General features: G+C 34.0%; 1 protein-coding gene across 1 annotated transcript; it reads right to left on the reverse strand.

Moving 5' to 3' along the window:
• Positions 1-11,228: 11,228 nt before the first annotated feature.
• FSIP2 (fibrous sheath interacting protein 2) lies at positions 11,229-87,862 on the reverse strand (the record flags this gene model as incomplete). The annotated part of the gene is made up of 23 exons (XM_080689368.1): positions 11,229-11,365; positions 12,743-12,793; positions 17,341-17,384; positions 23,914-24,014; positions 30,510-31,007; positions 33,715-36,294; positions 36,463-43,148; positions 44,197-53,143; positions 55,096-55,132; positions 56,961-57,018; positions 59,040-59,103; positions 61,481-61,587; positions 62,948-62,993; positions 63,868-63,980; positions 69,161-69,247; positions 72,409-72,532; positions 79,155-79,265; positions 80,106-80,247; positions 81,304-81,443; positions 82,527-82,616; positions 83,647-83,808; positions 87,528-87,653; positions 87,764-87,862. The coding sequence occupies 23 exons, from the start codon at positions 87,860-87,862 to the stop codon at positions 11,229-11,231; spliced, it is 20,550 nt and encodes a 6,849-aa protein (XP_080545494.1).
• Between the last annotated feature and the right edge of the window lie 56,317 nt (positions 87,863-144,179).

A 144,179-nucleotide genomic window follows, 5' to 3' on the forward strand; every position in this document is an offset into this window, starting at 1 on the left:
ATTTGAAATATTTTATCCCATTCTATTAGTAACTGTTAACTCTGTTTACATTGTCTTTGGATATACAATATTTTTTTTATTTTTTAGGGAGTTTGTATACTCTTCTGTTGCCTGTGCCATTGAAATCATATCCAAGAAATCACTGCCAATTTCAATGTTGTGAGGTTTTATGACCCAGATTTTCTCCTAAAAGTTTATAGTCTTAAGATTTATATTTAGGTCTTTTATCTATTTTGAGTTAATATTTGTATATGGGATTAGGTAAGGGTCCAACTTTATTCTTTTCCATGTAATTATTATGTTTCAACAATATTTAGTTAAAAGATTATTATTTCCACCACCAAATGTTCGTGGAAACCTTGTCAAAAATAACTTGACAATATAGGGAAGAATTTAGCTCTAGGCTTTTATTTAACTCCAATGGTTTATATATCTGCCTTTAGAACAGTACTACACTGTTTCAATTATTGTAGCTTTATATGGTTTGAAATCAGAAAATATATATCTTCTAGCTTTGTTCTTTTTCAAGATCGTTTTGGGTATCTAGAGTTCATATTCCATATTAGGATAGATTTTTTTTCTGAAAAATAAATATATAAATATATGATAGTTTCACCTAAAAAAATAGAAAAAAATATCCTCTGGTAAGAAAGAAAGTAAAAAGAAACATTGAAATATTATCTTTAAGTCATCAAAAGCTTGGTATCAGACAAATGAAACTGTTATGTGAAATTATCATTTTTAATTTTGTATAAATTGCTATAATACTAGATGTCAACCACTAAGCCAAGCATGGGAGGGAGGGATGGGGAGAGAATGGGGTGGGGATCGGGTGGGGGCTGACTGGGCGATGTGTGCATGTATGTCTACAAAAGTTTGTATCCCACTATGATGTATGAATACAGTGCACCAAAAAAAAATTATTACCTGGAAACTATTTTTACTGCAGTTTATTCAGAAAGGGAACCCAACCAAAACCTGAAACATCATCAAGTTTAGAAAACAGAGGTTGGAACAGCTGAATGTCATAGCAGTTTGGAATAAGGAGAGAGCGAGAGAGCTAGAGAGCGAGAGAGAGAGAGAGCGAGAGCGAGAGCGAGAGAGAGAGAGAGGATGAGGAAAGAGGAAGGAGAGAGGAGAGAGGAGATAGAGAAGAAAAAGATAGATTGCTGAAGATGTGCAGAGAGATCAGAAAGACTCCTGTAAATATTTGTCTGGGTACTGATCTGTGTATAAGTAAATGGAGAGCTCCCAAGCTCGGGGAAAGATCTACTAGAAAATAATAGGCCAAATTTTTTCCAAATTGTATACAGAAAGAATAGTTTTTCATCTGTCCAGCCAGAATATAAAAAATGTTAGTACATAAAGCAATGGTTAGAATCTTCAAAAGGTTATTATTTTATTATTATTATTTTATTATTTTATTATTTATTATTATTATTATTAAAGGTTATTATTATTATTATTATTAAGAGTTTGTTTCTCCTTCACTAAAGTTTTTCTGAACTTTATAAACAAGATCTAAAAGTAAGCCTAAAAGTTAAGAAAACTGATTCTAAATAACCATACCAAAATATAGTCTAATACTATTTAAAAGAGTTATAACAAAATTCAAGTAATGAATATAAAGTTTATAATGTCTGGCATTTAATCAAAAAGTGAAAAACAAAGAAACAAAACCAAAATATACGATCAAGTGAAAAAGCAATAAATTGAAAGATAACCCAAAATAAAACCCATGGTATAATTAGGACACAATAATTTTAAAGTAGCTGCTGTGAAATAAGCGTAATATATTCAATTAGATAGATCACAATTAGCATGAGGAGAAAGAAGGAAGGTATATTTCGGAGATAAAAATACAACACTGTAGAAAAGAATTTCAGTGGATTTGACAACATAGTAAGATAAATAATTCTAATGAAGCATGGAAAAAAGTTTAAAATATTATACCAGTGTCCTATGAGAATATACCAATTGGTTTACACTAGTATAATGGGAGACTCTGAAAAAGAGGAAAGAGAATAGTTACCAAAATACTGGAAGTTTTCCGAAGTTGTTGAAAATAAGTTTTCCTCAAAATTAATAATGTTAATAAATTCCAAGCAGAATACATATATAAAACACTACAACAGGAAAATTATAATCCAATTCCAGAACCTGTGGCAAGTGGAAAATATTAAAACAAACTAGAGTAAAAAATTTTATATTATGAAGAAAGATGAACTGACAGCAGACAACTTGTTAAAAATAATTTAGAAAATAGTAGATAAAAGTTACTGGATAAAAGAGCCTTGAAATTAAATTCTATATTCATCACAATTTTTTTGAAGCACTGGGGATTGAACCCAGAGGCATTCTACCCCTGAGCTAAAGCCCAGCTCGATTTTATTTTTTATTTGGAAAAAGGTTCTCACTAGACTGTGAAGGGCCTTGCTAAGTTGTTGAGGTTGGCTTTGAACTTGAAATCCTCCTGTCTCAGCCTCCCAAGTACTGGGATTACAAACATGCTCCACCAGCCCAGATCATCACACTATTTTTGAAAAATAAAGATCAAATAAATACTTTTTATTAAAACAAAAGTTAAAATGTTTATCACCTGTAAACACATACTACAATATTTAATTTTCTATTAATTGTAGATATACATACAATTCATTAAGTTTACATTTATGACTAATGGTGAGAGCAATAAGGGTAATGATTAAAAACTTTGCTTTTTAAAATTTTTATCAGTAACTTTTCAATTATCCTGATTACTGAAAAAATTTCTTTTGTCTGGCTCCTACCTTTTCTATTGTTCTATTTCTAAAGTTCTAATGTTTTGATACTATGAAATATCCAGGAATTTTTCTGTGCAAGACTTATATAGTACCCATGTTGGTCTTCTACACTGGCAATCCACATTTAAGTTTTGAGAAGAACTCATGACTCAGTTTTGTTTCCTGCCATTTTGAGATATGTAGCCAATTCCAAATACAGATCAGTCTATCATTGTTTCAGACTGTTGCTACAGCCTCGTGTCTTTAAATTGCTTGGGATGTGAGAAAGAAACTTCATTCTTTTTGCTGATTTTTAAGAAAAAAATACTTCTACATGTAAATCTAACTATATACTATTATTTTTCATTGATTTATTTTTCAAGTTGCTTAAAATGAGATAAAATATACTCCACTTATCCCTGTATCAATTATTTGCATAGATCAAAAATTTCCATCTGACAGATTTTTTATGTGTGTAATAATTTAATTGTATATATCTTATAATATAATCTGTTAGAAATGAACAAATATTTTGAATACAATTATTTTCTTTCATCCATTTACAAAATGTATTTTCAGTAGTTGTAGAGGTAGGCATAGATGAATAGACTTTTAGAACTTCAAACTGGTAGTTAATTTTCTTGTTTTTCATTGTTTGTGGAAAATACTGGAGAAATTATCTTTGTTATTCAATAATTGTTTGCTTTTATTTTTGTGAAATAAAAATATTTGAAAATATTTACTCAATAACTTGTTTCAAAATTGTATAACGTGTGTGTGTGTGTGTGTGTGTGTGTGTGTGTGTGTGTGTGTGTGGTGTGTGTTATCTGGGAATTATTGGCATTATTATTGTGTGTGCTTGAATTTTTCTCAAAATTGGAAAAACCACTGTTCCTTCAAATATTTTCTGCCCTACCATTCTCTTATGGAACTACAAATTTCAGTTATGTACACCTATTTAAATATGGGATACAGGTTAGTGGGTATATTGTTTTTCCCCCTTTTTTTTGGCCTTTATTTTTCCTTTTGTGCTTCTTTTTGTGTAATTTCTTTTTCTATGTAAAGTTCATTTATCTCTTCCACTGGAGTCTAAGCTGCTGTGAAGCACAGGAGTCAATTATACACTTCATATATTTTTCTTCTTACTAATTTTTATATAACATTCATTTTTACTTTGATTTTCTATATTTTTTCTTAAATACTAAATATTAGCTGTAATAGATCTTTTATTGTTGCCTTCTAATTCAACTTTCACTGAAATTTCTGTTTATTTTTATTTACTGATATTTTTCATTATGTGTTTTATTTCCCTGTTCCTTCACATGTCCAATTTTCTATTGTATTTTCAACTAAAGAAGTTTATGTTAAACATCTATTTCTCTTTAAAAGATTTTAGAATTTGACTGAAAAAAGTTACATTAAGTACCTCACAGCTTGTTCTTTGAAGGCAAGCTTTTAAGCTTTGTTTGGACAGTCTGGCATAATCTTTCCTTGGAGTCCCCACGGACTTCTCATCATTATAAGGAGTCCCCCTTGACTCTTTGGACCATTTTGAAGTCCCCGCTGACTCCTCATCATTATAAGAGTTACTTGACCTCTGGAGGTAGCAAGTCAGATATCTCCTAGTTCTAGTTTTATGTGAGTGCTGCAGAATTTCTGAATTTATAGCTCTCCAGGTTTTAGTGTCGATATTTTGTTTTTGAGAACCGTATAGGTTAATCCTGCACATGTACAAATTAATATTCAGCTATGTTTCAGGACAATTTTAGACAGATTTGTGCAGCTGATTAGATATATAGCTTCGTCTGGTATGATATTAAATCATAGCTATTTTGAAGATAAAACAAGTTAAATAGTATCAATATTAGCTAATTGATGACAGTGTCATGAAAGAAATGATTTTAATCATTTCCATTCTTTGCATTGAGATCAATTAAGTAAGTAATATATATTACAATACATATTTTCAATCATATACATTTATGGCTTCAATACATTTTAATTTACAAAATGGTAGCACTAATCATTATAGTGTATTATCTTCTTATAATGTAAATTTTTATAATTTCTTTTCAAAAATGGGATCTTTATTCAAGATCCTATTAAGTTCAAAAGTAGACTTCCATCTGGTCATGGAAGTGATGGGCTTCTTCCCAAGTCTCCTGGAACCCTTATTCATGATGCTCAGACATCATGTTATATGCAGACTATGCAGAGACTTGTGCAGTGGTGAATCAAGGCCCCTGGATCATAGTACCAACTTTTAAAATTATTAATTCAAATGAAAAGCTTATTGTATCTGTAGTTATATGTACATTTTGTCCTATAATATCGTTAATTTCTATTTTAATTACTTAAAATTTTTATATTCTTACTATTTTGATTTATATTCTATCCTAGTTTTATCTTTTAAATTACCAAAATCCAGAAGTACCAAGTACATATTTTTCCTGTTCATCCCACATAACCTAGAAAAATTATAGTAAAGTAATACAAAACCTGAAAACTCACAATGACAAAATAGATTGTGTAGAATACCATCAGCTATGAACAAATATTTAAGATATGTATAATAGTAAATAGAGAAATGATAAATCAAGAAGTAGGGCAAAGGAATTGTTTGTTACATGGATAGGAAAATGTGTGCAAGGAGCTTTCAATTTTTTTTTTTTTTTTTTTTTTTTTTTTTTGGTGGTACTGGGGCTCCTGAAAGCCCTTTTACCTCTGGGCTACACTCCCAGACCTGTTTTTACATTTTTATATGGAAACAGGGTCTCCTAAGCCAACGTGCGTGGCTGCCTTCGAACCTGCGCGATCCTCCTGTCTCTGCCTCTCAAGCGCGGGGATTTCAAGCGTGCGCCACCACGCCCGGCCAGGAGTTTTCAATTTTGAAAAGGAATTCTATTATTGAAAAATGGGGCCGGGCATGCTTGTAATCCCCGCGCTTGGGAGGCGGAGACAGGAGGATCGCGCAGGTTCGAAGCCAGCCATGCTGGCGTAAGAGACCCTGTTTCAAAAATATAAAATAGGTCTGGGAGTGTAGCCCGGAGGAAGGAGGGCTTCCAGGAACCCCAGTACCACCAAAAAAAAAAAAAAAAAAAAAAAAAGAAAAATGGGAAACAATGATCCAAGTCATTGGAATTCAAAAGAGTCATAGGAGCTTATCTAATAGGAATAAAGGCATTAGTTATGATGATAAACTAGGTGTTAGAGTTATTCTACCTTATTTTCTTGGCAACACATATGGGCAATTAAATTTCTTGTATAATGTGAATGAGCCTAAATTTATACCTTCAGGAAAGACCTTTCCTAAACTCCAGAACATTATATCTAACTGCTTATTTTACATCTCCTATTGGATATTTAATAGACACCTGCAACTCAAATTATCCAAAACTGAACCCTTGCTCTATTATACAAACATGTCCCACTCAGATGTAAAACCTTAAGGAAATTGTTATCATCTGTAGTGGATGTTTATATTTTGAACTTTAGATTTTTGGCAGACATGGAGACTACGGCAAATCTATAAATTAACACGCTCTTTTATAATGTCTTTTCATTTTTATTTTTGTTGTTTTGCTTTATTGGGAAATTAAAAATACTGATTAGAGAATCATGAAGTTTTTGTCAGAGATGAGCAAGTCCTTCTGTTAGAGAACACAAGAATGAATGTCATTGCTACTGATCATCATTAACAAGCAGATGGTAGGTTATAGAAATTTCACTTAACCAGCCTGATTTTCTACCTAGGGTGAAGTACTGACCATCTGTCTTTCACCCTGTAAGTAAGAAGCTAATGAACATAGTTTCACTTTTAATCAATAAAGCATATACTTCATCGCTCCTGTTAATATTTCTCCCAAATTTGAACTTATAAGGGATTATGAAATTGAATGTCATTAAATAAAAGGTGTTGCTAAGGCAGCAGCAGATGTAAAACATTAACATTATTATAGCAATTTACATGACAGTCTTCAAGAATTTTCTATCTGGTTAAAAAAACTGGGAAATCTTGATTCTATAGGTGTTGACCTACTAGAACCTTAAAGATATGGTGCTATAATATAATTGTATTCTTTTGCCTTAAGTCTATTTATCTTCTATGGTATGTGCCCTTCCAGAATTCATTTTGAAAGCCAATCTCCATTGAGATTTTGGATCGAGAGTTGAGATTTGGAGATGCAATCAAATCATGAGGACTGTGCCTTCTCCTAAGTGGAATTAGTGCCTTGATGAGAGAGGTTTGAGGTCATTGTTGATCCCTTTGGTCATGTGCAGACTTGTAAAAGGTGCCATCTGAGTGGAAGATAGGTCACTAGAAATATTAAATCTGCTGATCTTGAACTTTTCAGCTTCAAGAACTACGAGCAATAAATAATTAATCCTAAAGTATATTGTTATAGCAGCCAGAATAGACATCAATTTCCTCAATTTGACTAAAACATCTCAATATGTCCTTCAGTGAAGTATTGTTCTTTAGTTAGAATAGTTGCACGCTTGATTTTTAACTTTTACACTAAGGCTTTAGATAACTTTTTTGGATCTGTTTTCTAATCCACAAATGAAACTGCTAACTATCAATATGGCATAATAATTGAAAGTAATAATGGCAATTACTGAGCATCATCTACATGTTCCAATACTTCTTCACATTATGTCTCTGAAATAAGAATTCTTAGTATCTGTGTTAGTTTTCTAAGGTTGTCATAACAAAACACATTCTTTACAAATGGGTAGTTTAAGCATCACAAGTTCTGGATCATGGTTTGGTTTCTTCCAAGTCCTTTCTCCTTGGCTTTGTACAAGGTGGTTCTCTTGCTGTGTATTCACATGGCCTTTGCTCTGTGAGCAATAGTCTCAGGTGTCTGTCACTCTCCTTAGAAGGACACCAGATTAGACTGAAATTGTGCTGTACTCTAATGTTCATCCGGAACCAGCCTTAACTACTTTTTGGAAGGTCTTATTTCTACATACAGTCACATAAGGAATAAGGGCTTCAATGTGTGCCTTTCTTTTTTGCATATTCAATACAATGATCAAAAACTCAAAGCAGACCCTTTACTATAAGAATATACAATTAGCAAATAAGCATAAGATACTTAACCCAATGAGAAAAACACAGACAAAAACCACAATTAAATAAAACTAGCTGGGTGTTGTGATGCACGCTTGTAATCCCAGTATTTGGGAGGCTGAGACCGGAGGATTGTGGTTTATGGAGAGCCTCAGCTACTTAGTGAGGCCCTTTGCAACTCAGTGAGACTGTTTCAAAATAAAGAATAAAAAATAGGGCTGGAAGTGTAGCTCGGAGGTAGAATGCCCCTTGGTTCCATCCCCAGTACTGCATAAGCAAACAAACAAACAAACAAACAAACGATATCATATTAGAATAGGTAACCTGGGAGGAGCAAGTGATTGTTAGTATGGCTAGCAATAGTTAATCCTGCTAGTTGATTGGTAGGAATATAAAACATAGTCACAATAAAAGAGTTTTTCTAGTTTTTGCAAAGTAGCAGTGTCAGTTAGGTTTTAGTTTTCTGTTTTATTTTGTTTTGTTTTGGGCAGTGTTGGCAACTGAACCCTCACAAAACATGTTTAACGACACACTCTAAACCTGAGCTACACCACAGAGGATAATCTGATGGCTTTACCTATTGTCTACATCCAGCATGTCACCAGTTTGGATGAATCAAAGTATGGCTTTTACATTTTTAAATAACAGAAAATGATCAAAAGAAAAATATGTTGTGATGTCAAAATTACGTGAAATTTGGATTTTATTGTCCACGAACGACATTTCATTAGATCGCATTTATGTTCATTTGTTTATGTGTTGTCTCTGACTGCTTTTGTGTTATAATAGTACTTGGAGTCGTTTTTACGGAAACCATATGCTGCACAAATATAAAATGTTTATTTCTAACAATCCACGTATGAAATTAACCAACTTCCTTTAAAAAGTATTAACAACCTAAGAAATAAGTTCACTGTTTTATTAATTTTAAAAGCAATGTTGTGAGTCTGTATGCAAAAGATTAATACTACCTTTTGAAAATTTAAGTTACTACAGATTTCATCTAGTAATTTGCACTTGTTCAATCTATGATACTTTTAGCATCTTTACTTCACTAAATATAATGAACAATAAAGACAATTGGCCCTCATTGGTGGAGAATAAAGGCAATTTTTCATCTAACACATTGCATCTAAAAGAAAAACCTTTCTGGATGAAAGTATTTTCTGGAACTTAAATTTATCAATTTTAACCATTTTATTTCACAAAGTTTGACAGCTTCAAGGATAAATTCTGAGCATAATTCTTCTACATAAGTTGAATAAAACAGAAGTTTTCTTCATAATTAATAACACAAATCTTATATCAGAGATTATATTGCTCTTACACATTAAATCCAAAATGTATGTGAAGCATAGTGCCTTAAACTTTACAGTGAAATCTACTGTTAGCTTGAAAGACAGCTTCTGTGGGGCATCAGATCTCTTTTCTGGGAAACATTAATAGTTGATATGACAGATATAAGGACACTTTCCATAATACTGTCAACCAATGTATAGTGATGTAGAGTTAGATTTTCTAAAAATAATTCTGAAATGGATTTCTAGCTATTTCTTGTCCACTGCCATTGATTAAAAGGTTTGTATGTATCAGTTAAACAATAATGTAAGATCTTCAAAATGAATGTTTATAAGAAATTATTATAAGTAGACTAAGTCGCCAATTGAATGCTTTGTTTATATATAAAATTTTGGCTATATAATCAGTTCTTTTCTCTGTAGAGCTCCCTGTCATAACTGAATTAAAAACTTTATTAAAGGAAGTAAAATTTTATAAAACAAAATCTCAGATATTTCTTCCTTACCACTGACTGTCAAGAAAATTTTAGACAAAAGGGAATTCATCACATTCTCTGAAAATTCATGAGTCTGCCTTTGGGCAGATGATGATAGATGATAATGTTAGCATTCTTGGGTAACAATTTGGTTTATCATTTGGATATTTTAAACAACAAAGAAGCAAGTTTAACTGATATTGAAAAAATTTTATCACTGTACTAACTAGCTGTCTTGTTACACATCATTACTTTTTAAACTTCCTAGTCTTGATATCTATATCCATGTAAGATATTTATATAAATGATTTTAAAAATCTATTGACACATTCTCTATTGAGCAATAAGATATTTTTAGTCATAAATTTCATTTTATTTATTATTATTATTATTATTATTATTATTATTATTATTTATTGGTTCTGGGGTTTCTGGAAGCCCTTCTACCTCTGGGCTACACTCCCAGATACCTCTTTTTTATATTTTTATTTGGAAACGGGGTCTCTTAAGCCAGCAAGGCTGGCTTCGAACCTGCGTGATCCTCATGTCTCTACCTCCCAAGTGCGGGGATTACAAGCCTGTGCCAACACGCCCGGCATAAAGTTCATTTTAAACCAGATACTTTATCCACGGTTATGTACTTCCACATGGATCTTTATGGATAGTTAACTTTTTGCCTTGGAGGTATTTTAGAAACCAATGAAAATTTACCTGCAGATGAGAAAAATTGATTTACTTTATCTGCTATAGATTATTTTATCTTATTTGAATATGCCATTGATAGTAACTTCATCTGTTTCACAACTGTGTTAGCAATTCATTTTGATTTTCATCTCAATTTTATAACCCTTTTTGGGATATTAGCTTCTAAAAGTTTAACAGGAAAACTCCATTTTCATAGTAGGTACTGTGAGTTGCTTGGTTTGCTAATTATAATTTTAGTTACTTACTGTCACAGAATATAGATAATACTAGTATTTATTATTGTATGTCAAAACGCTTAGCCCAAACACTAAGTAGTGGGGTTGCTGGATTAATATGCTAGTGCACACTAGAATGACCATAGAAAACAATAATGTACTGTATATTTCAAAAAGTTATAAAAGTTTTTGAATATTTACCACTAAGAACTGATAACTGTGTGAAGATACAAATGTAGGACCCTATCTAAATATTACACAATGCATATGTGTACTGAAATATCATGCTATTAGTATGTACAACTTTAATGTTTTTATTTGTCAGTTAAATTTAATTTAAAAATAAGACTTTTTTGTGCTAGGGATTGAACTAAGGCTGTTTACCTGTGACGTAGTTTTTATTTTAAAACAGGGTCTCACTAAGTTATTGAGGATTTCACTAAGTTGCTTAGACTGACCTTAAACCTGTGATCCTCCTTCTCTAGGTTTCCAAAACAATAGGAATACAGATGTATACCAACATTCTCAGCCAGAAATAAATAATTATAAAAACTGTCTTTTACACAGGTCCCTTTTGCATATTCTTTTATTCTTATTTTTGGTATTATAAGAATCACAGGACATTGTTTTGTGCTTTAAAAATTACTTTATTTTCTAGGGGAAGTAAGCATACTCATATTAGGTATATAAAAGCTTCACTTCTCATCCTGATGAGGTGGTAAGGAAGATTTGGGAATACTGGTGTTAGATCGCGAAAACACCTTTGACAGGGCTGAAGATACCTTTGACAGCACTTTAGATCCTTGTTTAGGAACACTGGTCTTGGGAGTTTCTGTAGATAAAAAATATATATGGATACTTTTAATTGTGTTGGTTATATTAAGGTATTGATGATTGAGAAAATAATTTGTAGGATTTAAAGAACCATTCACAAAGATTCTTTTTACTCAACCTCTGTGGCACTCTGATGAGGGAAACAGGACAAATGATAGCTTTGCTTTTGGATGTTGAAGTTTGCTTTGTGAGCCCAAGTACCTTGCATAAGATGGTATAGGAAAAGGTGACCATGTTAGAAATAGTGGTCAGGCTCTGGACTGTAACGGCATCATTACACCCACTAAGTCTCGGGCTTCTCAGGTGAGTAATGCCTATCTCTTCTTTTCCAATAGAAAACTCTCTGAAATGCTGAAGAGAATTTGGGGGAAGTAAATTTCAACTCTATACATTGAAGGTATCTATTTGGGAATGGTCAAATAAAAGCAGAAGTATATTGAGAAAGCTATAATTGTTTTGTCCATGTTGAGTTTTTAAAAAATTTTTAATGAAGGGAGGGAGAAGAGTCAGGTAAGAGAGAACTGTATGGATAATAAAATAGTCTCTATGTGGATTATTATTATTTTTTGGTACATTGGGCTCTTCAGAGAATACAATGTTCAATTTAACAAAATGATTACTTTATATGTAAAAAGAGTAATGAACATTATTTACTTTCCTTATACTTCATGATAGGTTGTGATGGGACATGATAGCATACAGGACACCAACAGCCCAAATTTTCTTAACTACAGTACATGGTACTTAAAAGTCAGGAATTTTCATATGAAATGTCCATATTTGGCTTATTTCAAGAAATGATAAGTTCTGATACAGAGGACCTGGCGAGACTCTGACATGTGGGTGACTGAAGCTCCCTCCTTCAGATGGAGAACCTTTTCTCCACTGAGTCACAGACCTGCCCAGCCTGACACTCTTACTTACATTACCCACCTTGCTGAAGGAGTCGTTTGAGTGTGTGAACTATAAAGTTGACGAATGAGCTCGGGCTTCGGAATCAGGCAGACCGTTCGTTGTCTGAATCATAGTTCTGCAGCACACTAGCTAGCTGTATGGTGACTTTGAAAAACCTGTTGTACTTTTTCTTATTAATGACTCTCATTTTACTTTTGAATAAAATGTGGACAGCTAGGGTCTATGTGAGTGATCTTATATTGTTCCTTTGGTGTGTAGTTAAAGACAGGCAACTGCATAATAAACTGAAAATTGCAAGTTATATAAATGGTAAGCATATTTTTTTCAATCTCATATTGTTAATAGAGAAGGGAAGGACCACTCATTACAAAAGGGCTAATTATTTAAAAAACTCTAAATTCAAATTATGGAATTAAGTACTTAATTACACTGGTTGTTAAAATGATGGCATATTTTGTACCTGAAATTATTTCCTTTGTGGCACGTTCATTGTCAAAAGCATCCTTAGATCCTTCAAAGAGGGTAACAAACTGCCAAGGCAAATCAACATACAATATTAGTCTTTCTTTGAACACTAAATAATAGATATACATAGAAATATCCAAGGGATATAGCACAACCTTTATAGCATCTAACATAAGTGAAACATCGAATTTAACATAAATGAAATCAATGTTTTGCAGCATCAATAATTGTTCTCTTAGATTTAGGCTCATCATTTTTTGTTAATGATTATTCCTAGGACTGGCCTTTTTTTTTTTATAAATGTTGACCATGGCTACCATTATGTGATAGTCAAAGGTTCAGCCATATTAATTCATGAAAATACCAGCTCTACCTACTTTTTCTTTTGTATCAATTAGAATAAGCTACAAATATTTTTTAAGAAGAGATAAAATAGTAAGCAAAGAAGAAAAGAATATACACTTCCCAACTCCTGGTTTCCTTTTATGGAATCTGAGCCATTGTGGGGTCAGTAGTAGCAATAAAGCATTTCTGTTTACCTGCTGGAGGTAAGAACATGATTCAGATACTGGCTTCATTCTATAGACCTGTGTTCTATCTTTATGTTTGGGAACATCAGTTATTTCGTAAAAGCAGTATGTGAACCACTATAAAAATGACAGCTCAAATTCTCAAAGCCTTAGGTATATGTCATTTCAAGTCAGTCCTATAAATCTAGCTCAAGGGATGCTAAACATATTTAGAGGCTCATTTTTTTGAGGCTTCTCTTCCCTACATTTTCTCTCAGTGCCTCTGACTCCCACCTGCTTTTTTTCTAGTTCTGTGGCCAGAAGGCTATGGTTCTAATTTCCTTGTGTGGTGATTCACACCTCTCACAACTGTGTCCTCATCCATGAAAAAAGAAAACAGAGTGAAAAAGAGGCTCATCCTGTGTTCTTCAGTCTACTGGGACTAATTTATCCCTAATTTATCTGGCCAGAGAGAATTTTCTTTGAGCATTTTAGATGGTGTCTTAATGGCCTCTTCTGACACTGGCACATAACTTCACGATTGAAACTTGTCTTAAGGCAAGCCCAAGTGAAGAGGGATGTAGGAAATAAAACAGGGATCCCCCATCATCACCACACACATGGTCCCCATTCCACAGGAACCTACTAACATAGATCAGAAAACAGTGGCTTCTCTTAGAAAAACTTTATTCTATTCACCTCCTCAATGAAATTCCATATTTGAGCTGCTTTAAGTCAAAACCAAAAAATGTAGGAAGAAGAAAAACAAGAAACTCACAATGGCATTGTTTTTTTTATTATCAAGTTTTAATTTCCTGGCCCAACCCCTGTCATTCTTTATTCTTAGATCTTCAGTGGTTGTTTAGAGTTTTTAGTTGTAATTAGCGAGAGGAACTGGATTGAAAAACACTTTTAAGCTTCCCCCCCCCTTTTACCATGGAAAAGGTACAAATGAGGGCAAGAACAAAGAGCATAAAGGGGTTCAGATTAACTAGGAGTTGAGATTCCCAGACTTGAGCCCCAGTGCCTCCTTTTTATGTCATATGATTTTATGTTTTGTAAAATGTGGCCTAAGTGAAGTCTGAGAATATTAAATAGGTGTTTATAAATAAAAATTGGATTGCCAATTCTATCTTCAAGTATGAGCTTTAGGATGTTAAGAATTGATTCTCAATATTTTGTTATAACACTGATACTGGATAATTAACAAACTGTATTTGTGGAAGTAGGAAGGCCTACTTGAAAAGTAAATTTAATTAAGAAGAGACCAGTGTACAACAATAATAAAACAGAGAAGAGCCTCTGATTTTATTCCTCATTGAAAACTTTGAAAGGAGGATTAAGGAAGATGAAATCACCTGTGCTCACTCCAGGGCGTACGTGGGCTTTTGTATGGCTGCCTTGTATAGAGTTAGTTATTTGAATACACACATGTATGTGAAATGAAGACCCACTACCTGCCAGACACCTTTGTCCCCCTTCAGCCCAGGCTTTGAAGTTACTGTTTAGTCCCTACCTCCGCCAGATCTCCACTGGGGCCTACCCACAATGCACAGAGCCACTGACTCACTCCCTTTGGGCTTTTCAACAGAGGCTGAATCAGTAGAGCTATTAGAGCTAGTCAGTGGCATGGTACTTAGGTGCCAGGGAGAAACAGTACTCCGCAACTAAACAAGTAATGTTGATTTAATTCTAACTGATGAAAATTTTCATTAAAATATTTTCAGATACCAGAGATAGGCCTCTGCCAAAAAGGGATATCTGGGTGAAGTAATTGTGAATATGAAATGTTTACCTCAAATCATACCACATAGTCTCTGACTGGACCTTTTAAACTAGGCTAAAAGCCACTGAACCCCTATATACACTAATTAAAGGTAATTGAAAAGTATTTACCTTAACATTGTTTAAGTTCTCTGTATTCTGTTCTTGATAATTTCCTATGGAAAGGAAAACAAAGAAAATATACTTTTTTTCTGAGGTATATGCGTTTATCTGATCTTGCTACTTTTTCACCAAAAACAATTTATCTTAAACTTAAAAAGAAAGTTATGCCAGGCGTGCTGGCTCATGCTTCTAATCCCAGCGCTTGGGAGGCTGAGACAGGAGGATCGCATAGGTTCAAAGCCAGCCTGAGCTACTTAGTGAGGCTTTCAGCAACTTAGTGAGATCCTGTTTCCAAATAAAATATAAAATAGGTCTGAGAGTATAGCCTGGCGTTATAAAGCTTCTGGGTTCCATCCCCAGTACCACCAAAAAAAAAAAAAAAAAAAAAAGAAAGAAAGAAAGTTATTATTACTTTTAATGTATAGATAATGGGAACAATGCTGGAATAGTTGAGATGCTGGGGTATGTTTTGGCCTTTCCCGTAGGAATTATGAAAGATGTGTGATATACTCAGAAAGGCAGTCTTTGTAACTTAGTAGAAATACATCTAAGCAAAACCATTTAATCTCCTCAATCTTCGTGGGCCTATTTAACCTATAAATGAGGGATTAGCCTGAAGGTGATTCCTAGGATCCCTTCCATTTTTAAAGAAGATGATTCAAATGAAAAAGAAAATGTTAGTGTAAATGTCACTGCAAGAGAAATTTCACTGCTAGGGATTCATCTAATATGCTAAGGACTCATAAAGGGGGCATGTGAGTCTTAGCTTCATTCTTAGAGTTTTTTGAACATTGGTAAATGAAATCTAACTTCTCCAACCCAATTTCTTCATATGTAGAATGAAAATGAGACTATTATCCCCTCTTGTCTCATGAGAGGACACAATGAAATATCATATAGGCAAAAACTATGAATATTTTTCTAATACTGAGGACTGAACCCAGAGGCATCAACCCCCAAGTTTACCCCCATTCCTATTTTGTATTTTTTAAAAATTATTTTTAAAAAGGGTCTCGCTTGACTTGGAAAGCTGAAATACTGCTGAAGTACATAAGAACTAAGCTTAATGAACAAAGTTTTGTTTTGTACAACAAACAAAGTTGTACAAAACAAACAAATATACTGACTTTAAGAGCAGTAGAATAGAGACCCAGATTAGGCTTTGTTTTGACTTAGACTAATGTTGGACACATCATTGCCTCAGCCTCAGCTTGAGTTTCCTCATGTATAAAATGAAATGGATTGTGTTAAGCAGTTTCTGTATGGAATCTAATAGCTTATGATTCCCATAAATCAGAAATAATATCAGTAGGGTTATTGTGATACCTATAAGTTTGGTATATTCACTGAAATTCAGACAGACTTACTGCTATTCTATGAATTAACTTAATAAAAATGATTTCTATTTCCAATCTAGAAAAATGTTTCTTGAGTGGACTGCACATTGGAAATAATTATGGTAAACTGTTGGTTTGAGTTTTAACACTACTTTCTAGTAAGCATAATATTTTATATATTTTAGAAAGTTTTTATGCAATTTAGTAGGGCTAACCTATGAAACAAAGAAAGCATAACATTTTGAAATTATTTATTTATTTATTTATTTATTTATTTATTTATTTATTTATGGTACTGAGGATAGAATCCAGGGGCATTCTACCTCTGAGATATACCCCCGGCCATTTTTTGTTCTTTATTTTAAAACAGGGTCTCACTAAGTTGTGAAGTTTCAGTAGCTGAGCCTGGCCATGAACCTGAAATCCTGCTGTCTCAGCCTCCCAAGTACTGTGATTACGAGTGTCCACCACCTTGCCTGGCTAAGTACAACATTTTAAAGATAGAATTAAATCCAAATATCATGGGTTCTGGCCCAGATTTACTGCTGTGACAATATACTCTTATTTTCTCACAGGAACATGATAAATGTAAATTCATAATAATCACCTTGCATATATTTTGATAAAGAAAGTATTAATAAAGGTTTAATAACAATTCAAACAAGACAAGTATGTGGATCATTTTAAAAGCTGAGTAATGTAAGATAGGATCACTTTTCAAAACTAGACATCTTCAAAGGAAAAAAAAGATTATCTTCAAGTTTGTTAACTAAAGATTACTAAAGTATAAAAAAACTAAGTTATCAAGTAGGTAAAGTTTCATTTTGAATACTCTCTAAACATTAAGAAAAATATCTAACCTTTTACTGTTTTAGCATTTGGATCTGGGTTAAAATCTGCTTCACTAAAATAAAAGAAAAAAGAATGCTTTTTATTTGTCTGTTTAACAAATGAAAAATTATTAGTTAGGCGAAAGAGCAATTAGTCATTATTAATATGAAAACAATCTTTTATAGTGCTAAAATTCCAAACTAAATAAAAACAATTCTAAATCATTTTTCAAACTTTAAAATGATGATTAAACATATATAAAATTTACCAGTTTAACCATTTTTAGGAATATAATTTCTCTCTGTGTGTGAAGAAGGTAATGCAGATTAAACTCAGGAGTATTCTAATTACAAACTAAACCCCTGGAATATACCTTTCTTCCTTCCTTCCTTTCTTTCTTCCTTCCTTTCTTTCTTTCTTTCTTTCTTTCTTTCTTTCTTTCTTTCTTTCTTTCTTTCTCTCTCTCTCTTTTTCTTTCTTCTCTCTCTCTCTCTCTCTCTCTCTCTCTCTCTCTCTCTCTCTCTCTCTCTTTCTTTCTATTACCAAGCAGGGTCTCACTAAGATGCTGAGATTTCTTCTAAATTGCTGAGGCTGGTCTGAAATCTGTGATCTACCTGTCTCAGCCTCCTGAGAAATTATAGGCATTTGCCAGTTAACAGTGTACAGTTTTGCAGCATCAAATATATTTACGTTGTGTTGCAACCATCACTACCATCCATTTCCAGAATGTTGTCCTCTCCCCAGACTAAAACTCTGTATCACTAAACACTGGCACCCTATTTTACTCTTTCTTTACCTCCTGAAAACCACTATTCTAAAATTTGTCTCTCTGAATTTGATCTAATTTACTCTATTCATTCTTTTGTGACTGACTTATTTTTAACAGACTGTCTTCCATTCCTCGTGTAGACTTCTCATTCTGTAAATAGTACTCTTTCAATCTCCAAAGTTTCTAATTTGATGAAATACAATTGTTTTCTTGACTGTCCTTTTTGTGTCATATAATCCACTTCAACTCTAATTTTTACAACGTAGTGGTCTGACTTCATTTACTTGAAAATGTGTTCCCTATTAAATGTTCTTTTTACCCTTATAAAAATCTTTTGACCATATATTTAAGGGTTTATTTCTGAGGTTTTTAGACAATTCTGTTGCTCTATAAGTTCATCTTTTTATCAGTGCTGAAATGTTTTGACAATTGTAGCTTTTTATTAAATTTTGAAATCATAAAGTGAGAGATCATCAATGTTTATTATCAAGACTGTTTTGGATATTAAGGGTCTCTTCAACTTTCAGTTCGCTTTAATCCAAACTTTTCTATTTCTGAAAAAAAAATTGTTGGCATTTTCATAAGAATTGTTTTGAACCAGTATATCATTTTGAATAATACTGACATTTTAGCAATATTGATTTCCAATCCATAAACATAGGATATCTTTCCATTTATTTTTGTCTTGATTGATTTATTACAAAAATGTTTTATAGTCTTTGGTGTATACGTTTTTCACTTCCTTGATAATCTTTATTCCTAAGTATTTTATTCTGTCCAATGCTAGTGTCAATCCAATTTTCTCTTTGATTTTTAGATTGTTTATTGTACATACGCAGAAAAACAACTAATTTTGGTGTGTTGATTCTGTATCCTGATATTTTGCTAAATTGTTCGTTTCAATAGGATTTTTTGGGATATTCTTTAGGATTTCTATAAATAAAAATCATTGCATATGCAAACAAAGAATTTTATTCATAATCTTCCTCCTAGAATATTTTTATTTCTTTTTCTCTTGCTCAAGTTCTCTGGATGGGACTTTTAGTACAACATTACATAAAGGTGGCAAAAGTGGTGTGTTTTTTCTTGCTTCTGCTCTTGGAGCAAAAGCCTTCATTTCTTCATCACTGAGGACAATGTCAGCTATAGGTATTTTATGGGTGACTTTAACTATGTTGAGGTAATTTCCTTCTATTACTAGTTTTTTGGATATTATTATGAAAAAAAATTAGTTTTTTTCTGTATTAATTAAGTGTATATGTTTCTTCTTTATCCTATTAATGTAGTATATTACACAAATTGGTTTTTGTGTGTGGAAACATCTTTGCATTCCCGGATAAATCTCTTGATCATAGTTTATAAACATTATAAAATGCTGCTGAATTTTGTTTTTTTATTATTATTCTAATCTTTACTGTTTCCTTCTAGTGTTAATAATGGTGTCTTCTTTATCTTATGTAAAGTAAGGATGTTTTATAAGTTTTATTTATTTATTTATTTATTTACTTATTTATTTATGGATGTACTGGGGATTGAGTCCAGGGTCGTTCTATCACTGAAGTACACCCCTATATCTTTTTATTTTGAAACAGGTTCTTGTTAAGTTACTACACATTGGCCTTGAACCAGGGATCTTCCTGTCTCAGCCTTCCAAGTACTAGGATTACTGGCATGTGCCACCACACCTGACCATTTTCTAATGAAGAATTTACAGCAATAAATTTTTTCCTAACTGTTTTTGCTATATCCTATAAGTTTTGGCATGCTGGATTCTTATTTGTCATGAACATTTTATTTTTCTTATGATTTCTTCTTTGACCCATTAGTTAAGAATGTGTTACTTGATTTGTATGCACTTTAGAATTTTTTGGTTGTCATTCTGCTATCAACTTCTAGTTTCAGTCTATTGTGATTGCAAAAGACATTTTGTGTGATTTCAAACTTTTAAAAATTTCTAAGATTTGTTCTATGCCATATGATATGGTCTACACTAGTTAGTGTCCTTAGTGTACTTGAAAGAACTGTGAATTCTGTCGTTATTGGATGGAGTATTCCATATACATCTGTTAGGTTCGGTTGGTACATTGTGTTCATGTCTTGTATTTACTTCCTAATATTCTGGTTCCTTCCATATCAGAAGTAGTCTACTGAAGTCCCATACTGTTTTTGTAGAGTTTGTGAATCAAGAGATTACATATAACATCTGCAATTTTTTTTTTGATATTGGAAATTGAGTCAAAGGCTGTTCTACCTCTGAGTACAAACACATACCTTTTTTATATATATTTTAAAACAAGATCTTACCAAGTTGCTGCAGTTGTCTTTAAACTTGTAATTCTCTTATCTCAGCCTCCCAAGTACTAGGATTATAGGTGTGTGCTACCACACCTAGTTTGAAGTTCTTAAATTGATGCCATGTTAACTTGAATTATGTATAGAAACTACTCCTTTAAAAATATGCTTCATACTGCCTTTATGTTAGTGATGTCTCAAGTTATATTTTTTATATTCTGTACCCATAAGCATAGATATATAATCTGTTTTCTGCATTTGTCTTTAAATCCTGTAGAATGTAATTTTATGAATCAGAATTATCATACTGTTTCTCATATTTTCCCATGTGTTTACCTTTACTGGTATACCTTATATGTTCATATGTCTCTGAGTTACTATTTATCACACTTTCATTTCAACTTGAAAGAGCTATCTTTTGCATTTCTTGTAAAGCAGATTTAATGTTCTAGTGAACTGAGACTTTTGTTTTGCTTGTTTTGAAATGCTTTAATTTCCCGGGCAAGGTGGCACAGGCTTGTAATCCCCGACCTTGGGAGGCAGAGACAGGAGGAGCTTGGGAGGCAGAGACAGGAAGATGGCCCTGGTTCTAAGCCAGCCTCACTCACTTAAGAGACCCTGTTTAAAAAAATAAATAAATAAAATAATAATAATAACAGGTCTGGGAGTGTAACCTGGAGGTAGAAGGGTTTCCAGGAACCCCAGTACCACCAAAAAAAGAAAAAAGAAAAAAAGAAATGCTTTAATTTTTCCCTCATTTTTAAAGAACATTTTGCTGGATGTAAAATTCTTGTTGGACAGTTTTTCTGTTTTATATGTAGCCCTTTAAACATATAAATTCACAGACTCTTGTCTGGTAAAGTTTCTGCTGAGAGGTTCTCTAATAATTATTTTGAGATTTCTTTTTTATTTATTATTTTTTAATATTATAGCAATTTATGCAAAATTAACAATGATAATCTCACATAACAGATTCATTTGTCTGATATCAAACTTTTGATCACTTAGAGATAATATTTCAATATTTATTTCTTGTTTTCTTTATTACCAGAGGATAGACTTGGAAATTAGACCAGAAACCTTGAAGATCTCTGTCTTCTGACAGTTGATCATATGTGTTTTGATGTGGTCTTTATGTTTTGAGGCTTTTTGAGCTTCTTGTACTTGAATATCAATGAATTTTTTTTCAAAATTTGTCAGTTTTCAGCTATTTTTCTTCAATAATCTTTGCCATATTCTTAATCTATTCTTCTGGGAATCACGTAATGCATATATCTGACTGCTTTAGGGTAGTTCTCAAATCTCTTAGGCCCTGTACATTTTTCCAGTGACTTTTAATTTTTCTCAGATTTCATAATTTAAAAAGTAATTGTGTTCCAGCCACTGATTTCTTTTTTCTCCCTGTCCAAATTTCCTGTTTAGTCCATTCAGTATAATTTTCAATTCACTCATATTTCAGCTCCAGAATTTCTGCTTGATTCTTTTCAAAACGTGTTTAACAAACATGTTTGTTTTTGTTGATATTCTCATTTTGTTCATTAACATTTAAAAACTTTTAGACAGCAGTGGTGCCACAAGCTTGTAATCCCAGCATACAGAAGGCTGAGACAGGAGGATCGTGGTTCACGTCCACCCTCACCTACTTAGTGAGGCCCTTTGAAACTCAGTGAGACTCTTTCAAAATAAAGAATAAAAAATAGGGATGGGGGTGTAACTTGGTGGTAGAATGCCCTGGGTTCCATCCCCAGCAGCCCCCTCCCCAAAACACCAAACCAAACCAAAACAAAAACCAAAACACTTTGCTTAGTTCTTTGCCTGTTCTTTCCTATAGTTCTCGAGCATATTTAAGGAAGGATCTGAAAGTGTTCATCATCCAATTCATGTGCTTCTTCAGATACATTTTCTTGAGATTCATTTTATTACTTTGATCTGCCCATATTTCCCTATTTCTTTGTATTTCTAGTGATCATTTGTGGAAAATTAGGCATTTGAAAAAAAGAAAACAATTGAAAAAACAGCTACTTCTTCCAATTTTTTAAGACTTATATGGAAGACTTCCACCAGTTAGTGGGACCTCAAATTTGCAAACAATCTGGAGTGTCAGATGTTCTCGTTTTTTCTGAGTATCTGTCTTTCTTTTCCTACGAGTGTGCCTTCCCCTATGTGCCCTTTCCTCCCCAGTTTTCCTGGGCTACTGCTAAATGATTTAATTACTCGGAGGGTCATTCTGCTTCTTCTCCTGGACCTGGATGCTTTATTGTATTCCACTTCCCCAAATTTGTTGTCTGAAGTGTTGGTGGTCCTGCGGGACTTCTGCAGTTTTCATGTTGTCACAGCATTCATCAAGTCCTTCTTCTGTGTGTTCCAGGTTCAGATCCAAACTACGCCACCACTGCCTATCTAAGATCCTTTTAGGTGAAACAAAAATAATCTCAGAAAGCCTATAGATAGGCTGAAATATTAAAAAAAAAATACTACCTGAAGGTAGAAAACTGGGCAATAGGTTCTTTGTTCTCGTGTGTATTGTGCCATGCTGGAAGAAGTTTGGGTAAGAGTAAGTAAAAAAATATAAAGTTTTTCTTAGCATTTTCGATTTGGCTTTTTCTTGATTGAGTGTTCATTCATTTGCTACAGATAATTGACTGGCTCCCAGAGTTCTTAGAAAACTGTCTTAGTTTGCAATTGTTTATTTTTAGTTCCCATGAAGAAAAACAAGGGCCTAGAACTTTCCAGTATCATCTCACTCAAAATTTCTTTTTATTCATTATTACCTCTACTTCACATATGCCCTCTCTCTACTTCACATATGCAAATGAGATAAGTGCCTATTATTCTGTATATCCAATTATTCCTCCAAGATAGAAAATGTCACCTCTTTTAGGTTACAAATATTCTCAAAAACATAACAATTTTAGATATTTTAATAATTCCTGATGGAGGTACTAGTCAGACTTCAAGTCTAGAGTGGACTTTCTTTCTCTTTGTCCTCTATAACCTCCAAACAGCCTATATTATGCTCTTACAGCAATAAAAATATGTTTTCCTCTCATGTGAATGGTGCCCATTTTTAAAAGCCCACATCAAAGTTTATTGCTTTCTGGAATTCACCTGTGAATGCTCCAAGATAAATCTCTCCCTTTCAGGGTTCTTCTTATAGGCAGCACTATATATTTAGCTTAATTAAAAGAGTTGAGCCAAGGCCCTTTTGTGTTGCTACTACACATACTTTTGTTGAGTGAATGCCTATCTTTTAGGTTAAAAAATACCCTAACGCACTGGCAAATTAACTGATCCAAGACAGTGACACACTAGAAAGTGCTTAAAACAAGAACATAGAGGCTAGGAAACTTGAACTTTGGGAGCAGGTAGTAAGAGGCCGCCTAGGAATTTTTCACAGTGGTGAGTCAAGGGAGGGAAGAGAAGTGAGGGTTAGTCTGAAACTGAATATTAGTGCAGTGACAGCTTTGCCAGAGGCCCCATTCTTCCCATAGCTATATTTTCATGTAGATTTCTATATTCATATTGCTTTAATTTTATGTACCCAGCAGATGAAATTAGATCTTCTTGATTGTATGAAGATGAACTCATAATTCTGTGTATGAGGTAATGGGTCGGTTCAGTAGCAAGACTCCTTTCTTCTCTCTGAAAAATTGCAAATCAGGTATTATACAAAGTAGAGTTTGATACATAACTCTCTCATCTTACTGGCATTCTTAGCCATATAATTTATATTTTAATGAGAAAAAGTTTTAGAGATTATTTAAAAGATGGATGAACGCTATAATTCTACTTAAAATGTTTCTTCCCATATGATTTTTTGGAAATGGCTCAGTGAAGATTTTCTAAATTATGATACTGGGTTTTCAATAGATTTTAAACATAAACCTAGTAAAGTGTCTGGAGAATGTAATTTTCTATTTCTAAACTTTAAAATATTTTAATTATATTTTACTGAGATTAAAAAGAGCAGATACACAATGCCGGGCAATTTGGAATCTTTTCACGCCAATCATGTCACAACACACACATACACACACACACACACACACACACACACACACACACACACACACCAATCTATTTGTTGGAAGATCAGGTGCTTTATCTGTTCATTTTCTTATCTGTTTTGTTTTAAACTGAAACTCACATCAAATGGATAATAAAGAAAACTCATTAGGAATTCTAAATCACATATTCTTCAAAAACATGAATAGTGCAGATTTTAGGGACAGGGTCAAACCCAAAAGTCATTGAGGCCCAGATCATAGTTTGAGGACTTTTAACAAGAGCAGTTGACCTTGAGGGCCATATAGTTAATAGTTGATTGTAAAGATGATATTCAAAATATTTTGATTGACAGAGGGTAAAGATGCGCCAGAGTAAGGCACTACAGTGAGTCTGTAACTGTCACACCTTAGGAAGCCCAGGTCGAGCTGCTATTTGCATGCTAGACTACCTTCATAAGAGCTAAGGGATTGAGTGCCAAAATTCAGGAGTAATTGCAAAAATCCTTTTATCTACAACAGCTGAGAAAAGCCATAAGTCCCTGAGTAAACTGAAACGCTAAAGGAGTACAGTAGTGTGTACTCCCGAACACCCGGAACTTTGAAGCCACGTAAGAGACTTAACCGCAAACTCCCAAGACCACAAGTGCAGTTCCCAAGGATTCAGTACACAGACAGCACGGGCATCTGGCACTCAGTCGCACACCTCTGCGTGAGAAAAGGGCACTCATGTGCACCACCCCACCCCGTTCCTCTCACGACAGACCACATTTGGGGGCTGAGGTGAGCCCAAGACTTACAGGCGTCGGAAATCAAGATCTTAACTGAAACGGGAGGGAATATACTGAGCTGAGTGCGCAGCAGCTAGCTTTCTATACTTTGGACACTTACCTGGGGATACCGGGCGTGGGAACCACAGACCAGCTCAGCCCCACCCTTTCTCTCTCTCTACAGCCCAGCAGAGAATTCTGTGCCCGAGAGGCAGAGGAGAAGGGGACACCAAGCCAGGGTCCAGTTGGGCAGAGGGGAATCACTGAGCAGGCAGGGAGGAGCACTGGCGCGTAAAGAAGGCGGGGTCAGGGCTGGTGAAAGAATCTGCACCAGCGGTGACAGCAGGTTTCCTTAAGAGAGGTTTTTCACTTGGCCAAGAGTGACACTAAGGCTTCCAGCGAGAGGGAGAATCTACAAGGGACCCGAGCTCTAAGTCAAAGCTCTGAGTCTTCGGTGGCACCAGTGGGACCCTGTGGTTCATACTCTCTCCCAGGCTGCTCTTCCACTCCGCTCTGCTCCATGAGTGAAATATTGAGGAATCCCCTAAGCAACAGCAGCTCAACCCTCCTGCAGACTTTCTAGCAAGAGGCTGCTGCACCCTCAGCCCGGACTTCCATCCTTCCCCCTTCCTATTCCATTAGTGAAGTACCGAGGGAGCACACATAACTCAAAAATTCAGCCTACCTCGGTCTCCCTCCACTGGCTGTTGAGCCAGCATGCTCTGCTAACCTGCCTCCCACATTAACAACCCCTGAAACAACCCCAGGCTGCTGGGAAGCAGGGCTTCGGGTCAGATCTTGGGAGCAGTTTTTTACATCTCTTCAAAGGAGGCTACAATGCCAGAAGAAAGAAACACCTGGCATAGGGCGAGGCTATTCATATTTAACTACTCAATACTTTCCACTTTTTTCACCCTTCATCCTCGATTAAGTGATAGTTTATTCCCATGTGTACCAACTGATTTCTCTAAATTCACATAAATACCTATTGTTTTCCTCAACTTCCACCCATCATAATCACTGTCTCCCTACTTCCCGTTTATCAGTGGCTTGGTCCCTTGTATGAAGCCTAGTGGATTTGCTAGGCCAGCTGCATATAATATACTTTGATTTTTCTCAGACTCCCTCAAAACTCTATCCTTCCTCACTCCTCTACTACCCCAGAACCCTTCACTGTGTCTGAATGCTCTACCCCTAGCCCAATGTGCTTACTTTCTCATTTTCTCTCCTTTTCTGAAGAACTACACATATTAAACTCTGTCAGATTTCCCTTCTTTTCCCCTAGAATACTTCAGATTTTCTTTCACCCCATTTCTCCAGCTTCCTATCAACCTTAAAGATAGAAAGGTGGAAAAAAATCTTCCATAAAAATGAAATCTTCCATGAAGTTGAAAACTAAAGACCTGGGTATGGTGGTGTACCCTTATGATCTCAGCATTCGAGAGGCTGAGACAGGACAATCTCTGTTTGTGGACAGCCTCAGCTACTTAGTGAGGCCCTTTGCAACTCAGTGTGACCCTGTTTCAAAATAAAGAATAAAAAATAGAGCTGGGGGGTGTATCTCGGAGGTAGAATGCCCTTGGGTTCCATTCCCCATACTGCAAAAATAAATAAATAATAAAGAAAAAAGAAAGAAAGAAAGAAAGAAAGAAAGAGAGAAAGAAAGAAAGGGATATCTGACAAAGAAAACTTCAAGTAAAAACTTATCAAAAGAGATAAAGAGGTCACTTCCTATTGCTAAAGAGAACAATACAAAATGATATTACAATAGCATATGTTTATTTCCCAAATATCAGAACACTTGTATATATTAAACAAATACTACTGCACATTAAGACACAGATAGAAGCAAATCTAATAGTACTGGGAGACTTCAAAACACCTTATCTACACTATACAGATTAACCAGACAGAAGATCCATAAAGACACTTCAGACCTAGGTAAAATTATAAGCTAAATGGACCTAACAAACATGTACAGAACATTTTACCCCTAAGCAACTGAATATACATTATTTTTAGCCATTCAGGAACCATCTACAAAATAGGCAACATTCTAGGGCACAAACACAAGTACTAATAAATTTTAAAAGAATAAAATACTGTACAACTTCTCAGATCACAGTGGGCTGAAACTAGAAATCAATAAAAAAGATACTAATGAGCTATAGCAATTCACAGAGATTTAATGATAAACTTACGAATGAAGACTAAGTCACAAAGGAAATAAAAAAAGATATTTAAAAATTTCTAGAATCAAATGAAAGTAGAGACACAGCCTACTAAAATCTCTGAGATACTCTAAAAGCAGTTTTAAGAGGAAAATGTACAGCACTGAGTGTCCACAATAAGAAAACAAAACAAAACAGAAAGACTCCAAATAAACAATCTTAATGACACATCTCAAGGCCCTAGAAAAACAGGAGCAAATGAATTCCAAATCCAGTAAAAGACAGGAAATAATTAAAATAAGAGCAGAAACAGGTGAAAAAGTTGATTTCTTAAAAAAAAAAACCCAAACAAGATTGACAAACTCTTAACCAAAGAAAAGAAACAGCCAAAATACATAGAATAAGAGATGAAAAATGGAGTTTTTGCCACAGATACCACAAAAATACAAATGACTAACAGCAAATTCTTTCAAAATTAATATTTCATAAGATGAAATACTTCCTAATTTGTTCTATAAAACCAGAATCACCCTGATACACAGAGCAGATAAAGATATCTCAAAGAAAGAAAATTACAGACCAAGGTTCTTACTGAATATAGATGCAAAAATTCTTAATAAAATACTAAAATCTCAAATTCAAAAGCACATAGAGAAAATTTTCCGCCATGACCAAGTAGGTTTCATCCCAGGGAAGAAAAGATGGTTCAACATATGCAAGTCAACCACATAAGTAGAATAAAAGACAAAAAACACATGATTCTTTCAATCAAAGCAGAAGTATTCAACAAGGTTCAACATCCTTTTATTCTAAATACACTGATAAAGCAGGGCATAGAAGGAAATTATCTCAGGATCATAAAGGCAATTTATGGTAAACCCAAAGCCAAAAGAGAAAAACAGAATCACCATTAAAATCAGAAACAAAACAAGGATGTCAATCATCACCACTGATACTCAACACGGAAGTTGAAATTTTAGCTAGAGCAATAAGAGAAGGAAATTAAAGAGATATAAATACGGAAAGAAGATATAAAACTATCTCTATCTGTTGATGACATGAAATTACACATAGAAGACAAAATAAAGTCAACTAAAAGACTGCTAGAGCTGATAGCAAACTCAGAAGATGTCTGACTACAAAATCATCTTACAAAAATCAATAGCTTCCCTATAATCCACCAAAGCATGAAAAATCCACTCTCGTGAAAGCTCTGAAAAGAATAAAATACTTGCATATAAATATTACTAGTAAAGTAAAAGGCCTCTATGATAAAAGCTACAGAACACTGAAGAAAAAAAATCTTAGAAGATGGAAGGTTCTTCCAATGTTCTTGGACAAACAAAATAAGCATCATCAAAATGGCCATACTACCAAAAACAATGTATAGACTTAATACTATCACAGTCCCTGTTTAAATGTCAACATCATTCTTCACAGAAATAGAAAAGGCACTCCTAAAATTTATGTGGAAATACAAGATTTGGAATAGCCAAAACAATTCTTAACAAACAAACAAGTTGGAGGCATAATACCTGAATTCAAACTATACTATAAACCCACAGTGATAAAAACAGTATGGTCTTGACACAAAAACAGGTACATCAATCAATGGAACAGAAAATACAAAAACAAACTCTCAAGTAATTTTATATTTGACAAAGGTGCCAACAACAAACACTGGAGAAAGATAGTTATTTCAACAAATGGTGCTGGGAAATTTGGTTTACCAATCGTGAAAATGCAAATCAAAATGACATTGAGATTCCATCTAATCTCAGTTATAATGGCAATAATCAAGAATACAAACAGTAGTAAATTTTGGCAAGAATGTGGGAAAATAGGAAGTTTTATACACAATTGGTGGGATTGAAAATTTGTACATCTGCTATAGAGATCGGAATGTAGTTTCCTTAAATAATTGGGAATGAAGCAAGCATATGACCTAGCCATACCACTTTTGGAGATCTTCCCAAAGGAACTGAAATCAGATTATTATAAGGATACATGCATTGCCATGTTTAGAACAGCTCAATTTACAATAGGGAAACTATGCATACATCACCAGATGAATGGATTATGAAATTATGGTGTTTTTACACAATGGATTTCTACTCAACCATGAAAAAGAACACAATCATGCCATTTGCTGAAAAATGAAATTTAAGAATATTATGCTGCATGAAATTAGCCAGTCATAGTAAGTGAAGTGTCATATGTTTTGACTCATATGTGGAAGCTAGAGAAAAACTGGGGGAAAAAAAGACCTCAGTTAAATGAAGGAAAGACACTAGTAGAATGGGGAAGGGGGATCTGGAGAGGGAGGTGGGGAGGAGAAAGGAGAGGTTTGATGATGAAAACTCTTCAAATACTCCTTTGTTCACACCTGAAGTTACATTTATCAATGTAAAGACTATCTGGGTGCTGGAGGTAGGGTGAGAACAAGAGGCAAATAACACAATAAATGCTGAGTACATTTATGTATTTGCCACTCTGAACCTCATTATGATGTATAATTAAAATGTACCAATAAAAATTTTTGATTAACTGGTTAAGTTCTGGGAAGTTGTCTAAAAACATTGCTTAAGAAAATAAACCTGTTATGTAATTTGTCAAAAGGCCACATAGCTATTGAGAGCTGGTAAAGATTCAAACCCAGAAAATCCTTTTTTTTTTTTTTTTTTTGACAACACAAGGCATCATGAGATCATGAGTGCTAGACAACAATCTAAATTTCTATGGTGTGGGCCACGCAGGTACTATGAATTTTTTTAACTTCCTTCTATCACAGTCAGTTTTATGGTCCCACTCTGTTTGCATTAATAAAATAATGCCAATGAGTATTTACCAGCCCCAAAACACAAAATGGCTGGATTCAATGTTTTAAATAATTACCTTACATTTTTCTTAACTGTTTTCTATTTTTTGTTTTCCTTGCATCTTTCTATTTTGTTTTCCCTCAGTTGTATTTCATGGTAGTGTCTATTAATTATTCCCCCCTATAATATTAATAGGCTTTGAAGGACAATGAATATCTATAAATAATATCTATAGACTTAGAAGGACAATGAATTCATTTTTGTATTATTTTCATTTTTATATTATTTTCTGCCTAATCAAGGTTTATCCTTGGTCAGAATTTGTGAATTTCTCTATCTTTTCTAGTCACAGACGATTGTGTTTCTCGCTTACCTCACTTTGTGACTTTTTCTCCCCAGAAAGATAGTGCGTTTTCGTCAAAGATTTTGAAGAAGCCATGTCAAGCTCAGCAACAGCTCTTTTAACCTGTGTCTCTTTAGATTTTATTATGTGAGTTGCAGTTGCGTCGATGCTTTCAATATTTGCACTAGATGAAGTCTGACAACATTTACTTAGTGATAAAATTTTTTTCAGGCTGCTTGTACTTATTGTTGGCTTGGAAGAAACACTTTTGTTTTCTGTTGGCTTCGAAACTTCTTTCAATTGATCCTTAGATAGTTCCCCTAAGATTTGTACTGCAGTCTCTCCTAAAACAATCTCATCTTCTTCAGAATTTGTTTCTTCTTCTATGTCATTTTCTAGATCTTCTTGATTAATATCATGAGCAACTAACCGAATGATGAGATCTTTTGAACTTTGAACATCTTTTAAAAGCTCTACCTTGGTGATATCAGGCTTCCTTATATTCTGAAATGAATTTCTGCAAACAGCCTGAAATAGAAGGTACAACAAATATTGGAAACAAATGTCTCAGTCACTTTTCCTATGGTACTATTGTGGCATAGCTATTTTCTTGTGATTTTAAGTTTAAATTTAAGTAATATCTTCAAATGCTGCCTACTGGTATATTAGCAATAATTTTAAAAGAATAAAAACTTGCTTGTTGGTGTCTATCACTTTTTTACATTAAGACTATACTTACTCTATTATAACTTTAGAAATAAGAACATGAGTTATTTTGCTAAATTTTTACATTTTGTTGAAAAATAGTCTCATCATGTCCTATTTTTGTCAATTCTCTGAAGTTTTGTGGCAAAGGAAAATAACTTTGTTTCTAAAAACTGAAGGTAGAAAATCCTAGAAAAATGTGAATACTTATATTTACTAAAAAGGTGTTATTGTTTGATCTTTACTTAACAAGAATGAGCAGCTAAAATTGTGCTGTTTTAGTTTTTATCCCCTACACTTGTATTCTTGATCCTCTGCACATATTTTCCAAAAGACTTTTTGAAACATAAATCTTCATTTATTATCTCCTTCCTTGTTAAATCTCAATATCTATTTTCAATGTCAGACAAATAGTAAAAAATTATTACAATTAAATGAAATAACTGACACATTTCTATGCTTTGGAATCATGTCATAAAATGTCTAAATTAACTTAATAATCTTAGACTCAGCATTTTGTAATTTTAAGTTAACTTTTCAGATAATGGTACCTTAAAGATATATCTTCTGTACAAATAAAATATTGGAAGAAATTTTTTAATGTAAAAATGACCAACTTTTTTGCCAGGCGTGGTGGTGCACACTTGTAATCCCCGTGCTTGGGAGACGGAGACAGGAGGATCGCGCAGGTTCGAAGCCAGCCGCGCTGGTTTAAGAGACCGTGTTTCAAAAAAAAAAAAAAAAAAAAGTATAAAAAAATAGGTCTGGGAGTGTAGCTCGGAGGTAGAAAGGTTTCCAGGAACTCCAGTACCACCACACACACACACACACACACACACATACACACACACACAAAAAAAAAAAAAAAAAATTCTAGTGGCAGAAGGAATGGTCTAGAAAATTCAAAATAACTCTTTATGACTTTAGTATTTGATATTGTATGTAATATTAATATGCATATTCCTGGTGAGTTCTGAATTTATGGTATCTCAAAACAAATATTAAACCCTGAGCAAAAGCCAACAGTTGTCTAGGCTATCTCACCTAATCTACTATTCAATCTCTTGTTGCTTTGTTGAGGTTAGAAATATATTGGTGTATAAAATTTATATGCCTTAATTAAATCTCAATGGCTGATTATTTTTTCCTTCTCTTAAAAGGAGAGAAGTGCGTGTTGTGGTAAAAATATTCACTTGCCACTTTCTGTGGTTTAAAATGATTTAAGACAGTTGTAACTAAGAGTAGAATTTAAGACAGATAATTCTGTAGATAATTAAAAATTGATATTGGATAATGTTATCCTACAGTCTGTTCACACAAATTATACTGCCAAGAGATTACTTATATTTTAAATGAATACCACTATGTGTATGCTAATATAATAATAATAACAAACCAAATGGAAGGGAAAAATTTACAATTGGAAGGTACCAACACATTTTCCAAAAAGCTAAAGATTAAAGGAATTTCTGGCCATGATAATCTCATTGTTATAGGTTGAAAACATAAAACACTAGTTAACTTATGTGTAACTCTTGATATTTAGTTCAGTGGGTTGCAGAATAGTGCTGAAAAATTTTCACTATGGGCTGGGGAACATGGCTATATAAATTTTTACTCAGTGACCAGGCCATAAGCTATATCTCTCCCTAAGAACATACAACCCTCTTACAAATGTCATTGGAAGGAACTTTGATTTAAAAAAAAATCAAAATGTAGAATGGATCAGCATAGCTCTATTTAATGGCTAGACAGTTATGTTGTGTTAACTAATAGTTTGTCTATAACAAAAACATCATCTTTTTGAAGTCCCAGTTATCATATTTAAGGCCTGAACATGGGGCTTCGGAGCAGAGTCATGTCTAAATCAGGTGGGAACAGGTACTTTAAAATAGCAGCACTTGGACAGCAGGATATAGAACAAGGGTAAAAGAGGCATGCAATTGTTATATCTTGAAAGAATAGGACAAGTGGGAAAGTCTAATGTGGTTAAAGTAAAATCATAAGAACAGGTATAATTTAATAGTTTGTAGTCTAATGTTTGGTGATGAGTGTTGAAGAAAAAAAAAGTACTACTTTTAAGCCTTAAAATTGAAAATTAAAATATTTTCAATTGTTTTATATATCTTGATATTCTCTTAACTGGCATTTTTAATATAAATATATATCAACAGTCAAGAACTAAATTAATTATACAAGATTATATTTCTTCTAAATCTTCAGATGACAGATATAACTTCAACAAATCCAGTATTACTGTGAGGATAAGACCTTATATCTTCATTCTTAAAGAAAAACAAAGATATACGGTAATTGTCTTAGAAAAACAAGCCTGAGACCTTTAGACTTAGTAACAGAACTGATACTACAAGTCCCAGTAGATTGTATGGCTGGATTCATAAATTGGTGCAACCAGTATTCTATTGAACTGGGCAACAAAAAATATGTTCTCTCATATACCACCTGAAAAGAGAACAGACTGACTATTTCTCACTGTTCAGTCAGTGTCTGCCACTGCTTTTGTGCTTACCTCAAAAGGCTTTACATCTAGTCGTCCAATCCGGTTCAGTGAGATGCGTCTTTCTTTCTTTTTGTCTGAATCAAATAACTCTGAGGTGGAGTAAGTTTTTCCACTTATTGAAGCTCTTCTCAGTTCTGCTATGCTATGGCCAGTTTTTTCTAAACATTCCATTTTAAGTTTCTCAAGGGGTTGGGTTTTTACAGAAATGACTGCTAAGTGTTCTGAAATAATGTCAGGATCTATTTTGATCAGTTTGTTTCCAACATGTGGAATTATTTTAATAGTTTTCTCCTTAACTTTTTTTTCATCTGGCTCTTCTTTGTCTAATTCAGGCATCATTTTCACAACATACTCTTGTGCCTTTTCAATGATTCTATTGATGTCTAAATCTTTAAAGAGATCAGCCTTGGAATTCCTGCTAACTGTATTTAATGAAACACTTGAAACTTCATCAATAATTAAATTAGCCACCTTACTAGAGAAAACTAGGCTTTTTTCTTTTATATCATAAAGTTCTTTATTACTTTCAGAGTGTTGCAGTATATTACTATAAATAGAATCAACAACCTGAGAAACCATTTCCATATTTTCTGGATTTAAGGACTTTTCTTCAAGATCAGAAGCTACAAGGCAAATGTTACTTTTGGAAATTTCAGATGTGACAGATTTTGTCAGTTGAGATGCAATTTTATTTAACTTAGGCTTTAATAAATTGTTTGCATCTTTGCTTGAAGCACTTGGCAACCTTACAAGTTTAGCCAAGAACAAAGCCAATGCTTCCTCTAAGAAATTGGCATCTAACATAGAACATTTTGTGGATGAAGACTTTTCCTGGGACTTAAGTTCATCAATAATTTTGATCACTTTTTCCATAATTTTGACTGCTTCCAGAACTAATTCTGAACTTGATACTTCTTCTACCTGAGGTTGAAATTTAGAATTGGAAATTTCCTTCACCATTAAACAACCTATGATGTCAGAAAGGACATTGCTCTGACCCATTAAATCTTTAAATACAGAAGTATGAGAGCCAGAGTATTTCAAAATACTGGTATAAACAGAATTTACTACTTTTTCAATAACTGCATTGTCAGCTAAAGGTATAGCATGCGATTCCTTGGCTGGTGGTACAAGCTGAATCTTACTTTTTGAGATAAATTCTTGAACTGAATTTAGTATTTTTAAGGTTATTTTTTGCATTTCGGTTTCTAAAGATTTGTTTCTTTCTTTGTGCACTTTTGGAAATCTAGAAAAAAGCTTTGATAAAAATTTTATAGCTGTTTCTTCTATTATGTTATATGACAGTTTACGAGCATGTGATGGTTGAGGTGGAGTAGTTTGGATAACATCCTTAAGAATATTTTCAACAACACTGTCAACTTCTGCACACTGATGTGGAGTTAACTCTCCACAAAAGTAGTTCTGCAGCTGATTGCCAGCCACTTCGCGTACAACTAAGTCAACTATTGTTTCTGAAAGGAGTCTGCATCCACTGGTTACACAATTTTGTATGACCTCTTGTGATCCAAATTGAGGCAGAAGATTATTATAAATAGATTGAACCACTAACTGAATAATTTCATCGTCATTGGGATGTAAAGATTCTACATACTGTATTACCATATCTTTATCTTTAGAAATCTCTTCTTCTACTGTACTTACTAATTTCATTTGAAGAAAATCAATTTCTGTGAAAAACTTGTCCTCTGATGATTTTGCTTTTTTATTGGTATTACATATTTTTGAGAAAATTTTTGCTAAAAGACCAGTTATCATATCCTCTAAAAATTTGTGAGGCAACATTATAGTATATGGTGATGATGTCTGACATTCTTTGCTGGCTGTTTGGGCCACCTTTTGGACCTTTTTAACAACATCCTTAGATTTCAGAGGCAAACATGTTGACATTGGAACCTCATCATGAAATATCAAGTTAAGCTGATGTTGAAAAATTTCATTTATCACTGAACTAGTTAGCCTTTTGGCTAGATTTTCACCATTGCTATTAATGTCCTTACATATAGATTCTTGAGATTTATGTTCCTTCAAAATATTGCAGACAGAAGAATGAACAACTTTATTGATCAATGCTTTATCAATTGATGGTATTTTATCTAGAAAATTTATTTTTTCTGAAGATGCTCTTTCAGTCCCTTTTTGCATGTGCAGCCTTTGATCCACATTTTTTATCTTAAGACTAGAGGATGCTTCATCTGTAATTGATTCTCTATACCCAGGAGGCACTTTAGAAATTGAAGGCAAGTTATTTGCATGTGGAAAAAACTCATTTCCATTATGTGGCCTATATACCTTAATTTGAGCATCTTCAAACTCCTTCAACAGTGAATTTATAAGTTTCATGGCTGTGTCATAGAGCTCAGCTTGACTCTGATCATCACTCACACTTGGACTTCTATCACATATTTTTGTCTTGGGTGAAGAAGAAAAGATCAATTTATTCACCACTTCAGTGATAACATCTTCTAAAAAGCTAGCAGGAAAAATTCCAGGTTTATTTTCTGTCGGGTACTGAAGATGGTCTACTTTACTAGGTTTACTTTTAACCTCTTTCTCTCTTACTTTCTCCTTTTCTCTTTTATTCTCTCTCTCCTCATTTTCTCTCTTTTTCCCAATTTCTTTCTCTTTATTTCTTTCTGTCTCTTTCTCTTCCTGTTCCTTTTTATTGGCAGAAATGTTTTTGTCAATTGGTGGAGATAAAGCCTTTGTTGAAACAAACTGTGCAGAATCCTTGCCAACGTCTTGAGTTTTACCCAGTGCTTTATCACCTGAGGAGCTTTTGCTACTTCGGGATGATGAACAATCCAACTGTTCTCGAGAGGAAGATATTAATAAAACATTGTCATAAATATTTTCAATGACGTTTTCAACACATTCATAATCTGTGTAATCTTCCGCAACCATATCTGTCTGAGCAGGAAAATCTCTCTTCTCTTTATTGCGTGGCTTTTGTGTTGCAGTTTTCACTGTTTGGGTCTCCATATTTCTTACCTTGGGCTTCCTTATTTCAAGACTTGATCCAGGTACTTCCTTTTCATATTTGGTATCAGCAGCAACCACAAGATGTGTCTGTACCTCATCATCCTGCTTCTTTTCAATTATTGAAATTAATTTTATTTTCTTCTCATTTTCATCATTTTTAAGTGTTTCACTCATATCTGGTGCTTGAGTATCTTTTATTTTTACATTGGTAGTTAGACAAGTACCTTCTGATACATCCTCATCATGCTTTTGAGCAGGAACTATTAGGTTATTTTCATCTTTTTTATTTTTATTTTCCACATCTGCAGCTGGCTTTGATTCCAAGTTAATCATGTTCATTTGCATAATGGTAGTCATACAGCTAAGTACTGGCTCTTGGATTTCACCATATTTCATTGATGTGCCTTTAGCAGTGACACATTTATTTCTACTCATTGTACCTCTATCTTTTTTCAAATTTCCCATAATATTTATCTGATCTGAGCTTAGGGAAGTTTGTTTATATGATTGTTCTGGTAAGGTAAGTTGGTTCTCTTTTGAACAGCTAGTTATCTGAATAGAAGTTTTCTGTGGTAGGTGTTGAACCCTTTGGGTGATGTTATCTGGATTTAGAAATGAAAAGAAGGTAGAAGACCAGTCTCCTGAGAATAGTGGTTGAATCTTGAATGCAGAGATTGCCTTCTGAGCTAAAGCAGCAATTGTTTTTATAACAACATTACTTTTATCATCTTTCTGAATATCATTTGATCCATAATTATCTATGAATTGATCATACACAAAATTGGATATTTTATCAACTGTCTCTTTATCAACTGGTGGGAAAGAAAATACTTCTTCAGCATGTGGTAAAACCTTAATTTCACCTTTCCTGAATTCCCCTATGAGAGAGTTTGCAAATTTGATGGCAAATCCTACAATATCTGACTCTGGACTGTCTTTTTTCTTGGAATTTTCAGTAATATTGGAGAAAGAACAAAATTTGTGAACAAGGTCAACAATTACATCTTCCAAAAATGCAGCTGAATATAGAGAATGCTGTGTCTTTTCTTTACCAGATTCAGCAACTATAGGGGGTCGGTCATAATTAGGTAAGTTATTGGATGCTGATTCTTCACCATATAAAAATGGTCGTAAATGATGATCCACGATTTCCTTCATAATGAAGCCAGCTATTTTACTCAGAAATGAACTTCCTTGTCGGTTTGCATCTTTCTGTATTACAGTTTGAAATTCCGATTTTTTAAAAATATTATTACATACAGAGTCAATAAAATTCTCAATAGCTTCTAATTGTGTACTTTCTGCATTTTCCTCTGCTATGGCAAGTCGTATTTCATGTTCAGAAATTTCCTTTATAATTTCATCAGTCAGCTTTGAGGCTGCATCTACAAACTCACAATCAGGTATAACCTCTCTCTCTTTTAGTTCATATTTAGTGTCAGTTGGAGGGCTAATCTGCACTAGAAGTTTATAAATCATATCTTTTAAAAGAGAACGAGGCAACACAGTAACATATGATGGTAAGACATTGCTATCCTTCAATACCACACTTAGCACATTTCTGATGATGCTATCAGCTTTAGGGAAAGAATAGGAAGAAACTAATTCTCCTGAAACTAATGATTGCATCTGATAATCATAAATTTCTTCCAATAGCAAATGGTATATTTTCTTTCCAAAATAGGTAGTGTCATTTTCTATAGCCTTATATATTTGAATCAGAGATTTATATTCACCTAATATTTTTTCATAAATTGAATTGACTGTCTTTTTAACCATTTGTTTGTATTCCTCCGTAAAACGCAAATTTTCATCCAAGTTATCTGCGACTGAAATCTCTGATGTGGTGAGCTCTAGAACAATTGATTTTACTAATGTTGTAATTATGCTGGTAATTTTGGTTTTTGCTTCATCTGGGTTTTCAGCAGCTGAGATATTATGTGTGAATGCATAAAAAATTTTGCATAAAAGCTCAGAAATTACTCCCTCCAAAAAGCCAGTTGAGTTCACAATGAAAGACAATTTTCTTTGTTTAGGGTCTACCACTTCTGATTTATAAGTTTGATCAACTGAAGCTGAAAGGAAAGTTTTATCACCAGATAAAAATGACTGTAGATGATGGTTAAATATTTCTTTTATTATAAAACTTGCTATTTTTGAAACAGGTATGTTTCTTATGCCTTTTTTGTCTTTTGCAAGAGACTGGTATAGATCTGATTGAAAAAGATCAGTATAAATGGAATCAACCATAGACTGTATATCTTTTTCAGAAATCACACTTTGTTTTTTATTCCCATGTTTAACAATACATATTGCATGTCTTGATATTATTGACATAATTTCATTTATCAGTTTTATGACTGTATCGCTTAAGTCTGACTGAGAAATATCTGGATATTCTGAACTGACCACTGATGAACTAATCTGAGATAGAAGCTGAGTGACAATTTTTTCCAAATGACTATGTGATAACATAGTAGTATATATTGTTGAAGCCTGTCTTCGGAATTTTGACTTACTAATATCATATTGGACCCTATTTATCAAAACATTTTCACTGAGTTTGGAATGTGACTTAAAAGGCAGATTAGCTATTACATCTGGGTGAATTTGGAAATCAAAAATTTCAGCCAGAATAATTTGAGTTACCCTTGCAGCCAATGTCTTTGTATCATTGAGAAAATCTTTATCAGGCATAAATTCCATTTCATATTCCTCTAAAACTTTACTATACACTATGTCAATAATGTTTTTGATGACAGATCTTTCCACTGGAGGAATGCATAATTGTTCCTCAGCATTATCTATAATGCTTACTTGGGCTTTTGAGAATTCTTCTGTTATCAAATGTATTAGCTTTTCAGCTTTATAGAAGAGTTCATCTTCCGAATCTGGCACAGATTTCATTTGTACAATGCCTACCACCCTGTGAAATATTTTGCTTAAAACTCCAGAGACCACATCTTCCAAAAATGTTGAGGAATAAGTACTAGTGTAAAATAACTGTTCCTCATCATCCGAATATGCATAAGATGAAGATAGTGACTTTGTGTGCACATAAGGCTGAAGATGTTTTTCACAGATGTATTTTATGATAAAACCTGCTATTCTATCAATAAAAGCATCATTATTGCTCGTGCTATTTTGTTCCACTGATGCGTGAAGCCCAGAGTCCTGTAAGATATTTCTGAATACTGAGTCAACAAGAAGCTGAACATCATCCTCTGAATAAACAAACTTTATTTCTTCTTCTTCTTTGGAAAAATTAATTTCATGTTGGGAAATTTTCATCCTAATATCACTAATTAGGTTAGAAGCAATTTCATTAAAGTTCACTCCTGTTTTATCTTTTGGAATTTCTCTGTTTGGAAGTATGCTAGAGGCAGAAGGAAAAAATCTAGTTAATAGTACTCTGATCATATTTTCTAGAAATGTATTTGGCAGTAAGGTGTTATATGGAAGTAAACTCTGGTTTGTCTTTATAGAGTTATTGATATTGCTAAGAATGTCTTGAACAATATTCTCAGCCATTGAAATAGAAAACGAAGAAGCTGACAAATCACCAGAAAACAAGGGATGAAAGAGGTAGTTTGAAATAGCTGCTACAATTAAATTGGTAATATTTTTCACAAAAATATCACTGTCTTTAGACTCATTATCAATGTCAGGGTTTAGACCATGCTGCTTTAAAACAGTACTATAAACTGAGGTGACAAGTTCATCCACACTATCCATATCCATAGAGGGAAAAGATTCTTCTGTGTCATCATGTGGAATGTGAATTTTCGCTTTGTCAAAATGGTTGTTCACAGAGTTTACAATTTTTTGGGTCATGTTTTCCAATTCAACTTCAGTGTTAGGCTTTGGACTAAAAATCTTTGATAAAAGTCTGCCAACAATCTCACCTACAGGGTAAAGACCTAAAGGTGATGGCTTTGGGGGTCTGTATGTCTCTGTGACTTCACTGAGAACTTGTTTAACCATATCAGATACAGCATCTCGTGAATTCACTGAATAAGGCGAAACCTCTCCACACAAAAATGGTTGCTGATGATTTTCAATAATCTCTTGGATAATAAAACTTGCTATTCGGTCAACCATAATAGGGTTTCGACTGATTATACTTTTCTGTATTGAAGGAAGAGAGCCAGACATTTGCAACATAGTACTATAAATAGAATCTACCATCTTTTGGAGTTTTTTTCCTGTATATAAATATTGATTGTCATAGATAGTGTACCAGATTTTATGTTTTGAAATGGCTGATAAAACCTTATTTATTATACAGGTAGACATTTCATTAAATTCTGAACTCATTAAATAGTTTTGTTCCAAAGAGGAGTGTTTAATGGATGGAGGAAGAAGCTGAGATAAAAGTCGTCTAATAACAACTTCTAAAAATGAGTGTGGTAACATGGTGCTATAGCCCCTTGATGACCGAGGTTGGGAAGTAAATTTTCTCAGGCTATTTTGAAGCTTCTGCATTATAATATCAGCTTTGAGAGGACAACTTGAATAAGGAATGAGCTTTCCTCTGTGGTAAGATGGAAGTTGGTAGTCTAGAATCTCTAACAATATGTTATTAGTTATTCGTTCTGCTACTGAAGTATTGTCACATGCCGGATTATTGCCATAGGTCATTATAAATTCATATTGATCTAAAACATCATAATAAACAGAATCAACAATCTCACTAACAGTTTCTTTAGGTATTGGTGGAAAACACAGTCTTTCTTCAGCATTTTGTAGAACAGTGACTTGTGCATTATTAAATTCATTCACTATGCTGTTGACAAACAATGAATTCATCTCATTCAGCTGGGCTTCAGTGATGTTTGCACTTTTCCCCCACAATGTTATAGAGAGATTAAAAAACAACTCTGAAATTATTTCCTCCAAAAATGTGGCTGAATAAACACCTGTGTTTATACCTTTTTTATTTAGCTTCTTATGAATGGCTATTGTATCCATTTCTTTTGTATCCTGTCTATAAAAAGGGGAAAAATGAGAGGAATTCACAGTATATTGCTTGCCAAACTGTGCTTGTATTTTGGAGCCTGTCACACCGGGGTCATTTTGGGATCCTTTCAAAGAATTACTGTCATAGCTCATGAATTCTAAGGAGCCTTGACCTTGTCCTAATTTTATTAATTCTGGTCTTTTGGCTTTTGTGCAACTAGACTGTATTTCTCTTGTTCTGCAGTTCAAACATTTGTTTGCAAAAGTTGTACTTTCAGGAGATTGTTGTAAATTGTAAGACAGTTTATCCATCAATGATTTAACCAAGTGGTGAGAAATAATTGTAAGCAAACAATCTGATGACATTAAATCTTGATCAATTTCTGACAGATTTTCCAAAAGATCTGACATGTAATCTCCTTGATGCTGCTCACGATCCATAGATCCCTTACAATGATCAAAATCTTCATCTTTCACACTTTGAAGAATTTTTATAAACATACACTCTGATGACACTTCATTAGAAAGAGGACCATCATCAGCAAAGACAGTATCTGTGCATTTTTCCAAAAGTGTTCTAACAAGTTTTTCACATACAACATTGAGAAGAAAAACTGATTTTGGTGAAAGGCCTAAGTTATTTTTAAGTGTGCTATTACTTTGTTGATTGTTTGAGGAGGAGAAAAATGTTGTTGCTAGCTTATCAGAGTCTATACCTTCAGCTGAGGATTCATCTGGCAAAAATAAGTCTAAAACAATATTAAAGACTTTATTGACTACTTCTTTGGATTCATGAGTTTTTAGGCTACCGAGAAGACTGTCTAACTTATATGCCAGATAATTTAATTTGTTTTTTTGAACACATTGACCATTTTGGCCAGTAGATGATTCCCAGTCTCTGGGACCTATCTGTCTTCCCATAGTATTGCTTTTATTGCAAATGGACATATTATTGCTTCTAAGAGTTGAATGTGACTTGTTTCTTCCATTGCCTTCAAAATGGTGATTTATTCCTATTTCTTTGGACAATACAAAAATCACTCCTGTTAAGAAATCCTGAAAGAAATCATCAAAGTCAGCAGAAGTTATTCCTGGACAGTACATGTATTTTGTTTTTATGGAAACCATTTGCTGTTCAATGTCAGCTTTTATAATGTTACCATTTGAAAGAATTTCAACAATGATTTCAGAAATACCTAAAGCAAGCTCTCCAATAGAAATTGACCTGCTTTCAAACACTTGAGAATGAACAGAAATAATCTTGTTATATGCTCCATCTTGGATTTCCCATGCTTTGTCTTTTTCTCTGTCCTCCTTGGTGCCATCAGAAATGCTAGAAATTAAATGGCAAATGACTGACTCAGTGAGATATTCACAAAATTGATAAATTGAAGAACTGCTATATATACTTCTTAGAAGCTGTTTTGATTCATGGTTCTTCTTTGACAGTGTAGAAACAAGTGACACTTTGTCTTCAATGAAAACTTTAAAAAGAAAACAACATTTTTAGTATGCATTAAAGAAAATATGGAAAATTCAAAACAATGGTATTTATTTGTGTATACATTTTACCTTTGGAACACCTCACTAAAAAAAAAAAAAAAAAAAAAAAAAAACCTAAAGAAAAAATAAGTTGAATTTTCCTAAAAGATTTCTCATATGTTATATATTTTTAAGTTTAGCCAGTAAATTAAGAATATATCCCCACCCACATTCAAATCATGTGTTGATGTCTGCTTTGATTGGATGATTATAGCTCTAACAAGCTGGAGAACCTAGGTCAGAGAAATAATTTCCAGGTTTAGCTAAATGACCTATTATGTCTCCAGTCATATATAAAAGCTTCATGTTATAATTTAAAAATATTTTAGTAAAAATATTTATTATTTTATTTTATTTTATTTTTGGCGGTACTGGGGTTCCTGGAAGCCATTCTAACCTCCAGGCTACACTCCCAGACCTACTTTTTATACTTTTTTATTTGGAAACAGGGTCTCTTAAGCCAGCGCACACGGCTGGCTTCGAACCTTTATGATCCTCCTGTTTCTGCCTCTGAAGCGTGGGGATTACAAGTTTGTGCCACCACATCTGGCTAGTAAAAATATTTAATGTTATTCTATTTTTTATTTTTAGAATGCACTATTACCTTGAATAAAAGTGCAATAACTTTAGAAAGCTTTGTGATAGATTGTAATGAAAGACTCATGCATAAGAACTCTGAAAACTCTTTGTAATTAATGTCTCATGCCTAACTAATATCTCCTGGTTTAAAAAAGGTTTCAGTTTTTTTCATCTGCAGATACAGTAAACTGAAAACATACCCTGTAGAGTCAAACTATGCAAATATTTAATTTTCACCACTTTTTTGGCATCACAGGTTATTAAAAAAGCAATAGCCATCCTATCTCAAAAGATACTTGCAGAAAAATAGGAAATACAGTTTCTTGGACAGGAGATCTTTTAAGCATATCATTTATTTTGCTATTTTCCCTAAATTATTTCTACATGTAAAGTAAGTTGTTTCTTGCTTACCTCTACTTTTGAAGTTCTTCAAATGTGTTATCACAGATGTAGTGACATGTCTTGCTATCAAATGAATTTCATTCGGACCCAGTTCATAATCAGCAAAAGTAAAGATTTCAACTTCTTTAAGAGCCTCTATGTTCTTTGTTTTTTGGTTCCTTTTCTGCCATTTTTGCAATAGTGAAAAATTCCCCCTGTTGGCTTCAGGGTTATTTTCAGTTTTTTCTTGAAGTACACATCCATTCCTTTTATCCTGCATTCTAAGCAAATCTTTCTCATTATTTTGTCCTTCAGGTATTTTAGACAAAGGACTTTGCTTTGATATGAAAAATGGTTTTATAGTTTCCATGCTCTCATTAGTGTGTGGTTGATTCGCAATGCCACAGCTTGATAGCACAGTATTGACAATATTTTCTGCAGCCAAACATATTTTGAGTGGAGAAACAGCCGTTTGAATTTGGCTTGGTTCAACAATTGACTTTAGGTTCTCATAATGAAATACTCTTGGATTTTCACCTTTTCCCATTTCCATGAATGAAATAACTTGTTTTAATGCTTCTTCTGTGGAGTCATTTGCTTTCTTAAATAGTTTTTGTAAGACACTTCCTTCAGGAAGAGAGCTATTTCCTTTCATGACTTCATCAAAATAGCCAAAGTTAGGTTTCTGTGGGCTGTGGTCTTGCACTTTGATTCTAGAACATGATGGCATAGCTTCTGAATGGTTGTCCATTGGCTTTGAGCTTTTAATTGTGTCTTCGATAGATGACCTGATATATGAAGGTAAATCTGATGAAACCCTGTATCTTTTATTCATATTGTCTTCTGAATAAAACCCCAAGTCAGGTACACTCCTGTGTGGAGGATTATTCCCTACACTAGTTTTTTTTAACTTTGATGTGGGCTTTTTCACATTAGTTGCTAATTCAACTGGATTAACAATGTAAGTATTTTCAGTTTCTTGGAACAAACATTCTTTGGGAAGATTTTTGACCAATGACTCACTGAAGTGAGTACATTGGTCCATTAGTGTGCCAATGATATCCCTTGCTGCAATGTTCTCATTCAATGTGCTTACTGAAGATGGTTCCATTTGGCTTACTTCTTTGTCTAGCTTGTTCTTGATTATCCCCAGCATATCACTGACAATATTAACAGCATAAGTAAGCAATCCTGAATGAAATGAATGAACCTGTAGAAGGGTATTCTGTATGTTTTCCTTGGAAATGTTAGTATTTGACTTGGATTCATCAGAAAACTTTTTCAGTGGTTGTAATTTTGGCAATGTCTTTTTGCTTAATAGTCTCTGTTGAACTGGAAAAAGGTTTTCTATAGGCATTTTCACTATTTCAGAAAACTCATATTTAGAGATATGCTTAAACTGCAAGTCCACAAATGACTCTAACATGTTTACAACTATTTCTACAATTTCCTGAATGCTTTGGTTGCTAGAGCTCACAGAAATTTCATCTTTTTTCTTCATGTTAGAGGTTGGTAAGCCATGGATGCGCTTGGTTGGAAAACCATGTTTACCTTTAGCAGTAATGTGTTCTTTCCTATTTGTTGGAGTTTCTTTACTCTCTGAAATGGGCATCTGGGATAAAATACACAGCTGTAATTTTTCAAAAAGCATTTCAACAATTTCCCTTCCAAACATTTTAATTTGTGATTTGGTCTCCTCAGCTCTAGTAGAACCTCCTTTGACATGACTATGAAATCTGGTTTCATAATCTCCAAGAGGTGGCAAATTTAAAAGTGAAAGAGAATATTCTAAATCTTTTGCTTTTATTGAAATTTCAGTCAATACATTTTCAGCTACCATCAATAACTTAAATTTTTCATTTTCTGTGTCATTTGATTCCATTTGCCATTTGTCAAACATTTTTTTAAGTATACCTTCTTTAGGAAAAATCTGTTCTAGCTGTGAAGAAACATTCTCTAAATAAAAACAAGCTTGTTCTTTGGCAAGAGAGTATGCACTTAAACTATGCTGTGAATGTTTGAGATCATCTGAGTAGGAGAATTTGATTGGGTAAGCCAAACTGTGGCTATTTTTTCCATATAATTCTTGCAAAACCGTATTAACAATCGTACTTGCTTCCGTAATTTGATCAGATGGTAAAATTTTTATATTTACCATTGATCTAGTCTGCATCACTTTTTCAAATTCTTTCACAATCATTTCCAAAATATTACTTATTATAGTCTTGGCATACATTTTTAGTTCTGAAATGGGTAAGTTCGTTTCCAATAAGTTTTTGGCATCTCCTGTTAATGAGATGTGTGGCAACCCAAAGACAGTTTTGGACCGGCTCTGCCTTGAAGTTTTCTCACCAGCATCTAACTTGATCTTGCTTTTGGCTTTACCACCACTAGGTCCGAGATGTGGTTTTGTTTTAAATTTGGGCACAGAGTTAATTTTTGATTTTGCTTTTAAGCTTGTTTTAAAACCTGCCTTAGGGTTACCCTTAGGGTTAACTTTAGAATTGTGTAATCTAAGTTGCAACTCATCAGAACAACCTTCAGAGGACAAAGTCTCTTCAAGGTGGAGTGAGATAAAATTCATAATCTTATTTAGAACTGTGTGGACTAAATCTTTTCCCACTTGCACTGATGAATATTGCAAAATAATGTTTTCCACTGAAACATTACATTCATTTGCAAAAGGACACGCCTCTGGTATCCCATATGTAGGGACGTTATTTCTTTTCCCTGCTTGTTTAGTTTCTCTAAAGCACAGTGGTTTCATTGGTAAGGTATCACTGCTGTCCAGTGCTTCTACATCTCTCTCGTTTTTATTGTTTCTGAATAATGATGTCACAACAACAGAATACATTTTCCCCAAAACACTTTCAACTATATCAGATGCTGCACTGTTAATATGTGCTTGAAAGATGTTTATTTGTGTTATATCTGATAATTCAATTTTAGAATTAAGGTAGGAAATTTTATTGTATGGGGGCAAGTGGCCTATGACTTCCATTACTCTTTGATTCAAATTTGTCAAAATTTTTTCAACTTTGCTGAGCAATTTGTTTCTTTCTCTTTGTTTTGATTCTCCATTTCTCACAAATATTTCTTCCAAAACAGTTCTTTGGCTTTCCATTTCCAACGTCATTTGATTTTGTTCCAATGGGTAGTTTGTAAAAAGGGACAGTGTGGTGCTTTTTTTCTTTTCTTTGTGTCCCAGGAATATTTCACTTGGTGCAGTTACTTGTGCAATGTCGGGGTTCTCTTTTGAGGAGAACCTAATTTTCTTTATAGACCTTTTGTTATATAAAATCTTTAAGATGCTATCAACAATTTCATTTACGATGATATTATTTTGGAACAAAATATTATTTGGATTTGGATGCATCTTTTTTATTTCTAATTCCAAGTCATTTTTAATAAAATTCAAAATGGCACTAGCAATAATGTCAGCATATTCCTTAAGGCTAGTTTCTGATAAGTGAATTGTGGATCTAATTTTTTCTCTGCAACTGGCAAAAGTAGAGTCTGTAAGCTCTTGGCTGAAAATGGCTTTAGTTGTTGATATTTTTAAGACATTCACATCAGATTTTACTTCCTCTGATTCATGAAAAATGTTATCATCTCTATAGTTTTCCAATTGTGGGCTAACAAATGACTCTTCATTGGGCTGAAAAGCAAGAGTAATTAAGGAATCAATTCTTTCTGTGGCAAAAGACTGCAACCTATTGAAAATAGTTTTAGTGATGAAATTAGCATTTTCCATACATGGATCAGGAACAGATTTCTTGGTGTCCTCTTTCCCTCCTACAGCGATCTGATTTTCATCACTGTATGTGGATTTCTTATGTTGTGAGTATGGAAAACACTCTGTATTTCCTTCACTTTTTGGCCCCATAGAAGGAGACTGTTGATACTCCCCTTTTGGAAGGAGATCACAGAAGGTCACTCTTGCAGAGGAGGGATTCTTTGCATTTATACCAAGCATGACAACAGAATGAAGATTATGAAGAACAATATCCACTATATCCTTAGATAGCAAAATGGCATCTGATTTAGGAACAAGCTTATTTGTTCCCTCAACAGGCATTTCACTATTTGCTTCTGAATGTCTACCAGTAATACTACATTTCAGAGTGGGCATAGATAATGAAAGATTATTCTGATACAGGGTTTTCTCATAAATATCACATAAAACACCTTCAATGGTATCTTGTATTTGAAATTGAAGTATTTTCCGATATTCAGTCTTATTGAACAGCCTCTCAATAACACCATCTTGCTGATCTGAATCATTCTCTTTGTCAGAATGATTTTGGTCACATTTACTTTTACATGATACAATATCTAGCACTCTGTTAACAATCTGACTTGCAATACTTTCAGAAATAACAACATTATGACTCAAGAAAGGACTTTCTTTTTCTTTATCTAACTCTCCTTTGATTCCTTGTAATATTTTTCTAGCTACTTCTTTTGCATAAATATTGAATTTAGGCAAAGATAGTTGACATGATGAGTTGGTCTTTCCTGATGTAAGAGGATCCACTGAGCAACAGAAATGCTGCTCATCCGAATATGAGTCTTTGTCTGATAATGCTTTGCTCAATGTACTCTCATCCTGCTGAATAGTTAAGGCCACTGGGACAGTAAAGTCAACTTGGGGACAAAAGAGAGATTCTACTTTGGATGTAGCAAAGATTTCTAAATTTGTTAGTATTGCCTGTCTGATGTCTTCAACTACATTGTCTTTGGTCTTTTTGTCAACACTGAGTTTGGACTGAAGAGTACATGGATTTCCATCCAATACAGTAAAAGAGGAGTTCCCACCGAAGATGTGGTTGTGGAAAGAAACATTTGTTGAAAAAGTGACAGTTTTACACTTATTTTCACTTATAGCTCTTTCTGTCATGGCAGCTGAATAAAGTTTGTGAAATACAATTCTAACAACATCATCTACCACTACAATTACATCTGTGTCAGATACTAAAGGAGCAACTTCTTTACCCATAAATTGAACAGATGTTTGAGTTGTTGATTCATCAACATTGTGAGGCATGCCACTAAAATGAGAGTTCGAGAGAGAAGGCACATTTAATTGGTTGACCAAAGCACTCTGGAAAATTTCATTTAAAATATTTTTTATAATGGGAACAACTGGAGATTTATGTGGTTCTTTGAGTTTCACTTCTATTTTGTTTAAGGCTCTTTCTAGAACCCATTGTTTAGGAGAACACGTTTTATCTTCCTCTCTTTGTGATGTTTTCTCTCTATTGAATTCTTTCTCTGTATCCGCATCATCATCTAGGAATGAATCTGTTTCAGCTCCTCCAGGAAGAAAATTTCCATATGTTGGTCGGTATCGGTAAGTTTCAATGTCTCTATCTTCAGACTCAGTTTCATTAAACATATCTGAAGAGACTGCATCTAAAATCAAATCAATTATATTGGTAAGCATTTGTGTCTCTTTTGGTGGGTTTTTAACATTTTCCCTCAAATCTGATGAGCTCTCATTTAACTCTGTTTGAATGGCTTTTAAAATAGCACCTGATACCTTCTTTGAATGCCTGTATAAGGCAGACTGCAGTGATTCTTCTTGGGTATCTGTGTAATCAGTGGTACTTTCGCATTCCCAGTCTATCCTATTGCCTTTTTCATTGCCATCATCTGTAACACGTAGAGTTTCTAAATTTCCATTGGCAAATCCTTCCAGTTTAGTAAAAACCGTATTAAAAATATCTGAAGTTATATCTTTCAGTTTACTTGGGTGCATTGCTTTGGAGCTCTCTGGTTTGGAAGACATAGGAGAAATGCTTTTTGTTTTGCATTTAGTCATTTCTTTGTTATTCTTCTCCCTCATTTTGGAAATTATGCTAGAGATCATGTTGGTGCATTTGGCCATTTCCTCAATAATTGAAGCAAATGATAGGCTGTCAATGTCAGAAGATTCAGAAGCAGCTGTAAATCCAGAACTTGCAACACTGGTTTCCATGTCAATATTACACAATTTTGCAAGGATATGCTCCAAAATTGTTTTGGAAATTAGCTGAATATTAGACTTCGCTGGAATACCCATTTTCTGGTAATTGTTTGACTTCTCTCTGTTTTGCTGACTACAAGATGGCTGTGAGTCAGGAAAAGACTCTGTGAGCTTGTTTAACATTTCATGTAGTGTTTCCCCAATTCTATCTAACACTTGCAATTTGGCATTCTCTTTGATATCTTTTCCATTAATGACACTGTGAAGAATACAAGGAGTGGCCAATGATTTGCGAAAAGATTTTTTATCCTGTCTAATTGGCAGAATATTTTGCTTATCTGTGTTGTCAGATCCATATAAAGTCATAGGCCTTGGTTTGTTTGAAGGGAGTGGATTATTCTTCTGGTCTTCATTTCTACTTGATAACATCTCACAAATACAATTTAGTAATGGACTTCCCATAATGTTATCATCGAGATCTGTGACAAGAGAATCCGATTTATCACTGTCAGTAAAAAACCCTCTACTCGTAAGGGACTCATTATGGTCAACCTCCCTAAGATGCGTGTTTTTCTTAATGAAGTCTAGTTCATCCTGGACAGCATGCAAAACAATGTTTACTACTTTAGCTGTGTAGGTACTCAGTTGAGATCTCAATAAAGATTGTTTGGCAAGTGAAGATTTGAAGCCCGTTTGCAATTTTGGACAAACAAATAGCTTCAGTCTCTTAAAAACAGTATTAATAATCTTATTGTTAATGTCATCTGCACATCCAGATTTTAACCAAGAGGGCTTTTCAGGATCTACATCAAGTGAAGATAAATATTTCATTTTCTTTTCACTATCAAACCATATTTTTAATGGTTTTTTATTTGACGCTTCTTTGACTTTGTGAGGAGTGTCACAATTATCTAGAAAAATTTGGCGAACTGATGATGAAATGGGATTTTTAATGGTATTAGGAATGTAGCTTGATGCCTTATGAAGTATATTTAACACAGAATCTGCTATTTCTTTAGCCACTGCGCTAATTTCTGACACAGAAAACATTTGGTCCATCCATTCTTGATGTGACAATCTTTGAGATTCTTCCGAAACAAGAACTGAAGTTTCTTTGCCAATTTTGCTCCCCAGGTGACCAGAAGAAACACAAGGTATATCCTTGAATATGTCTGCTAAAATACATTTAACTGTGTTCTCTGAAGCCTTTTGTATTTGATGCTTTTGATATTGGCTGAAAACTGAATTGTCTTTATCCAAGCAAGGTTTTTCCTGTACAGTGTCTTCATTAAAATATTTTAGTTCACTCTTTAGTTCCCAATCGTGAAATGCCACTTTGTTTCGAGAAGCAGGCTTTGAAAGTGGCTTCCTATTTCTGTTTTGTCCAAAACAAGTGCTTTCCTTTGTAGACCAGTTATTGGGAGCCTGTTCTTGTAATCTTGCTTTTTCGTGTTTGAAGGACGTATCAAGAGCACTTTTCACAATGTCATCTATTTCTTCACTATCGTCTTCAGAATAAAGGACCATACCTGGGACATTAACAGGTGGAAATGGTTTTCTAGACTTAGTACCACTAGATAATCTAGTGCCAGAGAGTCTATACTTTTCTTCAGTCTCATACAGATTTCTCCGTCTAGGTTGTCTACTCTTTTGACCACCTGCTTTCACTGGCTTTGGATGGAGCTGAGTGAAGATATCATCAAGTAGCTGAAGGAGTACTACTGTGTCTTCAGAGGCAATAAGTCTCTCACTATTAAGTTCAGTTTGTACATAACCTAATATAGTGCTGATGGCTTCTTCTATATAACCAACCAAAGAGGGCTGGGAGAAAATATTTGATATTAAATTTTGTATTTCTTCTTTGACAGTTACATTATCTGCATTAGGCTCAGAACTCGATAGCTTTTTGCTAGCTCTTTGAAGGACTGTATATGTTGGGTCTGTCTTATGTTGTTGATAGGAGAGCTTAGTTGTATCTTCAAGTGGAAGTTCATTTTGCTTATAAGATGCAAGAGTCATCAACTTTTCTAAAATGCTGCGAACCATATCATCTGCAATATCACACATGGGTTCCAAATTAGAAGGCAGTGAATCTTCTGAAGGTTTTTCATTTGATGAAGTGAAATCCTCCCCACTAGTTGATGGAATTGGTTTAATGTCTACTGACAAGTCATCTTGTGAAAATATCTCAACGCATTTTTTCTCGACTGCATATTCTAGCTTCTCCAGCATATTTTCCACAATTTCAGAAGCTACAGAGCAGATATCAACATTGGAGAGCAAGTCTTCTTTTTCAGATTCACACTGGTCAACAAAAACTTCAGCAGTAACGGAAGAAAGAGAGGGAATGGCCTGGGTTAAGTCAGACATTATTTCTTGAAAAATGCTCTCTAAAATCAGTTCAGTTTCCCCTTTCAGATGACACTTAAAGTTAACAAAAACATTCCTTAATTTATTTATCTCATCCATGGCTTTTGCTTTTTTCTCACAAATCAATGTGCTCCCCAAGCTATCTGTTTCTGTGGTAGCATCTTTAGATATTTTTGTGCTTGTTTCTAATGATGCTAAAATATGACTATCAGATTTACTACTTCTGAGCCTAGGGTATGGGTATATCAACCTGGCTTTGTTATATTTGAGTTCAGAGGTGATAGCTTGTCCTTTCTTGTGATATGTTTTTCCCACAACTGTTCTTTCCACATGGGTAGAAGGAGACTTGGGAGGCGTGGTTGGTCTCCTTATTGACATGTCAACAGCAAATGTACATGGCTCTGTCTGGAATGTTCTCATTGTTGCAGTTGTATAGCTTCCATATGTAAACTCTTCACTGCATGTGCTACAGAAACTTGAACTATCTGAAGAAAGGACAGAATCATCAGACACTGGGTAAGTGCTGTTTTGTAACCTTTCTTCATACTTTGTAATGGCTGGGTATAATATACTGGTAACTGTAGCTACAACCCAGGTCATTACATTCTGAATTATACTATTCAGTTCTTCAGAAGTCACCTAAAAGTAGATAAGCAGGAATAAAAAGAAAAATTATGTAATGTAATGATTTACTCAATATTTGGGGGACAGAAAGAAACATTTAATTTTTTATATCAAACAATGCACAACTGGGATACCTATAGTTTATGAATAAATAAAGTATAATAAAATTTATTTAGAAATTCAGATTGGTTTTAAGTAGGCTTTTTCTGTACTACAGAGAAATAATATTTTATGAGTAAAATTCCCTTTATTCACATTCCTCAGAAGTTTTTCAAAACTTTTTTTCCTAGAATTCAGTGCTTAGACAAATGATATTTTTGTGAAAAATACAAATTGCTACTTAGGCACATATTATGCAATTACTTTAGCAAAAAGAACTTTGGTGCTTATAACATTGCTATTAGAACATCAAAGTGTTTCTAAATTATTTCTCCAAACAGATAGGAACAAGGGCAGCAATGTTGAAGTATTCTTTAGCTAGAACCAGAAGTAAAAGGCCAGAAGCCAGACTTGAATGACCAATTTTGTTAGTGGTCAATATTCCTGTCACAGATTTAAACTGGCCGAGAAACTGGTAGAAACACAATGTAGTTATATGATGAGGTAAAACTATACTTATTTACTGCATACATAATTTAGGCTTGTAAAGTAATCTTTCTTATAAAAAAGTAGTATTCTGTTTTTAAATTGTTGTAACCTTTAAGACTGAGGACACAAACATAAGTAATGACAACAAAAGCTGAAAGGCTGGTATAGAACCACCAGATTAAATAAAATAATTCCTACAATGGGGCTATTCACACACAAAAGTATTGCCTAAGTCAGTATGAAAATGTTGGTATTTCAGGCAAACATTAAAAAAACAAGTTAACATCTATGAACTCTCTCTCCTATAATTTAAGAGCTTTCAGGACATACTCTAGATTAGCTAATTTTATTTAGCTCTAACCCTCAAATTTCTTAATAGCCTTTTAGCTGATTTTACAGAGAGTGCTCGGAGATTTGAAAAACATGTTTTGAAATAACAGTATATATTTAAAAATACTTGTTTTATAAAAATATACCCAAATAATTACTTATCAATATTTCTAATACAGCCTAAATCTTTAGAATTATTAAGAATAAACTATAAAATATATAACATGTAAACTAAGATTGTATTTGTCATATATATATATATTATCAGATAATAATTATTATTATTATCAGAGATAATGAACAACAGACATGCATTATTACTCCTAAATTAGATATTGGAGAGCTTTAAACCTCAATTGAAGAAAGAAGGATATTCATAAAGTTTTGGATGTGGTGGAATGAATAGAATCCTATTTTTTACTTTATTTTGTTTGTTGCATTAAATTGAGAAATGTTCTCTAAAATAAAACCTTTTGTATTTTCTGCATATTCTATGAAGTTACCGATGCAAAATAATGTGTGAAAATATGTGTTCCTCTACAATGTCTATCTTTCCTCATAGGTGTACCTGGGCCCAGAGTTGTGCCTTATAAAACCATACCATCTTATCTTTGTCCATTTGCCCAAGTCTTAGCTCATAAATGAACAGGTGCCTTTTTATGTGACCTTAGTTGGCCAGGTTCCTTCCAATAAAAACTACTGGAGACAGATGCAGCCATCCCGGTTCATGTACTAAGGAGTTCACTGCCAGCATCTGCCAAGCTATGTGTTTGTGGTATTTGATGTTTTTCCTATGAAGGCCAAGTCCCTAATGCTTCCTCATGTTATACCTTATGGGACTACTTTCTGAAGGGTTAGCACTATATTTTGATTACAACTTTGGACCAAATCTAAGAAGTAACTGAATGTAAGTTTAAGAAAAGAAGAGCAAAGAGTAAAGAATTAAAAATATCAGTACTTGAATCTTCGTTATCTCAATCACAATTTTAATACCCCATTAAGAAGTATAATTAATATGATGCTATATCAGTGAGTTTTATGATACATACTTTTTCTTGCAAGGAATTTTGTAAAAGATTCTGTTGCCTGTAAAGCCAAGAAAGGTTGATCATCTAGTTACTAGAATGAAGAATTCGTTAAAATATTCTCAAAGTTTCTAATATTTTAATTATTTTCTTTTATATTTAAAAGGTTACCTATGAGCCTTCAAAACAGACACTTTTGTTCAACCTGTTCATTTCACTCTCTCATATACTGATCTCTGGATTCAGAAATGCTTTCAAGTACTTAAGGGAGTAAAATTATAGCTGCTATATAAATAATATGCCTATCTGACAGTTGTACTTCTAACATATCTCAGCTTTGCCTGATTTGTGGTGATCACAGGATTGAGAGGAAGGGAACAGGATGGTCCTCTGTTCTAATAGGCATGATAACAAGGCTTCTGATTAGAGCTTTCTGATAACCTTTGACTCCCCTCTTTAAATCTCATGGTACTTCTATCTTTCCCCACATCTCATAGTAGGAAAAGAATATGTGGGTGATTATTTAATAATTACAATTTAAATCATGGGTTTATAGCTATATTCAATTCTAGATATATCTTATGCATCCATTTTCTGTGTATGACAATATTCTATTCTGTGTTCCATAAGATTTATCATAACAGGCTAATGAAATCAAACATAGTTTTCTGAACTGTAACAAATAATTCAGTCATAAAATGATAGATAGGCAAAATAAATATTTACAAAAACAGAGTTTAAAAGTGAAGTTTTGATTTATTTTCATATATTTTGCCAAGATAGGCTACTTTCTTATGTACTTACTACTCTCTTAAAGGATATTTGGCACTCTTCTTCTTTCATTATTTGTGGTGTTTGTGCCTTATTAAATTACTCATCTCCCAAAGTCTAAAATTTAATTTTGATTAAAGCTAGATTAAATATTATATCATAAATATGGGCAGAAAAAGAAACTCTCACTAGTTAAAGTTCATGGCATGGGTCTGTAGTGCAAGCTACTCAGAAGGCTGAGTTAGAAAGAAGTGGGCTTGGTAATAATAGTTTAATACTAGAATATTTGTACAAAATGGAACCTGAGAATAAAACTGATGTCAGTGACATATTCCCTTTTGTCTTCATTTTTTAAAAAATCTGGTTTGTCAGGTCAACTCCAGTTTCTACACGATATTGTAGGCATTCTACAAACTATTTCTCAGATTTATTTCTCTGTTTTCATATCATTCTACAACAGAAGTCCTATGTATTCATTTATATTTGTTCCCAACAGGCTCTTTACTCCAGAAGCATACATAGAAATCCAAGCAAAATCAAATAACTGAAGAAAACTTCTTTGAAGAATACTAAAAAAACAAATGTTGGGCTGAGGGTGTAGCTCAGTGGTTAGAGCACTTGGCACTTGTATAGTATGCAAGAGGCCCTGAGTTAGATCCTCAAAACGGATCTAACTCAGAAACACACACACACACACACACACACACACACACACACACACACACAGAGAGAGAATAAACAAGATAAACCTTGGAAGAGAAAAATGGCAAAATAGCTCCCTACAATTACTTATTAACTTAGGAAGTTAATAACAAAAAAGACTTAATACAAAATGTGTTTAAAGGGAAAAAGAAAGCCAATCCAGATCACAGGAAGCTACCTAAGAGAAAAGGGAGGGCACAGAGACCTAGAATGTAGGCAACATAAGTATAAATAAATAGAAAAATAAATAAACATTTATGTGTCTAAAATTTAAGCTTAATTCTGAAAATTTACAAGAAAAGAAAGTTATATTAAATTCAAGTAAATCCACGAGAAGAAGGAATGTCATAAACAGCAATCTCATGTAATTATTAAAATATTAATTTATTATTACACATTAATTTTCAGATACTTACGTATTTGAGTAAACTGGAGAAGAAAAAATGCCTGGGGCTGTAGCACGAGTCTGAGGTCCTATACATCAGGAAAAAAAATTAAAATTTGTAACCATCCTCAGCAACTTTATGGCAAATATGTCCTCTATTATAGAGTTTATATGCTCTGCCATCACTGTTTTGTTTACAAGATTTAGGGACTCCCACAGTAAAATTTAAAGCACTAAGCAAAGTGTAAACTATAGTGTAAAATCTAACATCACTTTCTACTTCTCCATTGTCCATGGCTGATCTTCATATATATTCTATGGACAAGAGACATAGAAGGAACAGCAGTCTTTTAAATACTTGTTTATATCTCTGTGCCATTGCTTTTCCCATTTCCTTTGGAGCATTCTGTGCCCTCTTTTAATTTTTAAAGTCTTTTTAAGGTTGTACTAACTCCTCTTGAAAGCCTTAAATGAATCTACCCTAGGTAGATAAATACTCTTCTCCTTTGCCCTCAAAGCATTTGAAATACTTTAAAATATGATTATGCAGCTCATTATTTTTATTCTTATGTATCCCTCCTTGGCTATTATATATATACACATATATATATAATTTCACTGACGCATCATCAGTAAACAACATAGTAAGTACTCAATAACACTGTTGAGTATTTATGTGTTTTCTTAGCATTTATTCATTCATCTTTTATCCCTTTCCATTGAAATATCATCTAACGTGCTTTGTATGTATTGCAAGTTTCTGTTCCTGATTTTGTAAATATTCTGGACGAAGATGACACAGGAAGTATTTATGTAGCCAAACCCATAACATTGCATGATTGCACTTCTATGTGGAATATAAAAATGTCAAATTCATAAAAACAGAATAAGCCGGGTGTGGTGGCGCACGCTTGTAATCCCAGAGCTTGGGAGGCGGAGACAGGAGGATCTTGCAGGTTCGTAGCCAGCCTCGTTGGCTTAAGAGACCCTGTTTCCAAATAAAAATATATAAAAAAATAGGTCTGGGGGTGTAACCCAGAGGTAGAAGGGTTTCCAGGGTTGTAGGCCAGAGGAAGGGTTTCCAGGAACCCCAGTACCACCAACAAAACAAAACAAACAAACAAACAAAAAAATTAAATATGCATTGAAGGTTTAATGTACAATGTGACTAAAGGTAATATTGTATTCTTTAAAGTTTCAAAGAAAGAGTAGGTCTGGGAGTGTAGCCCAGAGTTAGAAGGGCTTCCAGAAACCCCAGTACCACAAAAAACAAAACAAAACAAAAGTTTCAAAGAGAGTCAATCTGAAGATCCCTGGCTACAGGCAAAACTGTAACCGTGTGAGTAGATGAATGTATTAACTGGCTTGATTGTGGTAAACATTTGCAGTGTATACATATATCAAGTTATCAACTTGTAAATCTTATATATATATAATATTTTTGTAATACTGGGGATTGAAGCCAGAGGAATTTTACATCTGAGCTACCTTTTCAAACTAATATTTTGTGTTTTATTTGGAATAAAGGTCTTACTTAATAAGTGGTGGAAGGTCTTGAGTTGCTGATGCTGGCCACAAATTTGTGTTCCTCCTGTTTCAGCCTCCCAAGTACTAGGATTACAAGTGTGTGCCACCATACCCAGGCAAATATGCAATTTTTAATTGTAAACTATATCTGACTTTGGGGAAGAAGCTGCTGTATAAGCAGGAAAACAATAACTATAAAAGTATGAGCATAAAACTAACTTTTTTTCAATTTTATTTGCCAACTTTAGTATTACCTCAATAAAAATAAAAGATAAGAAAATAGAAAATTTCTTCTGATACTTCATGACTCAAGTTTGTTTTTATCTCTAAAGGTTCCTCTGATGACCCTGGAGAGATGTAGGCACCTGTGCACCTGCTTTCTTCATGTTACTTATAACTGTGTTGTGGTTTTGACATGATTATCTCACCTCTATACAGTAACAGCTCTGAGTAAGAATCATGACTACTTTCTCTTATATGTTCAATGCACAGAACCAGACCTACTATGTATAAAGAGAACAATAAATATTATTAGAGTGAGTTAAGACTCATAATTTACTCAATAACTGTTGCTGGTATTTACCTTGTTCAGAGATATAGCTTGTCCTCTTGGTTGGTCTTCCATTCGAATCAGTATTTATGTCCTTCTATATAAAAAACAAAACAAACAGCATAAGAATTCTTTTCCAGAATTTGAACAACTATTATTTTTATATTTCAAACACATACATTTAAGACTTAAAAATTTTATTGAGTACCAATTTATAAGAATTGTACATATTTTGTTATGTTTTTATTATATTCATCATTTATTGAATTCAAAAGTTCATAGCTACATCAGAGGGTGATCTGTGGGCACACATTTGATGATCTTCAAAGACTAAGACATCATATAATTTACTAGCATCTAAGAATAATTATAACAAAATGGTACACAATAGAATAAATAAGAGACAATAATACAGGCTGAATCTAGAGAAACCCATGCACAGTGTTCCTCATTCATTCATTCATTCATTCATTCATTCATTCATATTCTCTTTCTTTTCCCCTCTTCTCTCTCCTTTAAAATGGCACATATGAAAGTGCTGTTTTTTTTCTAGCAATAAGAGATAAAATAACAAATGTGCAGTGTTTCTATGCAGGGAAAACTATAAACTCAACACTCAATATTTTTAATGAAAGCTGGTCATGAAGACATCCTCTTAGCACATTCCAAAATTCCAAATTCTCAGAAGAATAGGTATTCAGCAAGAATCAAGTTGTTTGCATAATTTAGGTAAAGTGAAAGTAAAATTCTTTTCTTTTTTTTTTTGGTGGTACTGGGGTTCCTGGAAGCCCTCCTTCCTCCGGGCTACACTCCCAGACCTATTTTATATATTTTTGAAACAGGGTCTCTTACACCAGCACGGCTGGCTTCGAACCTGCGCGATCCTCCTGTCTCCGCCTCCCAAGCGCGGGGATTACAAGCGTGCGCCACCACGCCTGGCGTAAAATTCTTTTCTGATTAAGTTACCAGACACCAGCCAAAGGCCAATCTTATAAAATGTATCCTTTAACTAAAGTAATCTGAAGGCTGCTATGTTAAATCATTTCTGCACAGTAGTATTCAGTATTCACTGATAACCCCCAAATATCTGGATTATCGGTGGAATGCACTGATTAGCAAGAAAATTAATCAACACAAAGGGAAGAAAAGTCAGTATGTTTTTTAAAAAGCTGGGAATAGGAAAAAAGTTTAAGATAGAAGGCAGAAAAAAGATGTTTTCAATATATTAATATGGCTCTCTAGAACTTTTCACGAATCCAAAGAGCTCTGTGCAACAAATGGAGTAAAATCAATTTTTTCCAAGTCGGAGAGTTGAAAACAGTCTACAAGAGATACACTTTTCTGACCATGTTATTCTGTGTACAATATGTTTGAGCATATGTTACAATACGTACAATAAGAATACTTTCTGTTAATATACTAGGTATCTGTGAACATCTGGTACCATATGAGATTAATACAGATAGCTAGTTAATAACACATTACCAAAAAGGTGAATAATAAGCTTTAGTCATAGTTTAATAAAGACATTTTCTTCTTTTTTAAATTAAAGACATAACATTTGAAATATGTTAGGCAATATGATTATTACAAATATCAGTGCTGTTAATAAATTTATTTTAATTCTTTTGCTTTTTTATTTTTTTGTGTGCATGTGGTGCTAGAGATGGAATTCAAAATATACTAATTTTGAGCTATACTGCCAGCCCTATTTTATTATTTATTTGTAAACCAAGTCTCACAAAGTGGATGAGAGCCTCACTAAATTGTCAGGTCTGGATTTGAATTTGCAAACTTTCTATCTCAGCCTTCCAAGTACTCAGATTACAGGTTTGCCCCACTCTGTCCAGAGAAGCATTGTATGATAATCATACTACATTTCAGGAGTTCTCCATTATTTAATCTATCAAAGATTAAGTATTATAAGGCAGAGAAAATAATGTCACTTTCTACTTCAACTATGATTTTATTTGGAAATAATTTGGTAAATCTCCAGCTTACTGAAATCTTTTTCAAACCATATTAACTTCTAGCACAGGGAAAGAGTTTATACTATGCTAATAATGAAAGCAAGAATGTGGACTTGAATCCATGAATAACAAATTGACAACCCACAGAGAAAATCGACTTTATACGCAAAAGCAGTGCCCTAAATATTTTCTGATAACTTTCCAACATCGGAAAATTGATCACTGGTCAAAAAGACCTAAATGAGTACTGGTAGAAACCCAGTCAAAGAAACCCAATTTGAATATTTTGAAGACTATGATATGTATTATAAACCACCATCTTGTGGCTTATAGTTATGCAGATTCTCCTAAAATTATAACAATTTTACTGTGGAATGAATAATTTCAGGAAATAAAGCTGTTATGTATGGTGAAAACATGACATTTTCATATACCAATGATGACCACAAGATCATATCTCATGTACCTACTCTCTATATCTGGAGCAAAAGAAATATTACATACCTCTTCTTTTGAAGGGTCCCCAAATGACTGTGAAGATCTTTGAACATTTTTTGTGGGTGAATTTTGAGCTGAAAGAATTGAACCTCGAGCTGACAGGTTTATAGCTCCTAGAGAAAGAATAAATTCCTTTACATATGAGAAGTTAGCATTGCAGGAATGAAGGTAAATATTAAACTATAGCTCTGCTCCAAAGTCTTCTCTATCAAGCTGCCGCAATGATTCGGACTACCATAATTGGAAATTTATTTGAATTAAGATCTCCAAGAGGACATGGCTATTTTGATGCTTACTGTCTAAAGAATTTAGTGGCTCACTATTTTCTTCAAAGATAAATTTGAAACCCTTAACTTCTGGCTCTATTACACCAGTAATCGTAGAAAACTAACCACAGCCCACTGCCAGAATTAACTATCTGAAATTCATTCAGCAGGCAACGAAATAAAAAACAACCCATGATTTGGACAAGGAAGTAAACAAAGCTGTATTTTAAGAAGATCATTCTCACAGCAAAATGGATGGTGGAGCCAGGTGTGGTGGCGCACGCTTGTAATCCCCGCACTTGGGAGGCAGAGACAGGAGGATCGTGCAGGTTCGAAGCCAGCCTCACTGGCTTAAGAGACCCTGTTTCCAAATAAAAATAAAAAATAGGTATGGGAGTATAGCCCGGACATAGAAGGGCTTCCAGGAACCTCAGTACCACAAAAAAAAAAAAAAAAAAAAAAAGATAGTGGATTGCAAAGAAGAGGTGATTGGAGGAAGTTTATTGCAATAGTTGAGAATGAAGGAGGCAGAGATAAAAGTAGTGACAATAAAAAAGAAAGAAGGATAGGATAAAGTAAGAAAATAAGTTAAACAGAAGTGGCAACTTTTAGATGTAAAAATATGAAAAGAAGAAAGAGTCGAATATAGCCTGAGTTTTGTACCTGGGTGAAAATAAGAGAGTTGTGAAGATGAAGAATGTAGTTTATGTTGACTTTGAGGTGGTTACTAGCCACTAAATGAAGAAAGATGTCGTGTTCTTGTGTTTTTAATGTGTGTTTGTAGGATATGCATGAGAGTAATTTTAATGACTTGCAGAAACCTAACAGGGCCCTAAATTTGTAAGTAAAGTATATTTCATGTAAGGAGAAATATGAAACTGGATGCGTTGCTAGCTGGGAATGGATGATAATAGAGTACAGGGACATTCTTGGGGAAATTGTCTATATTCTAATATGTCAGTAACTTACATTGCTTACTACTACAAACACCCACAGCAGGGACTGTTAATTTTTCAATATTTCACAAATTATAAAAGGTGCATTTATCAAACAATAACTATATATATTCATAAGTAATTTTATATCATCTCTATTTTTCAAAATAAAAATACTTATTATATTTAGGTAAACAATTTAAAAACAATATAAGGAAACTTTAAGTATGTATTTAATAATGAAATAATTATGGACATTTCCACTTTCTTACCTTTCTCATCAACCACACTCGACATTTTAGTTACTGTTCCATCTTTCTATATATACAATATTAAAGAGAAAAACATTCATGAGGAATTGTCCTTCTGAAAGATATTTTGTCTTCTATCAGTCAACCAAATAAGACTATAAATTTCCCTTTTTCTTCCCCCATATCTCTCATAATAGTTGTGTGAGAGAAAAGATATATTGTCAACCTCCTGAGATACCTTCCACAAGGACTCAGTGTCAGGTCAACGCTGATCTCAATAAGTACCATTGTACAAACATCCTCATCCAGGATTCTACACTTTAAAGATTAAATGATATCCATTTAACAAATGAGTCTAAAAACTTTACAGGCATTTTTCTGAGAGAAATGTACTCTATCCATTCTTACCCTAGCCAATTAAATAGTGTATTTATTGAAGACACTGCTTAGAACCCAAGTAAAATTCATCATTCCAGACTCATTTTATTATATGATTGTTGCACTACTAAACAAGGACTCCTCAGGGAGAACTGGCTGTGTCTTCTTCATCTTTGAATTATATGTGACTCATTTCCTTGTTTTCCTTCTTTTTGGCTTAGCACAGTGTCAAGTCAATAGCATATGCTCAATAAATACTCATGAGTATTATTATTCTTCCTAGGTATTTGTTTGGATTTGTTTCTGCTAAATTGTATAGCACATTTAGAAACAAGCTAAACCTTTGGATTTGTTTCTGCTGAATTACATAGTACATTTATAACCAAACTAACTTAAACCTTTAAATTTTTTTTTTTTTTTTTGCCCAGGAAAGGAAACAATTCTCATGCTCATAAGTCAATATTGCTAACTAATCAATGCCATTTTAGTAAAGGACATGCTCATAGAAGTAAAAAACTAGTAAAATAAATCACTAAACAAAATTTTAAAACATAATTGTTTACCTTTTGTTCTGTGCCATTCTCCTGTTCATCTACATGACAGAAATTGGAAGCTGATTTTTTTGTAATATTCTTTGAACTACTTTGAGAATGATAAATAGAATTTGCTGCATATCCTAAAAGTAAATGAAAGAGAAAGCCTGATGTTTTAAAATAACATTATTCAATATAATTGAAGTAAAATAAATTGTATTTATTTAAATAAAATTATGTAATCAACTTTTATATATGTATACAACAGTGAAAACATTATTGCAATCAAGACATTTCAATTATCCATAAACATGTTCTTATATACCATTTTAAACCATATAGTCTAATCTCCCCCCAAATTGACTTATACCTCTCAAGATTAGTTTGCATTTTGAGGAATTTTGTATGTACAGAATGATATAATCTGTACTCTTTTTGGGTGAGTGCTGGCTTCTTTCAGTCAACATATTGTTACCACATGTTCCAATAGCTTGTTTCTTTTCTTTTCTTATTTGTCTGATTTGATACACATACTCATCAGTTGATGAATTTTTTGGTTGATTCCAGCCTGAGCCTTTCATAAATAAAATTCTGTAAAATTACATACACAAATCTCATGTGGCCATACTTTTTTCATTTTAGTTATATAAATATCTAGTCATAGAATACATGGGTTGTACAGTAACTATATTATTTTTTCTTCTTTTTTATTTCTTGTGAATAATAATATTGAAAATGGCATACATTCAGAGTGTGCTTGGTGCTCTCTTTTACACCTCATGTCCCCTCTCCCCAATGATGTGTGTCCAGGTTAACCGTGCTACATTTATACTTTTACACATATTCATATGTAGCTCCTCCATTAATCAACCTCAGCCTTCTTCCTCTCCCCTTTCATTTTAGCTTTCCTGAGGTTTCCCTTCCATTTTCTGGAGTGCCTCTGATATTCCTAATAGTCCTTAGTTTGGGTATATTAGAGAAAACATATGTCCCTTTTCTTTCTGTGCTTGGTTGATCTCAATATAATGTTCTCCAGGTCTTTTCATCTTCTTACGAATGACATGATTTAGTTCTTCCTTATAGCTGAGTAGAATTCCATTGTGTATATTTCCCATAATTTTGCAATTCATTCGTCTCTTGATGGAGAACTAGGTTGGTTCCATATTTTGGCTATTACGAATTGTGCTGCTATGAACATGGTAGTACATATGTTACTGTAGTTCTCTGATTTCAACCACTCTGGAAAGATACCCAGGGGTGGGTACAGCTGGATCATATGGTGGATCCATTCCCAGTTTTCTAAGGAATCTCCACACTGATCTCCATAGCAGCTGAAATAGTTTGCACTCCCACCAACAGTGTAAAAGAGTTCCTCTTTCCCCACATCCTCAACAGCATTTGTTGTTATTTGATTTCTTTATGCTTGCCACTCTGATTGGGGTTAGATGGAATCTCAGCATAGTTTTGATTTGCATCTCCCTGATGGCTAATGATGTTGAACATCTTTTCATGTATCTGTTGACCATCTGTATCTCTTCTTTTTTGAATTGTCCATTCAGTTCAGTTGCCATTTCTTGATTGGGTTATTTGTTTTGCTAATGTATAGTCTTTTGAGCTCTAATCTTTTTTTTTTTTTGTATGTATAGTACTGGAGAATGAATCCAGAAGGTTCTATCTCTGAGCTATACACAAAAACCTTGTTTATTTTTATTTTGAAACAAAGTTTTACCAAGTTATCACTCTCTAACTTCAAACCTGTGCTCATCCTGTCTTAGCCTCCTAAGTACTAGGATTACAGATATGCACCCCACCATGCACAACATGTTCAACTTTTATAACACCTCAAGCTGTTTTCCAAAATGATCATCCAATTTTACACATATCAGCAGTGCATCATAATTTGAGTTCTTTTACATTTTTGCCAACACTTAAGTGGAAGAAAGACAAAAATAAAGATCAATTAAAATTCAGCATTCCTGCCATGCTACCCCCTCTTGGGTCCCTAGTAAAAGAAGGATTGTAAAGATTTCAATGGCCTCTCATTCTTGAGTTGGCTCACATTTTTCAAGTTTTTCCTTAAAACCGTGAAAATAATAAAATAAAATAAAAATTTTAACGATCTTAAATGCAAATTAATTATCCACCTACAAATCATTATTATGTACAAAAAATATAAAATATTAAGTCATTCTCAAATGAAAGAAAACTAAATTCATTTCTAAAAGTTATGCCAAAAAAGGTTTTATAGGTGGAAGAAAGAAATAACAAAAAGGCATCTTGAACCCCAGTAATGAAATGAAAACCCAAAACATATGGTCTTTGCTTCTCCTATTGGGTTATTTTAATATATATTTGAGCTGGGCGTGGTGGCACATGCTTGTAATTCCCGTGCTTGGGATGTGGAGACAAGAGGATCGCGTAAGTTCGAAGCCAGCCTCGCTGGCTTAAGAGACCCTGTTTCCTAATAAAAAAATATAAAATGGATCTGGGAGTGTAGCCTGGAGGTAGAAAGGTTCCATCCCCAGTACCACCAAAATAAATAAGTAAATAAAAAATAAATATATATTTGAAGCTGGGTATGTTGGCACATGTCTGTAATCAGTTCTTGGGATGCTAAGACAGGAGGATCGCAGGTTGGAGGACAGCTTCAGCAAGTAGTGAGACTTTTGTTAACCTAGTGAGAACATGTTTCAAAATATAATAGGGCTTAGGGTGTAGCTTGGAAGTAGAATGCCCCTGGGTTCAAGCTTGTGTGTATGTGTTTGTGTATGTGTGTAGTATATATATATCTACTATATTATATACATATATATATATAACCTAGTATATATGTATATATATTATCTAATGATAAACTTAGTACACTGACTTACTGGATATTTAATATATATGAATGTACTATGACATAATACAACTATAACATAGAGAAAAGATAATGAATGGGATGTACATATTAGTAAGGTAACTGCATTTAAAAGAGGTAAAGTGTTTATTCATAGTTGATTGCAAAGAACTATGTGAATTCTAATCAAGAAACACTATGAAACCTATACAGAGGGGCCGGGCGTGGTGGCACACACTTGCAATCCCAGCATTTGGGAGGCTGAAACAGGAGGATCACGGTTTGAGGACAGCCTCAGCTACTTAGTGAGGCCATCCACAACTGTCAGACCCTGTTTCAAAATAAAGAATAAAAAATAGAGCAGAGGGTATAGTGAAGCTAGAATGCCCCTGGGTTCCATCCCCAGTACCGAAAAAAAAAAAAGGAAAAAAAAAACCTATACTAGGGAAATAGTAAAAACAATAGCTATAGGTATGGGACACTGAAAACCAAATTTTAAAAAATGTACAATAATATGAAAAAGTTAAATAGTTAGGTATAAATAAAATGTAACATATATATATATATATATATATATATATATATATATATATATAGCCTGTAAGCTGAACATTAGAAAACATATAACAAAAATCAAGGATAACCTAAATATGAGGAAAGTTTTCCATGTTTATGGATTAAAAGACCCTGTATAATGAAGATTTTTTCCATCTTGAATTAATCTATACATTTAATATACTTCACTTAAAAATCTTATTATAGTTTTACAGATATAGATATGTTAATTACAAAATAGGGAACGGCAAATGAATTAAAATAGACGTAACAGTTTTGAAAAGAAAAAAAATAAAATCCATATAATTAAACTGTCTATAGATACCCTCAGCCGGATGTGGATCAATATTGTTTCACAATTCATCTTTTAATATTTTTTCCAAACTGTACCTAAGTAAATTTGCAAGTCTGGCCTCTTGAAAATTGTAACAGTACTTCATTCCAAGTAAGGCTAAAAACAAATTTTTTGATATATCACTCTTTCCTCACTGGGAAAAGACTTTCTGAAAACTGTAATGTCAGTCCGAACTATATGAAACATTAAAATTTTATATTTTTTATTATTATTATTATTATTATTATTATTATTATTATTATTATTGGTACTGGGGTTCCTGGAAGCCCTTCTGCCTCTGGGCAACACTCCCAGACCTATATTTTTTTAATACTTTTTTATTTGAAACAGGGTCTTTTAATCCAGTGCGGCTGGCTTCGAACCTGTGTGATCCTCCTGTCTCCGCCTCCCAAGCCCGGGGATTACAAGCGTGCCCCACCAGGCCAGGCGAAACATTACGATTTTATAAGGTGATTTTTTATTATTTATTGTCTATATTCATTAGATTTGGGCTTGGTGTTGTCATAATTGTGTGTGTTATAGTAATTCTTTGGTGTGTGGTAAAAAAAAACTATTTGGATTTCTAAAATAAGACCCATGAATCTTAAGAGATGAATTAACTCAACTTCTGTGATTCTGAGGGTGAAAGATAGCTTATGGCACCCACTTTTCTTACCAGTTTTCTGAGTCATATTGTATACTGAGGAGGAAAGAATTTGGATTTAATTTCTTTAGATTTTATTCAATAAGGACCAGGTTATTCAGTGTTTACACATTAGTTTTAACTTTGAAATTTGATAGTAAGAAAGGAGTTATACTGTTAAATATTAATAGTTTTATGCTATATATTGTGTATTATTAGTGGAATTTTTGTTATTATTTTTAGTCATAGTCTAATCTAGTGAGTGTTAATATACAATATAAAAATATATAGTATAAATAAATATAGTGATATTTTAATAAAGTTCGCAGTGTTTCAGGTATTTTAATAATTTCTGAACCACTTCATTTTTTTAAAATAATTTGATCATTAAAATATTTTAAAATTTAGTTAAGTATTCTGAATTATATTTGTGTGTGTGTGTGTTTGTGTGTGTGTGTGTGTGTGTGTGTGTGTGTGTTTGTGTGTATGTGTGTGTGTTACTGGGAATGAAACTCAGGGGCTTTCTACCCCCGGGCTATGCTCCCAGACCTATTTTATATTTTATTTGGAAACAAGGTCTCACTAAGTTGCTGAGAGCCTCACTAAATAGCTGAGGCTGGCTTTGAACCTGTGTGATTCTCCTGTCTCAGCCTCCTAAGTGCTGAGATTACAAAGGTTCACTACTATGCCTGGCTCCGAACTGTATATTTAATAGCAGTTAGTTAACTTTTTTATATTGATAATATAGTGACAAGTTCAAAATATTACATTGTTTTTTAGGGATTAAATTCTGAAACTTTTAGAGGCTAAATATTTGTTGTTAAGCATCAATCTAGTCATTTGTCAAAAGAAAAGATTTATCTGCATCTAAATAAAGGGGGTTATTACTAAGTTCAATCTGTTCCTAAATGATTATACTTAGCACTTAGCGTTTCCTATATTCAATTACCATGTACTCCTTTATATGCCTTCTGGTCACCAACTGGATAGACTAATTTTATGTCATCGCAAGCCTTCTTTTTCTTCTTTGGAGAAGCTTAAAGAAATATAATATTTGTTTTAATGATAGTAATAACAGAATTATCCAAGATAGACTACTAATACTTTGATGTCCAGGAAGTGAGCCATTTGCTAATCCATATGTGAGAATGGGCAGGGCGTCTAGGATAAGATCGAGAGATGTGAAATAAGAGGATATAATTATTCCAGAAATACTATCCCTTTAAGTTAAAAGATGTAGCTGGAGACAAAATTTTCTTCTAGCAGAAAGGAAAATCTAATGCAGCCTACTAGAACATGTAATTTTCTCTTCATGGAAATGTATAACAGCATAGTGACTGGACTAATTATCTACCAGCCCACAGTGACCATTGTAATTCTTGGATTTGGCCTTGCAGTTTTGCATAAGCAAGTACAGAGAGTATAATATAGAATAAATAATATATGTAAATTGGTAGGTAGTTAATAGATAGTTTCCTTCTTTTTGGTAGAAAGGAATCAAATTCTTTTTAGAGCTATGTGAGGAGGCAGCATCCTCACTCTTATAGGTGCTCAATGTTTCTTCTTAAGAGATGTGAAATGGGGAAATGCTGTCTCCCCTACCCCTTGCTGATTATTGGAACAGATTCTTCTGATATAGCCTATCTATTTGTAAACCTCTGGAAGTTTTCCACTGATGGAAGATGACATTACTCTAGTGGTATAATTCAATTTTCTCTGTAAAATAGGTATTATTATTCTGTCATTTCAAAAATATAAATTAACTAATATACTACTTCAAAAGAATAAGTGAGATAACAAATGTTAAGATAGCTATTTGATATTAATTTTCTATTACATAAGAAAGTTAAAGAAGTTATATTGTTTCTAATGTGATTTATTTAGTAAATAAATAATATGTTATAAAATAATAAATTAATAAATATTTTTACTTGTTACTAGGAATTAAACCCTGGGGCATTTTTCCTCTGAGTTATACACCTCCACCGCGTTTTTAAATTTTCTTTTTGAAACAAGGTCTCTTTCCATTTCTGAGAGTCTCATTAAATTGATAAGGCTGTCCTTCAACCTACAATCCTCCTATCTCAGCCTACCAAGTACTGAGATTATATGTCGACATGCCCAGCCTAAAGTGATTCATCTCTAAAGTAAGAAATTGCTATTATTGTCTCAAAGTAGTAAATGGATAAGATTAATTTACCAAACATGCATTTAGTGTGTGTTTGTGTATGTATGTCTGTGTGTATTTCTTGTAGCTTTCTATAAGACACAGAAGAGGGAGTTACAATTATAATTAAGGCAGAAGGAAAAGTGTGATAGTTATATTATGAAAGCTACAGATTACTAAAGGGACTCAAAGGAGTGATATCTTCCAAATACAATTCTGAAAGACTTAATGGAGTATATGTGGGGCTTACAAAGTAGTAGGATTTTATAGAAACGATGAGCATCTGCTGGGTGGGGTGGTACATGCTTGTAATCTCAGTACTTGGGAGGCTGAGACAGGAGGATTGCAGGTTCGAGAACAGCCTCAGCAATTTAGTGAGACCCTATTATAAACAAAAAATAAAATAGGCCTGGGGGTTTAGCTCAGAGGGAGAATGCCCCTGGGTGCAATACCTAGTGACATAGACACACACACACACACACACACACACACACACACACACAAACAAACATGCACACACACACACACACACACACACACAGGCACACAAATAAAAAAATAGAAAAGAAAAAGAGAAAAAGAAACAATGCACAGCTCATTCTGAGCCAAAAAAATTGGTTAGAAAGGCAGAGAAGTAGAAAATGTTGCCTGTATTTTAGGAATGGTCAGTAGTACCATTTGCCAGAACAATGTAGTAAATAAACTGCTTACGATGTGCCAGGATTTGGAGGCTCTTTGCCAAAACTAAGGAAGATATTATCTTTGCTTTTAGGTAATGAACTGTCTCTGAGAACCGAAGCAACTCAACTAAGCCATTTCCAAGTCCATAAAGCAAGGAAGCACAAGAGACAGTGTGGCAATCCGGCTCCGGGGAATGATTTTTTCAACAATAGAGCAAACATGTGATCTTCAAGATTACAGTGTGAGCTAGATGTGGTGGCACATGCTTGTAATCCCAGCATTTGGGAGGCTGAGACAGGAGGATCACGGTTCGCGGACAGCCTCAGCTACTTAGTGAGGACGTGTACAACTTAGTGAGACCCTGTTTAAAATAATAATAATAATAATAATAATAATAATAATAATATAATAATAAATAGAGCTATAGGTATAGCTTGGAGGTAGAATGCCCCTGAGTTTCATTCCCAAGTATAAAAAATAAATAAATAAATAAATAAATAGTGTGAAATAAAACTTAAAAATTAGACTGGCAAGTGAGCTGTGTTTATAGCAGTAGTGTGAGGGTCAGGAGAAGAACTCTTCAGAGTAGTTTTAGATATGATCTGGGAATAGTGAGAGAAAAAAAGGTCAGTAAAAATGAAAGCCAAGGAGACTAGCTAATAAATCTACTGTAGTGACACCAGCAGACTTTGACATAGAAATAGGACTGATGAGGAAACAGCACCGATGATAATGTTCTTTTCCAATGCGATGTACTCACATAGCTAAAATTTTTTTATTTTCTTATGCTTTGGCTAGCAAATTTTAATTAATATTGAGGGAGAAGACTCACTATAGTTTTACAATGTTATTAATACAATGAAGCTGATATGGGCATCTCACAAAGTCATGGATCTTTGTTTCTCCTTTTAAACTTTCTTAGATTTTTCTCTTTTTTATATTTCCTTCTCTTCCTTTCTTCCTTCTTCTCTCCCTTTCTTTCCTGGTACCTTACTTGTGATAGTTGGCAACATAGCTAAACACTCTCCTGGTATACAATAGTAATTATCTTAATACAAGTTTTTATAGTGTTAGTAGTATAGGGAAGTCGGTTAGTACTGTAGTACACACTTAGCAACTTAGTAAGACCCTATTATAAACAAAACTTGAACCTTAATCTACTTACTAATTGTTTAGAATTTTAAAAAATTTTATACATGTTTACTCTTCAATTTGGTCTGTATTATGAAAGAGAATAGAAAAGGCCTAGAATAAAGTAAGTAGCAAGTATAGGCACACAGAATACTACACAGGATATTTTTACATTAGATAAGCTTTTCCTACTTATCTACATCATTTTTTATTCTCACATTCATTATATGTTCCATCTTGTCCATTGTATTCAAATATAGTTTTCCCTGTATCTTCTTTAAATCCAGTATCTTGCATTTTTTGTAAATGATAAGCCATTTTTTTCTCTAATAAGGCTTGTTTCTAAAATAGTAAAAAAAAAATTCATTGGTTAATACCAATTTGACATTTATAAACTCAAAGACATATAGGATATGAACAGAAATTCCTTTCTTGTGACTTGTAAGTTTGCACTGAGTACAAAAATAGGAGTGTGGCATGGTGAATATCTGTTTGTGATAAAAAATGAAGAACCATTTGACATTTGGCTGCAATTTACCTTACTCCATACTTGTGGGGAGCAATATAGTTTTTGTTCAGATAAGTTCTCTCATTTTCCACTATCCTGCTGAGTCTAAGTAATTGCTCAGAAGTTTTCAATAGGACAATTCTGAGGACTTAGCCAAAAGTTAACTGGGTCTACTGTAGTTAATCATAACATAATACATAAAATGTGGCTTCCTTTTGTGAATCTGTGTGCTAATATTGACCATAGATGTAGCAGAAAGGAGAATTCACAGAAAAAAAACCACCAAAGATGCTTAGAGGGTTTCATGGAGTATTGAGTAAGAAAATGGATCAGTACATGTGTGTAAAGAAACTGCCTATGACTTCAGAAAATAACATTTTAAGGGTTTAGAGAGAGCAGTGCTTTACATCAACCTAAAGATGGAAACCATGATGGAAACCTCACCAGCCCCACTGCAAAGACTTGAGGAGTCACACTGGGTAGAGTACTCAGATGAGAGGGATCCTGCCTCAGTAATAAAGAGTAACGAGTTCTAGATCAAATGTGGGTCTGCATCAAATCTTAAAAAGAAAGACATGTATAATCAGATTGTTTACTGATACATTACACACATCAAAAAGATAGAGACTCTTCATAAGTATATAAAGATATCCAGTACCTAAAGTAAAATTCACAATACCTGGTACCCAGTCAAATAATGCTGGGTATAGAGTACTATGACCCATAAAGAGAAGTAAATCAATAGAAGAAAGGCAGGGTGAACCTGGCCAAATCAGAAGCTACACTGTGAGCTGCTGGCTGAAGAACTCCTGCTTCCTAACTTGGGAGCCTCTTAAAAGACTACATATCAGAGTCTGCTGCAGTGGGAACACAGGAGAGCATAGTAAACATTGCCACACAGTCCTGACCAGTATCCACCCAGGGACCAGGGCTCCACCTGCCAGAATGTGAGTGACTCAGGCACAGAGATGAGTGAACTCAGATGGGAATAGGTCAGAGACATGAGAAGAACGTGACTCTTTCCCTTTGAGTGTGGGAGCTCCCATAACTAGGTGGCCTGAGTCAGAAAAATTGAACAAATAGATGTGTTTACACTTGGGGGACAGAGTCATTGAGGGCTATTTTTACGGACAGTGAAGTGAGCAGGGACCTGAAGTGATCCCTCTACCCAGGGTATTTGTTTGGCTTGCACTGAAAAAGGAATTTTTGAGAAACCACAGAGCCCCAAGAAGTCTAGCGCAGCTTCTGACTGGCTCTTTCTTGGACCATGTTCTAGTAACTTCTTTAAAGTAGACACCATTCAACAAAATTTCAAACTTATTTTCAAACCTAGACTCCAGCTGCCTAAATTTCTATTTAGAATCAGGCACTAAACCCAACCTGAACACCTCTAACCTTTCTGCTTATACTCCAAAGGATTGTACCTCATGCTCCATCCTACCTTGTAGTGCTGTGCAGGAAAGCTGAGAACCATTTCAACTAGTTTTAGATAAAAAAAACACTCTAGCCAGATGCTTGGCAAACAACACAAGATATGAAGGGTTTACTACCCCCCAATCCTGGCCCTAAAGGAGGCATGACCAAAAGAAATAAAAAGGTCACTGGACATAGGATGTGACTATACATGTTTGCCCATAGTTTGGCCTTCACAACAATTCATTTTTCATTAAGAATTTGATTTCTCATGTACATTCTGATTGACTAGTGTATGAACACACACACACACACACACACACACACTATTTTACATCATACTGGGGTATACAGTGTCAGAAAAAATACATGGACACAGTTCTTGTTGACCTCCCCACCTGACTCCTCCCCCCATCATCCTTCCCATGCATGTCTTTGAGATTGCAATTGGTAATTTTGTATACATTCATAGCATTAGTTCAACTTTACATTCTGTATGATATTGTACCCCTCCTCCCTTCCTTAATCTCAGTCACTTCTTTGGAGTGTCTGCTTATCTATCTGATGATGCCCTTAATTCTGAATTTTTTTCTAGCATCCACATAAAAGAAAACATACATCAACTCATTTTTTTGAGACTGGCTATACTTCCTTAGTATAATATTCTTGAGTTCCATTCATATTTCTACAAATAGTATGATTTTGTTCATCATTATGGCTGAGTAAAATTTCATTGAGTGTATATAACAGATTTTGTGATCCATTCACCTGTTGACAGACATCTAGGCTGGTTCCATAATTTGGCTATTGTAAATTGGGCTGCTATGCACGTGGATATGCAAATATCATGATAACATTTTGATTTCACTTCCTTGGGGAAGTTGCCCACGAGGGCAATTGCTGGGTCACATGGAAGTTCTATTTTCAATGTTCTCAAAAACAGACACACTGATCTTCATAGTGGTGTGCTAGTTTGGAGTCTTAATAACAGTGTAATAGGGTTCCTGTTTTTCCACATCGTTGCCAACATTTATTCATATTTGTGTTCTTGGTTATTACTATATTACCATTCTAACTGGAGTTAGAATCTCAATGCAATTTTAATATTCTTTACCTTGATCACTAAAAATTTTAATATTTATATGTACTTTTTGGCCATATGTATTTCTTATTTTGCAGAGTCTAGTTTGGTTGCCCATTTTTGGACTGGGTTACTTATTTTTTCAGTGTTAAACATTTTCAGCTCATTTTATATTATAGATATTAGACCTTTGTCAGATACATAACTTGTGAAGATCTTTTTCCATTCTGTAGTATCTTGATGGTTTCTTTTGCTGTGCAGAAGCTATTTAATTAATGCTATCCTCTTTATTGTTTTGATTTCCTGAGCTTTTGGAGTCTCACTGAGGAACATTTTACCCATTAGAGTGTTAATCCTTGTCTTCTTCTAGCAGTTTCAAAGTTTCTAGTCTAATTTCTAGGTCTTTGAATCATTTTGAGGTGACTTTTGTGCAGGGTAAGAGAATGGGGTTTAATTTCATTCTTCTGCATATGGATATTCAGTTTTCTCAATACCATTTGTTGAAAAGGCTGTCCTTTTTCCAATGAATGTCTTTAGTACTTTTATCAAAGATCGAATGGTTATAGACATGGTGCTTTATTCTGAGTCCTCTATTCTGTCCTTGGTCTATATGTATAATTTTGGGCCAATACAATGATGTTTTTATTACTATCACTTTGTAGTATAATTCAAAGTCAGGTATTATGATGCTTCTGGTATGGTTTTTATTGCTGAGACTTGCTTTGGCTATTTGGGGGTCTTTCAGTTTTCTACATAAATTTTATAACTGATTTCTCTAGGTCTTAAAATAACTATAATATTTTGATATTGATTATAATAAAAATGTAAATTACTTTTGGTAGGATGCCCATTTTGCTTTTATTTATTCTGCCTATCCAAGAGCATTAGGTCTTCCCATCTTCTAAAATCATCTTCAATTTATTTCTTTAGTGGTATATAATTTTCATTGTAGATGTGTTTCACCTCTTTGGTTAAATTTATTTTTAACTATTTTATCATTTTTGAGGTTATTGTAAATAGAATGTTTTTTATTTCTTTTCTAGTGGATTTAGAATTGGTATAAAAAAATCTTAATGATTGGCTAAGGGTTGATGATTCTTATCATTTTTAAAAACAATCAACTTTTTGTTTTATTGATTGCCAAGATACTTTTGTTTGTTTGCTTTCTACTTTATTAATTTCTGCTCTGATTTTGCTTAATTTCTACATTTTGCTAGCTTTAGTGTTAGTTTGTTCTTGCTTTTCAAAGGCCTTTAGATGCAGCATTAGACTACTTATTTCAGGCCTTTTTTTTAATGTGGTCACTTAATATTATAAGTTTCCCTCTTAACACTGCCTTCAGAGTATTTTATAGATTTTTGTATGCTGTGTCTCTATTTTCATTTTATTACAGGAATTTAAATTTTTTTTCCTATTTCTTCTCTGAGCCAGCCTTTATTTAGTAATGTAGACTTTAGTCTCCATGTATTTGTGTAGTTCCTCTGGATCTTTTCTTTGTTTATTTCTGCTCTCAGCCTGTTATGATCTAAGAGGATACAGGGAATTATATTATCTTTCCTTTAATTTGCTAGTGTTTGCTTTCTGGCCTAAAGAATGGTCTATTTTGTAGAAGCTTCCAAGAGTAGCTGAATAAAACATGGATTCAGCTGTTGTTGGATGGTTTATTCTGAAAAATGTTAGGTCCAATTGGTATATCGTTTTCTTTTGTTCTGCAGTATCTATTGTAATCTTTTCTCTGGATGACCTAGCTAGTGGTATGTTGAAGTTTCCTAGAATTTCTGTATTGGGTTCTATCTGGGTATTCAAGTCAAGAAGAGTTTGTTTTATATAGGTAAATAGGCACATCATTATTAGAAGAAGGATAAACTTTTAACATGGTTATGTCTTCATTTTTGGTAGATCCTTTTATCAAAAAGAAGTGACCATGTTCTCTTTTTAGTATTTTGTTATTTGGATATTTTTTTCTTTTCTTTTACTTTCTCTTCTTTTTTATTTTATTTTATTTTATTTTGTTTTATTTTATTATTTTTATTATTTTTGTATAGTGGATTGAATCCAGGGGCATTCTACTTCTGAGCTACACCCCCGGGTCTTTTTATTTTATTTTTTTTAAACAAAGTCTTGCTATGTTGCTGAGAGTTTTAGAAAGTTACTGAAGCTATCCTCTAACCTGTGATTCTCCTGTCTCAGGCTTCCAACTAATGAGATTACAGATGTGTGCAAATGTGCCTGCCTTTTGTGAATTATTCTTTTTTTGTTGGTTTTATGTTGTTTTGTGTTTTATTTAATTTTTGTTTTTGTTATTCTTGCTATACTTTCTATCCTCTTATTGCAGATAGTCAAATTATCTTGACCTTGATTATCTTTCTCACTTTTTCTTTCTTTTGTTGTATTGGGTTTTTCCTCCTTTATGACCTATACTTATTAACTCTCTCTATTTCTCCTTTTGAATATTCTAAACTTTTGCCTTCTTACCCTATGTCATTTTCTTTTAATGAACTGTATTGTTAATATTCTTTAAAACTATTTAGTTAATGAATTTTTGTCTCATTATTCATATAGCTGTGTTTATTAGAACTGTAGACATCTGAAGTGTCACCTGATATTTAATGCTATATTAGGTTTACAGCTCTTTATTGTTTGTTTTTTTAATTCCTGGCTGCATCATTCCTGTTTAGGGGATTATCAGTATAAAACTCATCATAGTATGTACATGGCATGTATTTTAAGGCTGCACATTATTCACTGTTATAGTTGTTGTTTACTTTCCCATTTACTGTGAAATATTGGACCACAAGATGACACTATGAATTTATGAGGCAGGTACTCTGCTGCTGAGATATATTACAACACAGTTAAGAGATGTTGCACCTTGATAAAGTAGTTAGCACCTATAAGTTATAAGGAAAACTATACAAAATAGGTATAAATTAAGTCAATAACATAAATCAAGAAACAAATGCTGATTAGAATGTGAAATGGGAACTTTAATACATTGTGGATGGGATTGCAAATAAGTGCAACCACTTTGGAAAACAGTATGGAGGATCCTCAAAAGAATGGGAACAAACTTACCATTTGATCCAGCAATGGCACTTCTGGGCATCTACCCAAAAGAAAGGAAACCAAACTACCAAACTACTGCATGCATATCTATGTTCATAGCTATACAATTCACCATAGCCAAACTATGAAAGCAGCCAAGATGCCCATCAACAGATTATGGATTACAAAACTGTGAGATATGTACACAATGGAATTTTACTCAGCCATAAAGAAAAACACAATTACATCATTCACAGAGAAATGGATGGAACTGGAGGACATTATGCTAACTGAGATTAGTCAGTCACAAAAAGCAAGAAATCAGATGCTCTCCATAATATGTGAAATCTAGAGAGAAAATTGGTCATAGAAGGAACTCTAGATGAAGAAGGAGATTTTATAGATGATCAAATAAGGCAATCTAACTGAGAGGATGAAAGGGAAGAAGAGGAAAAATCTTTAATGTACATGATGTACTTTAACAAACAAGATCACTAAGCTAAACATGAGAGGTAGGGAGGGGGGGAATGGGGTGGGATTTGGGTAAGGGCTAATTGGGTAATGTGTGCATGTATGATTTTACCATCTTGTATCCCATTAAGATGTATGAATACAATGCACCAATAAAAATATGGGACAGTAATCTTTATATTATAGAAAAATATAGCAGTCAAAATATAGTAGAAATGTTTAGTCAGGTGTGGTGGTCCATACCTGTATAGTCTCAGCTATTTTGGAAGTTGAGGCAAGAGAATCATTTGAGCCCAGAAATTTGGAAATGCTCTGAGCAACATAATGAAGCCATCTCAAAAATAAAATTATTCATAACCTTTCAATTACATATAATGCACATCGTTTAGAGTAACGGATCAAAAGATTTTCTACAAAGACCCCAAAGTAGGGAGAGGACACCTTACCTTTCTGTCACTCTCTTCTCTACTTTTACGTCGTTGTTCTTCTATCCGCTTTTCTCTTTTAACATCTTCTCCAATCCTGGTCAGAAGTAACATCTCTTTTGTCTTCCATTCCTAAAGAGCACAATGTTACTAGACTTGGTATGTCTTCCCTTTCCATTGATATTTTTGTCATGTTCCATCAATAAGAAAATTAGACAAGTCAGGAACTTAACAAAAATCTGGCCAAATATAATGAAATTCATACATTGAGTTTAGAACGGGCTTTTCTTAGTGCCTCCTATAAGTTTCACATGTCTAAGATTTTTGTTTTTGTTTCCTTAGAGGTACTGTGGACTGAACTTAGGGCTTCACACAGAACTAGGCAAGTGATTTGTCTCTGAGAAGCACCTAACTCTTTATATTTTTTCGTTTGAAATTGGGTTTTCCTAAGTTACCCAGGATGACCTTGAACTTGCAATCCTCCTGCCTCAGCCTCCAGAATAGCTGGGTTGACAGCCATGTGCCACCATGTTTGGCCACGATTATTTTTCCTGAAGCTAAAAAAAAAAAAAAAAATCCTCTCCACATGGACTGCTATGAAGAAGTTAGATAGTGTCCTGTAATACTCTTACATGTTCTTTCAGAGCAGAAGGTAAGCCAGGTATGGTGGCATGCACCTGTAGTCCCAGCATTTGGGAGGCTGAGATGAGAGGATCCCCGAGTCCAGAAATATGAGACCAGCCTGGGAAACATAGAGACCCATTTCCCCCAGGAAAGAAGTCGATTCTTATATAGCTTGTGGTATATACTTTATTCTTTAAAGTTACAATTTGTATCTTACAGCAGCAAAAAAAAAAAGGTTTAAAGAGTGTAAATTATTATGAGTTGAGATGACTTTAAGCAGTTGCAATTATTTATAAATGAAAAAAATGTACACTTTTTTGTCAATGTTTTAAATTTGTACTCTCTCACCTCTTCAATTTTTCTGCGAAGATTAAGTTTTCTTCTTGTGTGTTCCCGCTGCCGTCTCTCCTCCCTATCCATCTGGAGTAGACGCTGCTCCTCTGCTGTGCGCTCGAGTTGTTCTAACTCCCTATTTATCATGTCCAGATACCTGAAAAAGAGTGCAAATATCACGAAGGTGGATTTCCTGGTTTCTTTATTATGACATCATCTGTTGGGATGTTTTCAATCTTCTTGTTTGCTGTTTACTTTTTGAACTCCAGAAATTTTTCAGTTTTTATCTATCAGTCCTGTTCATCGACCTTCTAGCCAGCCAGACTCTCAATTTTTTACTCATTTTCAAGTTTTTTCTGCCACATTTGCATCTACTATTGTAGCCAAGGCAAGGGGGAGATGTGGAGCAAACTAATGGAAAGCATTTTTACAATAAGTTTCAAAACTCAGCAGCCTTAGGAATGTAAATCTGCAAAGAATGTTGAAATATCTGATGCAGTGACTTCAGAAGCAGATTTGCATTTTCTAAGAACAAAGTAGATACTGGGCTCCTTGTAATTTACAACTCTTTGAACATTTATAGTCTGGGTGTCTGATATTTCAATATGTCTTATGTCATCTCCAAGAAATATAACAATGGCATATAAAAGTAATGCAACCCAATTGCTCATTCTTACTTAAATAAAAAAGAATATCCCTTTCACATCCTACAAAAGGACTTGATAATAAAATGTTACTGACTAAATGTGTTTGGAGATAAATGAATTTACACTTTTTTTTACATGCATTTCTATTTAGTGTATATTAAACCTATGTTTTTGACTTTGCACTAACTTCTTTAAAATTAGTGCTATTAGCTCTTAAAGACTGATCATAAATGTTATTATTGTTTGTAGCATATGAAAATTACTTTCTCTTCCTCTTTTTCTACAGAAATTTTTTTTATCTTTTATTTTTCTTCAGTTATCTTCTTGGCTTACCTGTTAGGTTAAGTTTGTCTTTTCTAGTAGAAATTTTCCTTCATAGCCTTGGCACCAAGGTTTCTAATTCCTATACCTGTTGGTCTCCCTTCCACTCTACCCTACTACTCTACTGCAGGGGAATTCAGTAGTGTGTATTACTTTTAAAAATCCTGCCCTCAAGCTTTTGAGTTTTTTCCAATTTATTTAAGTGCACAATATATATGTAAAATGCATATTAACTTTAATCTTACCTGTGCCTTATTAACCGTTCTTGATCCTTTATAGATTGGGTGCCTTCCTGTAACAACCAATTGTGGAACTGTGTAACATCAGAAAATTCAGGCATTTGATTGTTTTCCTGCAGTCTATGTAGTTGTTTTGCAAGCATTTTCTATTTTAAAAAAGTGGGTTATAAATATATAACATTTTTATATTTTCCATAAATAAAACCACTAAAATTCTTATATGCCATAAATGATTAGTTTTTTAACTGCATGTAAGTCTGTTTTGAATTCAAAAGAGACATATACAACCATATCAAAGTAAAAATTTATCTATTCTAAAGAAATTAAATAAAAATATAGAGTAAGTAGAGCAAAACCTCTAGAAACAAAGAGGAAGTAGAAAAAATTTAAGTATGAGAAAGTCATCCTCATTTTTATCCAACTTTCTTCACTTTAGTATATACAATTATAAAAATAGACCTTCCTGCTGGGGCATGGTGGCACATGCTTGTAATCCCCTTGGGAGGCGGAGACAGGAGGATCCTGCAGGTTTGAAGCCAGCCGCACTGGCTTGAGAGACCCTATTTCCAAATTAAAATATAAAATAGGTCTGGAAGTGTATCCCGGAGGTAGAAGGGTTTCCAGGAACCCCAGTACCACCAAAAAAAAAAAAATAGACCTTCCCAACTTCAAACTCTCTTGCACCTAAAACTAGAATACACACACACACACACACACACACACACACACACACACACACACACCATACACAATTTTGAATAAAAAATCTAAAGGAAGTCACTTTTTTACTGGATAAATGTACACATTTGGATTTAAGACCACAGTGAATGTGTTTTTTAATTACCTTGAGGATATTATGGATAATCACACTGTTCTCTCTCTATTGCCTAAACTATTTTGATTCCAGCTTAAAATTCTTGCTGCCACAATAGATGTTTCTACTGGTCACAAGTAGGTAGAAGTAATACATTTGGCTAGCAATTTAATTTCTGAATTATGTCAGTTGCCATTAGTGTATTAATACATAACCTACTCAAATCCCTTTCTCTTTCTTGGTCAAATGTAGGAACCTCCATATCTTATTTATTTCTGTCCTAGGTTTTCATTTGGAAAAATAATAAATTAGTTTGTCAATAACTAAAGGCCAAAATATTATAAGAAGATAATATATAAACAAACCTTTCTTCCAAACTCAGCTTAAAGAAATCAGATTTAAGTATTTTACTCACTTGTTCTCTTACATAGTTTCTTTCAAAGTCTAATTTTAAGCTGGTAAGATATTGTCTGTACTTATTTAATTCCCTCAAGGTACATACAATCTGAAAACAAAAACAAAAATATTAAAATATTTAAAATTAAAAGTCATAACAATCACTTTTAAAAGAAAAATTTTTGTATCAAGAGTAATAAATTGCTAACAATTGCACAGGTAGTATCTCTGTCAGTCCTGTTCATTGACCTTTAAGCCAACCTGGCTCACAATGTTTTACTCATTTTAAACTTTTCCTACCTTTTTTTTTTTTTTGCGGGTCTGGGAATGGAACCCAGGGTCATTCGACCTCCAAGCTACACACCCTGTCTGATTTTTTTTACTATTTTGAAACAGGGTCTCACTGAGTTGCAGAGGGCCTCACTAAGTAGCTGAAGCTATCCGCCAACCACTATTCTCTGGTCTCAGCCCCCTGAATGGTGGGATTACAAGTGTGCACCACCATGCCCAGCTTCTACCATATTTTTAATGTGTTATCACAACCAGAAAACCTTTGTTAAGTAACAGAAAATGCTTATTCAAAAATGTTATTTATTAATATGACCTATTTTATAATAAGAAATTTATTACAATTGAATATATTAAAATAATTCCAATTTATTGGAATGTAATTACAAATGCAACAATGTTATCCAGATTTTTTTTTTTTTTTGGTGGTACTGGGGTTCCTGGAAACCCTTCTACCTCTGAGTGTACTCCCAGACCTATTTTATATTTTTATTTGGAAACAGGGTCTCTTAAGCCAGCGAGGCTGGCTTTGAACCTGCGCGATCCTCCTGTCTCTGCCTCCCAAGCGCGGGGATTACAAGCGTGCGCCACCACGCCCGGCGGACAACATATTTTCTACACATATTACTTGTCAATAATCTGATGTTACAAAGAGAAAAGATGAAAAAAGTAGTTATATCAGAAATACCTGTGGTTTATTTCCCTGGACGCAAACACTGAGTATTCTGTGAGATTGGCCAGTAAGTATCCACTCTGGACCAAGTTAAAGGTGATACTGGCCCTCCAGAAAGGTAGAGAAGCAGATACCAAATTCTGAAGGTTTTATTTTATTAAAAGAATCTTCAACTCACTTTATTATTGCTGGTGATATAGCCACCTTTCCTTAGTCTCCTCAGGATATCTTTGCGCTTATAGTAAGTTCTTAAATGTGGATCATGGAGATTTTTATATTGGTTTTCCAAAAGCCGACAATAAGGATCACTCAAGTTAAAACCATAAGAAGGTCGAAAAAGCTGCAAACACAGATCCAAAAATATTCATATGTAAAAGCAATGAATATCACTTTGAATAACTATGGAAGCTGCCAGAAAATAAAACATGTGGAGAGAATCTGAACTGGGGAAAACCCAACAGAAGTGGTTACTTTGGGCAAGCTTAATTAATTAACCTCACCTACCTGAATTATTCTAGAGACTTCTTCACTGAATTACTTTTTCCTTATCCTAACAGCCTTTGGCCCTGAGCCAAAGAAGAGCGGAGGATAGAAAAAGAAATAGTAAATAATTTGTTTTAAGGTACAATGCTGATATTCTCCCTTTTTCTCCTCCTTCTCTCAGATAATGGTATTACATTCAAAATAAGAAAAAAACAGCATTAATTATAGTTATTATACTTCAATCTGTAAGAAAATGAAGAAAAATAAAAAAACTTCACGATGATTAAATAGAAGCAAGTTGAATAAATAATAGAAGTAAATCTATGAGGTTAAAGATTGTGTTAAGTCACTGTCTCTTGAGTCTTTATTGAAAGAAACTCACTGTTCTCTGAGAGTTGGTCACAAGAAAATTCACAGTCCATATAAGACAATTAAACATATTAAAAATATTAAAGCATATTAATAAAAATGGAATTCCTCTATATATTTAAAGACAAAATATGACCTTATGTTATACCATCAACAAACTGAAAGAGGAAAATATAATCAGTTAATAGTCTGTTTCTACATCTATCTTTTTCTTCAAAGGAACAGGTGAGTTACTTAATCTCATTTGTAAATTAAAACATTACAAAATTGGGATTTGGGTATTGAGTTCCTAATTTTTCAAAATATAGATGGTGATAAGGGCTTAAAAAGGGTCTTCTGAAGGGGAAAAAGTATAAAATGGAAGTAGGTGTAGAAGAGATCCAGTGTTGTCTTTGCATTCTTTCAGGTTTAAATTTGTTTGGCTGTAACAACACATGCACTAGTCCAAGAAAATACCAAACAGGAGCCAGGAAAAAGACATTTGGAATATGGTGTATGTTAGTGTGAGTGCATGGGGGAATATATAAAAACAGCATGTGTCCTGTTTTCAGGCATCTATTTTCTCCATATATTGTGCACAAATTCAGACAGATCTGCAAGAACAAATATGTGACCTGTGGGTTCAGTGAGGCTACAAATAAAATTATAGTTCAATTCTTTTTTTTTTTTTTTTTTTGGTGGTACTGGGGTTCCTGGAAACCCTTCTACCTCTGGGTTACACTCCCAGACCTATTTTATACTTTATTTGGAAACAGGGTCTCTTAAGCCAGAGAGGCTGGCTTCGAACCTGTGCAATCCTCCTGTCTCCACCTCCCAAGTGCGGGGATTACAGTTGTGCGCCACCATGCCCAGCTTCAGTTCAATTTTTGAATACTCAAAAGTCTGGCTGGGTGTGACCCTATAAAGAAACCTCACAGAGTAAATAGGGTGACTGTGTATATGGACAAAAGGATAAAAAAAAAAAGTGGGATATGAGAGGATTCTAACTTCCTCTTTGCATTTAAAAACGGCTTCATTAAATTCCTGACCTTTTGTTTAAGACTGAACTTTAATCACTTCTAAGTGACCTAATTAGAAAACTGATTACCAAATGCTTTCCTGAGAAAGCAAAGAAAGAAATCTAATAGCACAAAGTCTCAAATTCAGTGAGACCAGGTACAAAGCTCACATATTTCCCAGAAGAGAAACAATCAATAATAATAAGTCAAGAAGGGGATTGTCTCTTTTAGACGGTGACATTTTACTGTCAACTTCTCTTAGATGTTGACTTTTAGCTGTGACAGGCATATGCTTCTCAAGGAGAAACCTTGTGGACTGACCTGTAAACAGAACACTTTTTTAAGAAATACATTCATTAAAGTTAGGGTAACCCTCCTATTGTCAACTTAAATAATGTTTTCCTTAAAATATATAACCACAGAAAAGTACTCTTATCAAGGAGATCATACTGAGAAAAAAATAATCTCAAAGTCTTCAAGAAGTAATCTGGTAACTACTCAGTCAAATGACTATATTAGAACTACTATAACAAAGAATAGAGAACACTTTCATTTATTTATGCATTTATAATTATTTATCTATTTGGGCAGTACTAGGGATTGAACCCAGGGACATTTTACCTCCGAGCTACAATCCCAGCCGTATTTTTTATTTTTATTTTGAAATAAGGTCTAAGTTGTGGAGGGTCTCACTGAGTAGCTGAGGCTGGCCATGAACCTGCGATCCTTCAATCTCAGCCTCCCAAGTACTGGGATTACAAGCGTGTGCCACCACGCCTGGCTTAGAGAACACTTTTTTAAAAGAAAAGAATAGACAAATGAATTAATGGTTATAGAAGATGGCAATATAATAAACATATTTTAAAAAGTAGACAAAAAAGAGCTAAATTTCTACTCTAAAACTGTATCTTTAGTAACAAAACAAGCTTCAAGCATATTTTAGCAGAGCTAATTTGTATAAATGTGACTCAAATTTTGTGAGGTCCTATTTATTTGTTTATTTTTAACTCATACATAAAATGATACATATTTTAATATACTTATAAATTGTATAGTGTTAAAAATCAGTGTAAACGTATCTCCTCAATATGATTCACTTCTTTAAGGTAAAAACATTCATAATCTTAGATTTTAAAAAAATATATATATAGTATATTATCATTATTTATAGTCACTTTTCTGTCTTTCTCCTATCTATAACTTGATCAGCTTGTTTTAATCAAGTAGAACAGGCTAAATTTTGAAAAAATAAATTATCTTTTAAATAGAGCTTATTTTGAAGAACTCATGTTTTTTAGGTGTTATAGATTGAATGTGCCCCCTCCCCAATTCATATGTTACAATATTAATCCCCAATGCCATATTAGGAAACATAATCCTGGGTGGTAACTAAGTTATGAAGGAGAGCCTTCATAACTGAGTTTAAGGCCCTTTTGAAAGAATACACAGAGAGCTCTTTAACTCTTCCTGCCATGTAAAGGTTACATGCAGAGGTCCCAAGCCAGAACCTAACCATGTTAACACTGGCATCTCAAAGATTCAGCCTTCAGAACTGTGATAAATAGATTCCTCTTGCTTGAGGAATATTCAGTCTATGGTATTTTGTTATAGGAGCCCAAACTAAGATATTAGGAAAATATAAAATGCCAGACTCCTTCCGCTCTTTGATGACATCATAGACAATGCAAGGGTAGAGGTCACTTAGAATTCTTATAGAACTTTTAAAATTACTTATCCAAGTAACCACTCAACAAGAATATACTAAACCTTCTAAGGAATTCATGATTTAGACAAGGACTGGGAAAATTTGGGAAGAAGACAGAGTTGAGGACTAAAAACACGAAAGAAAAATTGAGGGAAGTAAATATTATAATCCAATATGATTGAGTGAAATTGTTCAAAACAAGTTAACTGGGGGTCATAATAGTTCACAAAGAATTTTGAAATAATGACTCAAATGCATAGATTGGGTGGAATTATTATTCTGTTCAAACCGTATTAGATGACATTTCTTTATTTGCATAAAAAAAATCTTCTGTTAGACGTGAGGTTTTTCTTTTTTCCTTCAAAAAATTGCTTTTTCCTTGTGAATGTTGGTGCAAATTCCCATAATGGGCTTTTGCATTCTATAGCTTCTGGATTTAACAGCGAGTAGAAAGAGTTTGTAAAGGGAACCCACGTAAAACCAATAAAAACTAGTTTAGCTTACCTTTTCACTTATATTCGTGGTAAAGTATACAGTGTCACTTCCTGGGATCATAGGTAGCTTGACCCCAAGAGGCAGATCCAGTAAGTGGGCTGCTCCCAAGCCCTGAAAGTGGGTCTTGTGCGCCCCCTGTCAGATATAAAACAGAGCATTTGGGTTTGTCATTGGGGTCAACGCCTCTGGTTCCCCCACCCCCCCAGCCTGCAGACCCTCGAGCCCCCGGCCCGCCGTTGGCTCACGTCTCCGCACTGCTGGCTGTCGGCGCCCAGGCTGCTGGCGGCCGTCTTGGTGGCCGCGACGTTGGCCGCCTTGGAGCAGGCGCTCAGGTACAGCTCCATGGCCGGCCGCGGCCCGGGCCGCCGCCGCCCTGCCCAGTCGCCGACCCCGCTCGCCTCCGCGTCCGCCCGTCGTCCACGGCCGACCGCAGGGAGTGGCCGGTGGCCCGAGCCCCGCGCCCGCCGCGTTCCAGCCGGAACGTTGGGGCGATCGACCGCGGCCCTCGCGACGGAGGCTGCGCAGCATCCCGACCTCCAAACCGCAGCTGGGGACGCCCTGTGGGTGGCTGGCTAAGGTCCTCAGGAGCTGAGGGTTCTGTCCACAAATATCATCGAGGGATTGTGCGGCCCATTCCAGGGCCAAAGGCCTGGCTTTCTGTATCTGACCCCTTCTGCATGTCACCACCACCCCAAGACCAGGCTTCATGTGGCAGGACCACAGGGCATGCATCAGCGTCTAGTTCTTTTCTAGCTCTCTCTACCTACCCCATCTCTCCTCTTTTTGCCTCCCTTGCTTTATCCCAGTTCCCGCTTTTTACTCTTCTCAACCACCTAGTAAAGTTCCCACCTCTTTAGGGCTACTCACTGGGCTGGGCACCTGGATAACAGCAACCTAAAAAAGGTGGCCACTGCGTTTAAGTAGCGAAGTAGACTGGGAGTCCTTAGAGGCAGAGGCTGTATTTGAACTCTCAGAAGTTAAGACTTAGCATGATAGGTTATTTGACCCACAGTTGTTCCCTGTTATTTACAAATAATACCTGCCATTTTTTTTTTGGGGGGGGGATTTACTAATTCTAGACATTCCTGAACTTTCTTTTAAACATTTAGATCTTGTCAATACTTACCTTTTTTAATGTTAATATTAAGGAAGAATAATAATCACTATTAAATGGTGGTCCCATTGCCTGTTTTCTTAATCAGTCCTCTTGACTCTTATATGTTCTCTGACTTAATTTCACTCCTGTGTTTAGGACATTTAATTTGAAATCTGGCAATATTAGTCTACTACCAACTCTTCACTGGTATGTCCCACAGCCATCTCAAAAACTCAAACTCAACATACTAGAAACTCAGCAGTAAAAAAAAAAAAAAAAAAAAAAAAAGAAAGAAAGAAAGAAAAGAAAAAAGAACTCAATCAAAATATGGGCAAGTGAACTAAATAGATGCTTCACAAAAAAATCAAATGGTCAATAAATGCATGAAAAAAATGTTCTGGATACTTTTTTTTCCCTTTATGCTCATGTTCACTGGATTCCTAAATCCTGATTACTTTATCATTGAAATAAGCAATTGGTCCTTTCCTACCTATTTCTACATTATTCATCATTTTGTGTGTGTGTCATTTCCGTAGCCTCATAACTGTTCCCGGCCACCATTTACCTCAATGGTTCATCTTTTATTAAATTGATCTTTTTTTTTTTTTTTTTTTTGTGGTACTGGGGTTCCTGGAAGCCCTTGTACCTCCGGGCTACACTCCCAGACCTATTTTTACATTTTTTTTATTTGGAAACAGGGTCTCCTAAGCCAGCGCGCGGGGCTGACTTCGAACCTGCGCGATCCTCCTGTTTCTGCCTCCCAAGCGCGGGGATTACAAGCGTGCGCCACCACGCCCGGCCTTAAATTGATCTTTGATGGTAAGCTGACCACTTTCCTTATGTTAAAACTTTATTTGCCCTCCAAGAAGACAGAGAATGTGACAGCCTCTAACTAATCTACATTTTAGTTTCTTATTACTGATCTGACAGAGTACCACAAATTTAGTGGTGTAAAATCCCACACACACATGATCTTAGAGTAATGGAGGTCAGCAGTAAAACAGGCACCTCACTGGGCTTTCAAAAGATGTTGAACATGTCCTGTGAAGACTCTGGGCACAATCTGTCTTTTTTATTTCTAGCTTCTAGACATTTCCCCTTTCCTACTTTAAATCCATCAGCTTAGCATCTTCAAATCTCTTTTCAACCTCTGCCTCTCTCTTTCTTCTTTAATTAACAAATCCTTATGATTACATCGGTCCAATTTAGATGATCCAGAAAAGTGTATGTATTTTGAGGTCAGCTGATAACCAATCTTAATTACATCAGCAATCTTAATTTCCCCTTGTTATGAAGCAATGTATTTACAAATCTTGAAAGTTAGGATGTTGACATCCTTGGGGGTATTATTATCCTGAATATATCATAGGTGTGTGTGTGTGTGTTACTGGGATTGAACCCAGGGGCATTCTATCTCTGAACCACATCCTCAGTCCATTTTTATTATTTTCAAAAAGGGTCTGGATAATTTGTCATACTTTGGCCTCCAACCTGTGATTTCTCCTGCCTCAGCTTCCCAAGTACTGGGATTACAGGCATGAATCATAAGTGCTCTTCTCTGTTTTCTTCTGCTAGACACAACTCTCCTGTACTGCTTTAAAACTGAAACTTCAATGATACAGGAATGTATGGTTGGTTTGGGAAAGGCTGCTGATTTACCAGCCTATGCTTTTATTCATGCTGTTTTCTCTGCCTGATGGCCCTTTGCACTTCATTGCTTAACTGGTTTTAATCAAACTTCAAGACAGCTCAGGTGTCATCACCCCCAAGCATTCTTTCTGACATTCTAAGCTTTTAACAAATTCAATTTCTCTGTATGTCTCTCCATCTTAGCATTTTCACATTATCAAGAATATCTCTTTTCAGTGTTTCTTACTAGAATGTAAACTCCTTGAGAGCAGGGATTAGTTTATACAACTTTATATACACAGCACCAATACAGCGCCTAGCAAGCACTTGGTGAGCTTTAAGTATAGTTTCATTGTCCTAACTTATGGATGAGAACTAATAAAATATTTTAAGTAAATGTTGATCTTAGGAATGCCTTGGCAGCAATGTGGAAAGTGTATTTATGAATGTGTTGCTGAAGACATAGGAGGCTTCATGATTTGTAGTTACATATAGAATGTATTTCAGAGACTTTTAAGAGGCTTAATTGCCACAGTGTTGTTTTTCTCCTTATTTCTCCAACTTTATAAAGAACAGAGAGAATGGTTGTGGGAACCTGCCAAGGGGTGTGTGGATGGCAAGCATGGATTCTGGAGGAAATAGGTAAGCTGGCACAATGACGAATTCACTCAAAAACTCCTGAATCAAACAAGTGAGCTTTATTTATAAGGAAAGCAGTTGGAAAGGGAGAGATCAAGGTGCAAGAAGCCTATGCTATTTATATGTTAAGGAGGATGTGTTGTTTTCTTGAAGATGGTAGGGGAGTGTGTGTCTGAGATTTAATGTCCTTAGAGGCTGTCTTTATTAGCCTTTTCTTGATAACAAACCATGGACAGTATTCAGTGGATTTAGACGATGGCTTGTTATTTTTCTGAATTCTTTGGGTTGGCTGGCAGTTGCTTGGGTTTGGCTGGCTTAGTTAGGGCTGAGACATGGAGGACTGTGTCAATCACATGGCCAGTCCCTCAGCTCAGAAGGCTGGAATGGTTGTGTAATGGTTTGGATTTGTAATATGCACTCAGACCTCATAGAGGGTAGGCAGCCTTGTAACCATGTCAGAGGTGGTGCTTGGTTAAGAATGGGTCTTTGCAAATATAATCCTAGGGATTATAGCCAGTCTCCTCCCTTGCTCTCGCTCTCGCTCTCGCTCTCTCTTCTGGCCTCCATGATGTGAGAGCAGAGATTTGCTGCTCCCTCACTCTGCTTTCTCTCACTGTGCCCTAAGCTCTACAGACTTGGACTGACATGGACAGAAGCCTGAAATCTCCAAAAGGAAGCCTGAATCTCTCCCAGAGCAAATGAGTCTGCCTTCCTTTAAATTGTGCAGTCAGTTGTTCTGGATTACAGTAGTGAGAATGTTCATCAGAACAGGTTGTGATGGCTGGACCTCTCCTCATGTTTTTTTTTTTTTTTTTTTTTTTTTAACCACTCGGAAGGATAGTCCATGCTTTTTAACATGGCAGTCTCAGTGTTAAAATATCCCTTAAATAACGAATCTGTTAATGTTTGGATATGATGTAGCTGAGTTTTGAGGGTTGTAATCCCAGCAATATAATAGATTTATCTGGGTTGTGGCCTGAATCAGTATGGTGTGACTGGAGAAAGTAAGTCCCAGGGGCTGTGGCATTGTGGATTATATGTGGTCCTTCCTCCCCTGCACTCTCTTTCCTTCTCTTTTCCTCCCTTCTCTCCTCTATTGCTTCCAGGCTCCAGGATTGACGGGTCCAGCCCGTCAGCTGTGGGGCTCAGTGGGAAAGTTGAGTGCCGATGACCCCGAACAAAACCACACGGAGCTGGGAGACGTGTCAAGCAGGATCTCATTTATTTCTCTTAGGCAACCCAATTTAAAGCAAAAAACCACAAGGGAGATTTTCAACAGGAAACTATTCTAACCTATCAAGCTAAAGGTCTCTCTTGCATGTGCAAAGCACATAACTTGCAGCCAATCATTATCCAGTGCATGAGGAGTTCATGAGCACGGAAGCATTATTTGAGCCAATAAGGCTCAACATTACCAAATTGGGCTAGGAGGGTCAAGGAGAGTAGTTACGCCCTCCATATCTGTTTGGCGCTACATGTTGCAGATTCATTCATCGGAAGTTCAGGCAGTTGTGCAGACCTGCGCTAGATGCTACATGTACCTGATTCATCGGTTGTGCAGACGTCAACGTGCTTGGCGCTACATGTAACTAATCAGTTCTGTCAGGCAGTTTGAGCAGACCCCAACACAGGATGTGAGGAGCATAGCCAATAGCCCATGTACTCTCCTTCTTTCCACCTCCAGACTCTGTGCCCTGAGATCCCTCGTCCCTGGCCTCACATGTACTGAACCTGAAACCATGAGAGGAGAGATCTTCTTTCCTCTGCATTATGTGGTCAAGTCTTTATGTTATTGCTATAGGAATGAATGTCGAACAAAATAACCAGGCATCAAGAAGAATAAACATTAATGTGCTTTTGTGCCTCTTGAGTACTTGGTACCGTCATATTTGCTGTCATCACATTTGTTATTATCACATTGTCCAAAGCAAGGTCCATAGCCAATCCAGGAGCCTGCTTGAAGGGAACTGCCGAAGGGTAAGGATACACTAAGGTTTGCTTCCCTGGGGGTCATTGCTGCAAATGTCAGATATTCTCTCATCACTATGATTAATGTTCTTCCCACATTGAAAAAAAAACAAACAACAGCACAAAGCCTTCCTGAGACTACAAAACTTTTTCATTTAGTAATGTTATCAGGCATAAGGTTCAGTGTTTTCAGTCTATAGTCACCACTTTGGATATGTGTAAACATAATTAGATATTGTCTATTGAAGGAATAGCCTGAATTAGAAACCACTTTGGAGAACTGCCAAAGTGTAACCTTGTGTGTGCTTGTGTGTGCTTGTATTTTTGTAAAAATTACATTTCTTGAAAATCTTGAGTGCCAACCCCTCCCTTGGCATCCACTTTAGCTAATAGCATAAAGATTGTGAGGCCACACTCCCACCAACAGGAGCACAGCACAGGAGCCCTGCACTAGAAATAAAATAACCAGCAGTTTTCTGCCATCTTGTTCCTGCACACCTGAAACCTGTGAGTTTCAGGAGGGTAAATCTTCTCCTTATTGCTCTCTCTTGAGAGGAAGTACAACTCAGTCTCAGTTGTGACAGAGTGAAGTTTTAAATTCTCTGGCTTATTCTTTTATTTGAGAAGTATTGTGCATAAATGAACTTTGGTTGGAATTCAACCCTAATTTTTAACTGGAACCAAGGTCAAGACAACTGCTTCCTTCCACTCAGCAGGTCCATGGGCATGGGAAATTGTATCCTAAAGAGGAATCCATTCAAGGATTGTGTAAGGGGAAAGACTACGACACCAGATGGTGGATAATGTCTAGTCACAGCAGAAGCAACAACATTAAAATCCAACTGCATCTGTAGCTTGATATGATATTTGTTCTCTCAGGTCCCACCCATTTTTCTCAATCTGCATATCTACCCTTTTTATAAATTTTCTAAACTTCCTCAAATCTTTCCTCTGAGTTCTTTTCTGCTGACCTAGTTTTTTTTTTTTTTTAAATCCCAAACCCTAGCTTATACAATAATCTCTGCAGTACCAAAGTCTTTTTATTTATCCTCTCATAAACAAAAGACTCAAGTGATTGGGTTTTACCACCTCTTTTTGCCTAGTTGAAATAGAAAACCTAAGGCATTTAGGGTCCTATATTAGGATTTCCCAAAGAAACTAAACTGAGTGTGTGTATGTGTATACACGCACATATCTACAATGTGGCTCATGTGATAGTGAAAGTTTTAATACCCAAAATGTGATGGGATAGGGTAGCTAACTGGAAACAAAGTTTGGGTTCAAAGGCAGCCTGCTACAAAAATTTCTTCTTGCTTAGGAGAGGCTAGTTTCTGTTAAAGTATGAAACTAGTTAGATAAGACTCACTCATATTATGGAGGACAGTACACCTTTTTTAAAGTTCACTGTCTTAAAAGTTAATTTTATCTATAAAATACTCTCACAGAAACACAATAATGTTTTATAAAATATCTAAGCACCATGACCCAGACAATTTGACACATTAGAATAACCATCACAGATTCTCACTTATAAGCTAAATTAGTTTTTGAATTTGGGAAATAAGGAATTGATCATTTTAATTTAGTAAAAAATTTTAACTATGTTTTTAAAATATTATATCATATGGACTTAATCTTGATGTTTTCTGATTATATTAATCATTAATCTTTATTTGATTATATTTATTTTATTTCTTAAATGCTTAGGAATTTTCTTTGCTATTTTGCTTCAACTTGTTATTCAGCATATGATTTTCAATTATATGTGATATTAAGATATGCTATTCTTTCTTTATAATATCAAATTTTTATTAATATTTGGTGGATTGACATTCTCACAATAACCTTATCTTGGTTTCCTAGGAAGTTTTTTTAGAATTAGAATAAAAAGTAAATCTTATTAAAATTATTTTTGTCTTCTTAAAATTATATTGTCCAAGTTTGATAATTTAAAACTGTCTTTAAATTCAAAGATATTAATAAGTTCATGAGAAAACAGATAACAGAAGTGGATTTTTATATTATATTGCAGTGGTGGTACATCATTTAAAAGTTATAAGGGAAATTTATATATAAAGCACACCTAAAATTGCTACAAACAGTACTCAAGAGAGTATAATTTAATAGAATTATTTGTAATAGAATTGAATGAAATGAATAAATTTTAAGAGGTGACTTATCACCCTGCAAGAAGTTTAAAAGGTTTTAGGCATCTTTTCCAAAAAGTATAGCAATGATTTTGATGTGAAACCTAAAAAGTGCCTAAGAACTGACCGTGAGATGAAATAGAAAGAAATAGAGATATGCAAATCTATAGTAATTAAGGCAGAATGGTAACAAGTTTACAGTTAATGGATATAAAATAGGATAGGTAGGTACATTAAAGGACAGAACAAAGATAGATAAACACTGTGATAGGTATTTCTTAGGGTTGCCATAACAAAATACCATACACTAGTTTTCTGAAGACAATTGCAATTCATTCTGTCACAGTTTTGGAAGCCAGAAGTAAGAAGCCAAGATATTAGGAAACACATGCTTTCTCTCAAGGTTCTCTAAGAGCATTCTTCCTTATCTCTTCCTAGCTTGGTGATTGCTAGAAATCGTTGGCATTTCTTTCTTTCTTTCTTTCTTTCTTTCTTTCTTTCTTTCTTTCTTTCTTTCTTTCTTTCTTTCTTTCTTTCTTTCTTTCTTTTTTTTTTTTGTGGTTCTGGGGTTCCTGGAAGCCCTTCTACCTACAGGCTACACTCCCAGACCTATTTTTTATATTTTTATTTGGAAACATGGTCTCTTAAGCCAGCGCAGCTGGCTTTGAACCTGCGTGATCCTCCTGTCTCCACCTCCCAAGCGCGGAGATTACAAGCGTGCGCCACCACGCCCGGCCTGGCATTTCTTGATTTAGGAATATAGTGATCCAATCTCTGCTTCTATCTACAGATGGTTGTCTTTTCTGTATACGTGTCTATGCATCCAAAATCCTGTTTTCTTCTCAGGTTAGAAATTATTGGATTAGGCCTATGCTTATCCAGTATAGCCCTGTTTTATCCATATGGTCATAAATTTGGGGAGAATACTATTCAACTAAGTAGTGAGAGTTACAAAACATCCTTTTGAGGGCTACGCTTGAAATATTGGAATGTCAAGAAAGGCTTTGTTAGCCAGGCATGGTGGTGCATGCTTATAATCCCCACGCTTGGGAGGCTGAGACAGGAGGATCACATGGGTTCAAAGCCAGCCTCAGTTACTTAGTGAGGTGCTCAGAAACTTAGTGAGACCCTGTTTCCAAATAAAATCAGAGGTAGACAGCCTCTGGGTTCCATCCCCAGTACCATCCCCCCCACACAAAAAGGCTTTGTTAAAGGTACTAATTTGACAGAAGGCCCAAAATAAGAATCTGTACAGCATTAACAGAAATATAGGTTTCATAATTATCATAATATTGCAAGTATCTAAAGGATCTCAGAATTTTCAGAGAGAACATATGCCATTAAATCACCAAACTTCCTTTAGATGATCCAGTAATAGTAGGCAAAAAACATGCAAGAATATTGGTTATAGTTTTGTAAGAGACCTTGAGTCAGAAGCAAACAGCTCAGCTGTGGTCAGGCTCCTGAAATACAGAAAATGAGATGCTAAATATTTTCTGTTTCATACTGTTAAGGTTTTGCTGAGATTTATTATATAACAATAGGTAAGTAATACTATTTACCATTCATTGTGGTTATCAACTAACAAATGATGTATCAGTAAACCCTTTTATGAACATTATGACAGTTATTAAATTTCTATTTTTTATTTTTTATTTTTTTTATTTTTATGTGGATCATATTGAAAATGGCATATATTAAGACTGTGCTTGGTGCCCTCTCTCCCCCTCTGCTTCCCTTTCACCCCTCCCAGAAATATGTGTCCAGGTTAACCATGCTACAGTCATACTTTTACACATATTCAAATATGGTTTTTATTCTCAATTCTATTTGTATGGTGAGTAGCATGTATTGATTTGAATATGTTGAACCAGCCTTGCTTTTCTGAGATAAAACCAACTTGGACATCGTGAACAATTCTCTTTATATGGTTTTGAATATGTATAGCTAGTATTTTGTTTAGAATTTTTGCATCTATGTTCATCAAGGATATTGGTATATGGTTTTCGGATTAATGTGATACTGGTCTTGTAGAAAGAATTTGTGAGAATTTCATCTCTCTCAGTTTCCCAGAACAAGTTGTGAAGTATCGGGATTAGTTCTTCACTGAAGGTTTGTAGAATTCAGCTGGGAACCCATCAGGGCCTGGGTTTATCTTTGATGGCAAAACTTTTATTGCTGTTTCTATTTCTTTCTTTGCTATTGGTTTGTTTAGGCTTCCTGTGTCCTCTTGGTTCAATTTAGGTAGGTTATATGTGCTTAGAAATCTAGCAATTTCTTCCATGTTTTTTACTGTATTGGAGTATACATTTTCAAAAGAGTTTCTGATAATTTTTTGAATTTCTGTCTGCGGTGAGGTCACCTTTTTCATTTCTGCTTTTAATAATTTGAGTTGGTTTTCTCTTTCTGCTCTGATTTTAATAATTTCCTACCTTCTGCTGGCACTGGGATTAGACTGTTGCATGTCTGATGTATCATTAGATTGTTTACTTGGTGACTCTCTGTTCTTCTTATGTGGACTCTCAATGCTATACTTTCCTCTAACACCACCTTCAGAGTGTCCCATAGATTTTAGTATGTTGTGTCTCTAATTTCATTTAATTCCAGGAATTTCTTTATTTCTCCCCTTATTTCTGATCTTACTCACTCAATGGTGTATCATTCAGCACCCATGTATTTAAATAGTTTATTTTGGTCTTCCAGTTGTTGATTACTACTTTCATTCCATTGTGGTCTGAAAAGATGAAGAGAATTGTAGTACATTTTTTAATTTGCTGGTGCTTGCTTTGTGGCACAGGATGCGATCTATTTTGAAGAAGGTTCCATGGGCTGCTGAGAAAAATGTGTATTCTGCTGTTCCTGGTCAAAATATTCTGCATATGTCTATTAGGTCCATTTGGTTTATAGTTTTCTTTAGTTTTAAAGAGTCTTTACTTGTTTTTTGCCTTGAAGATAGATCTGGTAGCATGAGAGGGTGTTGAAGTCTCCAAATATTATTGTATTTGGGTCTATTTGAGATCTGATGTCCTGGAGGGTTTCTTTTACAAATATAGATACATCCACATTTAGGGCATAAACATTTACTATCATTATATCTTCTTGGTAGATTGTTCCTCTTAATAAAAGAAAGTGCCCTGCTTTGTCTCTTTTGATGTGTTTTAGCTTAAAGCCTGTTTTGTTGGATATCAGCATTGCTACCCTGACTGTTTTTGGTCTTCATTAGCATGCTATATCTTTTTCATTCTTTCAATTTTAGTCTATGAATGTCTTTGGCTGTAAGGTGAATTTAATGCAAGCAGCACATATTTGGATTATGTTTTTTAAGCCACATTGCCAGTCTATGTCTTTTAATTGATGAATTAAGTCCTTTAATATTCAGGGTTGTTATAAAAATACGATTTTTGTTTTCTATCAGTCTGTGTTCTATCTTCTGTTTGATATAATATTATTTCTTCTTTACTTAGTTGCCCCACTGATCAACTTCATCTCTTCTCTGGATCTGAAATTTGCTTCATTTTTCTTCTTTATGGTTTATTTCTTTAAGTATTTTTTTAGTGTTGGTTTTGTATTTATGAATTTTTTGAGATTCTACTTATCTTGAAATACTTTTGTTTCTCCATCAATTTTTGAATAATAACCTTGCTGGATATAGCAGTTTTGGTTAGAAGTTGTTTTTTTCCAGGGTCTGAATTATATCATACCAGTCTCTCCTGGCATTCATGACTTGGGTTGTAAATTCTGGGGTGATTTTTATTGTTTTACCTCTATATGTCACACCTGGCCTTAGCTACTGGGGTCCCATGGCTACTCTGGGTGGTCATTCTCTGAGTACTGAGTTACACAAGAGGTTACCTGGCTGTCCTGCTGCCTGGATCTCTGGAGGGCACACTGCACTGCTGCAGGTGCCACCTCTGGTGAGTGTACTGGCTTTTGGATCTTTTTCCGTATCCCTGAAACATGGTGCTGGTTGCTTAAGATGTTGAAGCTTTGTGGCCACTTTCTGCACTTCAAATTCTTGGATTATTTTTCTGGATTTCTTGGGGCTGCAGCACTGGTGTTGGCCATAGCTGGCACTCATGGTTTGGGCCTGCAGCCTAAGATGGCAGCAGTAACAGGGCCACAGCTACACCAAGTCTGTCATGCACTCAGGCTTTTTTCAGTGGAACTCTACTCACAGTTCAGAGTACTGGATTCCTTCAACCATGGTTCCTGTTTCTCTTTTGATTTGTGAGCTTTATTTTGTTTGTCAAGACACTGCCTTCTTGGTAGTTGAACTTTATTTGTTTAAGCTACTGAGATATACTGCATCCCACAGATACCATTTTGTATTTCTTATCCTTATTTTTGTTTGTTTTAGAAATTTCTTGATTTTATCCCATCTTCTATGACTCATTCTTTGTTCAGCAGTGTGGTGTTCAGTATCCACATTTTTATGTGATTCTCTGTGTCTTCTTATGTTTGATATCTACTTTCATTCCATTGTGGTCTAAAAAGATACAGAAAAGTATGTCTCATTTTTTGAATTTGCTAGTACTTACTTTGTGGCCAGAATGTGATCTATTTTGGAATAAGTTCTGTGAACAGTTGAGAAAAATGTAAACTCTAATGTAGTTGGGTAGAATATTCTGCATGTATCTAATAGGTCTATTTGCTTTATGATGTTTCTTAAGACTGAGGCATTGTTACTGACCTTTTGTCTAGAAGATCAGCTTTGCAGTGTGAGAGGGATGTTAAAGTCTCCCAGTATTATGGTATCTTAACTTACGTTTGACTCAGTGTCAGAAAAAGTTTGTTTTATAAAATTAGCTATACCTATGCTATGGGCATAAATGTTGTCTATCTTTATTTCCTCTTGCTGGATTGTTCTTTTTACGAGTAAAAAAAAAAAATTACCTGATTTGTCTCTTCTGATAAGCTTGGGCTTAAGGCCTAACTTTTCTGATATCATAGCATAGTTGATACTCCTGCTTGTCTTCAAGTTTCATTTACATGGATTACCTTGCTGTAGCCCTTTATCTTTAGTTTATTACTCCCTTTACTTGTAAGGTGTGTTTCTGGCAGGCATCAGACAAATGGATTCTGATTTTTAATCTATTTTGCCACCTTATGTCTAGCTATTGAGAAGTTGAGGCCATTTATGGTTAGTGTGATTATTGAGAGATGGTTTATAATTCCTAACATATTAAAATTTAACTTCTGTTTGAGGTACTGTTTGTTCTTCTTTGCTTATTTGTTTGCTTGATGAAAATTCTTGTTTCTCTGGTTCTGGCATTTATTACTTATTTTTCTTTGAAGTTAATCTTGTTGAGTATTTTCTCTAGTGCTGGTTTGTAAGACATAAATTCCTTCAGCTTCTGCTTGTTGTGGAAGGTTTTGATTTCTCCATCTAATTTGATATATGGTTTTGTTGGGTAGAAAATGTTTGCCTACAATTTGTTTTCTTTCAGAGTTTGGAATATGCTACTCCAGTCTGGCTTTCATGACTTGGTTTGGAAAGTCTATAGTGATTCTAATTGGTTTGTGTCTGAATGACACTTGGTATTTTGTTTTTGTTGCCTTTAAGATTCTATCCTTAGCTTCTATATTGGTCAGTTTGACTCTTCTGTGACATGGTGAACCTTTTCTTTGGTCTTGTCCAAAGAGAGGTATATAAGTTTTCTGTACCTGTGTATCAACCTTTTGTTCTATGTTTGGAAATTTTTCTGATATTACTTTTTGAAAAGATTGTTCATCCCTTTGGATTCATCTTCTATTTCTTCTTCTTTGCCTATTACTATTTGATTAGCTCTTTTAAGATGGGGTCATATCATTTCAATGTCCAATTCATGTTGTCAATTTTTTTTTCTAAATTATATCCTATTCTATCCATTCAGTTTTGGAGTGATTATCTTCTAAGAAGGAGATTCTATTCTCTATTTTTTCTAATATATTTTTTATGGTTTGAATTGATGCCTTTACTTCAATGATTGCATATTTTATTTCTTTTAGGCTCTCTCTAAATTCTTTTCACAATTCCTATGTTATTGCTACTGTTAAATTTCTGATTTATCCTGGAAATTTCTGCAATTTTTTTGTTGTCAGGTTCCTTTATTGTGGTGTTGTGGGAGCTCATTGCTTCATTGTTATTCTACCTTCTGATTATTTTAGAAGTTTTTATTTGTTGCTTTTGATAGATTATTCTCAGTCTGTTGGTGTCAGCTGGTATATACAATGGCAAGTTGTATTGTATTCAATGATGAAGGTTGAGTGAAGAGAAAAGTGAATTTGTGAATGTAAGAATAGGGTAAAACCACAGATAGGATTGAATACAATGAGAGTATGAGTTTGGTAAGGTAGTACATAGTAGAGATTAGAGATAGTGAATTGGTAGTAGAATTCAAGTAACCAATGTAGAGTATTTAGTATAATGATATTAAGTAAATTTAATACAAAGACAAAGAAAAGAGAAGAAAAGAAAAGAAAAAAGAGAAGGGATGGAGAGAAGAGAGTAGGTATATACAAGGGAAAACACTTGTGAAGGGAATGGGGAAGGGAGCAAACAAGCATATATACACAATAAATAAATAAATAATGCAAGAGCATGAATATATGAATACTCAGCAGATTGACTTCTGCAGTCTATATCTGTGCAAATGCCAAGTGCCACCAGCACCTTTTTTGCTGTAAACCTGGTTCTTTGAGTCTCTCAGTCTATGCAGATGGCAGGTATCAATGGGCCTGACTCTAGTGTTAAGCATAGTTTTCTCTCCTCACTTTCCACTGATTCAGAGCCTGAGTCTTTCCCTGCCTGCATACTAGGTGCCTCTAAGACCAAACCCAGTGTATATGTAAAAGTCTCGGTTCTTTACAGTTAGGACTGGGTTGGTCTGACAATTGGGTGGTCTGACAATTGGGTTGGTTTGACTGGGTTGGTCTGACAATTTCAGAGATTCCACTAGTTGGATTTAGTGTTAAGCAAAGGTCTTCTTCCGCACTTTATCTTTTCTTAAAGCCTCTGCTATGTGCAACAGTAGACTCCATCTTCACCTTTGCTGGGGTGAACTGCAAAGTCTTCGGCCCAGTGAGTTTTTCGCAACTACATGAGTCCCTGTGGACACCATGCTAGATGTTCTCCTGAGAGAACAATGAGTTCACATATGGTGTTGCTGAGCACTGCTCTGGATTTCTGGAAGGCATGGTAAGCTCAGCCACCACTGCTGCAAATTGTAGCAGATGTTTGCATGTTTGCACAGAAGAAATTGAGGGCTTACAATTCTTTCTTTCTTTCTTTCTTTCTTTCTTTCTTTCTTTCCTTCTTTCTTCTTTATTTTTTGTAGTACTGGGGATGGAACCTGGGCCATTTTATCTCTGAGCTACAGACCCAGTCCTTTATTATTATTATTATTATTATTATTATTATTATTATTATTATTATATTATTATTATTATTATTATTATTATTATTATTATTTAATTTTTGGTGGTACCGGGGTTCCTGGAAGCCTTTCTACCTCCAGGCTACACTCCCAGACCTATTTTTTATTTTTGGAAACAGGGTCTCTTAAGCCAGCGTGGCTGGCTTGGAACCTGTGCGATCCTCCTGTCTCCGCCTCCCAAGCACGGGGGTTACAAGCATGTGCCACCATGCCTGGTTAGTCTTTTTCTTTTTATTTATTTATTTATTTATTTTGGTGGTACTGGGGTTCCTGGAAGCCCTTCTACCTCTGGGCTACACTCCCAAACATATTTTTATACTTTTTAATTCGGAAACAGGGTCTTTTAGCCAGCGCAGCTGGCTTCGAACCTGTCTCTGCCTCCCAAGCACGGGGATTACAAGCGTGCACCACCACGCCTGGCTAGTCTTTTTATTTTTAAAACAGGATCTCACTGAGTTGTAAAGGGCCTCACTAAATAGCGGAGGCTGCCCTTGAACTGTGATCCTCTGGTCTCTGCCTCCCAAATGCTGAGATTACAAGCTTGCATTACCATGCCGGGCCACAATTCTGATAAGCTAAAGCCTCTTACTTTGTTTCAAGTCATTGTTGTTTTCCTGTGAGTCTCTGGAAGTCTGGCTGGGTGAGGCAAGATAGTGCCACTGAAGAACCCATGGCCAGTCATTGGAGGCAGGTGGGATTCTTTTCTGCGATCTGATTGGCCTTCTAGTTTTTTTTTTTTGTTTTTTTTTTACCTTTTACTTGCCATGCTTTTTAAATAGTTTTACTGTTTTATTTCTTTTTTCAGAATGCTGTTTTCACTGGAGAATGAGTGTCAGTAGGACTGATATGTGCTGCTTCCCTAAGTCACCACTTTTCCAGAATCATTTACTGAATATCATTTAATTAAATGCTTTTTATAAGTAAAGATAAAATATCTCAGTAAAATAAAATTATCTTTCAAAATTATGAATTTAATGTTGTAAGTTGACTTTTCTCTCAATTTTTCATCAAGTCAAACAGTTTAAGAAAATATTGCTTTACCCATTCAGGCTTTGAACCAATTCTACTTATTAGACTAAAAAAGTACATTGTTCCTCTAAGTGCAATCACCACAGAAATATGGTTGTTCTTTTCAATTTTTTGAATACTAAACATTTATTTAAACTTTTGAATGTGGTGCCTCTAATTATGACTATGTAATTTCTTTACTTTCTTATCTTTACAATATTGAACTAAAGAAAAATTTATTTTTTGTTAATATGGAATGATTGTCACCTATTTATGTAGTTGGTATTATAAGTATTCTAATATGTGTTCAGAACAAGTGCCAATTAAAACTACTGCTACATCCTTATCATCTTCTGCCAGCTGGTTGTTTAGATTAACATTGCAAGGATCACAGTTTTATTTCAGGAAGCTACTTACCAGTCGTGGGTGTTGTTTTTTTTTTTTTTTTATTTTGAAGGACGGTTAATTTTTTCACTTAATTAGCAATGACTTAGAAAGGCTTTATCTTTATTATGGTTTCAAAAGTAATTAAAGTAAAAAATAAAAAAAGACCTTGGAAGATAGTCTTCAGGGAAAAACAGAAAGCAAAAACAAAACAAAAAAAAAAAACCCACTAAATCTCTCTCTCTTTCTTTCATTTGATCCATTTCTGTCTGAATTTTACCATGTTTGACATCTGAAGATCACCTCTGTTGTACTACTGTTGGTTGTATTTTATCGCATACATTTCTCATACTATTTACTAAATCTTTAATTAAATACTTTCTTTTCTCAATCACTTTGCTCTTGATATATTCTCACAGTACAGAAAAATGTTGGGTTTTGCTTTATGGTTATAATTTAAAACTTTTGTTTTTAAATGTATTAAATTGACTCACTTTTACTTATTAGCATCAATACTATGTGTGTTCTCAAATTATTTTATGCTTTTATGCTATGTTTTTTTCTTTCTTTTTTTTTTTTTCTCTTTTAGACTAGAGGATAAACCCATAGACATTTTATCTCTGAGATACACCCTAGTCCTATGTGTTTTGAAACAGTATTTTGCTAATTCACTGATGGTCTTGATAAATTGTTGAGGCTGGTCTCTAACTTATGATCCTTCTGTCTCAGCCACCCAAGTAATGTGGATTACAGATGTGCATCACCACACCTGACTATGCTGTGATTTCTCTCTCTCTCTCTCTCTCTCTCTCTCTCTCTCTCTCTCTCTCTCTCTTTCTGTTGCAAAAAGTCTTTGCTCTATAAATATTTATTCTATATTTATTTTATATCTATGAAAAACTAATGATAGTGATTTTCAACTACTGACTCATAGACTGTGTTCTTATCATTTTTATTCTGGCATATAAAATGAATATAAAAATATAATAATTAAAAATTTTGTTCAAATTTAAGAGAACATCAAAGCTATTGTTTCTTGCTGAGATTTTATTTTACATTTATTTATTTATTTATTTATTTATTTATTTATTTATTTTTATTTTCGGTACTGGGGATGGAACCCAAAAGCATACCTCTGAGTTATATCTCCAGCCCTATTTTTCATTCTTTATTTTAAGACAGAGTCTCACTAAGTTGCAGAGTGCCTCACTAAGTAGCTGAGGTTTTCTGTGAACAACAATCCTCCAGTCTCTGCCTCCCAAATGCTGGGAGTACAAGTGTGCACCACGATGCCTCACTGCTGAGATTTTAAAGATACAAAAAAAACAAAATATTTTCTTTGTGAGAAAGAAAACAAAATTAAGAGAAAATTTATAATTTATGGATTAAATATTTTACGAATTTTCATTCACATAGGTATTCAACTTGGAAATGATCTTATTCTCTGGGAGGTACAAATATTATAAACATGTTTTATATTTGTTCTCATTTTAAATATATTGTGTTCTGTTTTAGGTAACCTTGATAATTACTGAAATAATTATCTTTGTAGGTATTTAATTATGTGACAATTGCATCTTATAAAATGGTCTTTATATTGGAAGATTTTAGAATACTGGGTAATTGTTCATGAAAATTATTTTCTACAGTTTTTTCTCATATTCTTGTATAAATGTAGGAAGAATAAAACCACTTATTTATATAAATGAGATTTTAATCCTCAGAAACTTGAACTTGTTTTATAAAAAGCATACCTTTTTTTGTTTGATATTTTCTCTTTGGGAGGGATTGGGGATTGAATCTAGAGGCATTCTACCTTTGAGCTACATTCCCAGCTTTATTTTTAGTTCTTTACCTTGAAACAAGGTCTCACTAAGTTGTGGAAGGCTTCACTCAGTAGATGAGGCTGGCTGTGAACACAGATCCTGCTGCTTCAGCCTCCCCTGTACTGGGATTACAAACTTGTGCCACCATGCCTGGCTTGATTTTTCTAAATCAGTATACTTAAAAAGTACAGTTCTTACCCACTTTTTTATTCCCTTCATCTTCCAATTTTTGTTGAACATCTGCACAGTAATTTGTGGTTCACAACATTTTGGTAAGAATTACTTCCTAAGAAAATATTTACCCCCATGCCAACGGTATCGTATATTGCAAAAATAAAGATACCTTAGATCTAAGCATATTATTATCAACCATCTGTAAACTCAATGGAAATAAGATAGCTAATTATGGGAGTAATTATTGTTATTTGCATTGTTAATACTTCAGCATCATAATTTTAAAACATGGTGGACATTGTACTAAGTGATTTATATATATGAATTATCTTGCTGCACTCTTACAAAGCAGAGTGCCTACAATCTTTTTCTTTCCTATACAACAGTAGAGGTGAAGAAATCTACTTAGGAAAAATAAGGCAAGTGATTTGACAAAATCTAATTGGGAAAATGCTAACAACTGGCCTTCTGAACACTAATCTGATAGAATTTATCTGGAGAAAAATTCTTAAATATGGAATGCTTTGAGCAGAATGTCTCATGTTTGGAATGGCTTGTAATTACCAATTCTAGTGTCCATGGGTTGTGTCATGGCCCCTTTGACAGTGTTGTATAAAGTATATAGTTTTCTGGGTAAAAAAAATGAGAATTTTGTACTCTGAATGTTCATTCAACTTATATATCTTTCTCAATAACTTTATTGATTATTCTGAACTAAATAGTAGGTATTAATATGTGACAAAATAGAGTGGATTAAAATAGAAACAAAGTCCTCTTTGCCCTTTTTTATTACATATATTCTTGAAATTATTATAAAAATTTTTATACTGAATAAGTTCCCTGAATCATATAAATCTGTTTCAAAATGTAATTCTTTTTAAATCATGGTACTTAAGTGAATAGCTTAGTCAAAGTTAAGGAATTAAAATGTAATCATTGGAGACAGGCATTGTGGTGCATGCTTGTAATCCTAGTACTTGACAGGCTGAGACAGGAGGATTGCAGATTTAAGGCCACTCTCAGCAGCTTAAGAATACCCTCGCTAACTAAGCAAGACTCTGTTTCAAAATAAAAATAAAATAGGGCTAAAGATCTATCTCAGAGATACAATGCACCAGTCAGTATTCCCTCAAAAAAAAAAGCCTCTCAGCACAGTTATTTTTTCTTATTTTCAGTCAAAGTGATTTTTTTTAATGGCTCAAAAGCAATAGGCATTTTTTTAAATTTTTTTATTGGAGCACTGTATTCATACATCATAGTGTGATACAAAAAAAAAAAAAAAACTTTTGTAGGCTTACATGCACACATCACCAGTCAACCCCCACCCGATCCCCACCCTATTCCCTCCCCATCCCTCCTTCCCATGCTTGGCTTAGTGGTTGACATCTAGTATTATAGCAATTTATCCAAAATTAAAAATGATAATCTCACGTAACAGTTTCATTTGTCTGATACCAAGCTATTGATAACTTAAAGATAACATTTCAATATTTCTTTTTGCTTTCTTTCTTACCAGAAGATTTTTTTTAGGTGAAACTATCATATATTTATATATTTATTTTTCAGAAAAAAATCTATCCTAATATGGAATATGGACTCTAGACACCCAAAACAATCTCAAAAAAGAACAAAGTTAGAAGATGTATATTTTCTGATTTTAAACCATATAAAGCTACAATAATTGAAAGTGTAGTACTGTTCTAAAGGCAGATATATAAACTATTGGAGCTAAATAAAAGCCTAGAGCTAAATTCTTCCATATATTGTCAAGTTATATTTGACAAGGTTTCCATGAACATTTGGTGGAGGAAATAATAATTTTTTAACTAAATGTTGTTGAAAAATTAAAATTACATGAAAAAGAATAAAATTGGACCCTTATCTAATCCCATATACAAATATTAACTCAAAATAGATAAAAGACATAAATATAAATCTTAAGACTATAAACTTTTAGAAGAAAATCTGGGTCATAAACCTCACAACATTGGAATTGGCAGTCATTTCTTGGATATGATTTCAATGGCACAGGCAACAGAAGGGTAAAACAAACTCCCTAAAAAATAAAAAAAAATATTGTATATCCAAAGACAATGTAAATAGAGTTAAAAGTTACTGATAGAATGGGATAAAATATTTCCAAATGCTATATCTGAAGGTATATTTATATTCCAACTAGAAATCCTAAAAGTTAACAACAATAAAAGCAAACAATACAATTTAGATAGGTAAAAGACTAACATAAATAATGAATCTCCACAGATAACTAATCTTAGTTGTCTTTTGGATGGAAAATCTTGTTTCTCTCCCTCCCCGTCCCTCCCTCCCTTGTTTGGCTTAGTAATTGACTTTGATATGTTTAAGTACTTTATGTGATTTAGAGATTTTCCTCTTCCCCCCTCCTTTCTCCTCCTTTAGGTTGTCTTGTTTGCTCCTTATAGAATTTCCTCTTTCAAGAGTTCCTTCTATGACCCATTTCTCCCTAACTCTCACATATTAGGGAAAGCATCTGATTTCTTATTTTTTGTGACTGACTAATCTCACTTAGCATAATGTCCTCCAGTTCCATCCATTTCCCTGAAAATGATGTAATTGAGTTTTTTTTGATGGCTGAGTAAATTGTGTACATATCCCACAGTTTTGTAATCCATTCATCTGTTGATGGACATCTTGGCTGGTTCCATAGTTTGGCTATGGTGAATTGTGCAGCTATGAACATAGATGCACATGCATTAGTTTGGTAGTTTGGCTTCCTATCTTTTGGGTAGATACCCAGAAGTGGTATTGCTGGATCAAATGGTAGATTTGTTTCCATTCTTCTGAGGATTCTCCATACTGTTTTCCAAAGTGGTTGCACTAATTTGCAATCCCACCAACAATGTCTTAGAGTTCCCACTTCTCCACATCCTCGCCAGCATCTGTTGTTGTTTGTGTTTTGAATGATTGCCATTCTAGTTGGAGTTAGGTGAAATCTCAGGGTAGTTTTGATTTGCATCTCTCTGATTGCCAGTAATGTTGAGCATTTTTTCATGCATTTATTGGCCATTTGAATTTCTTTTTTTGTGAAGTGTCTATTTAGTTCATTTGCCCATTTTGTTATTGGATGCTTTGTTTTCTTAGTGTTGAGTTTCTTGAGTTCTCTGTATATTCTAGATATTAGTCCTCTATCAGTAGTGTAGGTGGCAAAAATCTTCTCCCATTCTGTTGGCTCTTGATTGAGGTTCTTGATAGTTTCTTTTGCTGAACAGAAGCTCTTCAGTTTCATGCAATCCCATGTATTGATTCTCCTTTTAATTTGTTGTGCCTTTGGGGTCTTGTTGAGGAAATGTTTGTCTGAGCCTATGTGTTGTAGTGTTGGACCTATGCCCTCTTCAAGTAGCTTCAAGGTCTCTGGTTTAATTTCCAAGTCTTTGATCCATCATGAGTTGACTTTTGTACAGGGTGAAAAAGTGGGATTAATATCCAATTTTCTATATATGGTTAACCAGTTTTGCCAATACCATTTGTTGAAGAGGCTATCTTTTTTCCAGTGTATGTTTTTGGCCCCTCTGTCAAAAATCAATTGGCTGAAAGTGTGTGGACTTGTTTCTGTGTCTTCTATTCTGCTCCATTGGTCTATATATTTGTTCTTTTGCCAGTACCATGCTGTTTTTATTACAATGGCTTTGTAGTATACTTTAAAGTCAGGTATTGTGATTCCTCCTGCATGGTTTTTTGTTGCTGAGAACTACCTTGGCTATTCTGGGCTTTTTGTTATCCCAGATAAATTTAAGGACTGATTTTTCTATGTCTGTGAGGAATAATCTTGGTAGTTTAATGGGCATTGCATTAAATCTGTAGATCACTGACCAACATACTGGTCTTATCTGTTTCCCATCATCCTAAGCCAACTGGACATTAGAATAGTTATATAGCCATTAGAAGACTCAGTTCCAGTGATAACTAAATGTCAATACCTTGCAAAACCAGGGAAGCATACTGTAGCATTTGTAGATTTTCCAAATCAAATATATATATATATTTTCCTGTAGCAATCCATGAATTCAAGAATCAAGAGGTGAAAATAATAATGGGTCTCCTCAGTATTACTACAAGTAATCAGTATTAAATATTTTTCTTCCTGTTTCTGTGAAGTTAAACTCTTTTTGTAGAGAAGTCTTAGTTCCCCAAAAGAAGAATGCTTTTACTAAAAGACATTGTAGATTTCATTGTTATCTATTTAATGTAGGCTCCTCATGCCTCCAAATCAATAGCAAAATGTATTGGTATAGTGGCCGGGGTAGTTGATCTTTATTACCAAGGGGAAATTTGGGTTACTTTAACAGAAGAAAGGTAAGGAAGATACTTGTAAAATTTAGAAAAATTTTTAGGGCATCCCTTAGTACTACCATATACTGTGATTAAATTTAATAAAAAAATATAGCAATAAATTCAGGAAAATAGCTAATGACCCCCATCAAAGGCTTGGGTTACCCTACCAAAGAACCACAGTCATTTGAGGTGCTAATGAGGACAGAGGGGTATAGAACATGGAATGGAAATGGGTTTTGAAAATTAGTGTCTGTAAATACTAGCTACAAACATGTGACTAGTTGCAAAAATATTGTAATAGTTATGTATATTTTTTTATTATTTCACTTTAAATATATACATACAAAAATTTTAAGTATATTTTTAAATGCATTCTTTGTTCTCTCCCAATTTTTTTTCTTACCATTTAAGATATATCACCAGTAATTAAATTCATGTGAGAACACAGTATTTAAGTTTTGGAAAATTACTGAAGAATAAACAGTACTCAGAAACTCTGATCCTTATCTTAAGAAATGGCTACCATGCTTTTGGTTGTGTATAGACAGGATAACTGTATCATATTAGAAAAAAGTTTGTCTTTGTTGTTGTTTTCATTTGGATATTACATATGTTTAAGTAGATGTATATTGAGGCCAAATTAAATGAGCTGTGATGTTCAATTTTGTGTTTGAATCTGACTAGGCTCTAGTCTTTAGTTACTCAATCAAGGAATGACTGGTAAATTTATTTTATGGATGACATTGAAGTTTATATTCAGTTGAATTTAATTAAGGGGAATCATATTAGACCATCTCAGCATGCCTGATTTAATCAACTGAATATCTCAACAATGAATAAAAGGTTTCCCTGAAATACAGTAAATTCCATTGTGGATAGTAACTTTAACTCATGCTTAAATTCTAGCCTGTACTTCCTGAAAGCTGGACTTAAATACTTCATACTATTCTGGGCACCCCCAAGATTTCCTAAATTAATTTCTTGTTGTAAATCTTATAATCATTTTGTCTTCCTAGTTGAAACTTGATGGGTACACAGTTCACATTTTATGTGCTATCTCTGAGATCAGAATGTGAACAGTTTTTTGGTGGTCTTTGAGTTTTTCAATACATAAAATTATGCTCTACAGACAGGTATAAGTTGGCTTCATCTTTGGATATTTGTATACCTTTTGTTTCCTTTTCTTCCTTAACACTTAACACTCCTAGTACTATGTTAGTAAACAGAGATGAGTGTGGAAATCCTTGTCTTGTTTCTAATGTGGATAAATTTTTATGTGACTTGGCACTTTTGTGGTTTTTAGAATTTTCTCTTTGTCTTGCAGTTTTGACAGGTAAACTGCAAAATTTGGGGCTGAAGATCTTCTCTAGGCACTTGTATTTCTAGATATTTTGGTCTTCTTTACCTGGATGTCCATATCTTTATGAAGATTAAAGATTTTTGCCTATTATTTTATTGACTAGATTTCCTGTATGTTTCTACTTTTCTTTTTGTGTTTGTATGTTCCAAAACTACAAATATTACTTCATTTAATAGTGTCCCAAAGTTCTCAGAAGCTGCCTTTATTTTTTCTTGTTTTCTCTTACTACTTTATATGAAGAGACCTTTCTTAAAGTTCAGATATTTTTTATTTGCTGAAGTCTATTATTGAGGTTTTCAACTGTATTTTTATTTTATTTTGTTTTTACTTATTGAGCCTTCATTTCCATGATTTCTGTTTGTTACTTTTTCAAGATCTTTTTGCTGAATTTCTCATTCATATCATGCACTATATTTCTTTTTCCATTCAATTGTCCATCTACATTATCTTAAATTTTATTGAACTTTTTAATCATTCTATCATTCTTTTAAATTCCTTATGAGGCATTTTGTCTATATTGTTTTTAATACCTGTTGCTAGGGAGTTATTTTTTCTTATGGACATATCCTGTTATCTTTTTGTTTTATATTTTTCATAGTTCTTATACTCCTTTTCTGATATTTCCCATCTGGTGGGTCAGTTATCTTTGTCATTTTTATAGGGTAGTATTATTGGTAGTAAGAGAATTTCTCTTTAAGATTTTTCATGGAGTTTCTGTTTGATATGAAATGTGTTTGGTTTCAACTGGGCAGTGTTGTGTGGTTTCCTTATAGCTCCTTTGGCTATAATTAATGGCTTTGGGCACAATATTTCCTGTGGTGTGGTTAAAGAGACTTACTGTTTCTGAGAGCTGTGTAGGGGTGAGGACTCTCTAGTGGTCCAGAAAGTTGTGGTGCATACAAGAGTGAGTGTGGCGTACTCACTATGTGGCCACTGTGACAATGATAGTGGTGGCAACAGTCAAGCAATGACTGTTTCCTCAGGCATTGCTGAGTTGGATTCTGTTACTGGCAAGGGCCTATAACTTTGGCAATCCCAGCAGTAGTTGGGGGCCTAAGACACCTGCCCTCAGTTCAGGAAGTAGAATTGGTCCACACACTGCCTGGGCAGCGGTGTAAACTGTGGTGCCCATCTGTTGTTTCTGTTATGCTTTCTAGCAGTAGATTATGTGCAGACAAGATATGGGTGAAGATGGCAGTGGGTAATCAATCCTAGCCCTACAGTAGTGTAGCCAATATGTAAGGCTGGGATCATCTTTCTCTTCAGAAATACCACACTGGCCATCTATCCTTGCTCAATATGATACTTGCTTATTATGATACTAGCTTACTTTTATACCAAAACATTGCTTAAGCCAATTGAACTCATAGTAATAAAATATACTTTTTCTTTCATTTTTGTAAACATTTCATTTTGTGAACATGTAAACATTTCAATTTTTATTGGAGTAAATGTTCCATGTATTTAGATAAAGATATTTTATTTTGTAAATAGCTATCAGATTAGGTATAAATATTTGTGTGTTTCTGTGGAGGAATACTTGAAATACCACAGAATCTCATTGTGAATATTAAGTTAATTTAGTTTAAAAAACATATTTACAAGTAAAATAGAAAATGTACTACAAGTTAAAAGGGATACAAGGGACACAACAACATAGTTGATGACTAGTTAATGGTGATTATTGATTAAAAGTGAAAGAAATGCCATGAAATGATCAGAAAAGTGATGGTATGAGAAGGGTATCATGAGAGTAGTTTGAGCCATGAAAAATGATTGTATTTCTTTAAACAAAAAAGACTTCTCTTTTAATCTGACATTCATCTTAATGTAATTTTAATGTATTAAAATATCAATGAGGTCATTTGAAATAATATTATCTTTTCATTCAATTTATTGCAAATTTTACAACAAAATCACATATCTGTAAAACAACTATAGTCTGATTCATTTATTTTTAAATTAAATGATATATAGACTTTATAAAATTTAGAAGAGATGTCCCATAATTAATTCATAATATATGAAACCCATTTAATATGAAAATTAAAGGAAATTAAAAAATGTCTTTAGAAATTGATTTTACTAAGAAAGTTAAACAAAGGTTCATAAAATATTAACCTGCATAAGAATATAAGATATATTTATTCTTGTCTATTATTTATAGATGAATAAAATCATATCTGTACAAATTATTTTTTAAAGATAGTAATTATTTTATATACCCTATTAATTTTTAGCATTCATTTTGCCTGGTATTCCAGATTTATATTTTAAAATTCTCACTTACATTGACTTAATATATTACATTACTATGTACATTTTAAAATTAGATAACTGTGTAGAAAAATACAGTAATTTATTTTTTTCCTTATGCATTTTTAAGTCATATTTGAGCACTTGAAGTCTGAGTTTTCACTAATCAGAATTGTGTGGAAAGATTGAGCAGGATAATCTAGGAGAACTGGACATGTGCGGCTGTTTTCTAAAAAAGCACTTAACACATTGTTGATACATGATATTAGTTGTTTCAGAATTTTTACATTAATAATATATCATATTTTTAATTTTCTTTTTGTCTGAAAATTATGAGTTCTGAAAATGAGTATTCTAGAACAGCTGACTAATGAGATAGTTACTGTAGCAGATACAGGAAAAATGTCCCTAGTTCATTTGATTTTGGCTAACTAATGGAAGATATGTGCCCACAAAAGCACTTTGACATGAACCCTCTTCTTTAGTTCCTGCCTGAGATATGTAACACTTCAAGTATTAGAATTTTAGTCTGTACAGTTAAGTTATACACAATGATACAAGAGTTAGGTGTCTAACATGGATTATCACATTTGTTTAGCAATTTTATTGAAGAACAACTAAACTGTTTTCATTTTTTAGCTATTATTAAATAAGCTGCTATTAATATTCATCCATAAATTCTCTTTTGAAAGTATGTTTTTTTCCCTCTTGAATAAATACCTATGGAGGTATTTATTCAAGCCTGCATCCTAGGGTTGTTTATTTTTATTTAGAAAGAATAACTTTTATTAGTGAACACTTGTCTCCTACAATTGTCCTACAAATAAATTATTAAGATCTTTAGAGAAAAAAAAATAAAATGAATCACTACTTGGACCTCTTGCACCTTAAAAAATATGTATTTTTTTTATAGGGGAAAGCAATACATAAAAAATTATCAACCAACATCTCATGTTTTTGGTGTGTGTGTGTGTGTGTGTGTGTGTGTGTGTGTGTGTGTGTGTGTGTTTTCCTGAGGGATGCCATGGTTTCAAATGTGACATCATTTGATTCTAGAAATGTAATTGAAAAACATTACTTGATTCAAGCTGGAGTAAACAAGAAAAGATTCCAAGAAAGTAGAGGTGCTAGAAAGAATGGAGGAATTTCTCAGAAAGAAGGGGTTTGGAGAAACTTTGAATTCTTTCACAAACTCTTTCCAAATCATTGATGATCCTTTAATTAGAAGATATTAAAATCAGATTACCACTAAAACCTAAGGAACTGAATAATTAACTTCAGTTAATGCTGATTGAGGTTCCATTCAGCAAAGGCATGAGAATCAAATCTAAAAAGTTAATGTCCTGCCAAAACAAAATCTTAGACATTCTTTAAAGTAATATAACAAAATCTGGAATATCTAACATTCTACTCACAATGCTCAGGACAAAATCAAATTACTTAACAGCCAGAAAAGTACAGATGGTAATTACTAATTAAGATGCTAAAATGATCAGATTAAGAAATTAAAGTTATTTTGAGAATGTTTATTAAAGTGAAAGAAATAAGTTTATATGTTTATAATCAGTGGAAATGTAGAAAATGCCAATAGTAGAATAATAAATAGAAAAGAATATCTAATGAAAATATTAGATATTAAAATACAGAGATTAAGAGCTCCAAATTATATGTATGAATTCTGATAAGATCTCTAGCTGACTCCAAAACTACCCATACCTGGGGCCAACTGAAAGAAGTAGAGATCAATATCACTAGTTATAGGGAAATGCAAATTAATGCTTCAATGAGATGAAATTACACATCTATCAGAATGTCGACAATAAAAATGGATGCTAACATCAAAAGTTTACAGAGATGTGGAATAACCAGGCTTGTCATATACAAGTAGTATAAATTGGTAAAAATACTTTAGAAAACAATCATCTGAATGGGTATTTTCTCTTTTTTCAAGTAAAATTAAACTATCCTAAGATACTACTTTCCCCTCCTAGATATCTAATTAGGAGAAAAAAATCATATTTTTACAAAAGAAAGTCTAGCTGAATATTTCTTACTTTATTTTATTACAGCCCAAAAAAGAAAAAGTCCAGTTGTCATTCAATAGAGTTGCCATTATTCAAATGTGATATTTCACAGAATAAAATACTATGCAGAAATAAAAATGAACAAATAAGTAATACATGCAACAGCATAAATAAATCTAAAACATATTTCATTGTCTGAAATAATTTTCCAAAAAATATATATTGATTTATTAAGATGATTTTGTAAAATAGGTAAAAATAATGTTTATTGAAAAAATCATGGTGATGATTGCCTTGGAAGAGCTTTGTACTAACTGAATTGGTAGAAAATAATTATATTTTTATCTTGATAAGGATTTGAGTTGCATAGGAATATTCATTTGTCAAAATTTAGTACAAATGGGATTTGTGAATCTTATTGTATATGAACATGATAGCTAAGAATCAAAAAAACAATTTTTACTTGTGTATACATAGATATACATACTGATATTTACATGTTTTAAAATGTTTCCAGCAGAGGATATAATGAATTATTGGGCAAAGCTAGATGAAATAAAGAGCCACAGTTGAATAGCCAATTGGTAGGAAAATTGTTGATAGTAAAAGATAAGAACTTCTTATACAAAACTTTGAGTTTAATTAAGCTTGTTAGGTAGCTCCCAAAAGAAAAATGAAAAAGTAGGGGTTCATATTATGGAGGATAAGTTTATTTGGATACTGGCTTTATATGAAATTGAGACTTTTTCTTAAGATACTTGTATTGGTGTATTATAATCTCACATTATAATGTAGCTCAGAGTGATAGTGACATCCATGCACACAGCACTTGGTGAGCTCCCCCCAAGCTCCCTCCTCACCTTCTCCCTTTTAAAATCTAGATTTCTTTAAAGCAAGAATAAACAAGTGGGATGGCATCAAACTAAAAAGTTTCTTCTCATCAAAGGAAACTGTCAATAACCTAAAGAGGAAGCCTACAGAATGGAAAAAGATCTTTAAGAGCCACCATTCTGATAGGGGGCTAATATCCAGAATATACAAAGAGCTCAAAAGACTCTACACTAGCAAAACAAACAACCCAATCAAGAAATGGGCAAATGAACTAAATAGACACTTCACAAAAGAAGAGATACAAAGGGCCAATAGATAAATGAAAAGATGTTCTTCATCACTGGCTATCAGGGAGATGCAAATCAAAACTACCCTGAGATTCCATCTAACCCCAGTCAGAGTGACAAGCATAAAGAAATCAAACAACAACAAATGCTGGCGAGGATATGGAGAAAGAGGAACTCTCTGTTGGTGGGAATGCAAACTATAGTTCAACCACTATGGAGATCTGTGTGGAGATTCCTAAGAAAGGTGGGAATAGATCCACCATATGATCCAGCTATACCACTCCTGGGTATCTTTCCAAAGGGGTTGGATTCAGAGAAATACAGCAACATATGCATACCTATGTTCATAGCAGCACAATTTGTAATAGCCAAAATATGGAGCCAACCCAGATCTCCATCAACAGATGAATGGATAACAATATTTTGGGAAATACACACAATGGAATTCTATTCAGGCATAAAGAAGAACAAAATTATATCATTTGCAAGTAGATGGAAAGCCCTGGAGAACATTATGTTAAGTGAGATCAGCCAAGCACAGAAGGAGAAGGTACATATGTTTCCTCTAATATGCCCAAACTAGGAAACACAGAGGATACCAGTGGGACTCCAGATAATGGAGGGGAAATATCAGCAAAGTTTGAATGGAAAGATAGGAGAGGAGGAAGGCTGATCTTGATTAATGAGGGTCTACATCTGAACACATGTGTAAAATTATGAATATGACATGGTTAACCTGGACAACCATTGGTGGGAGGGGGGAAGGGAAAACAGGAGTGGGGGGGGGCACCAAATATAGTTTAAATGTATACTATTTATGTTAAATAAAAAATTGTTAAAAAAAACAAATAAAATAAAATCTGGATTTCTAATAAAAGGAGGGTGTTTTAGGACACTCAAGTTATCTGCTTGACTTCAGGTAGAAGAGAGGTGCACTTGCGTGAACTTGCAAAGATTTCACTACAAAAGCAATGTATATGTGACATTGATTGTTTCATGTCCTTTGGAAATAAAAAGCTATAGAGAGGTAAAAAGAAACCCTATTATGAGTGTACTTAGGATCCCACAAAGAAGTTAAATGGCCTTCTGAACTGAGGCCACCTGTGTTAATTGAATCCTTAATTTCCATGGTCTTTTTTATTCTTTACTATCAGCAATTTTGTTGAGAGAAGCAAAATGTCTTTTTGAATATACTCACCATCTTAGGCTTTCCTGAAGGTAGTGTGGCCATGTATCATAGTTAGGACAAAGATATGTAAAGTGTCAGTTCAGGTGGTCTTGTAGCAGAGGAAAGGTGGATAGGGCTCTGCTGTTCTAATAACCAGCTTAAGAAACAATTTCACTCTTTAAGTTATACTGTACCACTCTTTTTATAACAATGTCTTTTGCAGAACAGATTATTTTAACTCTAATCCAGTCCAGTTTAGCAATTACTTATTTCATGAATCATAGCTTTGGTGTTGTATTTAAAAAGTCATCCTCCAACCCAAGATCACCTGGAGTTTCTTCTCTGTAATCTTCTAGGATTTCAATAGTTTTGAATTTTATACTTATGTTTGATTTTCAGTTAATTTTTGTGAAGCAGTGATAGCTGAATCTAGATTCACTTTTTGCATGTAAATATAGTTTTAGACTATTTGTTGAAGAGACTACCATTTCTCCTTTGTTAAAGATCAGCTGACTTTATATCTGTGCATTTATTATATAGGATGAAAGAATAAATTAATCATTGTCATACTTTGACAACTGAGAACATTATTTTAAGTGAGGTAAGCCAAGCACAGAAAGACACAAGACATAGGTTTTCTCTAATATGCCCAAACTAGGGAGTATTATAAATACCAGAGGGACCCCCCAAAATGGAGGAAAAACCTCAACAAAACTAGAATGGAAGGGTATGAGAGGAAGAAGGCTGAGGTTGAGGTCAAAATTTTAGTTTTGATTTGCAATTTTCTGATGGCCTGTAATTATGTTATATAATTGATATCTGCTTACATTTATTCTTTTGAGAAATGTCTGTTCACATCACTTGCCCATTTTTAGATTAGGTTATTTGTATAGCTATACCATTACGGGTAGTTTTTCAAAGACTGAAATCAGAAAATTATAATAGTATATGCATATCCATGTTTATAGTAACACAATTCACAATAGCCACGTTATGGAACCAACATAGGTTTCCATCGACAGATGAAAGAACTACAAAATTATGGGATATACACTACTCTGCAATAAAGAAGAAAAAACGATGTGATTTGCAGGAAAATAGAAGGACATGGAGAATATTATGTTAAATGAGATTAATCAATCCCTGAAAGTGAAGGTTCATATATTTTCTATCATATGCAGAAGATAGGGAGTAATCAGGATACCAGAGAGATTTTAGATAATGGAGGATAAACTTCAGTGGAGCCAGGGAGGTGGTCTGGTGGGATGGAGAGAGGGAGGGTCAATGAAAAAAAATTTTATTGACATTATGCACATATGTGATAATACTAATGTCAGTCTAATAACTTGTATGGAAAAGGGGGTGGGGAAGGAGCTAGGGAAAGCCTACAAGCACTTTGTGCATGTATTTTACTACCATTATGAATTGTATTTTGATGTGAGAGTATAATACATCAGTATAATACATCAATAAAACTATAAAAATAACTAGGTTGTTGATTTTTAATATTTAAAAAAATTCTTATATATTCTGGATTTAACTATGAAATAATGTGCAAATTTTTCTTCAATTCTATAGCTTATCTCTTTATTCTGTTGGTTGTTTCCTTTGATGTGCAGACACTTCTTAGCTTGATATATTCTCATTTGCCTATTTTTGCTTTCATTGCCTGTCCTTTAGAGGTCTTATAAAAAAATCACTGCCAATATTCATATCTTGTTTCTCTATTAATTTTTCTTGTAGTCTTTATGGTTTCAGGTCTTGCACTTAAGCCTTTGATATAATTTGGGTTTTGATTTTTTTTAAAAGAGCCAGGCATCAAGTTTCATTCTTCTGCATATATATATATATTCAGAACCATTTATTGAAGTGGCTATACTGTCTTCACTTAATGTTTTTGGTATCTTTTTCAAGAATCAGTCAACTGTATATGTGTGAGATTATTTCTGGGATCTCGATAATAGGAATCCATTGCTCCATGTGTTGATGTTTAATGTATCTACCATACTGTTCCGGTTATTATAGCCCTGTAATAAGTCTTGAGATCAGGTATTGTGATTCCTCTATTTTTGTTCTTTTCCTTTTTGTTTTCTCAAGTTTTCCTTGGCTACTCTATTTTTTAATTTTTAGAAACTAAAAAGAAACAAAAACAAAAACTAGTGAAAGTATTAAATAACAAAATAAATATTGTCACAGAAAAATCACAATGTTCTTTATTATTTAAAAATTTCAGCTGGGCGTGGTAGCACACACTTATAATGCCAGTTCTTGGGAGTCTGAGACAGGAGACAGGTCTGAGACAGGTTCTTGACAAGCTTCAGTAATTTAGTGATGCTCTCAGTATCTTAGTGAAGCTCTGTTTCAAACTAAAAAATAAAATAAGGCTGGGGGTGTATCTCAGAGGTAAAATAACCATGAGTTCAATTCCCAGTATCACAATCTATCAGTTAATAAAATAAAAATTGCTACTATTATTTATTCAATCAGTAAAAAGATAACATTTTGCACATTAATTTAACTAGTACTAGAACATTAAGTAAAAGTTTAAATTTATTAACCAGTAATATTTGGGAAAAAAGTTAAACAACATGTTGCAAAGCAACATTTTATTAGAGATAGTAATGTAAATATTGTTGGTGTTATAGAGAGCATAGTATAATAGGAAAAAAACAGCATATTTTAGTGAAAAGATAATTAGAGTAGGAACTCTGAGACTTCAGCTATAATTTTAGCCCTGCTTAAAGTTATTGTATACCTTGGAAAGCATTTTCCCCATAAGTGATAGTTTATCTTCTCTATAATTTTAGTTTTCATCATGTTTGAGTTTCCGTGTCACCATATAATTCGCATTAATATTTGCATGTTACCTGTAGTATATTTTAATATATACCTTTGCTTAACTAGACATCTGAGAAAGTTAGCTTAACTTTTCCCACCTATGAATATTTTGTGCCGTTTTGTTTGGTTTTATTTTTATTTTTTCCCTCATCTCTGAGCATTCTTCCAGTGCAGCATCTGTGGTTTATATTCTTATAGCTCAGAATTCTTTCTGGGGTTTGTGCCATATTTACCTCGATACAGCAGCCAACTCTCCTGTATCTCTAGCTCCCACAGGAGTGGCAGGCTGGGAACAATGGGTGGAGAGCCTGATTACTGCTTTGGCACACTCAGACAAGCAGGCTCCTATGTTCTTTTGTTTGCTTAACAAATTATATACAGACTAATTAAAACAGCAGGCCAAACATGCCACTATACTCCCCAGGGTGAAGTCCTCACATTCACATATGGACACATGCTCTATTGTGACCCTTTGCAGTTTGTGTAATGACTTATCAGTGTACTTATTCTATATGTCAGATGTGCTCTAAGCATTTATGGTCAAAATGCAGAATATTTTCAGAAAATCAATAGGCTCACATACTTCAAGTAATCCATTTTTCAATAATCATTCCTGCCTTTATATGCAATAGTACAAGAGTGAAATTTCAGCACCCAAATCCTGATTTCAAACAATTTTCATGATATTGGGTTTTGGCAGGTAAATTCAATGAGACATAGAGTATCTGTATTGTTTACTTATTCATCTGCAGAAGGTAATTAACAAATATATATTATAAATAAACAAACAAGCAAAATCTTATCAATTTATAATCTAAATAGTAATTTTAATTGATTCATCATTTAGGCAATTTATAATCAATCCCATTTTCCATATAATGATGCTTAAAGCTCATTAAATGGTCTGTAGGAAAAAAGAATGTATTTAGGAGAACATTAAACAAAATTTTCCATTGTCTATTGAACTAACAAAATATTTGTCTTTGATTATGAAGTATATCTTATTTTAATTCGAAGTTCCTAAAAACTATAATATTTTTAAAATATGACAGTACTTGTCCCATTAAAACAAGTTAAAAATTTGTGAAATAAGTTTATTGGAATAATTTCTATATTAAGTATTTACATGAAAGAAAACCATAACTTTGAACTCTTTGACTAATCTCACCCATTCCCCTCTCACTTTTGGCCTGTAGCCACTGTGTTACTCTCAACTACAATGAGACCAACTATTTCATATTACAGTGAAATCATGTGGTATTTATAAATTCTTGTGTCCTATTGCACAATATAATTACTATAGTTAATAGAAATATATGTATTTCAAAGTATAGAAGATTTTGAATGTTTTCATCGCATGTAAATGACAAATGTTTGAAATGATGTTTATGCTGACTTAATCATTATAAAATATATGCACACGTGAAAACCTCATGTTGTATTCCATAAATACATAAATTGTGTCAATTAAAGATAAAACTAAGTTTTGACAAAGGGTCTTTTCTGCCTTTATCTGAAGAGGAGATATTGTATGTATTTCCATATTACATAAAATAATGACAGAAAGTTAATGGTAGATAAATGGTACTAAACTATCCTTTAAAAGAAAGTTTGAAATAGCTTATTTTTAACTTATAATTTTGAACCACATTCCCAGCCAGCACTACTTTAGTATCCACTGGGAACATTGCACCGTCAACACAGAGTCATCATTATTGCCTTGAGCTGTTACTCCAGTAGAATGAATCAGTTGTATGTCTTTTGAAATATTTTCTACTCCTTCAGCTTTTTTCAGTCACAAAGATAAACAACTCAATTGAGGCAAATACATACATACATACATACATACATACGTAAAATGTAACAGGAAAAGAATATTCAAAAGTATAACATAGCAGGGAGTGGTGGCACATGCTTGTATTCCCCACGCTTGGGAGGCGGAGACAGGAGGATCGTGCAGGTTCAAAGCCAGCCTTGCTGGCTTAAGAGACCGTTTCCAAATAAAAATATAAAAAAATAGGTGTCTGGGAGTGTAGCCAGGAGGTAGGAGGGTTTCCAGGAACCTTAGTACCACCAAAAAAAAAAAAAAAAAGTGTAATATAAGGCCAGGCATGGTGGTGCACACGTGTAATCTCAGTACTTGGGAGGATAAGACAGAAGGATCATGGGTTTGCAGACAGCCTCAGCTATTTAGTGAGGCTCTCTGCAAATTAGTGAGACTTTGTTTCAAATAAAGAATTAAAAATAGGGCTGGGGGTAAAATAGCCACAGGGCTCTGTTCTGAGTATAAACATCTTTGGTTTCTGCTTGATTCTGGGTCTTAACATGGTGGCCCCAACACTGAGTTTTAAGGCACTATGCTATATTTCATGCCCTATTCCCTAGTGGTTAAAGTCTTACTACTCATTGGCTACCTGGGAATAGGAAAGGTACATTAGGACCAGTCAGCTGTCTGACTAATTCAGTTCCAATAACTTAGTCTTTTGAAACTGGTCTGGAGTTCTGGGTGTGGACCTCTGCATGGCCCACCTGGCACTGGATTTCAAGTCTAAGACCTAGACTTAATTCCTTTTCCTTCCCCACAAGCAGAAAGTATCTATTTTAATGTTGTGTTGCTTGAAGTTGGAATAGGTATAAGAAAGCCAACCGTTTTTTTCTCAACATATTCAGTGTATTCTTTTCTTTTTTTTATACTAAACCTTGGCAAAACGGTGTCTCACCTGGCTTGCTTAGTTCTTGTGAAGGTGGTTTGAATAGCTGTTTAAATCGGTAGGTCTCTGGGAAGACAATGACTGTAAAAATCGTAGCTTTTCAATCACTCTGTAAATGGCACAGAGGGACACACCCAGAGATAATGTTCTGCCAGCTATATATCCACATAGCTGGCAGAACAAGTTGATAACCCATCAAGTGATACAGGAAAATAACAATTAAAATTTCTATTTTCAAATTATTTTGCTCTACAAAATTTCTTAGGTAGAACAAAAACTGTTAACATCTTTACTCAGAATAAATGCAAAAATGCAAGTGTCTTTTGTTATCCATCTCTTATTTTTATAGCCTTGGCCCCTCACAAAATCTTTCCATGTACATCATTCTCTATTAATCAAGTACCTTGATAACCTAACTATGAAGGTATAGCATGAAACTACATAATTTATTTCATGAAGAATATAATTAAGGCCACTAACAAAGGAGAAGGACAAACAGGGTCCATTGTCAATATGCTTTATTTATCTTACATCTATATCTCAGGGTACCAGTCTCAAGTTTCTGAACAAATCCTATAAGCCAATGGGGTCTACTTAGAGAGTAGATGATTATATCCTTAATTTTTTTATTGACCTGGAGTAAGGCATTAATACAAGTAGAACAAAATATATTAGTCATCTTACAGCCTTGATCTTTGTCCACAAAAAAGTGTGAAAACACTAACACTATAATATTTAACAACCCTATCTAAGGCTTTTAAATAGACCTGAATACTCAGATAGTACCATTAATTACTGAAGCTAAATTCAGGATACATTTTTCTTGCTAGCTCTTCCAATTGCACAAGTCCTATTATAGGGGAAATTTCTCACAGCATGCACATAGAAGTAAATTTTTTGTTTTAGAGAAATATCTTTAGTCAAAAGAGAGCTGTATAATCTACTTGCAAATGGCTGATGAACACCCTTAAGGCAAAAGTCGGAATTTACAGAAAACAGACACATTTATGCCTAAACTCCACATAATGTGTGCAATTCTGGGAACACATATGCATCTCTGGAAGAGAGTAGTATTTACAATTATTGACCTCTCTTTTATCAATGGTATCTATATTAGACAGGAGGCACAGTAGGGAAATGCCCTTAATATGGTCCTACAGCTGGTCCGTAATCTGTTGGATCTCGAGTTCTGCTTAAATAATGGAGTCTAATCTTTGTTTTTGCTTAACCTCCTAAGGACAATTAGCCTATGTGTCCTGTCTCCATGCTGCCACGTGGGTGGCCTCCATTTTATACTTGGGAATGGCTGAGACTAGAGTAATGGAAAATATATAAATGTGTTTTGCCCAAGAAGTACAGAAACTGAAAATAGCTCCTACATTGTTAATAGATCTCTTGAAATGGTTAAGATAATGGCAAACAATTCATCACTAGATCTGTTTAGAGTGGAACTGCAGAGCCAATAGCCAGTTAAATTTATGATATTTTTAACAGTTTGGGAGAGCTTATCAGAGATTTTTCTTCATATCGAAGGCTGTAGGGAAAATAAAACATATGTGTTTCTCTTTTCTAAATTCTTATCTTGGTCTAAGGCCTCCCTTCCTCAATTCCAGGGTATTTATCACACTATCTATCCACAGATTCTATGTGCTTGATCACATAAATTATAACCTTACCTTTTGTCTAGTAATCTACAACAGACTAAATTTTCGTTCAAAAGTCTGTATAGGAGGTCAAGGACATTTATGTAGAATTTAACAAAAGGTTATTGAATGAAGAAATATATAAATCTATCTTTTCCTTTTGAGAATATGGAATAACACATCCATTCTGAAGGACAATTTAGCATTTACTAGTATAAATGAATCATACTTTTACCCAGTGTCCTAGATGTTTTGATTGTGGTATATATATTCCCCTTTTGTATCCAACTCAATTCCTCATATAATTCGATAAAGGTGTGTATGAAATACGTATTATAGCTTTATGTGTGGCGACAAGGAAATGGAAAAAATATTAGCATCTATGACTTGGTAAGAAGATAGGTAAGCATGATACAAGTACAACATGGATTTCTGTGCCTAAAATTGAAAAAAATGGACTGGCCACCTGTAAGATTTTGAGGAAGTTTTATTTTATTTTCTCTCCTTTGCTAATCCTAAATTGATATTCCAAGATTTTCTCTCTCTCTCATAAAGTGTAAATTTTATTATATCCATGAACAAGAAAAATAATGCAAATAATTACAATGGGCATTGAAGAGGACAAAGTTTGCAGAGAATTATGTTTAATGTCCATCTAAAGGAATTAACATACAATTTTTAAACTCATACATGGAAAACAAAACTCATCTATTATTTTAATTATATAAATTCAGCTATTGCCATTAGTTTTCAACTACTAACAAGCAAAGCAAGAAAAATATTGAAATAAGATTATGGGTTGATTGCTTGAGCCCACATGAAAAAAAAAAATTAAATCATCTTAGACTACCATAAAAACACACTTCAAGCGGATAACAATAAATTAAAAGGGAGAATAATTTACCTGCAAAATTTTTTTCTTTAAATTATAACTAGTTAACTCTCCAACCCTAGAGAGAAGCCCTGGTAATTAGATGCTAAAGTCATGAGTTAAATTACAGATGTCAATTTTGAGTGACAAAATATATTGATTACATTGATCCATGAAGTTAAGCATGAGACCTCCAGTTCCGATTTTTTTAAAAAAAGATTTTTCTTTTTAATTAACACATAGTAATATCACTCATTTGTGAGGTACAATGTGATTAATATGTATAGAATGTATAATGATTAAATCAGGGTAATTAGGATTTTCATCAGCTTATCACTTCTTTATGTTTGAAGCCTTAATATGCCTTTTGGCTCTTTGTAAAATATATTGTGGGTTGTTGTAAATTATTGTCATTCCACTGGTATAGGATGCTAGAACTTATTCCTCCTTTTTAACTACATACAAAGGATATCCTCATGCCGGGCGTGGTGGCGCACGCTTGTAATCCCCGCGCTTGGGAGGCAGAGAGGAGGATCGCGCAGGTTCGAAGCCAGCTGCGTGCGCTGGCTTAGGAGACCCTGTTTCCAAATAAAAAAAAAAAAAAAGTAAAAATAGGTCTGGGAGTTTAGCCTGGAGGTAGAAGGGCTTCCAGGAACCCCAGCACCACAAAAAAACAAAACAAAAAACAAAACAAAGGATATCCTCAATTTACATAATCAACATTGAAGATTCTACCAGATAACTATGAGTATTTTAAACTTCTTCACAAGAGATTGTAAAGCAAATGTTAATGCTCTAAATCCCAAGTAGGGTATTAAATACATAGATATTTTCCCATTAATGGGTATTTTCTCATTTATATTGTTGTCATGATAGTAATAGCGCTTCACTTGCTGCCTTATTCATCACATAAAATTCTTCTTTCTGTATCTTTTTCTTAAATTATATACTTATCGCCGGGCGTGGCGGCGCACACTTGTAATCCCCGCGCTTGGGAGGCGGAGACAGGAGGATCGCTCTGGTTCGGAGCCAGCCTCGCTGGTTTAAGAGACTCTGTTTTCACATAAAAATGTTAAAAAAATAGGTCTGGGAGTGTAGCCCGTGGGAGTGTGTACCAGAGGTAAAAGGGCTTCCAGGAACCCCAGTACCACCCCCCCCCAAAAAAAATTATATACTTATCACTGTTATCTGAGTCCCAGTAATCCTCTTACAAGAAAATCAGTGATGCTGAATTAGGCTTCATCCCAGTGCCCTTATCACAACTTGGTTACACTTACAAAGATTCAATTTCCAAGTAAAGTCCTATTCCCAGGAACAAGATCTCAGGGACTGGGACTTCAAAATATCCTTTGGAGGACACAGCCAGGGCTGCAAAATTGTACGAAGCTAAGTCCTCTTCCAGGCTCTTATATTGGTGCTCTATGATTTAGATCCCTGTTTCTTACTGTTTGTTGGCTGAAGACTGTTTTATGTTCAAGAAAACATATAAAGGATGAGAAAGAGGTGAAAAGGAACAAAAAAGGTTACATGAGTATATACAAAGTTCCAGCAAAAGTCAGAAATTAATGCAGTCCAGGTTGAAGATACTACATAGCACACCAAGAATGGTGGAAACACTCCATCTTAGAAATCCAACAGGTTTATTAAAGTAAACACCAAACTTGTTCACCAGGAATTTGTCATTTTTTTGGTGTAAATTTTAAGGAAAAATATTATTTATTGTCACTTAGGGAATGTTACAAAATATATAAAATACGTATCAAAATGAATGGAATAGTTTATTTCTTAAGAATAATAATTCAATTAACAGAAAAGGGAAGGGAACAAGGTATTATAGGAGAAAATAATACAAGAGATTTAGCAAATACCACTAGATGGGGAGGAGTGAAGCAGCTGAATGACAGACAGTTTCTCTCCTGAAATAAGGGCAGGCATGGCCCTGGGAAGGAAAGAAAGCAGGTGATTGGGTCTAAAATGTTATAAGTATACTTATACACAGTTCCTGATAAAGCAGGACCTGGGGAGGTCTGTGGGGGAATCCTTGACTATTCCTGCCCCACTTGTGGCTCTTAATTTTCTCTAAACTTGAAATTTTAGTAGAGCTTAATACTGAATAAGATGTCTGATACATGTACATCTGACTTAGTTTTCTCATCTTCCATATAAATTCAGACACCATGAAAGTTTTACAGAACTGCAAGTAATTTAGAATTATTGTTTCAAAAGGTTGGTGGATTTTTAATCACACTTGTACTCTGAGGGGAAAACATAAAAAATATGGGAGAAAAGCCAAACAGGATATATTTGGATCAGCATACTACAAGGAAATTTAGAAACAGGTTCCCCATATAGAATGAATTTAAAATGGTATATAGAAAAAGTTAAATTAGAAATAGGAAAAACAGATGTGTTTAGCTTCTGTGTCATAATATTCAGTTAAGTAAAGATATGTTAAACACTAGCTTTCCAAATATCATCTAGAAAAACATTGTAGTTCGGTGCAATCTCAGGGTAGTTTTTATTTGCATCTCTCTGATTGCTAATGATGTTGAGTATTTTTTCATGTATTTTATTAGCCATTTGAGTTTCTTCTTTCATGAAGTATCTATTAAGCTCCCTTGCCTATTTTTTGATTGGGTTATTTGTTTTCATAGTACTGAGTTTCTTAAGTTCTCTGTATAGTCTAGGTATTAGTCCTAATGTCTAGGGAAGGAGTAGGTGGCAAAATTCTTCTCCGATTCTATTGGCTCTCATTTGACTTTTTGATAGTTTGCTGTACAGAAGCACTTCAGTTTAGTGCAAGCCCATGTATTGATCAACCTTTCAGTTTCTTGTGCTTTGGGGTCTTCTTGAGAAAGTTTTGCCTGTGCCTCTGTGTTGCAGTGTTGGACCTGTGCTCTCTTCAAGGAGCTTCAAGATCTCTGGTCTAATTTCCAAATTTTTGATTCATCTTAAATTGACTCTTGTGTAGGGTTAGAGAGTGGGGTTTATTTACATTTTTCTGCATATAGTTACCCAGTTTTGCCAATACCATTTGTTGAACAGGCTTTTTTCAGTGTATGTTTTTTGCCCCTTTGTCAAAAATCAATTGGCTGTAAGGGTGTGGATTTGTTTTTGGTTGTTCGATTCTGCTTTATTGGTCTATGTATGTTTTTGTGCCAGTACCATGCTGTTTTTATTACTATGGCTTTGTAGTAGAGTTCAAAGTCAGGTATTGTGATTCCTCCTGCATGTTTTTTGTTGCTGAGAACTACTTTGGCTATTCTGGGTATTTCTTGTTCCAAATGAATTTACAAAGTGATTTTTATATGTCTGTGAAGAATGACCTTTGTAATTTAATGGGTATTGCATTGAATCTGTAGATCACTTTTGGAAGTATATCCATTTTGATGATATTTATTCTGCCTACCCATGAACATGGAATATCTTTCCATCTTCTAAGGTGTTCTTTGATTTCTATTTTCAATGTTTTATGATTTTCCTTGTAGAGATCTTTTACCTCCTTGGTTAAGTTTATTCCTAAGTATTTAATTTAGAATGTCAATCATTCAAAACAACAAAAAACAACAAATTCTGGTGAGAATATGGAGAAGTGGGAACTCTACTACATTGTTGGTGGGACTGAAAATTAGTGCATTCACTTTGGAAAACAGTATGGAAGATCCTCAGAAGAATGGGAACAAACTTACCATATGATATAGCAATACCACTTCTGGGTATCTACTCAAAAGAATGGAACCTAAACTACCAAACTAATGCATGTTTATCTATGTTCATAGCTGCACAATTACCAAACTATGGAACCAGCCAAGATATACATCAACAGATGAATGAATTATAAAACTATGGTATATGTACCCAATGGAATTTTATTCAGCCATAAAGCAAAACACAATTGCATCATTTACAGGAAAATGGATGGAACTGGATAACATTATGCTAAGTAGATTAGTCAGTCACACAAAATAAGAAATTGGAGAAAATGGATCATAGAAAGAACTATAAACAAAGAAGAATATACTATAGATGAGCAAATGAGGTGACCTGAGGGGATGGCAGGGAGAAAGAAGAAAATTCTCTAATGTTCATGATGTACATTAATAAACATATCACAGGGTGTAGTGGCTGACGCTTATAATTCCAGCATTTGAGAGGTGGAGACCTGAGGATCGCTGTCCTGGACAGCCTCAACTACTTAGTGAGGCCCTTTGCAACTCAGTGAGATCCTGTTTCAAAAATAAAGAGACTAAAAATTAGGGCTGGGGGCATGTAGATTGGAGTTAAAATGCTGCTGGATTTCATCCCCAGTACTGTAAACAAACAAACAAACAAACAAATAAAAAAACAAACATATCAAAATCAATCACTAAGCCAAACATGAGATGAAGGGAAGGGGAGAAAATGGGGTGGGAATTGGGTTAGGGCTAATTGGGTGATGTGGGCATGTATGTCTCCACCAACTTGTACTCCATTAACATGTATGACTACAATGCAACTATAAAAAGTAAAAACAATGTAAAAACTTATATTCCCAGGTGATATTCATTCATTTCTTAAAATTCTGATACTCTTAAGTCTGAGTTTTGGCCCAAACAACTTTCTTACTTTTACAACTTTTCTCCTTGTTTTGTTACTGAGTATTGAAGTCAGGAGCATTCTACCCTTACTACTCCTAGTCTTTTTAATTTTTCATTTTTAAACAGTGTCTTGCTAAGTAGCCAAGACTGGCCTCAAACCTTCAATCTTCCTGTCTAAACCTCCTGAATACTAGAATTATAGGTATAGCCAACCACGTTTGTTTCAAAGAAAAGTTCATTATAAATAATCATTTTGTTGGCACTGATAGAGTTTTTTCAAGCAGAGTTTAAATGTATACCATTTTCAATAAAATAAAAAATCAAAGTAAAAAAATGAAATTTCAAAGACATGCATAATAAATTAGATTAACAAACTGCTAACAATTGAACTGGGCAAAGGGCATATGCCAAGAAGGTGATCAAAGGGAAGGAGAAGGGGAAGACTGAGGTTCTTTAATGGAAATACTACCATCGACTATGTGTACATAAGTGACTATGCCAATTGCAATCTCAGTACTCTATTGAAGTACTATAGAGAAGGAAAAAATGGTGAAGCTGGGGTGACCCACCAATTGCTATGTGCATGTATGTCACTGTCAACATGATTTAAATTATAGTGTGAGACTATAATGCACCAATAAAAGCACCTTACATAAAAAAGAATTTTTCAACTTAACTATGAAAAAGAATATTGAATATTTATAGAAGTCATAAAATTTTGTAGTAATAGTTAAATACACTATTTTAGTTTATGCTTTTTCATTCTGGATAATTTTGTAAAATAATATTCTAATCTATAGACAGTCTATTTGTGAATTGTTTAGGAATGTATTTTAGAGTACTAATAAAACCTTTGTATTTTCTACTGTCAAGGATTTTAATATATAGAATCACAATATTTTTATATTGAGATCATCTTTGACTTCTAAATATGTATTTTATTGTCATAAACTTAATTTTCTATACTTTTAGAATAAATATTTGTTGAGTATATGCTGTGTACAGATACCATTTTAGTTACTTGGAAAATACTGGTAAATAAATTAAACAAAAATTGTTGCCTTCCAAGAGCTTATAGAGAAGCAGAAAAAGCATATGATAAACAATAAAAAAAAACAATCTAGCATGTCAGAATGGGATAAATAGTATGGAAGAAAATATGCAGTAGAACAAGAAAGAAGGTTCATTAATTTGTGGAATGAGATATTGCAGTAAACAGTATTAACTATGGTGATAATAATAGATCTTCTCAAATAATGTGGCAGTTGTTAAACTAATGGAAAAAAGTGAAGGATGTCTGTGCAGATATCAAAAGCAATAAAATATTGTGATCTTCCTTGCAAAGCAGAGGGAAAAAGCCAAAGCTAAGACACAAATGCTGCAATATGCCTGATCTATTCAAAGAGGCCTTGTGTTTGGAATTCAGAGTGCAAAGGAATGAAACATTAAGGAACTGAAGATGGTGTGAAATCTAGAGACTGCAAATATTGGGGATTTTAAGTGAAATAAAATAGTAAGATATACTTGGTTAAAATGAAATAGGATGTGGCAAGCATAGCACCAGGAGGAAACAATGTCATTTCTTGTATGTAAGTAAGAGGTGATGGAGGCTGAGCAAGTGAGAGCTGCCAGGTGGGACTTGCCAGGATTCTGAATATCTATTTGGTTAAAGTCACTGTGCTTTCTTGGATCAATCTGACATGAAGCATGAGAGATATAAAGGAGTTAGGATTAATATCAAGGTCTTATACCAACGCTATTGAAATAATTGGAATTTTTACTATCTAGATGACAAATGTTGAGAAAATGTTTAACTTTTGAAAATATTTAGTTTGATGTGTCTAATAGACATTCAACTAAAGATGCAGAGTAGGAAGTTGGGCACAAGTAACTGGAATTTGATAAAGAGTTCTTGTCATAAGCCTAGATGATCTTTTCTGCAACAGTAGTGTTAATAATCTGGAAGTATCAGTACTGCCCCTATTGTAGTTGGTAACAAGTACAGCAAGATTACTTTTATTCTTTGCTTTTCTGAGTATTTTTCATAGTGTGTTTTCTTTCTGCATTGCAAAGATATCATAACAAATTTTAAATAAAGTACAACTCTAGAATTATTGCTATTTTGACCCTCTAGTCAAACACTAAAATTGTGCTGTCTTCTATTTATTTTAACATTTTGTTCAAATTGTTCTATTTGAATTTAAAACTTTAATTTACTCTAGTTCTCATTATTTTTTCACTTGCATATAATTTATTAATTTTTAAAACATCATGCCATAGAAGAGAAAGCTAAAACACATACCAGGTGCAGAGTAAATTTTAATGGCCCATATGGAAAATGTAGTTCTATAAACATACCAGGTGCATGTTTGTGTTTTGTGTCAGAAAGTAAAATACAAATTTGTGAATAATATGAGTGATATTTTTAAGAGAAAAACTAAGAAAGAAATTATTTTTACATTTTATTAGAAGTAATGCAGTAAAAGTAAATATTGTTTTTGTTGAACATTTTTTAAATCAGTAAGTTTAAAATGTATGTAGATTTAAATTAATGTTAAGATACAACAAAATATGTCCTATCTGTTCACACGTAAAAATTAAATTATATATAAGAAAATTGAGTTACTAGAGCTGAAAAACTCCATTAAGAAATAAGGAATAAAAAAATAAGGAATAGTTGAATAAATGTTAAATACTATTTATATAATAATATATAGCCGGGCGTGGTGGTGCACACTTGTAATTCCCACACTTGGTAGGTGGAGACAGGAGGATCACGCAGGTTCGAAGCCACTGGCTTAAGAGACCCTGTTTCCAAATAAAAATATGAAGTAGGTCTAGGAGTGTATCCCGGAGGTAGAAGGGTTCCATCCCCAGTACCACAAAAAAATAAATAAATAAAATTAAATAAAAATAATAATATATAATATTATTAATAGAAAGGTTAATATTGTTACAAAATAAATAATAAAATTTCATATTTAATGTATTAAATTTCTATACTTCAATGATACATATACATATATATATATTAGCTGTACTGTAGTCATATATCTTAATGGAAAACAGGATGGTAGAAACAAACATCCACATATCACTCATTTAGCCCTAAACCAATCCCCACCCCATTTCCTCCCCCTCCCTCCTCATGTTTGGCTTAGTGATTGGCTTTGATGTGTTTGTGAATATACATCATATGCATTAGGGAATTTTCCTCTTTCTCATACCATCCCCCTCAGTGAGGTCACCTTATTTGCTCATCTATGGTTTCTCCTTCTTCATATAGATTTTCTCCTATGACCTTTTTCTCCCTAGCTTCCACATATAAGAGAGAACATCTGATTTTTTACTTTTTGTGACTGACTAATCTCACTTAGCATAATGTTCTTCAGGTAATTTTTTTTCTCTCTCTCTCTCTCTCTCTCTCTCTCTCTCTCTCTCTCTCTCTCTCTCTCTCTCTCTCTTTTGGTGGTACTGGGGTTCCTGGAAACCCTTCTACCTCTGGGCTACACTCCCAGACCTATTTTATACTTTTTTTTAAAATTTGGAAACAGGGTCTCTTAAGCCAGTACAGCTGGCTTCGAACCTGCAAAATCCTCCTGTCTCAGCCTCCCAAGCCCAGGGATTACAAGTGTGCACCACCACTCCCGGCAATTTTTTTCTTCTTTACAGCTGAGTAAAATTCCATTGTGTACATAACCCATAGTTTTGTAGTCTGTTCATGTGTTAATAAACATCATGTCTGGTTCCATAGTTTGGCAATTGTGAATTGTGCAGCTATGAACATAAATATGCATACATTAGTCTGATAATTTGAGTAGATACCCAAAAGTGGTATTGCTGGATCATGTGATAGATTTATTCTCATTCTTCTCAAGATCCTTCATACTGTTTTCCAAAGTGGTTGAACAATATTGCAGTCCCACCAACAATGTATTGGAGTTCCCACTTCTCCACATCCTTGCAAGTATTTGTTGTTCTTTGTGTTTTGGTGTTTTGAATGATTGCCATTCCATTTGTAGTTAGGTGAAATCTCAGGATAGTTTTAATTTGCATCTCTCTAATTTCTAATGAAGATGAGCATTTTTTTATGCACATTTATTGGCCATTTGAATTTCTTCTTCTGTGAAGTGTCCATTTAGTTCGCTTGCCCATTTTTTGATTGGGTTATTTGTTTCTTTAGCTGTGAGTTTCTCAGGATATTCTAGATATTAGTCCTTTATTGGCAAAATTTTTTTTTCCCCATTCTGTTGGCTCTCTACTAAGGTTCTTGGTAGTTTCATTTTCTGTTCAGAAGATCTTCAATTTAATGCAATACCATGTATTGATATGCTTTTAGTTTCTTGTGCTTTTGGGCTCTTGTTGAGAAAGTTTTTACCTGTGCCTAAGTGTTGCAGTGTTGGACCTATGCCTTCTTCAAAGAGCCACAAAGTGTCTGGTTTGATTTTCAAGTTTTTGATCCATCTTGAATTCACTCTTGTGCAGCGTGAGAAAGTGAGGTTTACTTCCATTTTTCTGCGTATGATTTACCCATTTTTTCAACACCATTTGTTGAAGAGGCTATCTTTTATTCAATGAATGTTTTTGGCCCCTTTGTCAAAAATAAACGGGCCAAATGTGTGCGGATTTGTTTCTGAGTCTTTTATTCTGCTTCCCTGGTCTATGTGTCTGTTTTGTGACGGTGCTATACTGCTTTATTACTATGGCTTTGAAGTATAGTTTGAAGTCAGATATTTTGAGCATGGTTCTTGGTGTTATATGTTTACACATATACATGGCTTAATCTTCTAATAATTTAGTCCAAACTTTTACTTTTTTTCTACTTCAATTTTTAATCCCATGGTCAGTGAGTATCAGAGTATATTTCCAGTATCCTTGAAACTATATAGAATTTTGTAACTTCTTAAGCCAATAGAAGATCTTGCAAAAGGGGTGATATGTGAATCCACAAGCTAGATTATATGCAGCAATGTAGTTTTACAGTAATTCTTACATTTGAAACTTTCAACAATCAGGTAAAAAGTTTAGCTTCTCTGAGTCCAACATGCTGTGAGGAAATCTAATCTATCTCCAAATAGAGAAGTGCAATGGCTCCATAAATAGAGAGATCATCCCCAACTTATCTACTGTCCCCCCTTGTCATGTTCTAGTTGCAAATACCATTTGACTAGAGTGTCTTGAGAGTGTATGAGATAAAACAGCTCAGCTAAAAATTTTCCAAATTGTAAACTTAAATTATAATATGTAATAAAATGGCCTTTATTATTATTATTATTATTATTATTATTATTATTATTATTATTATTATTATTTTGTGGTGGTACTGGGGGTGGAACCCAGAGGCTTTCTACCTCCGGGCTATACTCCCAGACCTTTTTTTACATTTTATTTGGAAACAGGGTCTCACTAAGTTGCTGAAAGCCTCACTAAGTAGCTGAGGCTGGCTTCAAGCCTGTGCGATCCTCCTGTCTCAGCCTCCCAAGCGCGGGGATTACAAGCATGAGCCACCACGCCCGGCTATTAAAATGGTCATTATTTAAAAATTCTATTTTGAGCATGTCTGGTTACACAGCAATAGATAATCAGAAAAAGCATCATGAAATCTTTTTCACCAAGGCCCATCTATTGCTATTGACAAATGCTTAACATGCTTGCAGCAGAGCCTTGTACTAAGTATTTAATATAGGAGTATTTTCAACTAGTCAGCCATTGGTGGTACTTTGATTACAGTTTATCTCTTTTCATCCTGAAAGGGGCTGCAGTTTTTACTACAACTGATATCTATCCCAGATTCAAATTTGTCTTTCCTGCATAGAGTTTTTTGGCCAGCACCACTGTCTGAAGGCTAAAAATGTCTTGATAAACAAACACAATGTGCTGCAATGTGATGACTGATATCACTGCAAAGATGGTGTGGCAGTAGGCGCTTGAACAATTATTCACTTTTTCTGCATGGCCAACCACCCAGCTGCAGCTAACCTAATAGAAAAGAGCCTTGGCTTACCTAAATGGCCAGCTCAGGAATAGCAACCTGGGGTGTTGTCTTTTAGACTGTGGTATATGTAGTACTAAATTTACAATTGGCATATATGATGTTATACATTCTATAATTAGAATGCATAGATTTTGTAGTCAAGGTTGGAAATAAGATTTGATTCCTCACTATCCCTTCTAGCTACCAGTGTGAAACGAATGCTTGCTATTCAGGCCATTTTACACTCTGCCAGATTAGAGGTTCCAGTTCATTAAGAGGAGCATGCTTCTGCTCTGGAAACTGTGAAGATTGCTCCCTCTCATTATAGCACCTGATAACAGACTCCAACTTCCTCAATCTCTTCCAAGAATAGCATACTACAAACTTTCTATGATGTAAAACTACAATTAATCAATAAAAATACAAAAAAAAACTTTTTAAAAAATGGCACAGTACAAGGCCTTGTTCTATAACAAAATCGTTGTAGCATTTTATAGAAACCTACAGTTCCATGATTAGGTATACTCTTTTTCCTCAGTAAGCTAATAAGTCTAACTTTATATTATGTTATGTGTGTCCTCAATGGTCTTTGTCTATGGACAGTCCTAATATATTTGAGATCTTTAATCAAAATTGAAAGCAGATAATAAGAAAGGGATGTCTAAATGATTTTGAAAATCTTTGAATCATAACCTCAGTAAAAAGGTATTTTGCCTGTAATAGAAATTTCTTAGTATACATGATATACATTCACAAACATGTCAACCAGTAAGCAAAAATGTAATAAGGAAGGAGGGGGAAAGAAATAAAATGGGAAATGAGGAAGGGCTAAATGAGTCATGTGTGCATATATGCCTCTACCATATTGTACCCCATTAAGATGTATGACTACAATGTACCACTAAAAAAATATATATTATTTTACCTGGAAGCATTTTAAGTCTGGAAATTGCACTATCCTAATTACATGGAATGATATTGTTCATACTGATGTATCTCTTACATGATCTAGAATGGTAATGCTTTTGTAAATCAAGTACTTTTTTCTGTTATGGCATTTGAGGAATTACCAATGCATATTACATTAAACTGAATACTTAGTTGTAGTTGAATCAGTTTTTGTGCCATATGTCTTCCTTGTGGCTGCAGGATTGATGCAGTTTTGTTGTCTGAACAGCTTCTCCCACAGAAAGTAGACTAGAGCAACAATGTCAAGAGCAGAGGAAGTAGGATCAAAATCCCAGATGATATTTTAGGTTTGTCTCACATTCTTTCCTGTGGTTTAAAACAACTGGAGACTTTTATTTTCAAAGGATGCTGGAGTTTTTAGAATCCTGAGAATTGAAAATAGCTGAATATACTCTATAATTCTTTAAAATCTCTAACATTATTTTAGAGGTATTTCTGGTGAAACAAAGATAAGTTTTTAATAAACCAAATTTGAAGCATATTCATGATAACCCAAATTTGAAGCATTTTGTTTGAAAAGTGCCAAGTTTTGTAATATGAGATTTTAGAGAAATGTAAAAGCCAAATCACTGTCTTTCTAGATTTATACTATATTTTTGAAAACTCTTTAATTAAATATCAGGCAGCTGAATGCTCACATTGCATTGAATTAATTCACGTTGATTCATAGGTTCATTATTGATAAGTAAATAATTGGCTCCAAAATATAAATATATTTTAATCTATAGTATATCTATGTGACTATTGCCAATTGAAAGCCCAATTAAGCCAGTAAGGTATAAGGTTGGTTTTATAAAAATATGATTAATAATAAGCTATGTGGAAATATGTACTTGAGAATGTATTTTATCTTCCTATATCATTTTTTAAGCATTTTAGATATTGTCTATAATTGGTAAAATAAATTTTAATGAGATTAGCCAAGGACTCATTTATAATTTTTCTTTGGTCTCTGCAACATCTGTCATTACCACAATGAAATTTAGATCTTATTTTTGCAGCTTTTCTTATTAGAAAATCACTTTTGTGTATCCTAATATGGCAGTTAAAAATTCCCATGGGGAATTTAATTTTAATCTTTCATAGCAACAGTGAAAATATTATATTCTAAGAAAGTTAATTTTTGACTGTACAGACAACACATTGATTTTATACCAAATATCATCTCTTCAGTAGTCAAATGTCATGCAATAAAACTGACAGAAAAAAAATGGAGTATTTAAGAATATTTTGACTTTTATAAATTTTATTTATATCCTTACATCTTATAGTATTCTGATATCTGGACACAAAGTACTATATAATTATTTCAAACTTTATTATAAAAATAAAATCAATGTGGAGTCAAATTCTAATTGGAGAAACCATTTTCCTAGTGATGGGACTTAATTTTCTATTCTTTCTATACTTTTATTGTGTGTACATCATATGTGGGTATAGAGTGATAGAAGCATATATGCAAAGAACTTTTGGAGCACTTTCCTCAGGGCCCCACTTCCTAATCCTTCTCCTTGTACATTTCTTTGAGATTGGAACTGTTATTTTTATACATATATTTCATTATTTCAGGTGTTACACTCTTTTACATGTCTTTTTTCTCCCTTATCCTTCCCCTAAACCCTCTCTAACATTTTACTGAAGTCACTGCTCTTCTACCTGATGTTTTTTATATCTGAAATTCTATCCTGATTCAACATTTAAGAGAAAATATATAATTATTAATTTTTTGAGACAGGCTAATCTTGCTTAGCAAAATATTTTCAAGTTTCTTTCATTTTCCTACAAGTTATATTATTTTGTTCTTTCCTATAGCCAAATAAAATTCCTTTGTATGCATATACTATAGTTTTGTGATCTAATCATTTGTTAATGGACACCTAGGCTGTTTAATAATTTGGTTATTATAAATTCTGCTGCTATGAACATGAATATACATGTATCACTATATAATATTCTGACTTCAATTCCTTTGGAAATATGTCCAGGAGTGGTATTTCTGGGTCACATGCTTGTTCCATTCCAAATCTTCTGAGAAACCTCCACAATGATTTCCATAGTAACTGTACTAGTGTGCAGTCCGACCAACAGTATATAAGAGTTCCTATTTCCCCCACATCCTCACTAGCATTTCTTATTATTGGTGTTCTTGATGATTGCCATTCTAACTGGAGTTAGATGAGCAGTGACTATAGAGAGAGTTTCAAATAAGAAGAGATGTTGCACCAAGAAAAAATTTAGTTTTTTTATAATAAATATTTATTATCAAATTTAGTGATAGTAAATGATAGAATTATATGATATATAAATGATATGATGCTGGGCTTAATGAAAATATAAACTCCATGAGTTTTTTTCCACAGTTATATATTTTAGTCTTCATAATAATCTCTTAATTTATCAAGGGACAATGATTTTAAGTGTACAGATAAAAATTCATAGGAATATAGAGAAAATTTTTCTAAGATTGTATATGTGCTTTGCTAATATATATAGATATATATTATAATTACATAAAACAATTTAGAAATGATTATATTAAACATTAAAGTAGTACAAACAATGGTAAAATATATATTTAGTACTGAAAGAACTCACTTTAAAAGAAAACTATTAGATACTAGTAATGAGTTTCTGAAATTTATATGTAAATACTTAAATAATGTATTTTTATATAACAGTAATTTTCTTGGTCAACATTCTCATTACAATAATCTAAAACTTCTGACCACACAACATAGAGGAAAAAATTTATTTGGTCACAGTTTTCTTGGAGATTCTGGATTCAGTCCATGTGAAGTAAGAGTCTGGAGCTCAGGGCATATTGTTCAGAAAGCAGAGAGAGGGAGCTAGAAAGGCACTGTTATCACCTCAGAGGCTAGAAGTGAGAAAGAGAGCACAAGAGGAAGAGAACCATATGTAATTCCCAACACCACACTTCCATGAATCCTCCTTAGCAATCAAGCTCTACTTCCAATATTGATACCTTTTTTCCATGAGAAGGGCATTCTAAATCTAAACCATTACAATCTACTCCTGACCCCCTTGATCCTATGGCTACATCACAGTGCAAAATGCATTTAGTTTATCTCCAAGTGTTCCTATAGCTTTATGAGTTCCAGTATTACTCAAAAGTCCAAAGTCTTCTCTGAGACTCAAAGTAACTCTTAGCTATGAGCCTCTGTAGAAAAAACAAAATGTTACAGATATCCAATATATGATGGCACAGAGTAAATGTTTTTATTCTAAAAGGGAGAAATAGGGCCACAGTAAGAAGCAATGGGAAATAAACAATTTCAAAATTTAACAGAGCATGCATTTGATCCTGAGGTGATACATCTGTCATCTCAGGCACATGATGGTGAGATGTGATATCCAAGCGGCATTGCCAGCCCCACCCCTGTGGCCTGCTTGACAGCATTAAGCAGTGTACTTGAAAGCCTACTTGCTCACCCAACCTAGCTCTATAGCTTGCAGCTTGTAGCCCTTTTTCATGGTCATTCCACATTTCCAGCATCAATAAACCTCAGACTATTTTCTTACAACCTGGAATTCACCCTCACAGCTTCATAAATTGCTCCATTTAGACCTGTTTGTAGGGATTCTAACCCTGTCACACATTGCCTGACTTTTCTGTCCTTCTTTTAAAATCTATGAGGAAGACTTCAGGACCTTTTTCTTCCAGCAAATCCAGCATTACCCAAGCACTAAAATCTATAGCCAGCACAAATGGCAGTTATGCCCTTTTTAATCATTGTCACTGGGCCCATTTCAATCCTAGACACTGGATCCATATCCATTCAGGCCACTTTTGGCTCTGCCTCCATCATGGCAAAAGATGATTGCCTTGAATCCCCCTTTCTTTCACCAATTTTACTTTTTATTTGTTTATTTATTCTATTACTGATGCATTATAGTCTCACATTATAATGTAGATCATGTTGACAATGGCACACATTTACACAGTACTTGTGTCCCCATTTCCCCATTCATTTCTTCCCTTTCAGAATATAACATATGTAGCTTCTTCTCCATTTTTTTATAAAGTATTCTTTGCCTCCAAAATCTCTTGAGCACAGTCTACTGTCTGCCTTTCTAGACAACTTCCTCTTATAAACCAGTTCCAAATATTCACAAAACATATGGCCAGACTTAAATATAACAGTGACCTCACTGTTATATTTAATATTATATTAGTGTACCCCAGACATGGGTACATGGGTAGTACTGGAACTATCTCCCTCAGCTTCAGAATGAGAGTTACACTCTTGACTTCCCTAGATTTAGGCTTTTAGATTCAGATCAAAACATATATATACCATCAGCTTTTTTGGGACTCCAAGCTTGCAGATGATATATTGTGGGACTTCTTGACTTTCATAATCACATGAGTCAATGCTCACATCCAATAATCAATCTCTCTCTCTCTCTCTCTCTCTCTCTCTCTCTCTCTCTCTGACTAGTACAACTTTCCATTCAAATCTATCTTAAAATTAGTGATTTCCAAATTCACTCCGTATCTGACTTAAAAAATATTAAGATCCATAAAGTTATCACCTCCCCAACCTTTTATTGTTCACTCTCCCTTTGATCTCTATACTTTAACATTATAAATTATTTATAATTCTCTGGTCAATAAATCTTTCTTCTTCTAATTTGTGTTGATACAGACAGAAACTGGTATCTAATTAATAAATTAGAAAGAAAAGGATATAAGATAAATCAGGAATTTACAATGGAAACATAAAATTTTGAAAAAGCTGAATGTGCTTAAAATGAAAAATTTTAAGATCCAGACCAAAAGAAATAAAATATTATTGAAGTCCATTATGCAAAGGGTGCCACAAATTACACTGCCTGTGTTCATGCAGAGTTAAATATGTGAAATTTTCTATAGCAAAGAAAATAAATATGAAGGAGCACATTGGTAAGAAGGAATTAGAGTGCATTTATTAGGTGATTTGTAGGAGAGTTCAAAGATTAAGTGTTGTCAGAAAGTGAAGGTAATTCAGTGACTATATCTCTTAATAATTCACATCTTGGAGAAAGTAGTAAGCACTTGAAGCAAGATCTGTCATTGATAAAGAAATAGTGACACTCATATTATAGTGGCAGTTCTTTTTTTGTACTAGAATGAAGCATAAGTACAGAATGGTTGTTTATTTATCTTGTCCTACCAGAGTCTCAAAATGACCTTGTGTAATCTCTCTTGACCTCTGTTCAGTATGAAACATTATAATATAGTTGATAACTGTTCCCAGGTCCATTTTATTTTTTAATTATTTTTCTTCTCTGGCTCCTTCACTTTGTGCAAGGGCAAAGTATGTCAATCTAGTTATCTAGTTTTGTGTGATTACCAAATTCTCTTGATTAGAAGATTCTCTGGAAAATGTTAATTGTAATTACATTTGAGTCCTTTCCTTCTGTTTCTTTTGTTGTAAGATTGTTAAACCATCTGATGTGATAATGGGTATGAGGTATCATTCTTGTAAGAACTCATCATCTGACTGTAATTTAAACAATTACCAGAAACAAAATTATTTTCAGTCTGTAATTAGGTTTCAGTGTCAAAGATCTAACAAAGCTGCACAATCATTTTCAGGACCTACCTAGCTCTCCTCTAAATATCCTTTTAGCTTTTTACTTTAACCCGTGAAAGTACTTAATATGACTGAGAAACTAGACACAGATTTTTATATGTTTTAATAAAAAGTAAAAGAAGCTAGAGAATCAACTCATAAATTTGTATTTTTGAGTTTTCCATTACATACTAGAAAATATGTGCTTTTGTCTATAGACAAAAGGAAACCTTTGGAGAAATTCCGCTTGGATTATAATATTGGTTTAGTATTTTATTAAAAGAAATCATTCTGGACTTAAGAGAAGAATTAGAAAATATATTTATTTGGCGAGGATCTGAGTTTGAAAAGTATATAAATGGGGCAAACTTATCCTACATAAGGTAATAAAATGGAAGCAAGAAATTGAGTAAATATTAAGATACAGAAGAGAACATGAGAAAAAAATATCCAAGTAGTTTGATTCCTAGATGTTTGGTATGGCTGAATGGGAAGGAAGTAGTGTCATGATACTATGAATGCAAAAAGAAACATATGTGAGAGAGAATAATTTGATTAATATGATAGAAATTATAATTGTAATGGTTAATTTTATGTGTCAACTTGATTTGGGATGCTCGAACATTTGATAAAAGGGTTTTGCGCATGCTTATGAGAGTGTCTGTGGAAAAGATTAGCATTTTAATGGATAGATGGGGTAAAGAAGATCCACCTACTAGTAAGGGTGAGCATCATGCATACATTGGAGGGCCAAAACAGAGATCAAAGGTAGGGGAAGTATGGATTCTTTCTCTCTCCCTATGAGCTAGGGAATCATCTTTTGATTTGGATATTATAGTTTATGAACCTTGGGATTTTTTATTCTGAGACTTCCACCATTTCATTCACTTTCCCAATTCTTAGATTTTCAGCCTCTTACCGGGAATAAAACTACTGGTTGCCTGTTACACCATGGGTTTTCTTTTGTCTCTAGCTTGTA

The sequence above is a fragment of the Muscardinus avellanarius genome, assembly GCF_963383645.1.
Source record: "Muscardinus avellanarius genome assembly, chromosome: 2".
NCBI classification, from domain to species: Eukaryota; Metazoa; Chordata; class Mammalia; order Rodentia; family Gliridae; genus Muscardinus; species Muscardinus avellanarius.